The 137365-nt window shown below is 46.0% G+C and overlaps 1 protein-coding gene across 3 annotated transcripts; it reads right to left on the reverse strand.

Moving 5' to 3' along the window:
- Positions 1–79763: 79763 nt before the first annotated feature.
- LOC140196125 (B-cell lymphoma 6 protein-like) lies at positions 79764–114196 on the reverse strand. Of its 3 annotated transcripts, none has more exons than XM_072254848.1 (10): positions 114143–114196; positions 102328–102362; positions 99373–99538; positions 94009–94230; positions 90749–91681; positions 89644–89795; positions 87353–87520; positions 86514–86644; positions 82025–82162; positions 79764–81281 (listed from the first exon to the last, which is right to left on the reverse strand). In XM_072254848.1, the coding sequence occupies exons 3-10, from the start codon at positions 99531–99533 to the stop codon at positions 81141–81143; spliced, it is 2046 nt and encodes a 681-aa protein (XP_072110949.1). In that variant the 5' UTR covers positions 99534–99538; positions 102328–102362; positions 114143–114196; the 3' UTR covers positions 79764–81140. The 3 variants fall into 3 exon arrangements, with proteins under 3 accessions (XP_072110949.1, XP_072110950.1, XP_072110951.1); XM_072254849.1 differs by lacking the exon at positions 114143–114196 and adding an exon at positions 111779–112662; XM_072254850.1 differs by lacking the exon at positions 114143–114196 and adding an exon at positions 110968–111765.
- Positions 114197–137365: the final 23169 nt, after the last annotated feature.

A 137365-nucleotide genomic window follows, 5' to 3' on the forward strand; every position in this document is an offset into this window, starting at 1 on the left:
AATGAGGGGAGATTTGATAGAGGTTTATAAAATTATAATGGGTATAGATAGAGTGAATGCAAGCAGGCTTTTTCCACTGAGGCTGGGGGAGAAAAACATCAGAGGACATGGGTTAAGGTGAAGGGGGAAAAGTTTAAAGGGAACATTAGGGGGGGCGTCTTCACACAGAGATTGGTGGGAGTGTGGAATGAGCTGCCAGATGAAGTGATAAATGCGGGCTCACTTTTAACGTTTAAGAAAAACTTGGACAGGTCCATGGATGAGAGGCGTATGGAGGGATATGGTCCAGGTGCAGGTCAGTGGGACTAGGCAGAAAAGCGGTTCAGCACAGCCAAGAAGGGCCAAATAGCATGTTTCTGTGCTGTAATGTGCTATGGTTCTATGGTGGATCCATTGTCACTGGTGGAGGGACTCCGGGGCGTCAGGCACTGCGGATACACAGCTCTTGCCCAGGTGACTTTCTAATAAATGGTAACCTGCAGGTTGTTGATTGTTCCCAATTGGGTGACAGAGATGTTGTGGATTAGTAGATGAAAATGACAGTGACAAGGTGAAGATGGGGACCAGTTGATGATAATGGGTGATGGTGATGATGGGGACTGGGTGATGATTGGACTCTATGATGGTGATGATGGAGGATGTGTGATAGTGATGATAGAGAATATATGATGGTGATGATGGACACAGGGTGATGGTGATGATGGACACAGGGTGATGGTGTTGATAGAGATTGTGTGAAGGTGATGATGGGGCTGGTGTGATGGTGATGATGGGATGATGGGGACTGTGTGATGGTGATGATGGAGACTGGGTGATGGTGATGATGGAGACTGTGTTGGTGACGATGGAGACTGTGAGATGGTGATGATGGAGACTGTGTGATGGTGATGATGGAAACTGTGTGATGGTTATGATGGGGATTGTGTGATGGTGATGATGGAGACTGTGAGATGGTGACCTTGGAGACTGTGAGATGGTGACGATGGAGACTGTGAGATGGTGACGATGCAGACTGGGTGATGGTGATGATGGAGACTGTGTGTTGGTGATGATGGAGACTGGGTGATGGTGATGATGGATGATGAGGACTGGGTGATTTTGGTGCCTGAATGATACTAATGAAAGTGTCTGGGTGATGGTGACAATGAGGATTGGGTGACTGTGATGATGGAAACTGGGTGACGGTGGTGGTGGGACTAGGTGATGGTAATGAAGGGGAAGGTGTGATGTTGATGATGGGAATGTGGGATGATGAGGACTGGGTGACGATGGTGGCTGAATGACAGTAATGAAAGGGTCTGGATGATGGTGACAATGAGGACAGGGTGACTGTGATGATGTGAATTGGGTGATAAGGAGGACAAGATGATGATGGGGGTGAGTGATGTTGTTGATAAGGACTGGGTGATTGTGATGAGAGGATTGAGTGATGGTGATCCCGTTGACTGTCTAATGGTGTTGGTGAGAATTTGGTGGTATTGAAAACACAGTGATAAGGGGGGGCTGCATGGTGATGATTAAGGGAAATGAATAATGGTGACGGTGGTAAATTGTTGACAATTAGGACTACTTGATGATGGGGACTGTGTGATGGTGATGATGGAGACTGTGATATTGATGATGGAGAATGTGCTATGATGTTGAGAGACCGTGTCAAGGTGATGATGGAGACTGGGTGATGGTGGTGGGGGGGTTGAATGGTGATGATTAAGAAAACTGAGTAATGGTGATGATGGGAAATTGTTGACAATTAGGACTGATTGATGATAGGGACTGTGTGATGGTGATGATGAGGATTGGGTGATGGTGATGATAGACTGTGTGACGATGAAAATGGAGATAATGATGATGGTGATAATGGGGACTGTGTGATGGTGATGATGGACTGTGTGATGGTGATTATGCGGACTTGGTGGTGGTGAGGATGCAGACTGTGTGATGATGGGGACTGTGTAATGGTGATGATGGAGACGGTGATGGTGATTTTGAGTATAAAGAGATGGTGATTATGGGGATTGAGTGATGATGGGGACTGGATGATTGTGATGATGGCAACTGGGTGATGACAATGATAGAGACTGGGTGATGTTGCTAACGGAGACTCAGTGATGGTGATGATGGAATCTGGTTGATGTTGATGATAGGGACTGTGTGATGGTAATCCTGGGGATTGTGTGATTGTGATAATGGGGACTGGGTGATGGTTATGATAGGGACTGAGTGAAGTTGAAGATGGTGACTGTGTGATGGTGATGATGGGGAATAGGTTATGGTGTTTGGATGATAGTGATGATGGAAATTGTGTGATGGTGATGATGGAGTTGGGTGATGGTGATGATGGGGGCTGAATGGTGATGATTAAGGGGATTTGGTAATGGTGATGATGGGAAATTGTTGACAACTAGTACTAGTTGATGATGGGAACTGTGTGATAGTGATGATTATGGGGGCTGTGTGATGGTGATGATGGAGACCGTGTGATGGTGATGTTGCAGATTTTGTGATGGTTATGATGGGGACTGTGTAATGGTGATGATGGAGACTGTGTGAGGGTTATGATGAGGACTGTGTTATTTTGAAGATGGTGACTAGGTGATTGCAATGATGGAGACTGTGTGATAGTGACGATGGAGACTTGGTGATGATGCACACTGTGTGATACTCATGATGGGGATTGTTTGATTTTGATGATGGAGACTGTGAGATGGTGTTGATGCGGCAGGATGATGGTGATGATGGCAACTGTGTGATGGTGATGTTGGAGCTTGTATGATGGTGATGAAAAGGACTGGACAAAAGTGATGATCACGGCTGTGTGATGGTCATGGTGGAGACTGTGATGGTGATGATGGGGACTGGGTGATGATGATGGTGACTGGATGACGGTGATTGTGGGAAATGGTTCACAATGGGGACTAGTGGTGGTGATGATGGGCATTTCTTCCATTTCACGCACATCTACTCTTACCCCATCCTCCAGCCACCTTAACAGCTCTAAGGTTCCTTGTGTCCTCACCTGCCACCCCCCAGCCTCAACATCCAGCACATAATTCTCTGGAACTTCTGCCACCTCCAACGCCATCCCACAACCAAACACATCTTTCCCTCACCCCCCCCCCCCCCCAACTTTCTGCAGGAATCGCTCCCTACACAAATCCCTTGTCCAGTCTTCCCACCATACTGATCTCCCTCCTGGCACTTGTCTTTGCAAGTGGAACAAATGTTGCACCTGCCCCCACACCTCCTCCCTCACTACCATTCAGAGCCCCAAACAGACCTTCCAGATGAGATACCAGAGGTCATGGTACATATTGGCACCAATGACATGGTAGGACAAGAGAGGAGGTCCTGAAAACAGACTACAGGGAGGTAGGAAGGAACTTGAGAAGTAGGATCTCAAAGGTAGTCATCTCGGGATTACTGCCTGTGCCACGTGACAGTGATTATAGGAACAGAGTGAGGTGGAGGATAAATATGTGGCTGAGGGATTGGAGCAGGGGGTAGGGCTTCAGATTTCTGGATCATTGGGACCTCTTTAGGGGCAAACGTGACCTGTACAAAAAGGATGGGTTGCACTTGAATCCAAGAGGGACCAGTATCCTGGTGGGAAGGTTTGCAAAGGCTATTGGGGAGAGTTTAAACTAGAATGGTTGGGGGGTGGGAACTGAACTGAAGTGACTGGGGAAGAGGGGGTTGGCTGACAAATAGAGAAAGCTTGGAGAGAGTGTGTGAGGGAGGATAGGCAGGTGATAGAGAAGGGACGTGCTTAGATGGACGGTTTGAGATGTGTCTATTTTAATGCAAGGAGTATTATGAACAAAGTGGATGAACTTAGAGCGTGGATCAATACTTGGAGCTATGATGTTGTGGCCATTACAGAGACTTGGATGGCCCAGGGGCAGCAATGGTTACTTCGAGTGCCAGGGTTTAGATGTTTCAGAAAGGACAGGGAGGGAGGCAAAAGAGGTGGGGGCGTGGCACTGTTGATCAGAGATAGTGTCACGGCTGCAGAAAAGGAAGAAGACATGGAGGGATTGTCTATTGAGTCTCCGTGGGTGGAAGTTAGGAACAGGAAGGGGTCAATAACTCTACTGGGTGTTTTTTATAGACCACCCAATAGTAACAGGGACATCGAGGAGCAGACAGGGAGACAGATTCTGGAAAGGTGTAATAATAACAGGGTTGTCGTGGTGGGAGAATTTAATTTCGCAAATATTGATTGGCATCTCCCTGGAGCAGGGGGTTTAGATGGGGTGGAGTTTGTTAGGTGTCATGGTCCGGATCGGGGTCCCTTTAAATTTACCTTTTTTATGTTACGACCCGGACCGTTGATTCCCTGTTTTCCCGTGTCTCTCGACTTTGGTGATTAGAGGCAATTAACACTCGGCTGAACCGGTAGTTTATAGTCTCCGGCTCTCAGGTGTTTGGTGTGGGAGTGTTAGGTCACGGAGTGTCAATATCATCGGGTTGGAGTAAGCCTCGTCTCCGTCTAAAGTGAGTGCCGGTAATTTGTCTTTCCTCACCGGAGCAACCCTGTCTAGTTACCTCGCCGAAGCGAGCCTGCAAAGTTTCCTCACCAAGGTGGGTCCGTCAGTTAACCCGCCGGAGAGAATCAGGAGCTGCTGTCTATTGTTCCCGGGCCGAGTCGAGAGCTCGGCACTACCCGGAGGTTCCAAGCACCACGTCCTAACCCCGGCGGCCTCCCAGTTCCACGTCCTGGCCCCGGCGGTGTGGGATTCCTATCCTGTCCTACCCCCTTGTCTGAATCCCTTCTCTGCCCCTCTCGCCTCTAGCTCTCGTCTGTAGCCCCGGCCTGCACTTTGGTCTAGTTCCATCACAGGAGCTAGATGGGTACTGTCTGGTGTTCATTCGTGTTGGTCTTGTCCTTGCCTCCATGAGGTAAGTCTGGTTGTCTTGCCGTTGCCCTGTGTGAAGTCCTGTCTTGTCCTCTCCTCCATGGGGTAAGTCAAGCTGTGTTGCTGTTGCCCTGCGGAGGGTTATGAGTCCCGGCCCTATATCCTGTACGCAAGGAGAGGTCCAGGCTCTCTGTTCTGTGTGAGAGTCCTGGCTGTATGTTCTGTACCCAAGGAGGGGTCTGGACTTTGTTCTGCGTATGTGTCCATGGTTCCATGCACCTGCTCCCTGAGCCTGAGGCTCTGTTTTCCATGTTCCTCCTCTCCCTAGCCCATGTCATGTCCATGCCTGGTTCTGGGGACTGAGCCTGAGGTGAGACCCAGGTACTGGCTCCTTGCCCAGTCTTGGGCTTGGAGTCCATACTCTAGCCTCTTCATGTCTCCTAGTTCTGGGAGCTGATTCTGAGTCCTAGCCCAGACCCTTGGTCTTAGCTTAGTTGTAGTCCTCAGTCCTTATCCAGTTTGCTGCTCCTGCCTAGCTCTCCTGATATTAAACAATAAACTAAATTTAATTAACCTCATAAGATGTGTCTTGCATCTGGGTCCACCCTTGCTCCCATTGCCCTGCCATTGTGACAGTTAGGTATGTTCAGGAAAGGTTATTGACACAATATGTAGACAACCCTTACAAGAGGAGAGGCTGTACTTGATTTGGTATTGGGAAATGAACCTTGTCAGGTGTCAAATCCCTCAGTGAGAGAGCATTTTGGAGATAGTGATTGCAATTGTATCTCCTTTACCATAGCATTGGAAAGGGATAGGAACAGATAAGTTAGGAAAGCATTTAATTGGTGTAAGGGGAAATATAAAGCTATCAGGCAGGATCTTGGAAGCACAAATTGGGAACAGATGTTCTCAGGGAAATGTATGGCAGAAATATAGCAAATGTTCAGGGGATATTTGCCTGGTGTTCTTCATAGATGTGTTCCAATGAGACAGGGAAAGGATGGTAGGGTACAGGAACCATGTGTACAAAGGCTGTTGAAAATCTAGTTGAAAAGAAAAGCTTATGAAAGGTTCAAAAAACTAGGGAATGATAGAGATCTAGATGATAAGGCTAGCAGGAAGAGCTTAAGAATGAAATTAGGAGAGCCAGGAGGGGCCATGAGAAGGCCTTGGTGGACAGGATTAAGGAAAACCCCAAGGCATTCTACAAGTATGTGAACAGCAAGAGAATAAGAGATGAGAAAATAGGACCAATCAAGTGTGACAGTGGAAAAGTGTATGGAACCAGAGGAAATAGCAGAGGTTCTTAGTGAATACTGAAGCAAGGTATTCATTATGGAAAAGGATCTTGGTGATTGTAGGGATGACTTACAGTGGACTGAAAAGCTTGAACCTGTAGATATTATGAAAAGATGTGCTGGAGCTTTTGGAAAGCATCTAGTTGGGACTGGATGAGATGTACCCCAGGCTACTATGGGAGGCGAGGGAGAGATTGCTGAGCCTCTGGCGATCTTTGTATCATCAATGGGGATGGGAGAGGTTCTGAAGGATTGGAAGGTTGTGAATGTTGTTCCCCATTCAAGAAAGGGAGTAGGGATAGCCCAGGAAATTATAGACCAGTGGGTCTGTCTTCAGTGTTTGGTTGGTAAGTTGATGGCAAAGATCCTGAGAGGCAGAACTTATGAACATTTGGAGAGGCAGAATATGATTCAGAATACTCAGCATAGCTTTATGAAAGGCAGGTCATGCCTTGCAAGTCTAACTGCATTTTTTGAGGATGTGACTAAACACATTGTTGAAGGTAGAACAATAGATGTAGTGTATATGGATTTCAACAAGGCATTTGATAAGGTACTCCATACAAGGCTTTTGAGAAAGTAAGGAGGCACGGGATCCAAGTGGACCTTTGTGAATCCAGAAGTGGCTTTCCCACAGAAGGCAAAGAGTGGTTATAGATGGGTCATATTCTTCATGGAGGTCAGTCACCAATGGTATGCCTCGGGGATCTGTTCTGGGACCCCTTCTCCATGATTTATATAAATGACCTGGATGAGGAAGTGGAGGGGTGGGTTAGTAAATTTGCTGATGACACAAAGGTTGGGGTTGTTGTGGATAGTGTGGAGAGTTGTTAGAGGGACATCAATAGGATGCAAAACTGGGCTGAGAAGTGACAGATGGAGTTCAACCCAGGTAAGTGTGAGGTGGTACATTTTGGTAGGTCAATTATGATGGCAGAATATAGTATTAATGGTAAGACTCTTGGCAGTATGGAGGATCAGAGGGATCTTGGGGTCAGAGTCCATAGGAAACTCAAAGCTGCTGCACAGGTTGACTGTGTAGTTAAAGCGCATGTTGTATTGGCCTTCATCAACCATGGGATTGAGTTTTGGAGCCGAGAGGTAATGTTGCAGCTGTATTGAACCCTGGTCAGACCCCACTTGGAGTACTGTGCTCTATTCTGGTCACCTCACTACAGGAAGGACGTGGAAACCATAGAGGGTGCAGAGGATATCTACAAGGATGTTGCCTGGATTGGGAGCATGCTTTATGAGAATGGGTTGAGTGAACTCGGCCTTTTCTCCTTGGAGTGACAGAGGATGAGAGGTGACTTGATAGAAGTGTACAAGATAGAGAGGCATTGATCGTGTGGATAATCAGAAGCTTTTCCCCAGGGCTGAAATGGCTAACACAGGAGGGCACAGTTTTAAAATGCTTGGGAGTAGGTACAGAGGAGATGTTGGGGGTAAGTTTTTTACGTGGAGAATGGTGAGAGTGTAAAATGGGCCATCAGAGATGGTGGTAGAGGTGGATACAATGAGGTCTTTTAAGAGACTCCTGGATAGATCCATAGAGTTTAGAAAAATAGAGGGTTATGGGTAACCCTGGGTAATTTTTAAAGTTAAGACATGTTCTGCACAGCATTTTGGGCAGAAGGGCCTGTATTGTGCTGTAGGTTTTCTATGTTTCTATTTTTTTTCACCTGAGTCTGTTGGGGTCATATACGGTCTCCCATGCTCCCGGTGTGGCCTCCAGTACATTGGTGAGACCAGAAAGAGATTGGGAGACCGCTTTGCCGCACACCTATGCTCCAGTTGCCAGTAAAAATGGGATCTCCCAGTGTCCACCCGTTTTAGTTCCACTTCCTATTCCCATTCTGATATGTCAATCCATGGCCTCTACTTTTGTGATGAAGCCACATTCAGGTTGGAGGAGAAACACCTTATATTCTGTCTGGCTAACTTCCAATCTGATGGCATGAACATCAATTTCACAAACCTCCAGTAATGCCCCCCACTCTCATTCACCATTCCCTATCCTTTTTTCCTCTCACCCTATCTCCTTACCTACCCATTACCTCCCTCTGGTGCTCCTACCCCCTTTTCTTTCTTCCATAGCCTTCTGTCCTCTCCTGTCAGAATCTCCCTTCTCCAGCTCTGTATCTCTTTCACCAATCAACTTCCCAGCTCTTTACTTCACCACTTCATACCCTCTCCTGGTTTCACCTATCACCTTGTGACTTTCTCTCCCCTCCTGTACCTTTTAAATCTACTTCCCTCCCCCCCCTCCTCTCCCCTCTCCCCTCTCCAGGCCTGCTGAAGGGTCTGGGCATGAAATGTCAGTTGTACTTGTTTCCGTAGATGCTGCCTGGCCTGTTGAGTTCCTCCAGCATTTTGTGTTTTGATTCCTTGTGCAGGATTCCATAAAAGTTAATTTGCAGGTTGAGAAAGGCAAATGCAATTTTGGCATTCATTTCAGGAGGATTAAAATATAGAAGCAAGGATGTAATTTTGAGACTTTATAAAGCACTGGAGAGGTCTCATTTGGAGTCTTGAGTGGTTTTGGGCCCTTGAGTGGTGGGTGGATCTACCTCTGTAGCAAAGGTTCTGTAAGGCACTCCTCCTTTCAGTTAGCCTGCAGGTCACCTCTGCAGCACCTGCTCATGTTCCCTGGGTCTGGGTCATGTGAAGACATGGGATCAGGTGGTGGATATCCAGATATGAGCAGATGGTACATATCACCATTTCTAATTGTGATGAAACAGACAATTTCTGAAGACCAACATGACTGAGTGTTTTGACAAGGTGACAACAGATTGATGAGGATAGAGCAGTGCATGTTGTCTAAGGCATTTGACAAAATCCCTTATGGGGGCCAAATCCAGAAGATTAAGATGCATGGGGTCTGTGGTGAATTGGCTGTTTGGATTCAGAACTAGCTTGCAGGTAGAAGATAGAGGGTAGTGATTGAAAGGACTTATTTGAGTTGGAGGTTTGAAATTGGTGCAGTTTCACAAGGATCTGTACTAGGACCTCTGCTGTCTGAGATGTATATAAATGACCCCCTGGATGAAAATGTAGATGGGTGGGTTAGTAAGTTTGTAGATGGTACCAAGATTGATGGAGTTGTGGATAGTGTAGAAGATTGTTCTTTTTTTTTTAAAAAAAAAATACAGCATGTTATAGACCAGTTGCAGATATGGGCTGAGAAATGGCAGACAGAGTTTAGCCCAGATAAATGTGAGGTGTTGCATGTTGGTAATACAACTTTATAAAACTCTGAATAGGCCACATCTAGAGTATTGGGTACAGTTCTGGAAGGATGTCAAGGGTACAGGAGAGGTTCACCAAGAGGCTGCCTGGTTTTAGAGGGCATGTCCTATCACAAGACTCTGGATAAGTTTGGGTTGTTTTCTTTGGATCATCTGAGGCTGATGGAAGATCAGCTAAAGGTTTACAAGATTGAGAGGCATAGATAGAATGGACAGAGAATGTCTGTTTCCCAGAGTTAAAATGGGTAATACCAGAGAGCATGCACTGAAGCTGAGAAGATATGTTCAAGGGGGATGTCAGGGGTATTTTACTCAGTCATGGATGTATGGAATGTGCTCCCTGGTATGATGGTGGAGGCAGATACATTAGAAGCATTTAAGTGTAAGGAATGCAAGGAAGATGGAGGGATATGGATGTAGGTAGGAGGAATCAGTGCTTGGGTGTTTCCAGTTTGCTGGTTTGGCTGACATTGTGAGCTGAATGGCCTGTTCTTGTACGGGACTCTTCTATGTTAGCATTGATAATGGCTGGGCTCACCTGTCTTGTAAACACTGCCCTGAAGAAGGCTATGGCAAACTACTTGTGCAGAAAAAATTACTAAGTACAATCATGGTCATAGACCATCCATGATTACCAACATCATACTACACAGCACATAATGAACAAATGTATCAATCAAAAGATATGATGACATTGGAGAAGGCCATATACCATAAGGTGAAAGAGCAGAGTTAAGCCATTTGGTCCATCAAGTCTGCTCTACCATGTCATTATGGCTGATCAAATTTTTCCTGAGCCCAAACTTCTTGCCTTCTCTCCATATCCCCTAAAATATACCCAATAATTGGCCTCCACAGCTGCCTGGTGCAAAGAATTCCATAAATGCACCACTCTGATTAAAGAAATTCCTCCTCATCCCTGTTCCAAAAGTCCATTCCAAGGCTGTGTCCTCTAGTCATGGACTCTCCTGCCATAGGAAACATCCTCGCCATGTGCACTCTACCAAGGCCTTTCACCATTCGATAGGTTTCAATGAGGTCACCATGCATTCTTCTGAATTCTAGTGAAAACAGGCCCACAGCCATCAAATGCTCTTCATATGAAAAGCTATTTAATTCTGGAATCATATTCATGAACCTCCTTTGAACCCTCCCCAGTTTCAACACATCCATTCTTTCTAAAATAAGGGCCCAAATCTGCTCACAGCATTCCAAGTGAAACCTCACCAGTGCTTTATAAAGTCTCAACATTACATCCATTCTTTTATATTCCAGACCTCTTGAAATGAATGCTAACATCACATTTGCTTTCCTCACCATTGACTCAACCTGCAAATTAACCTTCAGGGAATCCTGCACAAGGATTCCAAGTTGCTTTGCACCTCAGTTTTTGTGTATTTTCTCTCTATTTAGAAAATAGTCAACCCTTTTGTTTCTTCTACAAAGTGCCTGATAATACACTTCCTGACACTGTATTCCATCTGCCTATTCATTGCCCATTCTGCTAATCTGTATAAGTCCTTCTGTAGCCTCTCTACTTCCTTAAAACTGTGTCCTTCCACCTCTTTATAACATCTGCAACAAAACCATCAATTCTATAATCCAAATTCATTGACATACAACGTAAAAATAATCCGTCCCAACACAGACCCTGTGAAACACCAGTAGTCACTGGCAGCCAGTCAGAAAAGGCTCCCTTTATTTCCACTATTTGCCTCCTTCCAATCAGCCACTGCTTTATCCATGCTAGATCTTTCCTGTAATACCATGGACACATAGCTTGTTAAGCAGCCTCATGTGGCACCTTGTCAAAGGCCTTCTGAAAATCCAAGTACACAACATCAACCAATTCTCCTTTGTCTATCCTGCTTGTTATTTCTTCAAAGAATTCTAACAGATTTGTCAGGCAAGATTTTCCTTTGAGGAGACTGTGCTCTTTTATCATGTGCCTCCAGTACCCTGAGACCTCATCCTTAATAATCAACTCCCACATCTTCCCAGCCACTGAAGTTAGACTATCTGGTCTTTAGTTTCCTTTCTTCTGCCTTATTGAAGAGTGCAGTGACATTTGCAATTTTCCAGTCTTCTGGAACCATTTCAGAATCTAGTGATTCTCAAAAGATCATTGCTAATGCTCCCACTATCTCTTCAGCCACCTCCTTCAGGGTGTAAGCCATCTAGGTGACTTATCTACCTGGTGACTTTTCAGTTTCCCAAGAACCTTCTCTCTAGTTATGGTAACTTCACACACTTCATGCCTCCTAACACCTGGAACTTCCACCATATTGCTGGCATATTCAGTGATGCAAAATACTTATTCAGTTTGTCCACTATTTCCTTGTCCCTCATACTACCTCTCCAGCATCATTCTCCAGTGGTGCAGTATCCAGCCTAGTCTTTTTTTTTACACTTTATGTATCTGAAGAAACCTTTTGTTATCCTTTAATTTTATTGTCTAGACTATTTTTGTATTCCATCTTTACTTTAATAACTTTTTAATTGTCTTCTGTTGGTTTTTAAAAGCTTCCCAAACCTCTAACTTCCCACTAATCTTTCTTCTATAATATGCCCTCTCTTTGGCTTTTATGTTGGTGTTGACTGCTCGTTAGCCATGGTTGTATCATCTTGCCTTTAGAATACTTCCCCTTCGGGATGTATATATTCTGTCTTCTGAATTGTTTCCAGAAATTCTAGTCATTGTTGTTCTGCTGTCATCCCTGCCAGTGTTCTTTCCTATAAATTCTGGCCTACTCCTCTCATGCCTCTGTAATTCCCTTTATTCCACTGTAATACTTATACATCTGAGTTTAGCTTCTTTCTCAAATTTCAAGGAGAAGTTAATCGTATTATGATCACTTCCCCTAAATGTTCTTAAGCTCTCATCAATTTGGATTCATTGCACAACACTCAGTCTAGAATAGCTGATCTTCTAGTGAGCTCAACTGTGAGCTGCTCGAAAAAGCCTTTTCATAGGCACTCTAGAAATTCCTCCTCCTGGAATTCAGCACCAACCTGATCTTGTGTAAGATGAGGGGCATTCATCGCGTGGATAGTCAAAAGTTTTTTCCCAGGGCTGAAATGACTAACACGAGAGGGCACAGTTTTAAGGTGCTTGGAAGTAGGTAGAGAGGAGATGTCAGGGGTAGGTTTTTATGCAGAGTGGTGACTGCATGGAATAGGTTGCCAGTGACAGTGGTGGAGTCAGATATGATGGGGTCTTTTAAGATTCCTGGGTAGGTACATGGAGCTTAGAAAAATAGGACTATAGGTAACTCTAGGTAATTTCTAAAGTAAGTACATGTTTGGCACAGTATTGTAGGCCAAAGGGCCAGTATTGTGCTGTAGGTTTTCTGTTTCTATGTGGAGCGGATGTTTCCTACAGTGAGGAGATGAGAAATTTCTTCAGCCAGAGGGTGGTGAATCTATGGAATTTATTACTGCAGATGGCTGTGGAGGCCAGGTCATTGGGTGTATTTAAGCCAAAGGTTGATAGGTTCTTGGTTAGTCAGGGCATCAAAGGTTACAGAGAAGGCAGGAGAATGTGGTTGTGGGAAAATGGATTAGCCATGATGTAATAGCAGAGCAGATGTGATGGACTGAATGGCCTAATTCTGTTCCTATCTCATAACTTATGATCTTATTTAGTGATAGTGTGGTATAGGCCCTTCCCGGTCTTGGAACTGCATCATCCTGCACCCTCCCCCCCCCCGGCCGATTTAACTCTAGCCTTATCATCTTACACTTTACAATGGCCAATTAACTCACTAACTGTTCAGTCTTGGGATTCTCGGGGACCCAGAGGAACTCCTGTGTGGGTTCACACCTGAGCTCCAATAGCAGCTTGTTAACTGCTACACTACTGTGGCAGTCCACATGCATAGAAACATAGAAAAACCTACAACAAAATACAGGTCCTTTGGCCCACAATGTATTTACTTTAGAAATTACCTCTGGTTACCCATAGCCCTCTATTTTTCTAAGCTCCATGTACCTATCCAGGAGTCTTTTAAAAGACCCTATCGTATCCACCTCCACCACCGTCACCAGCAGCCCATTCCATGCACTCACCACTTTTTTTATTTATTAAAAAAAAACTTACCTAACATCTCTTCTAAGTACTTCCAAGCACCTTAAAACTGTGTCCTCATGTTAGCCATTTCAGCCCTGGGAAAAAGCCTCTGACTATCCACACGATCAATGTCTCTCATCATCTTGTACACCTCTATCAGGTTGCCTCTCATCCTTCATTGCTCCAAGGAGAAAAGGCTGAGTTCACTCAACCTATTCTCATAAGCCATGCTCCCCAATCCAGGCAACATCCTTGTAAATTTCTTCTGAACCCTTTCTATAGTTTCCACATCCTTCCTGTAGTGAGGTGACCATAACTGAGCACAGTACTCCAAGGGGTCTGAGCAGGGTCCTACGTAGTGGTACCATCACCTCTTGGCTCTTAAACTCAATCCCATGGTTGATGAAGGCCAATGCTCAGAAGGGTAGGGAAAGGAAGAGGAGGGCAGTTGTGATAGGGGACTCGATAGTAAGGGGGTCAGATAGGCAATTTTGTGGACGCAGTCCAGAGACCCAAGTGGTAGTTTGCCTCCCTGGTGCCAGGGTCCGGGATATCTCCAATCGTGTCCAAGATATCCTGAAGCGGGAGGGTGAGGAGCCAGAGGTCGTGGTACATATAGGTACCAATGACATAGGTAGGAAAAGGGAAGAGGTCCTGAAAGGAGAACATAGGGAGCTAGGAAGGGAGTTGAGAAAAAGGACTGCAAAGGTAGTAATCTCGGGATTACTGCCTGTGCCACGTGACAGTGAGAGTAGGAATGCGATGAGGTGGAGGATAAATGCGTGGCTGAGGGATTGGAGCAGGAGGCAGGGATTCAAGTTTTTGGATCATTGAGATGTCTTTTGGCGCAGGCGTGACCTGTACTAAAAGGATGGGTTACACTTGAATCCTAGGGGGACCAATATCCTGGCAGGGAGATTAGTGAGGGCTACTGAGGTGACTTTAAACTAGAATGGTTGGAGGGTGGGAATCAGAGGCTAGGTGAGAGGAGGTTAGTTCACAACAGGGGGATGGGAACCAGTGCAGAGAGACAGAGGGGTGAAAAGTGAGGGTAGAAGCAAAAAAGTAGTAAGGAGAAAAGTAAAAGTGGCAGGCTGACAAATCCAGGGCAAGCATCAAAAAGGGCTACTTTTCAACATAATTGTATAAGGGCTAAGAGTTGTAAAAGAGTACCTGAAGGCTTTGTGTGTCAATATAAGAAGCATTCGTAACAAGGTGGATGAATTGAAAGTGCAGATTGTTATTAATGATTATGATATAGTTGGGATCACAGAGACATGGCTCCAGGGTGACCAAGGATGGGAGCTCAACGTTCAGGGATATTCAATATTCAGGAAGGATAGACACGAAAGAAAAGGAGGTGGGGTGGCGTTGCTGGTTAAGAGGAGATTAACGCAATAGAAAGGAAGGACATTAGCCGGGAAGATGTGGAATTGATATGGGTAGAGCTGCATAACACTAAGGGGCAGAAAACGCTGGTGGGAGTTGTGTACAGGCCACCTAACAGTAGTAGTGAGGTTGGGGATGGTATTAAACAGGAAATTAGAAATGTATGCAATAAAGGAACAGCAGTTATAATGGGTGACTTCAATCTACATGTAGATTCGGTGAACCAAATTGGTAAAGGTGCTGAGGAAGAGGATTTCTTAGAATGTATGTAGGATGGTTTTTTGAACCAACTAGAGAGCAGGCTATTCTGGACTGGGTTTTGAGCAATGAGGAAGGGTTAATTAGCAATCTTGTTGTGAGAGGCCCCTTGGGTAAGAGTGACCATAATATGGTGGAATTCTTCATTAAGATGGAGAGTGACATAGTTAATTCAGAAACAAAGGTTCTGAATTTAGAGGGGTAACTTTGAAGGTATGAGTCATGAATTAGCTCAGATAGACTGGCAAATGATACTTAAAGGATTGATGGTGGATATGCAATGGCAAGCATTTAAGGATTGCATGGATGAACTACAACAATTGTTCATCCCAGTTTGGCAAAAGAATAAATCAAGGAAGGTAGTGCACCTGTGGCTGACAAGAGAAATTAGGGATAGTATCAATTCCAAAGAAGCATACAAATTAGCTAGAAAAAGTGGCTCACCTGAGGACTGGGAGAAATTCAGAGTTCAACAGAGGAGGACAAAGGGCTTAATTAGGAAGGGGAAAAAAGATTGAGAGAAAACTAGCAGGGAACATAAAAACTGACTGTAAAAGCTTTTATAGATATGTTAAAAGGAAAAGACTGGTAAAGACAAATGTAGGTCCCCTACAGACAAACAGGTGAATTGATTATGGGGAGCAAGGACATGGCAGACTAATTGAATAATTACTTTGGTTCTGTCTTCACTAAGGAGGACATAAATAATCTTCCAGAAATAGTAGGGGACAGAGGGTCCAGTGAGATGGAGGAACTGAGGGAAATACATGTTAGTAGGGAAGTGGTGTTAGGTAAATTGAAGGAATTAAAGGCAGATAAATCCCCAGGGCCAGATGGTCTGCATCCCAGAGTGCTTAAGGAAGTATCCCAAGAAATAGTGGATGCATTAGTGACAATTTTTCAAAACTCGTTAGATTCTGGACTAGTTCCTGAGGATTGGAGGGTAGCTAATGTAACCCCACTTTTTAAAAAAGGAGGGAGAGAAACTGGGGAATTATAGACCAGTTAGCTTAACGTCAGTGGTGGGGAAACTGCTGGAGTCAGTTATCAAAGATGTGATAACAGCACATTTGGAAAGCGGTGAAATCATCAGACAAAGTCAGCATGGATTTGTGAAAGGAAAATCATGTCTGACGAATCTCATAGAATTTTTTGAGGATGTAACTAGTAGAGTGGATAGGGGAGAACCAGTGGATGTGGTATATTTGAATTTTCAGAAGGCTTTTGACAAGGTCCCACACAGGAGATTAGTGAGCAAACTTAAAGCACACGGTATTGGGGGTAAGGTATTGATGTGGATAGAGAATTGGTTAGCAGACAGGAAGCAGAGGGAATAAACAGGACCTTTTCAGAATGGCAGGCAGTGACTAGTGGGGTACCACAAGGCTCAGTGCTGGGACCCCAGTTGTTTACAATATATTAATGACTTGGATGAGGGAATTAAATGCAGCATCTCCAAGTTTGCGAATGACAGGAAGCTGGGCAGCAGTGTTAGCTGTGAGGAGGATGCAGGGTGACTTGGATAGGTTGGGTGAGTGGGCAAATTCATGGCAGATGCAATTTAATGTGGATAAATGTGAAGTTATCCACTTTGGTGGCAAAAATAAGAAAACAGATTATCTGAATGGTGGCTGATTAGGAAAAGGGGAGGTGCAATGAGACCTGGGTGTCATTATACACCAGTCATTGAAAGTGGGCATGCAGGTACAGCAGGTGGTGAAAAAGGTGAATGGTATGCTGGCATTTATAGCAAGAGGATTCAAGTACAGGAGCAGGGAGGTACTACAGTTGTACAAGGCCTTGGTGAGACCACACCTGGAGTATTGTGTGCAGTTTTGGTCCCCTAATCTGAGGAAAGACATCCTTGCCATAGAGGGAGTACAAAGAAGGTTCACCAGATTGATTCCTGGGATGGCAGGACTTCCATATGAAGAACGACTGGATGAACTAGGCTTGTACTCGTTGGAATTTAGAAGATTGAGGGGGAGATCTGATTGAAACGTATAAAATCCTAAAGGGATTGGACAGGCTAGATGCAGGAAGATTGTTCCCGATGTTGGGGAAGTCCAGAACGAGGGGTCACAGTTTGAGGATAAAGGTGAAGCCTTTTAGGACTGAGATTAGGAAGAACTTCTTCACAGAGTGGTGAATCTGTGGAATTCTCTGCCACAGGAAACAGTTGAGGCCAGTTCATTCTCTATATTTAAGAGGGAGTTAGATATGGCCCTTGTGGCTAGGGGGATCAGAGGGTATGGAGGGAAGGCTGGTGCAGGGTTCTGAGTTGGATGATCAGCCATGATCATAATAAATGACAGTGCAGGCTTGAAGGGTGGAATGACCTACTCCTGCACCTATTTTCTGTTTTTCTATGTTAATACAGCGTATCTGTTCTTAACCACACAGTCAGCCTGCTCAGCAGCCTTGAGTGTCCTACGGACTCAGACCCCAAGATCTCTCTGATCCTCCACACTGCTAAGAGTCTTACCATTAATAGTAAATGAACCACCTCACACATCTGGGTTGAACTCCATCTGCCACTTCTCAGCCCAGTTTTGCATCCTACTGATGTCCCTCTGTAACCTCTGACAACTCTCCACACTATCCACAACACTCCCAACCTTTGTGCCATCAGCAAATTTACTAACCCATCCCTCCATTTCCTCATCCTGGTCATTTATAAAAATCACGAAGAGAAGGGGTCCCAGAACAGATCCCTGAGGCACACCACTGGTCACTGACCTCCATGCAGAATATGACCTGTCTACAGCCACTTTGCCTTCTGTGGGCAAGCCAGTTCTGGATCCACAAAGCAATGTCCTCTTGGATCTCATGCCTCCTTACTTTGTAAGCCTTACATAGGGTACCTTATCAAATGCCTTGCTGAAATCCATATACACTATATCTAATGCTCTTCCTTCAATGTGTTTAGACACATCTTCAAAAAATTCAATCAGGCATATAAGGCATGACCTGCCCTTGACAAAGCTATGCTGACTATTCCTAATCATATTCTGCCTCTCCAAATGTTCATAAATCCTGCCTCTCAGGATCTTCTCCATCAACTTACCAACTACTGAAGTAAGACTCACTGGTCTATAATTTCCTGGGCTATCTGTACTCCCTTTCTTGAATAAGGGAACAACATCTGCAACCTTCCAATTCTCTGGAACCTCTCCCATCCCCATTGATGATGCAAAGATCATTGCCAGAGGTTCAGCAATCTCCTCCCTCACCTCCCACAGTAGCCTGGGGTACACCTTGTCTAGTCCTGGAGACTTATCCAACTTGATGCTTTCCAAAAGTTCCAGCACATCCTCTTTCTTAATGTCTAAATGCTCAAACTTCTCACTCATCCTTACAATCGCCAAGGCCCTTTTCCATAATGAATATTGAAGCAAAGTATTCATTAAGTACTTATGCTATCTCCTCCGGTTCCATACACTCTTTTCCACTGTCATCTACTCTAGAATACTTCCTACTAATTGCTATTCTTATTTCCTGAAAAAAGTGTTTTTCTCACTAGGTGTAAAGCTGAAACACATTGGCTAATGACACTGGTCTATCGTCTTGGTTGTCGTGTAGTGCGGTAATCCTCATGTTGGATTGTCTCACCCCACCCACCCCAATTTCCCAATATCTGGAGTAACAAGTGCAAGTTTAGCAAAGGGGTTTGATTTGCTCTAAACTGCGGACTGAGACAAGACCAGAATTGTCAGTGCCATGTACCTGATTTCCCAGTGACCAGGCTGGATCAAATCTGTGGATTTTCTGCCGCTTAGACAGCTGTTACGAAGAGTTGGAATCAAAGAGAAAAACATGTCTTCCAGAGTGAAATCTGCTTTTTATTGTGCTGGCGAAGGTGCAACAGGAGGTATGGTGCAAGTTCAGTTTAAGAGAACTAAATGACCTTGTCATAAACCTGCATGGGTTTGTTTAGAAGGATGGGGCCACAGGTTCACTGGATGCAGTGTGGTTTCCAGTCTTTCTAATTTCAGAATTATCAGGGCAAGTAGGACAGGCTACAGGCAGATCACAGCTACTTCCGTGCAATGGCACTGAATACCCTAAAGGAATGGACTGTGGTCCTGGGATGATAAAATCCAAGTCTCATGCACACCAGTCTTCACAGGAAAGTTAATTGCACAACATTAATTGTTCACACCATCATGGTACAAGTGAGTTCTCAGCCTCCACTTCTGCAGACCTCATTCATTCGATAGTTTGAGAGTCATGGTTTTCAAGGGATATTGGAAACTTGGTTCGGAAAAAGAACAGGCAGCATGGAGTAAATGAGGTGCTCGAGGAATATAAAGGATGTATTAAAAAAAATTGGAGAAGCTTAAAAGATGACATAAGGTTGCTTTAGCAAGTAAGGTGAAAATAAATCCCAAGGGTTTCTACCATTATATTAATAGCAAAAGGATAGTGAGGGATAAAATTGGTCCCTTAGAATCAGAGTGGACAGCTATGTGTGGAGCCAAAAGAGATGGGGGGAGATTCTGAACAATTTCTTTTTGGTATTCACTAAGGAGAAGGATATTGAATTGTGTAAGATAAGGGAAACAGGTAGGGAAGTTTTAGAAATTATGATTAAAGAAGAGGAAGTACTGGAGATTTTAAGGAATATAAAAGTGGATCAGTCTCTGGATCCTGACAGGATATTCCTTGGGACCTTGAGGGAAATTAATGTGGAAATGGCAGGGGCTCTGACAGAAATATTTCAAATGTCATTAGAAACAGGGATGCTGCCAGAGGATTGGCACATTGCTCATGTGGTTCCATTGTGTAAAAAGGGTTCTAAGTGTAAACCTAGCAATTATCAGCCTGTGAGTTTGACGTCAGTGGTGGGTATATTGATGGAAAATATTCTTAGAGATGGTATGTGATGAAAAACCAAGTTATCAGAAGATTGATGCTGATGAGAGAAGAGAGACAGAAGCATTCAAAATGTTAATGAGAGGAGAGATTAACAAAGAGACAGTTCTGAGTATTGATGGACCGTTTGCTTTGAACCCGAACTTTTTGAAGTTTGATGGACAGGCAATACCCCAGCAGGGGGATAAAAGGAGCAGGTCGCTAGGGCATGACAGACACCACAAGGTCACGAGATAACAGGACCCTGGAAGTGCAGTGTGCCCCCACAAGTTGGTGGAAGTTTGGAGGTCTGGTCACGGGACCGATCATAGACACACAGGGTGGAAAGGTACAATTGGTGGGAACCTGGTGTGTGTGTGTCCACCCTTGCCTGGGTGCAGGGTTCACCGCGGAAGAATGATCATATCCGGAATGGAGGGATCACAGTTGGTGACCTCAGAAGACATTTAAAGGGCTTGCCGGAAAGCTAACTGTGAGGAACATCAAAGGTCTGTCTGAATCCAATTTGCATATTTGCTCTCTCCAATGGCATAACAGTGATTACTGCAAACTGTACTCAGCTGAACTGAACTCTGTGTCACTTGAGACTGATCATTTTACCCCTAGACTGCAATAGAGCTTGATTGATTCCTATTATCCTAGTTCTGTGTACATGTGTTTTATTGCTAATCTGCTGCATTTATATCCTTACGATTAGAGTACTGTTACTTATTTCTTTAATAAAACTTTATTAATTCCAGTAATCCAGACTCCAACTAAGTAGTCCATTTCTGCTGGTTTAGCAACCCAGTTATGGGGTATGTAACATAAGTGGGGTTCTCATCTGCGATTTTGAATGCTAAATTTGGGACTGGGTAATTGATTGGGTTAAAATTCCTGAACGAGAGGGCAAACAGCAGAAATGGAGATTGAGGAATTTCTAAAGGTGCCAACCTTGGAGGCATTAGAGGATGCTAGGAAATCAGAATTGGCAACTGGCCAAATGGTTGAATCTTTTCAAGGGGAAGTTGACAATGAGGAGAGCAGAGATGCACAGTTATCATAGAGCATTATGTATCTAAATGTGTGTTTTCCCCAAGGGGAGCTGGAGGTGGTATCCATGGGAAAACCTGGTGGAGAAGCAGTACAGCTGCAGATTGAAAAATTGAGACTCAAGCACGAGTTCCGGGACAGGCAGTTAGAGCGAGAAGTGAGAGAGAAAGAGGGAAAGGGAATTTGAGCTGGAGAAGTTAAAGATGACGCTAGCGCAGGGGCCCATGCAGAACCAAGGTGGAGGGTTCAGGGCGACCCAGGAGGTTAGGCTGGTTTCCCCCATTTGAGGAGGCTGATGTTGATCAGTACTTTCTCCATTTTGGAAAAAGTTGCTGCAAGTCAGGATTGGCCGAGGGATAAGTGGACTGTTTTGCTTCAGAGCGTACTTAAAGGGAAAGCTCAACAAGCTCACTCGGCATTGTCTGCAGAAGCTGCCCAGAGGTATGATGTGGTGAAAGATGCAATACTCAGGATTTATGAGTTGGTCCCGGAGGCATACTGGCAGAGGTTCCGGAATGCGAGGAAGCAGTGGGGCCACACGTATTTAGTTTGCCCATGAGATGCAGATGTATGGTGAGTGTTGGTGTGTCTCGAAAGGGGTCAGTGGGGATTATGACAGATTGCTGCAGCTAGTCCTGATTGAGCAGTTTAAAGGTTGTGTCCCTGAAGGTATAAAACCCTACCTAGATGAGAAAGAGGCAGACACTTTAGCCACAACTGCTAAGTTAGCAGATGAATATGCATTAATACACACAGTGAAGTTTACCCTGAGTAAAGGCTACCAGAAGGGTAGTCAAGGGGGCGGGGAGAGTCTGCCAGAAAAGTCAAAGTAAGCCCGGGACTAGTGAGAAGGTAAGGTAGACCGGGAGCAGTTTGGTAGGAAGTCTCTGGGGTCATATGCTATAATTGTGGGAAAGCCAGACACTTTGCATCCAGGTGCTTTGCCCCAAAGGAGGAGACAGGGAAAGGAAAAATGACAGTTCTGACTGGCTGTATTGAGCTGGTAAACTGCTAGGGGAGAAGAGGTCTGATAAAGTTCAGGAAGGGTGTGAGAGGTTTATCTCAGTTGGATTGGTGTCGGTGAAGGAGGGGTTAAACCCAGTTCCAGTACGGATCTGGAGAGACACTGGAGCTTGTCAGTCATTGATATTAAGGAGTGTGTTAGACTTTAGTTCAAAGACCCAGACTGGAGAGGTCAGGGTGATAAAAGGCATTGGGAAAGGGACTGAAGCAGTACCTTTGCACCAGATACACCTAAAAAGCGACTTGGTTTCTGGACCAGTCATGATCAGGGTGAGGCCCGAACTACCGATGGAAGACGTGGAGGTCTTACTCAGTAACGACCTCACCGGTGGAGAGGTGTACCCAGCAGAAACTGATGAGCCTGCCAGCATTGAGGCCCTGCCCATGGACTCACAGGTTTATCCCATTTGCGCAGTGACTTGGCACATGTCCAGAGAGGCTGCTGAAGTGAATATAGATTTAGCTGAGATGTTTTTACCAGCCTTGTACCAGGAGGGGTTAGAAAGTGAGAAGGGATGTAGTGAAACGGAAGTTAAGGTAGACTTATCATTAGCAAGGAAGGAATTTGTACAGACACAGGAACGAAATGAGGAGCTGATGGTTTTGTTGGAGATAGCTCTCTCCAAAGCAGTATTAAAAAGGGAGCCAGTGGGCTATTATGTGAAGGAGGGAGTACTAAGGAGGAAATAGAGATCAGGTACTGTGCCTGCAGATGAGGAATGGGGGGTGCTAGTGCCACAAATTTATGGGGGTGAGCTTTTTAACCTGGCCCACAAGATACCCCTCAGTGGACATTTTGGGGTGAGGAAGACAGTTGATAGAATCATGAACAACAGGAATTCTGCAGATGCTGGAAATTCAAGCAACACACATCAAAGTTGCTGGTGAACACAGCAGGCCAGGTAGCATCTGTAGGAAGAGGTGCAGTTGACGTTTCAGGCCGAGACCAAGGTCCTGACGAAGGGTCTCTGCCTGAAACGTCGACTGCACCTCTTCCTACAGATGCTGCCTGGCCTGCTGCGTTCACCAGCAACTTTGATGTGTGTTGATAGAATCATGAAAGAGTTTTACTGGCCGCACAGGAGGAAGGATGCTATTGACTATTGTAGATGTGAGTTAACACAGTTACAGGCTATTAACATATTAAAAGCTTACCATGATCAGAAAACAGATCTAGTTGTTGTTATCATGAAAATTAATGAGGTTAGGGTGCCACCTGATAAGGGGAAAACCCATTTTGAAAAGATAAGTATGGTGCTGACCAGATGGGGAAGTTTATTGTTTTGGCCAGCCTTGCTGATAAGGTCTCTCCCTTAACCACCGAACAGAGCGACCTGCTAAGACAGCTAATTAATCGGCATGCACACATGTCCAGATGTCCCAAGGCAATGCAAAGAGCCAGGACATGGTGTTGTCACATCAGGTCAGCCTAGTAAGCAACATCCCTATAGGATGATTAATTCAGTGACAAAAGAGCTAAAGAACACAAATGTATATTGGCAAGTTAGTAGTCTGGAGTGACACATGGGAGGAGCTGTTTTAAAAAGCTGTTCAAAGCCAGTCTGACAGTGAACCTCACAAAGTAAATTTGACCACAAAGATCACTTATCTGGGATTTGTGGTAAGACGGGCAGCTGGCACCGATGCAGGCTAAGGTGCGGGCTATCTCTGAAGTTCCCAGCCCGATAGACAAGAGAGCCCTGAGAAGGTTCTTGGGGATGGTGGGGTACTGTCAGAAGCTTTGCAAAAACTTTGCAGATATTGTCCTCCCTCTTACCAAGCTCTTGCCAAAGGATGCTAGGTTTGTGTGGGACGACCCTTGTTATCTTTGTCCGGGACGGAAACCATTGAGAATTTACACTCATCACAACCCATTAGTGTTTTTGGCCACTATGAAGTTTGCTAAGTTGGAGCCTGGTTTTAGAGGATTATTAAAATAACACATAAAAGGAATGGAAATGTGATTGCTGACTGTCTGTCAAGGTGTTGACAACTTAAAGTTCTCTGTATTAGCTGAATAGCTGGTGACACTGTGTATTAGTGTGTATCTAATGTATTCATGCCTATAATTTTTACCCCAGTAAAAATCCTTTGAAAGGTAGGGGTGGGATGAAAAACCAAGTTATCAGAAGATTGATGCTGATGAGAGAGGAGAGACAAAGAAGCGTTCAAAATGTTAATGAGAGAAGAGAGATTAATGAAAAGAGACACAGTTCTGAGTATTGATGGACTGTTTGCTTTGAACCTGAACGGTCTGAAGTTTGATGGGCAGGTGATTACCAGCAGGGGGATAAAAGGAACAGGTTCGCTAAGGCACAAGACACCATGAGATCATGAGATAATGAGACCCTGGAAGTGTGGTGTGCCCCCACAAGTTGGTGTGAGTTTGGAGGTCTGGTCGCGGGACCGACCATAGATGCACAGGGTGAAAAGGTACAATTGGCGGGAACCTGGTGTGTGTGTGTGTGTCCACCCTTGCCTGGGTGCCGGGTTCACCACGGAAGAACGATCGTATCTGGAACAGAAGGGTCACAGTCAGTGACCTCAGAAGACATTAAAAGGGCTCACCTGAAAGCTACTGCAAGGAACATCAAAGGTCTGTCTGAATCCAATTTGCATATTTGCTCTCTCCAATGGCACAACAGCGATTACTGTGAACTGTACTCAGCTGAACTGAACTCTGCGTCACTTGAGACTGATCATTTTACCCCTAGACTGTGATAGAGCTTGATTCCTATTATCCTAGTTCTGTGTGCATGTGTTTTATCATTGCTAACCTGTTGCATTTAGTACTCTAATCATAAGGATGTGTTACTTATTTCTTTAATAAAACTTTTAGTTCCAGTAATCCAGACTCCAACTAAGTGGTCCATTTCTGCTGGTTTGGCAAGCCAGTTACAGGGTACGTAACAGTATATATAATTATCTGGATAGATAGGGTCTGATTAGGAACAGTCAACATGGATTTGTGCGTGGAAGGTCATGTTTGACAAATCTTATTGAATTTTTTGAAGAGGAAAAAAGATTAGGAATGTTGTCGAGGGTAAAGCAGTGGATGTTGTCTATATGGACTTCAGTAAGGCCTTTGATAAGGTCCCACTCGCAAGGTTGGTTAGGAAGGTTCAATTGTTAAGTATTAATATTGAAGTAATAAAATGGATTCAGCAGTGGCTGGATGGGAGACACCAGAGTGGTGGTGGATACCTGTTTGTCAGATTGGAGGTCAGTGACTAGTGGTGTGCCTCAGGGATCTGTACTGGGTCCAATGTTTGTCATATATATTTATGATCTGGATGATGGGGTGGTAAATTGGATGAGTAAGTATGCAGATGATACTAAGATAGGAGGAGTTGTGGATAATGAAGTAGGTTTTCAAAGCTTGCGGGGAGATTTAGGCCAGTTAGAAGAGTGGGCTGAAAGATGACAGATGGAGTTTAATGCTGATAAATGAGGTGCTACATTTTGGTAGGACTAATCAAAATAGGACATACATGGTAAATGTTAGGGCATTGAAGTATACAGTAGAACAGGGATCTAGGAATAATGGTGCATAGTTCCTTGAAGGTGGAATCTCATGTGGATAGGGTGGTGAAGAAAGCTTTTGGTACGCTGGCCTTTATAAATCAGAGCATTGAGTATAGGAGTTGGGATTTAATGTTAAAATTGTACAAGGCTTGGTGAGGCCAAATTTGGAGTACTGTGTACAGTTTTGGTCACTGAATTAGAGGAAAGACATCAACAAAATAGAGTACAGAAAAGATCTATTAGAATGTTACCTGGGTTTCATCACCTAAGTTACTGAGAAAGGTTGAACAAGTTGGGTCTTTATTCTTTGGAACATAGAAGGTTGAAGGGGGGACTTGATAGAGGTGTTTAAAATTGAGGGGGATAGAGTTGACATGGATAGGCTTTTCCCATTGAGAGTAGGGGAGATTCAAACAAGAGGACATGAGTTGAGAGTTAAAGGGCAAAAGTTTAGGAGTAACATGAGGGGGAACTTTACTCAGAGTGGTGGCTGTGTGGAATGAGCTTCCAGCAGAAGTGGTTGAGGCAGGTTCAATGTTTAAAGTTAAATTGGATAGATATATGGACAGGAAAGGAATGGAGGGTTATGGGCTGAGTGCAGGTCGGTGGACTAGGTGAGAGTATGGACTAGAAGTTCGGCATGGACTAGAAGGGCTGAGATGGCCTGTTTCTGTTCTGTAATTGTTATAGGGTTATATGGAAATTTGAGATTGTTACTTGACATTTCTAGTACAGAGGGGTAAAGGAGAATGAAATAATAGTTCCACTGGATATGATGCAGGAAAACAAATTTTAAAGAATAGATATAAATAATGATAGCCTTGATTGACTGTATGTCCATAAAGTTACAGGAATAAGACCATAGCATGTAGGAGCAGAATTAGGCCATTTAGCTTAAGTCTGCTCTATTATCATGGCTGATCCAGATCCCACTCAACCCCATACGCCTCCCTATTGCCATTTTCTTTGATGCCCTGACCAATCAGGAAACTATCAACTTTCGCCTTAAGTATAGCACGGTCTTGGCCTCTACTGCAGTCTACGGCAGAGCATTCCATAGGTTCACTACACTGGTGAAAAAATTCCTCCTTATCTCTGTCCTAAAGGGTTGCCCTTCTATTTTGAGGCTGTGTCCTTTAGTTTTGGATACCTCCACCATTGGAAACATCTGCACATCCACCCATCCAGTCCTTTCAACATTCAGTAGGATTCAATGAGATCCCCCTGCATTCTTCTAAATTCCAGTGAGCACAGGCCCAAAGCTGCCAAATATGCCTCATGTTAACCCCTTCATTCCCAAAATCATCCACGTGAACCTCCTCTGGACTCTCTCTAATGGTAACACATCCTTTCTGAGATATGGAGCCCAAAACCCATATCTGGTGAGGCCTGACTAATGTCTTATAAAGGCTCAGCATTATCTCTGCTTTTATATTCTATTCCCTTGAAATAAATACCAACATTTCATTTGCTGCCTTTACCAAAGACTCAACCTGTAAATTAACTTTCTGGGAGTCTTGCACGAGGACTCCTAAGTCTCCCTGCACCTCTGATGTTTGAACCTTCTCCCCATTCAGATAATAGTCCAACTACTGTTCCTTTTACCAAAATACATTATCATACATTTCCCAACACTATTCCAGCTGACACTTTTTTGCCCATTCTTTCAATTTGCCCAAGTCCTGCTATAAGCAGAATGCTTCGTCAGCACTACCTACCCCTCCACCTATCTTCATATCATCTGAAAAGTTTGCTACAAAGCCATTAATTCCGTTATCTAAATCATTGTCAAACAATGTGAAAATTAACAGTCCCATTACTGACCCCTGAGGAACACCACTAGTCACCAGCAGCCAACCAGAAAAGGCCCTTTTTATTCCCACTCGCTATCTCCTGCCTGTCAGCCATTCCTCTATCCATGCCAGTATTTTTCCTGTAAATCCATAGGATTTTCTTAAGCAGCCTCAGGTGTGACACCTTATCAAATGCCTTCTGAAAATCCAAGTAAATGGCATCCACTGCCTCTCCCTTGTCCACCCTGCTTGTTACTTCCTCAAAGAACTCTAACAGATTTGTCTGGAAAGATTTCCCTTTGCAGAAGCCATGCTGACTTTGACTTATTTTATCATTAATCTCTAAGTATCCTGAAACCTCATGCTTAATGACAGGCATTTTCCCAACCACTAAGGTTAGGCTAATTGGCCTATAATTTCCTTCCTTTCACCTTTCTCCCTTCTTGAAGAATGGAGTGACATTTGCAATTTTCCAGTCCTCTGGGACCATGCCAGAAACAAGTGATTCTTGAAAGATCATGACCAATGCATCTGTCATCTCCATCAACTTCTCTCAGGACTCTGGGATGTAGTCCATCTAGTCCAGGTGACGTGTCTACCTGAAGACCTTTGAGTTTGACTAGCACTTTTTCTATTTGTAATAGCAATGGCACTCACTCCTGCTCACAGACCTCTGGCACACTGCTGGTGTCTTCCACAATGAAGACAAAGTACCCATTAAATTCACCCGCCATTTCATTCCCCCATTACTACCTCACCAGCATCATTTTCCAGTGGTCCCTCCCTTTTACTCTTTATATAACAAAGAACTTTTGGTATCCTGCTTTATTATTTGCTAATTTGTCCACATATTTCATCTTTCCCTTGTAGCTTTTTTAGTTGCCTTTTGTTGGATATTAAAAACTTCCCAATCATTCAACTTCCCACTCACTTTTGCTACCTTATATGCCCTTCCCTTGGCTTTTATGCAGTCCTTAATAGACAATAGGTGCAGGAGTAGGCCATTCCACCTTTTGAACCAGCACCACCGTTCACTGATCATGGCTGATCATCCACAATCAGTATCTAGTTCCTGCCTTCTCCCCATATCCCTTGACTCCACTATCTTTAAGAGCTCTATCTAACTCTTGAAGGAATCCAGAGAATTGGCCTCCACTGCCTTCTGAGGCAGAGCATTCCACAGATCCACAACTCCCTGGGTGAAAGAGTTTTTCCTCAACTGTTCTAAATGGCCTACCCCTTATTCTCAAATTGTGGCCTCTGGTTCTGGTCTCCCCCAAAATCAGGAACATGTTTCCTGTTTCTAGTGTGTCCAATCCCTTAATAATCTGATGTTTCAATCAGATCCCCTTTCATCCTTCTAAATTCCAGTGTATACAAGCCCAGTTGCTCCAATCTTTCAACATATGACAGTCCTGCCATCCCAGGAATTAACCTCGTGAACCCACACTGCACTCCCTCCATAGCAAGAATGTCCTTCCTCAAATTTGGAGATGAAAACTGCACACAATACTCCAGGTGTGGTCTCATCAGGACCCTGTACAACTGCAGAATGACCTCTTTGCTCCTATACTCAATTCCCCTTGTTATGAAGGCCAACATGCCATTAGCTTTCTTCACTCCCTGCATGCTTGCTTTTAGTGACTGATGAACAAGGACACCTAGATCTCATTGTACTTCCCCTTCTCCTAACTTGACACCATTAAGATAGTAATCTGCCTTCCTGTTCTTGCCACTAAAGTGGATAACCTCACATTTATCCACATTAAACTGCATCTGCCCACTCACCCAACCTGTCCAAGTTGCCCTGCATTCTCATAACATCCTCACATTTCACACTACCACCCAGCTTTGTGTCATTGGCAAATTTGCTAATGTTACTTTTAATCCCTTCATCCAAATCATTAATGTATATTGTAAATAGCTGTGGTCCCAGCACCAAGCCTTGCAGTACCCCACTAGTCACTGCCTGCCATTCTGAAAGGGACCTGTTAATCCCTACTGTTTCCTGTCTGCCAGCCAATTTTCTATCCATGTCAGTACCCTACCCCCAATACCATGTGCCCTAATTTTGCCCACTAATCTCCCATGTGGGACCTTATCAAAGGCTTTCTGAAAGTCCAGGTACACTACATCCACTGGCTCTCCCTTGTCCATTTTCATAGTTACATACTTTTTGTCAGCCACAGTTGCCTATCCCTGCCATTTGAGAACAACTTCTGTGGGACATACCTATTCTGTGCCTTGTGAACTATTCCCAGAAACTTCAGCCATCTCTGTTCTGCTGTCATCCCCACCAGTACCTCCTCCAATCCACCTGGGCAAGCTCCTCTCATGCCTCTGTAATTCCCTTTATTCCATTTTGATACACATGATTTATGCTTCTCAAATTGCAGAATGAATTCAATCATATTATGATCACTGCCTCCTAAAGGTTCCTTTGCATTAAGCACCCTAATTAGATCTGGGTAATTACACAACACAATCTATGATGGCCTTTCCCCAAATAGGCTCAAGGACAAACTGCTCTAAAAATCCATCTTATAGGCATTTGACAAATTCCCTCTCTTGCGATCTGACACCAGCCTGATTTTCCCAACCCCCCTTGCATATTGAAGTTCCTCATTACAATCCCTTATTACATGCCTTTTCCAGCTTCCTTTGGGATCTTAACCCTACATCTTGGCTACTATTTGGAGACCTATATGATTCCCATAATTTTTTTTAAACCCTTGCAATTTCTTGGCTCCAGCCACAAAGATACAACATTCACTGACCCTTTGTCACCTCTTTCTAAAGATACAATTCCATCTCTTACCAACAGAGCCACACCAATGCCTATGCCTTCCTGCTGTCCTTTTGACATAAAGTATAAGCTCCCAATTATGGTCATCTTTCAACCATGACTCAGTAATGCCCACAACATCATACCAACCAATCTCTAATTGCATCACTAGTTTGTCCAGCTTATTCCAAATACTACGCACATTTAAATACAGCACCTTCTGTTCTGCATTCTACACCTTTTTGAATTTTGTCTGTGGTACAACTTAACTCTTTGCTCTGTCTGCATTTTGTTCCCAGACATTGGCTTGTCCTTCCTTGCATTCATGTTCCACCCATCTACTTGTGAACCTGTTGGCTCATCCTCAGCTCTCTCATACTGGTTCCCATCCCCCTGCCATATTAGTTTAAACCACTCCCAACAGCTTTAGTAAAAAATTTGACCTGAAAGAATAGTGGTCCTCCTCGGATTCAAGTGCAAACCTTCTCTTTTTTTTTCATGTCCCACCTGCCCCAAAAGAGGTCCCAGTTATACAGAAATCTGAATCCCTGCCTCCAATTCTTCAGCCACATGTTTATCTGTCACCTTATTCTATTCCTATGCTCACTGTCATGTGTCACAGACAGTAATCTGGAGATTACTACCCTTGAGGTCCCACTTCTCAGCTTCCTTCCTAACTCCGTGTTCTGCTTTCAGGACCTCCTCCCCTTTTCCTAGTCATTGGTACCAATATGTACCATGACTTCTGGCTGCTCACCCTCCCTTTTCAGAATATTGTGGACGCATCCAGAAAGATCACGGATCCTGGCACCTGGGAAACAAACTATCATCCACGTTTCCTTTTCCTGTCCACAGAATCACCTATCTGTACCCCAACTATAGAATGTCCTGTTGCCACTGCCCTCCTCTTCAGATCCCTACCCTTCTGAGTCACGGGGCCAGACTCAGTGCCAGAGGCGTGGCCACTGTTGCTTCCCCCAGGTAGGTCATCTACCCTAACAGTACCCAAAATGGAGTACTTATTGTTGAGCAGATGGCCACAGGGTGCTCTTCACTGTCTGATGTTCTCCCTTCCCTCTCCTGACAGTCTTCCATTTATCTGTCTCCTGTATCCTTGGGGTGACTACCTCCCTGGTGCTCCTGTCAATCACTGCCACACTTTCCTTAACAAGCCACTCCAGTTCACAAACATGTTGCTAAGGAGCTGCATCTCAAAGCACTTGGTGCAGATGTGACCATTGGGGAGGCTGGGAGCCTCCTGGAAATCCCATGTCTGACACTCAGAACAGAATACTGGCACTGTGGTCATACTCTCTCTTCTCTCTGGAGATGAATAAGGAATGAACTTACCTACTTGCCTCCGCCTGTTCTCACTGAAGCCCTGTTGAGCCAAAACCTTACTACTCTGACAAAGTCCACTCCCACAATGACTACTCTGCTGGGTGGAACTCCTCTTGTAGAGACTGGGTTTTTAAAAGCTCTTTTTTGGACCTGTACAGGAGTGCTCCTGGTGTGTCTGCGCAGTCCTCCAATCAACAACTCACATCGAAAAACTTGCAATTATTTATTTATTTCTTTTTCCAAGCTCTGTTGAACCTGCACTAGAATGCTCCTGTTGCATCTGCACAACCCTCCAATGAATGTACATATAGTGATTCTGACAGGAAATGATAAAGTAGTGGTGGTTGGGGGTGTGGGGGAGATGGGTTAGTGGGTGGAGGTATTGATCAGCCTTACTGCTTGGGGAAAGTATCTGTTTTTGAGTCTGCTGATCCTGGTGAGTGCTTGGTAGCCTCCTCCCTGAAGAGAGTGGGATAACTTGTCCTTGGGCAGGATGTAACACACACAAAATGCTGGAGGAATTTAGCAGGCCAGGCAGCATCTATGGAAAAGAGTGCAACTGATGTCTTGGGCAGAGATCCTCCAGCAGGATGTGGGTGGGATCTGTCATGTCACTTCCTGATGGAGCCAATGTTATCAATCAAAGTTCTAGTACTAAGAGACCTTGTCAGAGTTTGTCACCATTTAATAATGTTACTTCCTGTTTTCTGGCTGCCAGGGAGTTCATTACCTGAATTACCATAGCAAAATATTCAAACAGCTTCCTTATTTCCCAATTCAATCTGGATTCTAATTATTCCTCTGGTGATACCCTGATGATAGGCAGCTCTTAACCATACCCACGCTGGGCAGTTATACTCCTGAATTTTGTGTTCTGGTATATTAAGGTGAGTAAAGCAATAAATGCATTCAGACTCTTTGGAGCAAGGAGTGAGTTTAACATAATTATGCCCAAATTAATATTGAGGAAAATGAAACTACTGAAGTAATTAAAGGCACAAAAGTTTCTGCAGATGCTGGAATTCCAGAGCAACACTCTCAAAAATGCCAGAGGAGCTCAGCTGTTCAGGCAGCATCTATGCTAATGTATAAATAGTTGATGTTTCAGACAGACCCTTCATCAGGAATGGAAAGAGCATAAGACATACTGTAGGAGCAGAATTAGGCTATTCAGGCTATTCAGCCCATTGAGTCTGCTCTACCATTTCATTATCCCTCAAAATCCCTCGCAACCCCATTCTCCTGCCTTCTCTGTATAACCTTTGACACTCTGGCTAAACAACAACCTGTCAACTTCTGCTTTAACTATACCCAATGACTTGGTCTCCAGTGGTTTGTGGCAATGAATTCCACAGGTTCATCACTTACTGGCTTAAGAACCTGGGTTTTGCCTTGGGCTTGGGCTCCAGAACCAGGCAAGGACATGACATGACTGGAGACAGGCTGGGGGTCTTGAGGCTTGGAGGCAGGCCAGGGATCTGGAGGCTTCAGGCTTGGAGGCAGGCTGGGGGTCTGGAGACTTGATACCTCAATTTAATACTTTTTTTTATATTAAGTGCAATCATGATCAATAGCCAGATCAGAAATGCTGATCAAGTCAACTAGTTCCCAAAGAGAACCTTGATCAGCCAGTCAGATGGTTCACTGCTTCTCAGCAATAGAACACAAAACTGGCACAAGGGTCGCTAGACCCTGTACCCCAGAAACACACCTGAGCAGTGTGATGTTCCTGCAATCCTGATTGAGAAGTTGCAGAACCTGGGCCTCTGTACCTCCCTCTGTAATTGGATCCTTGACTTCCTAACCAGAAACCACAATCTGTGCAGATTGGTGATAACATATCCTCTTCGCTGATGATCAACACTGACGCACCCCAGGGGTGTGTGCTTAGCCCACTGCTCTACTCTCTATATACACATGACCTTGTGGCTAGGCATAGCTCAAACATCTACAAATTTGCTGATGATACAGCCATTGTTGGTAGAATCTCAGCTGGTGACAAGAGGGTGTATAGGAGTGAGATATGGCAACTAGTGGAATGGTGCTGCAGCAACAACCTGGCACTCAATGTCAGTAAGACGAAAGAGTGGAGTGTGGACTTCAGGAAGGGTAAGATGAAGGGACACATACCAATCCTCATAGAGGGATCAGAAGTGGAGAGAGTGAGCAGCTTCAAGTTCCTGGGTGTCAAGATCTCTAAGGGTCTAAAATGGTCCTAACATATTGATATAGTAATAAAGAAGGCAAGACAGCAGCCATACTTTATTAGGAGTTTGAAGTGATTTGGCATGTCAACAAATACTCAAACTTCTCTGGTTGTACTGTGGAGAGCATTCTGACAGGCTGCATCACTGTCTGGTATGGAGGGGCTACTGCACAGGACTGAAAGAAGCTGCAGAGGGTTGTAAATCTAGTTAGCTCTATCTTGGACACTAGCCTACAAAGTACCCAGGACATCTGACCAGTGTCTCAGAAAGGCAGCGTCCATTATTAAGGACCGCCAGCACCCAGGGCATGCCCTTTTCTCACTGTTACCATCAGGTAGGAGGTACAGAAGCCTGAAGGCACACACTTAGCGATTCAGGAACTGCTTCTTCCCCTCTGCCATCTGATTCCTAAATGGACTTTGAAGCTTTGGACACTACCTCACTTTATTTAAATATATAGTATTACTGTTTTTGCACATTTTCTAATCTATTTGGTTAAGAACCCACATTTTGTTTACTGTGGACTGTCACTTTAAGCACCTGAGTGAGGCAGGACTATGATGTTAGTCACAGGGCTGTGAACTTAAATTCATATACAGAGAGCAACCTTCAGGAGAGTGAGAGACTGACTGACTCACTCTCTCACTCTGCCGGTAGCTTCAGCATGTCACAGTTGGAGCTTGGAACTCTCTTATGCCCACAAGGGTGGGTTAAACATCGGCACACGATGATTTTGTGGATGTACTGAACTTTCCTACTTTACCATCTCAAGACTCTAATCCTTGTTTCCCCAAGCTCAGTAGTTGTAGTTACACACATAGCTACACATAACACTTAACTTTTTATCTTAGTTAAGTTACTATATTATAAGTAGTTACTAATGAAGATAGTGGTTTTAACATTAAAACCTGAGTCAGTGTGAAATCTCTTGCTGCTGATTTGTTTCTAAAACATTAGATCGTAACAGTTCAATATATGTAATTAATTTACTACTTTATTTATTTATTATTATGTTTTATTTTATTATTTTTCTCTCTGCTAGATTATGTATTGCATTGAACTGTTGCTGCTAAGTTAACAAGTTTCACACCCCATGCTGGTGATAATAAACCTGATTCAGATTCTGATTGATTCTGAAGATTGTTTAGATACAACCTACCACGTATGAAGCCATGCTGACTATCCTTAATCAGTCCATGCCTATCCAAATACTTACGGTGCCTATAAACAGTATTCACCCCCTTTGGAAGTTTTCTTGTTTTATTGTTTTATAACATTGAATCACAGTGGATCTGGTTTGGGCTTTTTGACACTGATGAACAGAAAGTCTCTTTTGTGTTAGTGAAAATAGATCTCTACAAAGTGATTGAAATTAGTTACAAACATAAAACACAAAATAATTGATTGCATGAATATTCACCCCCTTTTTAATAGGACACACCAAATCATCACTGGTGTGTCAACTGGTTTTGGAAGTCATGTAATTAGTTAAATGGAGATCACCTGTGTGCAGTTATGGTGTTTCAATTGATTGTAGTAAATGTACATCTGCAAGGTGCAACTGCTGGTGAGTCAGTCTCCTGCCAAAAACTACACCATGAAGACAAAAGAACACTCCAAGCAACTCTGAAAAGATTATTGAAAAGCACAAGTCAGGAGATGGATATATGAAAATTTCCAAGTCACTGTATGTCCCTTGGAGTACAGCTAGGTCAATCATCAAGAAATGGAAAGAATGTGGCACATCTGTAAATCTGCCTAGAGCAGGTTGTCCTCAAAAACTGAGTGACCGTGCAAGAAAGGGGCCAGTGAGGGAGGCCACCTTGGACAACTGTGGAGGAGTTACAAGCTTCATTGGCTGAGATAGGAGAGACTGCACATACAACAACTGTTGTCTGGGTGCTTTAACAGTCGCAGCTTTATGGGAGAGTGACAAAGAGGAAGCCACTGTTGGGGGAAAAAAAACTCACGTGAAATTTCAGCTAAAGTTTGCCAGAAGGCATGTGGGAGTCCCTAAATTCAGCTGGAAGAAGGCTTATGTGATGAAACCAAAACTGAGATTTTTGTCCATCAGACTGAATGCTATATTTGGCATTAGCCAAACATCACATATCATCAAAATCACATCAATCCTCATACTTTAACCCTTTCATTCCCAAAATTGTTCTTGTGATTTCCCCCCCCCCCCCCGAACATCTGGATTCACCACAGGAATCCCAGCCTGTAACCTGCTCCTCTAGCCACAGTGAGTATGAGGCTCCCCCACTTCAGTTTCTAGTCATTGTTAGCCGGGAATTCAGTGAGTGAGAGCTGTGTTGTTGTTCTCAGCTGGAAGAGGCAGTTATCGGGTTTGCAGTTATCCCTGACCAGGTAATCGACAGCAATGGTAATCCAACAAAGTCCCATATTAAAACAGACTTTAATGTTCATCTATCCACTCACACAAAGGGAAACCTATCGGGTGGAAAGTACAGACCAAGACAGGAAACTCAGGAAAAGAAAATGTCAATTTTCCAACCCATTACACCATCTATAAATGCACAATTGGACAATTTGAGTTTGGAGGAGATTCTATTAAGCACACCTGTTGTCATTAACAGATCACTGCTCCTCTCACTGAACAATATCTAATCTGTTTAACTCCTACCGTGCACCACTCGCAGTGTCTGCTCTACTCACTACCCTGCACCACCAATCACAGCAACTAATGCCCCCTCAAACATTCCTAAATTCACAATATCGTTCAGCATTGTGAATTATGATAAGCATGGATACAAAATCTAGAACACTTCAGGACCTTTGGCCCACAATATTATGCTACCCTAATATCAGTTTATCCCACATATCACAATCTTTCTATCATCCATGTACCTACTAAGAGTCTCCTAAAATGTCCCTGAAGTATCTGCCTCTGCCGCTGTCCCTGTCAGGGTGTTCCCTGCACCCTCCACTCTCTGTCACAGAGTCATAGACTACGGCACAGAACAAGCCCTTTGGCCCATCTTGTCCATTCCGAACTGCTCGTCTGCCTAGTCCCATTGATCTGCACCTGACTATAGCCTACCATAGCCCTCCCGTGCATGTACCTATCCAAATTTCTCTTAATTACAGAAATCAATCCCTCATCCACTCTACTTGTGTTGGCAGCTGGTTCCACACTCTCACCGTCCTCTGAGTGAAGAAGTTTCCCATAATTAACCTTTCATCCTTAACCCATGACCTCTACTTCTAATCTCACCTCTCAGTGGAAAAAGCCTGCTTAGAACACACAACTCTGTGTTAAAAAAATCTTACATCTGATAACCCCGCTATATTTTCCTCCCTTCACCTAAAGGAGGACTGTAAAAAAGTGCTTCTTTTCCCTATTAACGGTCACCTATTTACTGTTGGCTGTAAGAAGTTTAGAAGCATAGCAGGAGATTTTCACTCAGAGTGGTTAGAATCTGGAAGGTTCTGCCCGGGAGCTGGTGCAGACAATACTTCAACACTACTGCTGCCATCAGGAGGCAGGTACAAGAGCCTCAGGCCCCACACCACCAGGTTCAGAAACAGTTATTACCCTTAAGCTATCAGGCTCTTGAACCAGTAGGCTGCTGGTTACCAGTGGTGTTCCACAGGGGTTCGTGTTGGGGCCGCTTCTTTTTACATTGTACATCAACGATTTGGATTATGGAATAGATGGCTTTGTGGCTAAGTTTGCTGATGATACAAAGATAGGTGGAGGGACCAGTAATGCTGAGGAAACAGAGTCTGCAGAGAGACTTGGATAGATTGGGAGAATGGGCAAAGAAGTGGCAAATGAAATATAATGTTGGAAAGTGTATGGTTATGCACTCTGGCAGAAGAAATAAACGGGCAGACTATTATTTAAATGGGGAGAGAATTCAAAGTTCTGAGATGCAACTGGACTTGGGAGTCCTCGTACAGGATTCCCTTAAAGTTAACTTCCAGGTTGAGTCGGTAGTGAAGAAGGCGAATGCAATGTTGGCATTCATTTCTAGAGGAATAGAGTATAGGAGCAGGGATGTGATCTTGAGGCTCTATAAGGCGCTGGTGAGACCTCGCTTGGAGTACTGTGGGCAGTTTTGGTCTCCTTATTTAAGAAAGGATGTGCTGACATTGGAGAGGGTACAGAGAAGATTCACTAGAATGATTCTGGGAATGAGAGAGTTAACATATGAGGAACAATTGTCCGCTCTTGGACTGTATTCCTTGGAGTTCAAAAGAATGTGGGGGGACTTCATAGAAACATTTCGAATGTTGAAAGACATGGACAGAGTGGATGTGGCAAAGTTGTTTCCCATGATGGGGGAGTCTAGTACGAGAGGGCATGACTTAAGGATTGAAGGCGTCCATTCAGAACAGAAATGTGAAGAAATTTTTTTAGCCAGAGAGTGGCGAATCTATGGAATTTGTTGCCACGGGCGGCAGTGGAGGCCAAGTCATTGGGTGTATTTAAGGCAGAGATTGATAGGTATCTGAGTAGCCAGGGCATCAAAGGTTATGATGAGAAGGTGGGGGAGTGGGACTAAATGGGAGAATGGATCAGCTCATGATAAAATGGCAGAGCAGACTCAATGGGCCGAATGGCCGACTTCTGCTCCTTTGTCTTAGGGTCTTATATTCACTCAACTTTACTCACCCCAACAGTGAACTGTTCCCACAACCTATGGACTCACTTCCAAGAACTCTTTATTTCAGGTCAGGTCAGGGCCTTGCCTTGCTACTGGTACCACGTAGTCCAGTACTGCCTGTCTCGGGTCGGGTTGTCGGCGACCTAACCAGCACACCCCCGGTGCACTTCGGTTAACCAGGGAGGAGGGCGTGTAGGCACCCAGCAGGACTGAAAACAAAACCTGTCAAAGGGTGGATGAATTCTTTGTAAGTCAACGGCCACCTACTGTCTGTGTGAGGAGTGGTGCGCCACACAGTCTTTCGTTTCGTGCCTTGTAAGGCATTATGATGACAGACAACCCAACAAACCCTATACTTCCAGAGCCAGGAGTGCTCCAGAACTCTGCGGAATGCCCAGACCCTGGCCTAGATAGGCAATATGAAGATGCAACCTCAAACCCCACAGGGAGGGTTGAGTCTGAGAAGGGGGCCAAACGAACTGCACCTCTTTTGGGTTGTAAGGTAAAGACGATCATCTCAACCTTCAACACAAACTCCATCCGCCTCTTGCCTCGACACACAGAGTTGGCATCACAGGCAAGCAGATATGAGATCTCCATCCTGGGGATCTAAGAACACCGTCATGTACACCCTGACGAAGAGATGAGGTTCACAGAGGTAGAGGGGATGCAGCTCATCACCTCGTCCACGTGGAGAGAGCCGATGACGATGTCAGCACAAGGTGGAGTAGGGTTATGTTGAACCACAAGGCGAAGAAGGCACTGAGGGGCGTAGTCTCAGTCAGTAACAGAATTCTTACTGCGGAACTCGACAGAAACCTGGCGACCTCTGTCATCATCTGTTACTCCCCACACAACTGCAGCGAGGAGAAGGAGGTGGAGGCCTTCTACAGTAAACTTCACGAAGCTGTCACTTCAATACCGGCACATAACTTCCTGGCTGTGCTCGGTGATTTTAATGCCCAGGTCGGACTGGAAGATGTTCCATAATCATACCAAGACTTTACCAACAGAAATGGATAATATCTAGTTGATTTCGTCCAGGAACACAATCTCATTGTCGCCAGCACACAATTCAAGAAGCAAGCTAGTAAACTGTGGACATACGAAAACAGAGCCTCCATCTACAGGAAACAGCTCGATTATATCCTCGTAAGAACAGAATGGCGTAATTGTGTGATCAACACAGAAGCCTACAGCACCTTCAACTCGGTCAGTTCTGACCACAGAGTAGTGTCAATGCAAGTGAGACTCAGCCTGCGGCAACCCAAAGCCACAGGTCCCAAGGAGAAGGTAGACAGGAAGGCATTCTCCTCACAACCTATTCTTCAGGCCCAGTACACAGTGGAGGTGAGAAATCGCTTTGGCCCACTGGAAAGGGAGGAGGAAGAGAATGCCACTAACTGCTATCAATGGCTCATACATGCACACACAGATGCAACAAAGTGTTTGCCTACTGTGAAGTGAATCAAGAAGAGCCGGATTTCGAAACATCCTGACATCGTCGCAGCAAGAAATGTGGTCTATGCTTGTCATGCCGAACTTAGAAGGAGCGAAACAGAAGAGCTAAGAGACAAGTTCAAGACAGCAAAGAAGAATCTCTTTGCCACCTACGGCCGACTGAAGGAAGAGGAACTAGCGGAGAGGATTAGAGAGGTAGAGGCTGCTAATGAAGACAAGCAGCATGGAGAATCATTGCACCCAGTCAACGAGATCAGTAGACGGAAGAAGTCCCCATCAGGTCAAATAAGTGGTAAAACAGCAGAGGACCATGTCCAGACATGGTTTACCCACTTTAAGAACCTGCTGGAAAGCCCTCCAACGATCAACCGAAGAAGAAGAGGACATACCCACAATACTAATGCAAGTCGACATCGATGACGGCCCATTCACCATTGAGGAACTGAAGAAGGCCAAATATGCACTCAAACAGGGCAGGAGTGCTGGAACAGATGGGATACCACCAGATGTCCTGAAGAACTGTGACCTGGACGACATCTTGCTGGACATATGTAATACGGCACTGATGAAAGGCGACAAACCAGAACAGTGGCCACTCTCAAACATTATCCCAGTGTCCAAGTCTGGATCCCTCATGAAGACAGATAACTACCGCAGTATCAGCTTGACCTGCATCTTAGCAATGCTATACAATCGGATGATATTGAACAGGATTCGCACCGCCATTGACCCTAACCTAAAATTCAGTCAGAATGATTTTCGGCAGAAGCGCACAACAGTAATGCAAATACTTGCTCTCCGTAGAGTCATCGAGGAAGTCAAGAAGAACAACCTACCAGCCGTGCTTACTTACATTGATTTTCACAAAGCTTTTGACTCCATTCACTGAAGTAAAATGCTGAAGATCCTGAAAGCTTACGGAGTGCCAGACCATCTACTGAGAGCAACAGAGTCCAGCTATACCAAAACCATGGCGGAAGTTGTATCACCAGACGGAGAAACAGCAGTGTTCGAGCTCCTAGCTGGTGTGCTGCAAGGAGACTCTCTGGCACCCTACATCTTTACAATCGTCCTTGATTACACTCTGCGTCAAGCTACCAAAGATCATGACAAGCTTAGTTTTACTATAAAACCAGGACGAACCAAAAGGGTCAGACCAGTTACGCTCACAGATCTCGATTTTGCAGATGACATGCTGCTGCTCTCTGACCAGATGGAGGAAGCACAGCAGCTACTGACAAAAGTGAACATTGAGTGCAATAAGCAACACACATCAAAGTTGCTGGTGAACACAGCAGGCCAGACAGCATCTCTAGGAAGAGGTACAGTCGACGTTTCAGGCCGAGACCCTTGGTCAGGACTAACTGAAAGAAGAGCTAGTAAGAGATTTGAAGGGAAAGGGAAGGGGGGAGAAAAACCAGAGGATGGGCAGGGGGTATAGACAGAGGGAGAAAAAGGAGAGAGAGCAAGAATGTGTGTATATAAATAATGGATGGGGTATGAGGGGGAGGTGGGGTATTATATATACACATTCTTTCTCTCTCTCTCCTTTTTCTCCCTCTGTCCTTCTGACTATACCCCTTGCCTATCCTCTGGGTTTTCCCCCCCTCCCCCTTTTCCTTCTCCTGGGCCTCCTGTCCCATGATCCTCTCATATCCCTTTTGCCAATCACCTGTCCAGCTCTTGGCTCCATCCTTCCTATCATTTTGGATCTCCCCTTCCCCCTCCCACTTTCAAATCTCTTACTAACTCTTCCTTCAGTTAGTCCTGACGAAGGGTCCAGGCTTGAAATGTCAACTGTACCTCTCCCTAGAGGTGCTGCCTGGCCTGCTGCGTTCACCAGCAACTTTGTGTATTGCTTGAATTACCAGCATCTGCAGAATTCCTCGTGTTTACGTTTTTAAATTGAGTGCAATAAACTTGGACTTCACCTAAACGCTGAAAAGACAGAGTACATGGCGTTTAATTGCGACAAAGGTACTCTCAAGACCGTAAAGAATGATACCATTAAGAAAGTCTTTGACTACAAGTACCTCGGGTCAAGAATGATGAATACGGAGAAGGACATAAAGGTACAGAACGCGCTGGCGTGGAGGGCTATGAACGACATGAAGGAAATCTAGAAGTTGAACCTGACCAGAGGGCTTAAAAAGAGGATTTTCATAGCAGTCATAGAGTCCATTCTCACATACGGATGCAAGACATGGACACTCACCAAGACTATGCGAGAGTCTCTAGATGGTTGCTATACACGAATGCTCCGGATGGCTCTTGACGTGAGTTGGCAACAGCACATGACGAACGTCGAGCTCTATAACGACCTACTGATGTTCACCACTAAAATCGAGGTGAGAAGGCTGTAACTAGTGGGGCACTGTCTATGCCACCCCGAGCTACCTGCCAGCCTAGTCGTCATATGGGAGCCCAAGCATGGAGGATGAACCCTGGGCGCCTTCCCAAGACTATGGTCAACACGCTCCTAGAAGACAGTGGCGCAGCTAATGTAGATGAACTGAATACACTGATGAGGGAGAGGGAGAAGTGGAGAGTCCGTCATCGTACCCGACGCTGGCCCCCTAGGCCTGAGTCAACGTAGTAGTTATTTCATGTTTGCAATATTTATTGCTTATTGATTATTATGAAAAATATTTCTTTCTTTGTATTGGCAGTTTGTTGCCTATTACACGTTGGTTATTTGTCTGTCCTTTTCATTACAGTCTTTCACTGATTCTATTGGTCCTGGTGGTCATTTCTGGATTGCTAACTGTGCCATGCACCAGTGAAGGTAGATACAGATGATATGACAAATTAAAGCATGGCTGAGATGGTTTGAGATGTGTCTGTTAATACAAGGAGTTTGAGATGTGTCTATTTCAATGAAGGCGTATCATAAACAAGGCAGATGAGCTTAGAGCATGGATCAATACGTAGAACTGTGACATTGTGGCCGTTACAGAGACTTGGATGTCTCAGGAGCAGGAATGGCTGCTGCATGTGCCGGGCTTCGATGTTTCAAAAGGGACAGGGAGGGAGGCAAAAGAGGTGGGGAGTGGCATTGTTAATCCAGGATAGAATCACAGCTGCAGAAAAGGAGGAATTGAGTGAAGGATTGTCTACTGAGTCAGTGTGGGTGGAAGTCAGAAACAGGAAGGGGGCAATAACTCTACTGGATGTTTTTTATAGACCTCCCAACGATAACAGGGACATTGAGGAGCAGATAGGGAGGCAGATTCTGGAACGGTGCAATAATAATAGGCTTGTTGTGATGGGTGATTGTAATTTCCCTAATATTGACTGGCATCTCCTTAGAGCAAGTGGTTTAGACGGGATGGAATTTGTTAGGTGTGTTCAGGAAGGTTTCCTAACACAATAATGTAGATAAGCCAATGAATGAGTTTGTTGGAGAGCATTCTGACAGGCTGTATCACTGTCTGGTATGGGGGTTGTTGCTACTGAACAGGACCAAAAGAAGCTGCAGAGAGTTGTAAATCTAGTCAGCTCCATCTTGGGCACTAGCCTACAAAGTACCCAGGACAAAGTATCTTCAGGGAGTGGTGTCTCAGAAAGGCAGCACCCATTATTAAGGACCTCCAGCACCCAGGGCATGCCCTTTTCTCACTGTTACCATCAGGTAGGAGGTACAGAAGCCTGAAGGCACACACTCAGCGATTCAGGAATAGCTTCTTCCCCTCTACCATCCGATTCCTAAATGGACATTGAACCCTTGTACACTACCTCATTGTTTTAATATACAGTATTTCTGTTTTTGCACGTTTTTTGATCTATTCAATATATGTATACAGGTACTGTAATTGGTTTACTTATTTATTTTTTTTTTCTTCTATATTATGTATTGCATTGAACCGCTGCTGCTAAGTTAACAGATTTCACATCACATGCCGGTGATGATAAACCTGATTCAGATTCTATTCTGAATGCCTATGACATTGCTTTTTAGAGCAGTTTGTCATTGAGTTCACGAGGGGATCAGCTATACTGGATTGGGTGTTATGTAATGAGCCAGAGGTGATTAGAGAGTTTAAGGTAAAAGAACCCTTAGGAGACAGTGATTGCAATATGATTGAGTTCAACTTGAAATTTGAGAGGGAGGAAGTAAAGTGTGACATACCAGTATTTCAGTGGAGTCAAGGAAATTACAGAGGAATGAAAGAGGAGTTGGCTAAAGTAAATTGGAAGGAGTTACTGGCAGGGATGTCAGCAGAGCAGCGATAGCGTGAGCTTCTGGAAAAATGAGAAAGGTGCAGGACATGTGTATTTCAAAAATAAAGAAATCAAATGGCAAAATAGTACAACTGTGGCTGATGAGGGAAGTCAAAGCTAACGTAAAAGCAAAACAGAGGCATACAACAAAGCAAAATTTAGAAGTTTTTAAAAACCTATGTGTTTGTCCATCATTGACGTCGATGAGGACCTCAACACCGTTATGATTGTGTCGAGACTAACGCGTGATTTGGATTTAAGTGAGGGAGAGTTGCACAGCGTCAGCCTCACTCTCTCTTCCCAATTCCCATCTGGGTCCAGTGGCAAGACAGAGTCGAGATGGCTGGAGATGGGACTAGGCGCAGTGGATGACCAGGACGTCTTCTGTGTCATGTCCTGCTCTACCTGTTCCACGACGCTTGTAGAGACCGCCTTCCTGACCGTTAGACCTTCCATTGGTCTCGTCCGCTCAATCCGCCGGAGTCTGTCTTCACATGCTGGGATAGACAACTCCCTATCTCACCGAGGTTTTGAGACCCGTCGACTACCCTCACCTGGTTTAGCCGGCTTGTCGAAGCCATTGCCCGGGGTGTGGCCGCTGTCGCTTGCAAACAGCTACAGGGAGCCACAGGAGAGAGTTGAGTGCCAGATAGGGACCAAAGGTGGACTAACAGCCTTGAAAAGGACATGACATGTTCCCCCACCAGAGGTGCTACCCCTTTCTGACACCCCATATACCCCAAAACCTATAGAGAACAACTAAAAGAATCATTAGGAGAGAAAAATGAAATACGAAAGCAAGCTAGCAAACAATATCGAAGTGGATAGCAAAAGCTTTTTCCAAGTATGTAAAAAAGAGAAGAGAGATGAGAGTGGATATAGAATATAGAGAAATAATAACTGGGGACAAGGAGATGGCAGATGAACTACATGAGTATTTTACATCAGTCTTCACTGTGAAAGGCACTAGCAGTGTGCCAGATGTTGAACATAGAAATCTACAGCACATTACAGGAACTTCGGCCCACAATGTTGTGCCAACCATGTAACCTACTCTTAAAAACTGCCGAGAATTATCCTGCCATATGGCCCTCTAAGCTACGTGTACCTATATAAGAGTTTCTTAAAAGACCATATTGTATCCAGCTCTACCACTGTTGCTGGCAGTGCATTCCAAGCACTAGCCACTCTCTGGATAAAAACTTACTTCTAACATCCCATTGGTACTTACTTCCAAGTACCTTAAAATTATGCCCCCTCACGGAAGCCATTTCAGCCCTGGGAAAAAGCCTCTGGCTATCCACATGATCAACACCCCTCATCACCTTATACATCTCTATCAGGTCACCTCTCAACCTCCATCGCTCCAAGGAGAAAAAGCCGAGTTCACTCAACCTATTCATGCTATCCAATCCAGGCAGCAGCCTTGTAAATTTCCTCTACACTCTCTCTATAGTACTGTATCCACATCCTTCCTGTAGTGAGGTGACCAGAACTGAACACAGTATTACAGGTGGAGTCTAACTAAGGTCATTTTTGGCTTTAACATTACCTCTTGGCTCTTGAACTCATTACACAATACACCTTCTTAACAACTAAGGGCATGAGGGAAGAAAAATGGGTGCAGTTACTATTACAAGGGAGAAGGTGCTCAAAAGCTGGAAGACCTAAGGGTACATAAGTCACACAGACCAGATGAACTGCACCCTAGGATTTGAAAGAGGCAGCTGTAGAGATTGTGGAGGCATTACAGGTCGATCTTCACTAATCCAGCACCATTGGGACCTGAGGAGTGCCGGATGAGAGAAAATGCCGTATTACAGAAGTATCACATTAAGCATAATCATTATCGAAGTAACCGGATTACAGGAGGTTGGATTAGTGAAGATTGACTGTAGTAGTGATCTTTCAAAATTCATTGGACTCTGGCATATTGCTAGAGGATTGGAAAATTGTAAATGTCACTCCACTCTTTAAGGAAGGAGGAAGGCAGCAGAAAGGAAATTAGAGACCAATTATCCTGACCTCAGTGGTTGGGAAGATGTTGGAATCAATTGTTAAGGATGAGGTTAGGGAGTACTTGGAGACACAAAACAAGATAGGACAAAGTCAACAGGGTTTTTCTTAAAGGAAAATCTTGCCTGACGACCCTGTTGGAATTCTTTGAGGAAAATACAAGTAGGATAGATAAAGTGGATGTTGTATATTTGGACTTTCAAAAGGCCTTTGGCAAGGTGCTACACATAAGGTTGCTTACCAAGTTAAGAGCCCATGGTATTACAGGAAAGTTGCTGGCATTGTTAGAGCATTGGCTGATTGGTAGGAGGCAGCGAGTGGGAATAAAAGGATCCTCTTCTGGTTGGCTGCCAGTGACTAGTGATGTTCCTCGGGGGTCGGTGTTGGGACAACTTCTTTTTATGTTGTAAATCAATGATTAGATGATGAAATAGATGGCCTTGTTGCCAAGTTTGCAGATGATATGAAGGTTGGTGGTGGGTCAGGTAGTTTTGAGGAAACAAGTAGGCTGCAAAAGGACTTAGACAGATTGGCTAAATGGCAAATGAAATACAATGTTGGAAAATGCATGATCATGCACTTTAGTATAAGAAATAAATGTGCAGACTATTTTCTAAACGGGGAGAAAATCCAAGTGGAGTCTTCACTTCTGGCATCTTTTATATTATTGGCTAGCTTGCTTTCATACTTCATCTTTTCTCTCTTTATGGCTTTTTTAGTTGCCTTCTGTTGGTTTTTAAAAGCTTCCCAGTTGTATACCTTCCACTAATTTTGCCCTATTATGTGCCCTTTCTTTTGCATTCCAAAGGTTCAAAGGTTCAATTTAATGCAGAGAAATGTATACAATATACATCCTGAAATGCTTTTTCTTCGCAAACATCCACGGAAACAGAGAAGAGCCCCAAAGTATGAATGACAGTTAAACTTGAGAACCTTGAAGTCCCTCCCAACTCCCCCTTTGTAAGTGGCAGCAAGCAACAATCCCCTCCCCCACCAGCAAAACAAAAAGCGCATCCACTACTGAGCTCAAGCATCAGCTAAGTGATAGCAAAGACGCAGACCTTGCAGTTACCCCAAAGAATATCACATTTAATCCGGCACTCAGCAACCCACAGGTTCTTTCTCTCCCTAATAAGGGAGAGGGAGGTGTCCCCCATTTTCTCAGCAAGCGGCAGACATAACAACCCGCTGGTTTACGATGTTAAAAAGTCTCTTTTGTCACTTTTTACGAGCTCAGTGCTCGAAGATCGCAAAGATCTCCGGTCTTCGGGCCCACAGCGAAAGATTTTCCAGCTTCCCCAATGACACACGAGTCTCCTGCCGTGACACCGACCCTCGATCTGTCCGTCTTCAAGCCCTGAGGTCTGAGGCTTCCAAACACTAGGCCGCCTCTCAAGCCTAAAACAACGGCCGGCCATGAAACCCCGAGAACGGGTCCCATTCCCGCAAGGAACCGAGGTCAGCGTGTAACTCCAGGTCAGGGTCTTCAAAAGAACCCTGAAAGGGAAAAATAAAGATATTAAAGATGGAAATGTTTCCAAGGGTGCAAGCAAAGGAATCGCCATTTTCTACTGTCTTTGACTTTCCTTAAAGTTTTAATGAAATTATGCCAAACAATAGAATAGGCAGAGGAAGGATTAAAGAATGTTATTGCTTTTTGTCCGATTAACATAAATAGGATGAATTCTTTGAGACTGCTGTGAAACAAAATATAAATTTTATGAGATCATAAGTTTTCTAAATGATTCATTAAATTATTGCCGAAAAACCCTCTACATGCTCGGCAGCAAGCTAATTAAACAACATTGGACGATTATTGCAGCAACCCTAGGGTCCTAAGCACCACAGACGGAATTTAAAAAGTTGCTTTGCAGAACACAGTGGAACTGAAGAGCAGTAAAGCTCCTTGAGAAGACACTCAGCAGCACCTACAGTCAACCCAGCGATCACATGTGACATGGGTGAGCGTAGGGGCGGTGATGGGCACGGCCCTTCCCCTCCCGGCAGCCAGCTCTCCAGACACTCCACAGTTTTCACCCCCTCCCTGCACCTCGAACTCAGGCAGCTGTCTATTGTCATGAAATGTGTTGTTTTGCAGCAAAAGTGCATTGCAGTACATAATAAAAATCTTAAACTACAATAAGAAATATATATATAACTGAACTATATAAGTTATGTCAAAAGAGAAGGGAGAAAAATAGTGAGGTAGTTCATTGTCCATTCAGAAATCTGATGGCTGAGGGAAAGAAGCTGTTCCTGAATCGTTGAGTGTGTGTCATCAGTCTCCTCGTTGATGGTAGCAATGAGAAGAGGACATGTCCTGGATGATGGCGGTCCTTGATGATGGATGACAACTACTTGTGTCATGGTCTGATCCGTGAAGTCCGCATTCTGGTTCACGGACCGGTCCATTGATCCTTGTTCCAGGTTTTCTGGCTTTCCCTTGTTCTGTTGGTGCCTTAATTGAGGTACATGATTCTCATTTTGGGCTGGCTACATAAACAGCTCCTGTGTTCAGCTTTGGTGGTTGGACTGTTCCCTTCACCTTCCTCCTGAAGCCTTGCCTGCAACCTTTGCCTGAAGCCTTGCCCGCAACCTTTGCCTGAAGCCTTGCCCAAACCCTTGCCTGCACCCTCGCCTGCATCCTCGCCTGTACTGTATCATTGTCAAGTTCTACTGCCAGATCAAGACCGGAGCGTTGCTGTGTCTAGATAAGGAACTGTGTATCATTGTTTGGAACTGTCTCTGTGTCCATTCCCTCGCTAGGTAGGTCCAGCCATTTGCCGTTACCTTGAGTTGGGAACTGTCTCTGTGTCCACACCTTCGCTAGGTAGTTCCGGCCATTTGGCGCTACCTTGTGTTGGGAGCTGTCTCTCTGTGTTCTGTGTACAAGTCCCGGCCCTACGTCTTGCTCCCTAAGAGGGGTCCTGACTCTGTGTAGAGCCCCGGCCCCAAGTCCTGTTCCATAAGACCATAAGACAAAGGAGCAGAAGTAGGCCATTCAGCCCATCGAGTCTGGGCCGCCATTTTATCATGAGCTGATTCATTCTCCCATTTAGTCCCACTCCCCCGCCTTATCACCATAACCTTTGATGCCCTGGCTACTCAGATACCTATCAAGCTCTGCCTTAAATACACCCAATGACTTGGCCTCCACTGCTGCCCGTGGCAACAAATTCCATAGGTTCACCACCCTCTGACTAAAAAAATTTCTTCGCATTCCTGTTCTGAATGGGCGCCCTTCAATCCTTAAGTCATGCCCTCTCGTACTAGACTCCCCCATCATGGGAAACAACTTTGCCACATCCACTCTGTCCATACCTTTCAACATTTGAAATGTTTCTATGAGGTCTCCCCTCATTCTTCTAAACTCCAAGGAATACAGTCCAAGAGCGGACAAATATTCCTCATATGTTAACCCTCTCATTCCCGGAATCATTCTAGTGAATCTTCTCTGTACCCTCTCCAATGTCAGCACATCCTTTCTTAAATAAGGAGCCCAAGACTGCCCACAGTACTCCAAGTGAGGTCTCACCAGTGCCTTATAGATCCTCAACATCACATTCCTGCTCCTATACTCTATTCCTCTAGAAATGAATGCCAACATTGCATTCGCCTTCTTCACTACTGACTCAACCTGGAGGTTAACTTTAAGGGTATCCTGTATGAGGGCTCCCAAGTCCCGTTGCATCTCAGAACTTTGAATTCTTTCCCCATTTAAATAATAGACTGCCCGTTTATTTTTTCTGCCAGAGTGCATAACATACACTTTCCAACGTTGTACTTCATTTGCCACTTCTCTGCCCATTCTTCCAATCTATCCAAGTCTCTCTGCAGACTCTCCATTTCCTCAGCACTACCGGCCCCTCCACCTATCTTTGTATCATCAGCAAACTTTGCCACAAAGCCATCTATTCCATAAGTCCAAATCGTTGATGTACAATGTGAAAAGAAGCGGCCCCAACACTGACCCCTGTGGAACACCACTGGTAACCGGCAGCCAACCAGAATAGGATCCCTTTATTCCCACTCTCTGTTTCCTGCTAATCAGCCAACGCTCTATCCATGTATGTAACTTTCCCGTAATTCCATGGGCTCTTATCTTGTTAAGTAGCCTCATGTGTGGCACCTTGTCAAAGGCCTTCTGAAAATCCAAATATACAACATCCACTGCATCTCCCTTGTCTAGCCTACTGGAAGGGTCCTGGCTCTGTGTTCCGTGTACAAGTCCTGACCCTAAGTCCTGTTCCCAAGGAGGGGTCCTGGCTCTATGTTCCATATCCCTGTGTTCCTGTCTCTCTCAAGACCAAGTCTCTGAGTTCCTGTTCTGCCAAAACCAAGGCTCTGCATTCCTGTCTCCCTCGACTAAGTCAAGGCTTCATATCCTCGTTCTGTCCATGTGCCTCACTCAGCCCAGGAGTAACCTCGTCTAGTCCAAGCCACATCCAAGTACCCCGTCTAGTCCAAGCCATAGCTTTGTGTTCTCGTCCTGTGCTGGGGTTCACACGTCCTGTCCAGGATTCTCACATCCAGTCCTGATGCCATTCCTTGTCCTGTAGCCACGTCTTGTCCTCACCTGGATCCAGGGTCCGAGCCCAAGTTAAGACCCAGGTTCCGGGTCCCTGTCTAGTCTCTGGCTTGGAGTCCTTGTCCAGGTTCCAAGTTCCTAGTTTCTCATCCAGGTTCCGCTTTCCTAGTCTAGTCCTAGCCCAGGCCCTGTATCCTAGCCTCATCCAGGGCTTGTGTCTTGTCCAGCGTCGTTTCTTCCCCACTTCCCTTGCTTTCTTGCCTCACCTAGTCCTGTTCCTTGTACTTCAGTGTCTGTGCCTTGCATTTGGGTCTGCTCCCAGTGCCCCCCTTATGACAATTTCAGGCATTACTTTTGAAGATGTCCTCAATGCTGGGCAAACTTGTGCCCATGATGGAGCTGGCTGAACTTGCAATCTGATCACGATTGATCTGCCCAAGGACTCTTGTGTACCAGTTTCTCATCACCCTCAGTTCCCAGATCTATCTGTTTAATTACCTCAAATGATCTAGTTTCCTCACTCTGGCCCTTTACCTCTTTTCCTCACCTCCCCCCTGCTGCCCCCTCCTTCCTTTTCCTCCATGCTCCACTCTCCTCTCCAATCAGATTCTTTCCTCACCAGCCCTTTGCATTATCCACCTATCACCTCTTACTTCATCATCTCTCCCCCACCCACCTGGCTTCACCTATCACATCCTCGCTTGTCCTCCTACCCCTCACCCCACCTTCTCATTCTGGCATCTCCTCGCTTCCGTTCCCGTCCTGGTGAAGGGTTGGCATGCGACTTCCAATGACCGAGTAACATTTGCAAATTTCCAATCAGAGAACATAGAATAGTACAGCACAGTACAGGCCCGTCAGCCCACATTGCTGTACCAACCCTCAAACCCTGCCTCCCTTATAACCCCCCACCTTAAATGCCTCCATATACCTGTCTAGTAGTCTCTTACACTTCACTAGTGTATCTGCCTCCACCACTGACTCAGGCAGTGCATTCCACGCACCAACCACTCTCTGAGTAAAAAACCTTCCTCTAATGCCCTCCTTGAACTTCCCACCCCTTACCTTAAAGCCATGTCCTCTTGTATTGAGCAGTGGTGCCCTGGGGAAGAGGCGCTGGCTATCCACTCTATCTATTCCTCTTATTATCTTGTACACCTCTATCATGTCTCCTCTCATCCTCCTTCTCTCCAAAGAGTAAAGCCCTAGCTCCCTTAACCTCTGATCATAATGCATACTCTCTAAACCAGGCAGCATTCTGGTAAATCTCCTCTGTACCCTTCCCAATGCTTCCACATCCTTCCTATAGTGAGGTGACCAGAACTGGACACAGTACTCCAAGTCTGGCCTAACCAGAGTTTTATAGAGCTGCATCATTACATCGCGACTCTTAAACTCTATCCCTCGACTTATGAAAGCTAACACCCCATCAGCTTTCTTCACTACCCTATCCACTTGTGAGGCAACTTTCAGGAATCTGTGGACATGTACCCTGAGATCCCTCTGTTCCTCCACACTACCAAGTATCCTGCCATTTACTTTGTACTCTGCCTTGGAGTTTGTCCTTCCAAAGTGTACCACCTTACACTTCTCTGGGTTGAACTCCATCTGCCACTTCTCAGTCCACTTCTGCATCCTATCAATGTCTCTCTGCAATCTTTGACAATCCTCTACACTATCTACAACACCACCAACCTTTGTGTCGTCTGCAAACTTGCCAACCCACCCTTCTACCCCGACAGCCAGGTCGTTATAAAAATCACGAAAAGTAGGGGTCCCAGAACAGATCCTTGTGGGACACCACTAGTCACAATCCTCCAATCTGAATGTACTCCCTCCACCACGACCCTCTGCCTTCTGCAGGCAAGCCAATTCTGAATCCACCTGGCCAAACTTCCCTGGATCCCATGCCTTCTGACTTTCTGAATAAGCCTACCATGTGGAACCTTGTCAAATGTCTTACTAAAATCCATATAGATCACATCCACTGCACTAGCCTCATCTATATGCTTGGTCACCTCCTCAAAGAACTCTATTAGGCTTGTTAGACACGATCTGCCCTTCACAAAGCCATGCTGACTGTCCCTGATCAGACCATGATTCTCTAAGTGCCCAGAGATCCTATCTCTAAGAATCTTTTCCCACAGCTTTCCCACCACAGACGTAAGGCTCACTGGTCTATAATTACCTGGATTATCCCTAGTACCTTTTTTGAACAAGGGGTCAACATTCACCTCCCTCCAGTCCTCTGGTACCATTCGTGGACAACGAGGACATAAAGATCCTAGCCAGAGGCTCAGCAATCTCTTCCCTCGCCTCGTGGAGCAGCCTGGGGAATATTCCGTCAGGCCCTGGGGACTTATCTGTCCTAATGTATTTTAACAACTCCAACACCTCCCCTCCCTTAATCTCAACATGCTCCAGAACATCAGCCTCACTCATATTGTCCTCACCATCATCAAGTTCCCTATCATTAGTGAATACCGAAGAGAAGTGTTCATTGAGGACCTCGCTCACTTCCACAGCCTCCAGGTACATCTTCCCATCTTTATCTCTAATCGGTCCTACCTTCACTCCTGTCATCCTTTTGTTCTTCACATAATTGAAGAATGCCTTGGGATTTTCCTTTACCCTACTTGCCATCCCAAAACCTCGTCCTTAAAAATGGATTCCAACACTTTCCCAACCAGTGAGGTTAGGCTAACTGGCCTATTAATTACTTCTCTTTTGTCTTCCTTCCTTCTTAAAGAGTGGACTGACATTTGCAATTTTCCAGTCCTGTGGGACCATGCCAGAATCAAGCGATTCTTGAAAGATCATGACAATGCATCCGTTATCTCTTCAGCAACCTCTCTCAGGACTCTGGGATGTCATCCATCTGGTTCAGGTGACTTACCCACCTTAAGACCTTTGAGTTTGTCCAGCACTTTTTCCTTTGTAATAGCAATGGCACTCACTCCTGCTCTTGGAAATTCGTGGACCTCTGGCATTCAGCTAGTGTCTTCCACAGTAAAGACTAAAGCAAAATACTTATTAAGTTCATCTGCCTTTTCTTTGTCCACCATTACTACCTCACCAGCATCATCTTCCAGTGGTCCAATATCAACTGTCATCTCCCTTTTATTCTTTATATAACTTTTAAAAACTTTTAGTATCCTGCTTTACTTGTTTGCCTCAAATTTCATCTTTTCCCTTCTTTTTGATTTTAGTTTCCTTTTGTTGGATTTTAAAAGCTTCCCAATCATCCAACTTCCCACTTACGTTTGCTACCGTATATGCTCATTCCTTGGATTTTATGCAGTCCTTAACTTCCCTTGTCAGCCATGGTGGCCTAGCCCTGCCATTTGTGAATTACTTCTTCAGTGGGACATACCTATCCTGCATCTTATGAACTATTCCCAGAAACTTCAGCCATCTCTGTTCTGCCGTCATCCTGCTCCAATCCACCGGGCAAGCTTCTCTGTCATGCCTCTGTAATTCCTTTTATTCCAGTGCAATATTGATACATGTGAGTTATGCTTCTCCCTCTCAAATTGCAGTATGAATTCAATCACTACCTCTTAAGTGTTCCTTTACATTAAGCTGACTAATAAATTCTGGGTTATTACACAACACCCAATCTAAGATAGCCTTTCCCAAAGTAGGCTCGAGCACAAGCTGCTCTAAAGAGCCATCTCGTAGGCATTCAACAAATTCCCTTTCTTGCAATCCAACACCAACCTGATTTTCCCAGTCCCCTTGCATATTGAAGTCACCTGTTACAATTGTGACATTACCCTTATTACATGCCTTTTCCAGCTCCCTTTGCAATCTCAGCCCCACATCTTGGCTACCATTTGGAGGTCTATATATGATTACCATAATGTTTTTCTTTACCCTTGCAGTTTCTTAATTCCAACCACATTTACATTCTCTGACCCTATGTCACCTCTTTCTAAAGATGTAATTGCTTCTCTTACCAACAGACCCACACCACCACCTATGCCTTCCTGCCCGTCCTTTCAATACAAAGTATATCTTTTGATGTTAAGTGTCATGGTCCGGTCCGTGAAGTCCACATTTCCAGTTCATAGTCTGGTCCGTGGATTAAGGACTCCGGGTCTTCCAGCTGTCCCTTGTTTGTATTAATCATAGGCACCTGATTCCCATCTAGGGGCTTGGAATATAAGTAGCCTTAGGGTTGAGTGTGGGCTGCTGGTTTGTCTTGTAAGTCCCCCTTGGAGCAACCTGCTGATGGAAGGCTAGTGAAACCATTTGTGATCTTTAGGCCTGGTTGGAGGACCACCGCTTCACGAAGCCTTGTTGCCATTTGTCGGAGTAGTCATTGTGGTATGGATTCATCCGTTTCTGTAGCCAGCCAAGGTTGCTGGCTGCCCTGAGACTCAGAGCCACCTGGGATTGAGCTCCTTTCCTGTCCCTTGCCTCTGTTGGGTAAGCCAGGCCGATTGCTGTTACCCTGCGGCGGGTTCTGTCCCTTCCTGTCCCTTGCCTCTGTCGGGTAAGCAGGCCATTTGCGGTTACCTTGCGGTTGAGTCCGTCCCTCCCTGTCCTTGCCTCCGTGGGGTGAAGTTCCACGCCCTGCCTGTGAGTAGCTCCAAGAAACCAAGCCTCGAGAATCCCAAGCCAAGCTCCAAGAACCCAAGCCTCAAGGATCCTAAGCCAAGCTCCAAGCTCAAGACCCAAGACCCCAGCCTGCAGCCTCAAGACCTAAGACACAAGCCCATCTCCAAGTTCAAGAGACAAGACCCCAGCCACATCTTGTCTGGTAGCCATGTCATGTCCTTGCCTGGTTCTGGAGTCTGAGCCCGAGGTAAGACCCAGGTCCTGGGTCCTTGTCCAGTCTCTGGCTCGGAGTCCAAGGCCAGGCTCCTTGTTCATAGTTCCTTGTTTGGGTTCCCTGTGTCTAGTCCATGTCCTAGCCCTAGTCTGCATTCTCGTCCCTACTCCTTGCCTGTTTCCTGTCACATCTCTGCTCTAGTCAAGTCCTGTTCCGTGTACTTCAGTGTCTGTGTCTCGCATTTGGGTCCGTTCCCAGCACCCTATTGCGACAGAACAAACCAACCAACCATAGACCCAGTGACACAGACACTGGAGATGAACTCTCATCATCCAGGATTCCCTAGTGTCGAAACCTCCCCACCCGCCCGAGTCATCCATACTCCTGGAGAGCCTCTTCGGTCACCTGGAGGCTCCCATAGAAGGGGGTGGGGGGGGGGTGGTAACTGTCACGGTCCGGTCCGTGAAGTCCACATTCCAGTTCATGGTCCGGTCCGTGGACTCAGGACTCCGGGTCTTCCAGCTGTCCCTTGTTTGAATTAATCATAGGCACCTGATTCCCATCTTGGGGCTTGGAATATAAGTAGCCTTGGGGTTGAGTGTGAGCTACTGGTTTGTCTTGTCAGTCCCCCTTGGAGCAACCTGCTGATGGAAGGCTAGTGAAACCATTCGTGATCTCTAGGCCTGGTTGGAGGACCACCGCCTCATGGAGCCTTGTTGCCACTCATCGGAGTAGTCATCGTGGTATGGATTTGGCTGTTTCTGTAACCAGCCAAGGTTGCTGGCTGCCCCGAGACTCAGAGCCACCCGGGATTGAGCTCCTTTCCTGTCCCTTGCCTCCGTCGGGTAAGCCAGGCTGATTGCCGTTACCCTGTGGTGGGTTCTGTCCCTTCCTGTCCCTTGCCTCCGTTGGGTAAGCAGGCTGTTTGCCGTGACCCTGCGGTTGGGTCGGTCCCTCCCTGTCCTTGTCTCTGTGGGGTGAAGTTCCGCGCCCTGCCCATGAGTAGCTCCAAGAAACCAAGCCTTGAGGATCTCAAGCCAAGCTCCAAGAACCCAAGCCTCAAGGATCCTAAGCCAAGCTCCAAGCTCAAGACCCAAGACCCCAGCCTGCAGCCTCAAGACACAAGCCCATCTCCAAGTTCAAGAGACAAGACCCCAGCCACATCCTGTCTGGTAGCCATGTCATGTCCTTGCCTGGTTCTGGGGTCTGAGCCCAAGGCAAGACCCAGCTCCTGGGTACTTATCCAGTCTCTGGCTCGGAGTCCAAGCCCAGGCTCCTTGTTCATAGTTCCTTGTCCAGGTTCCCTGTGTCTAGTCCATGTCCTAGCCCTAGTCTGCGTTCTTGTCCCTGCTCCTTGCCTGTATCCTGTCACGTCCCTACTCTAATCAAGTCCTGTTCCTTGTACTTCAGTGTCTGTGTCTCGCATTTGGGTCCATTCCCAGCACCCTATTGTGACATTAAACTCCCAGTTATGGCCGCCTTTTAGCCATAACTCAGTGATGCCCACAACATCTTACTGACCAATCTCTCACTGCATCACGAGTTCGTCCATCTTATTCTGAACGCTACACGTATTTAAATATAGCACCTTCAGTCCTGCATTCTACGCCTTTTTGAATTCTGCCTCTGTGGTACAATTGAACTCTCTGCTCTGTCTGCATTTGTACCCAGTCATTGGCTTGTCCTTCCTTACATTCATGGTACACCCATCATCTACTCGTAAAACTGCTGGCTCATCCTCAGCTCTGTCATACTGGTTCCCATCCCCCTGCCATATTCATTTAGAACCCTCCCAACAGCTCTAGTAAACCTGCCCACAAGAATATTCGTCCCCTTCAGATTCAAGTGCAACCTGTCCCTTTTGTACAGGTCACAGCTCCCCTAGAAAAGGTCCCAATAATTCACAAATCTTTATCCCTGCCCTCTGCTCCAATTCCTCAGCTACATGTTTATCTGCCACCGCACTCTATTCCTATCCTTTCTGTCACGTGGCACAGGCAGCAATCCTGAGATTACTACCCTTGAGGTCATGCTTCTCAGCTTCCTTCCTAACTCCCTGTGTTCTGCTTTCAGAACCTCCTCCCCTTTTCTTCCTATGTCATTGGTACCAGTTTGTACCATGACTTCTGGCTGCTCGCCCTCCCTTTTCCAGATATTGTGTACACATTCAGAAACATCACCAACCCTGGCACCTGGGAGACAAAGTACCATCTGTGTTTCCTTTTTGCATCCACAGGATCGCCTATCTGTCCCCTGACTATAGAGTCCCCTATCACTGCTGCCATCCTCTTCTGTTCCCTACCCTTCTGAGCCACAGGGCCAGACTCAGTGCCAGAGGCATGGCCACTGTTGCTTCCCCCAGGTAGCCTGCCCTGCCCCCACAACAGTAGTCAAAATGGAGTACTTATTGTTGAGGGAGACGCCCACAGGGGTGCTCTCCACTATCTGACGTCTCCTGACAGTCACCCATTTATCTGTCGCCTGTAGCCTTAGCTGACTGCCTGCCTGTAGATCCTGTCTATCACTACTTCACTTACCCTAATAAGCCGAAGGTCATAAAGCCACAGCTCCAGTTCCCCAACATGGTCTCTAAGGAGCTGCAGCTCAATGTACCTGCTGCAGGTGTGGCCATCGGGGAGGCTGGCAGTCTCCTGGAAATCCCACACCTGACACCCAGAACAGAACACCGGTCCTGTAGACATACCCCTTATTCTCTCTAGAGTTAAATTAAAAAAAGAAATAAGAAATAGTGAATGAACTTACCTACTTAGCTTGCCTCTACCTGTTCTCCCCAGAGCCTTGTTGAGCCAAAGCTTTACTGCTCTGACTCAGACTCCTCCGATAATGACCGCTCCCATGATGACCATTCTGCTGGAAGTCCATCTCTTTTATGAAGACTGGGTTTCTAAAGCTCTTCACTGTACCTGCCTGGGAACACTTCTGTTGCATCTGTGTAGTTTCTGCATTTGCACAGTTTGATTACAGCTTACAGATACTGTTCTATAGACCCCACCTCCTCTGACAACCTTCCTGACCTTTCAATACAAAGTACTTCCTCGGATGTTAAGCTTCCAACTATGATCTTCCGTTAGCCACAACACAATGATGCCCACAATGTCATACCTGCCAATTTCTAACTGCAACAAGATCATCTACCTTATTATGTATACTCCTTGCAATCAAAATATAATAGCTCCTGCCCTGTATTCATCACCCTTTTTGATTTTGGTCCCCTGTTACACTACAGCTCATCTCACTGACTACAATTTTGCTCTATCATCTGCCTGTCCTTCCTCAAAGTCTCACTACACACTACCTCCATTTGTAAACCAATTGCCCCATCCTCAGGCCTATCACTCTGGTTCCCATCCCCCTACCAAATTAGTTTAAACTATTCCCAACAGTTTTAGCAAACCTGCCCACAAAGATATTGGTCCCTATCGGGTTCCAAGTAACCTGGCCTTTTTCTAAAGGTCTAACCTTCTGCAAAAGAGATCCTAATGATCCAGAATAGGTAGTTGTCACAAATAGGGGTCTTCCCTAGTTGCAGTGGATGACTGTGGCTTTCTTCTGTGTGTCGTTCTTCCCTTCGCTCTTCACAAAATGTTGCAGAACCATCTTCCTGGCAGTTGGATCTCAGATCCAGTCCACCGGAGCTGGTTTCACATGCTAGGACAGGCATTTCCCTATTTCCACGGGGTATGAGGCCCATTGGCTACTCTCATCTAGATTACCCTACCTGTCAAAATGATGTACTGGGGGATGGCTGCTGTCACATACAAACAGCTACTCGGAGCCAGAGGTGAGAGCTGAGAGTCCGGTGGGGACAAAGGTGAGTGAACTGCCCTGGAATGAACACAACAAGCCCCTTCACCAGAGGTGCTGCCCTTCCCTGACACCCCATATCTTATCTCTGCCCTTTATTGGGTTTCTCTCAGGTTCCTCTGCTCAGGAAATTGACCAAGTCTCCCAAGCTCTCCTCATAACTAAAACATTTATCTCCACAACATCTCAGAGAAACCCCTCCAGTGCAATCATATGTTTCCTAGACCTTACTATTCATCGTTTGGATCGGTGGATAGATGCAGATGGAATTTAATGAAGACAAGTATGAAGTGTTGCACTTTTGATTGAGAAACCAGGGTAAGTCTTACACATTGAGTAGTAGGGCACAGAGGAGTGCAGTAGAACAAAGGGCTCTGGCTTTGGTCCATAATTCCAAAAATTGTATCATAGGTAGATAAGGTTGTGAAGAAAGCTTTCGACACATTAGCCTTCATAGATCAATGTACAGGAGATGGAATGTAATGCTGAAGTTGGTGAAGCCTAATTTGGAGTATTGTGTGCAGTTTTGATCACCTGCATACAGGAAATATATCAATAAGATTGAAAGAGTACAGGGAAAATTTTACCATGATATTACCAGGACATGAGGACATGAGTTAGCGGGAAAGGTTTTATTCCCCAGAGTGCAGGAAAATGAGGGGAGATTTGATAAAATGTACAAAATTATGAAGGGCATAGCAAGCTTTTTCCACTCAGGTTGGGTGAGAGTAGAACCAAAGCTCGTGGGTTGAGGGTGAAAAATGAAATGTTTAAGGGGAACATGAAGGGAACTTCTTCACTCAGAGGGCTGTGACAGAGTAGAAAGGACTGGCAGCGGAAGTGTGGGTTTCATTTCAAAATGAAAGAGAAGTTTGAATGGGAGAACCTACCAGCCTTCTCCTTCGCACCCTCTCCCCACCTCTTTATAGGGCCTCTGCCCCTTCCCTCTTCAGTCCTGACGAAGGGTTCCAGCCCAAAACGTTGGCTGATCATTTCCACGGATGCTGCCCAACCTGCTGAGTTCCTCCAGCGTGTTGTGAGTGTTGCTTTGAATGGGAGTGTTATGGAGGGCTATGGTCTGTGTGCAGGTAAATGGGACTAGGCAAAATAATAGTTTGGCATAGACTAGATGGGCTGAATGGCCAGTTTCTGTGCTATAGTGTTCTAAGACTCTATGCTGTTTCAAGAGACAGTGGCGATAGGATGATATCTCAAAGACTCTGCCAGAGAAGGTGTTACAATCAGGTACAATCATTATGTTTAAGAGGTATGTGGACAGACACTTCAATGGACATGGCTAGGAAGTAAACAGACTCAATGTAGAAGTACCATATAGCCTACAGTATAATAAGGGACTACTTTATGTTTTAGTAACACGTCGTTGAACGCACTATTAGGCGCATATTGAGCATGCGCTATTAGATGTGTATTGATCTGTATGTGTGTGCCAAGTTCAGTTTCTGCCAGTAAAGAACTATAAACCTTAGCTCCCGTCTCCAGCGTTTTTGTTAATAGCATTGTTGTGTAACCCGGCCACATACATAATAAATTAGTGATGAGCTTAATGAACCTACATCGTATTGGAATGCTGTGCTTTAATTGATAATGACACTCGTTAGAAAAGCACAAGGAGCAGGAGAAGGAGGCAGAGCGAGGCCACGAGTCTGAAAGGAAGCGGGAGCACAGCCGGGGTCGGGAGACCACGAGACACAGTCGGAGTCGCAGCACGTTCTGCCGAGACCACAGCCAGTGCTGACCCCCAGGGGCTGAGGGTCTGCCTGCCCCAGAAGGGAGATAAAAAGGAGCGACACACACATCTAGACGGAGTGCATCCGTGGCGCTAGCAAAAAGGACATGTGAGTCAAAAAGAAAACAAGGGGAAAACGGCGCTAAATTAACATAACAAAGATGGCAATGCTTGGAACCATTACAGCATTTGATAGTGGCATTGAAGACTGGGCAACTTACATTGAGAAAGTGGAGTTATATTGTGAGGCTAACGGTGTTAATGATGAAAAGAAAGCCAGCACCTTACTCCGTGTTATGGGAGCAAAAACATACAGGCTGCTACGGAGCTTGTTAACCCCTGAAAAGCCAGCTGACAAAACGTTCAAGCAAATAGTAAACACTCTCCAACAGCATTTAAACCCCAAATCACTGGTCATTGCTGAAAGATTTAAATTTCACAAACAGAATCAGAGCAAAAGTGAAAGCATTTCTTAATATTGTGCTGAATTGCACAAATTATCAGAACATTGTCAATTTGGAGCTGGTCTATTGGACGCATTGAGGGATGGGTTAGTGTGTGGCATGCACTGTGAAACCACACAGAAGAAGCTCCTGGGTGAAAAAGACCTTACATCAGAGAAGGTGCTGAACATTGCAATATCAACAGAAACATCAGCACAGGGTGCTTCAGAGATACAACAAAAATCTCTGGAATATGCTACAAATAAAATGTCACTGAACAGAAATGAAGGAAAGAAATGTTACCATTGTGGGAACAGGTCACATGACCCTGAGGACTGTTGCTTTAAAGACAAAGAATGCAGAAACTCTGGCAAACGGGGCCACACTGGCAGAGTATGCAAAGCTAGTAAACAGCAGAAAAAGGACAAAATACAGAGAAACAAGAAACCCCAGAAAGGAAAATACAACAATGTACACAAAATGAAAGAAAGCAGTTCTGATGAAAATGACTCAGACGAAAGTGAATTGTCTTGTCTGCAACTTCGCAGTGTGGAAGAGACAGATGATTGAAGAGTAATAAGGATCACTCCACAAGTGGCAGTCGTGAGACTGAAAAATGGAGTTGGACACAGGCTCAGCTTTAACAGTGATCTCTGTGCACGACTACAAATGACTATTTTCTCACAAACCTCTGAAACTAACTAAACTACTGCTAAAGACTTGGGACAGAAAGTGCGTCCCAAAGGTAAAATTAAAGTGACAGTGACCTACGGAGACAAAACACAGCAGCTGAACCTCTATGTACTGAAAACTGGAGGACCACTGTTGCTGGGACGGGAATGGCTCAGGAAAATCCAATTGGATTGGCACACCATCAAGGCACTAGGTGTGTCAACAAAGGAGGCCAGCTCGGCGGGAAGGATGTCTGAAGCTCTCCTCTCACCCATTTCCAACTATTACAATGACAAGGAGGAGCTAGACAGCATCGACGATGAGGACGAACTCAGTATCCATGGCCGCAACTGAGATGAAGATACAGAGGATGCAAGGGAGACAGATATTGCCAATAAGCAGGATGATGAAGACTACCTGGAAGTAAAAGAGCAGATGTACCAGGAGAAATTGACATCTCTCAAAAGACAGCTACTGCAGTTACAGGGAGGCACTTTGCAGGAGTATCAGAAAAGGATGAAGAAACTACAAACGTTTGTAGATCAACAATACAGGAAAGAATATGAAATGCAGAGCTTTTTTTGCAACTGGAGACAGAACAAGTGGAAAGGAATTGTATTAAAGAGAAGAAAGCAGCAGTGAAGGAATTTGAAGATAAAAAGATTGAGTTAGAAGAAAAGAAAAAAAGATGATTGAGAATGAGAGGCTAACAATGGAACTCACAGGAGATTCTATGAAGGTAAGGCCAACAATGACTAGGAAACTAAGGAGGAGACCGAACGACCCTGTTCCAATTACAGACAAAAGATGACAACCTGCACCTGTGCAGTTAAATTACTTGTTCACAGATGAACAGATAATGGAAGATCTGCGAACTCTCAATAAGCTTAAATCTCTGGAAAGACCAGCATCTCCATCTTCTCCTGAGCATCTTCCCAGCACTCCTGCTGAATCACCAGCACAAAGATATGAAGCACGAATAGAAGATGGAAAGTTATATTACAATTAGAGATGGTATCATAAAGGTCAGGCTATCTATTTGGAATCTAAGGAGAATACGAAGATTGGCTGTGTAATTAGCTCAGTTGGAGCAAATGAGATATGGGTAAGGAAGACAAGTGATAGCACAAAGATGCGTATATGTCTAGGACAGCCGCACAGAGGAGCCTTCATTATACAGAGGTGATCTGCTGACTAGAACTCCTAGCAAGTTGGAGGCTCACATCTTCTTAACTCCCTATGCTCAGAGGTCAACTTTTCATGACTTTTATATGGAAATCTGTATTAAAACAAACAAGTTTATTGGCAGACGTTACCCGGAGAGTTAGAGAAGACCGACCCCCCCCCCCCCCGCCGAGACTTGAGTTATAAATCAGTCTTAGACCAAAAGTTAACAAAAAAGGCTTGTTATAATTTGATATTATTATGTTACTTTGTTATAGTTTGATACAAGGAGTAATTGATAAGTTCATGGCCTAGGGGAGAAGGAGTCAGTTTTAGAAAACCTAGCACATTTATTTTTCAACATACTGTAGTTGAATAACTCATCTCCTTCTACCTTAGGCCACAAACATATCAAACACTCCTGATGAGTTATTAACTGATGAGTTATTAACTTCAAACTTTCTGCATAATCACTCAGAGTTGAACTGCATGTGCATACAGGAGATTAGTGTGCAAACTTAAAGCACACGGTATTGGGGGTAAGGTATTGATGTGGATAGAGAATTGGTTGGCAGACAGGAAGCAAAGAGTGGGAACAAACGGGACCTTTTCAGAATGGCAGGCGGTGACTAGTGGGGTACCGCAAGGCTCAGTGCTGGGACCCCAATTGTTTACAACATATATTAATGACTTGGATGAGGGAATTAAATTCCAAGTTTGCAGATGACACGAAGCTGGGCGGCAGTGTTAGCTGTGAGGAGGATGCTAAGAGGATGCAGGGTGACTTGGATAGGTTAGGTGAGTGGGCAAATTCATGGCAGATGCAATTTAATGTGGATAAATGTGAGGTTATACACTTCATTGGCAAAAATAGGAAAACAGATTATTATCTGAATGGTGGCCGATTAGGAAAAGAGGAGCTACAACGAGACCTGGGTGTCATTGTACTCCAGTCATTGAAAGTGGGCGTGCAGGTACAGCAGGCGGTGAAAAAGGCGAATGGTATGCTGGCATTTATAGCGAGAGGATTCGAGTACAGGAGCAGGGAGGTACTACTGCAGTTGTACAAGGCCTTGGTGAGACCACACCTGGAGTATTGTGTGCAGTTTTGGTCCCCTAATCTGAGGAAAGACATCCTTGCCATAGAGGGAGTACAAAGAAGGTTCACCAGATTGATTCCTGGGATGGCAGGACTTTCATATGTTGAAAGACTGGATGAACTAGGCTTATACTCGTTGGAACTTAGAAGATTGAGGGGGGATCTGATTGAAACGTATAAAATCCTAAAGGGATTGGACAGGCTAGATGCAGGAAGATTGTTCCCGATGTTGGGGAAGTCCAGAATGAGGGGTCACAGTTTGAGGATAAAGGGGAAGCCTTTTAGGACCGAAATTAGGAAAACTTCTTCATACAGAGAGTGGTGAATCTGTGGAATTCTCTGCCACAAGAAGCAGTTGAGGCCAGTTCATTGGCTATATTTAAGAGGAAGTTAGATATGGCCCTTGTGGCTAAAGGGATCAGGGGGTATGGAGGGAAGGCTGGTACAGGGTTCTGAGTTGGATGATCAGCCATGATCATGCTGAATGGCCTACTCCTGCACCTATTTTCTATGTTTCTATGTAATGAGAGCTGTATAACTCATCTCCTTCCACCTTAGGCCATGAACTTATCAATCACCCCTCGTATTATTAAGTTACTAAGTAAACAAATGGTAGGCGTTTGTATGTTAAGGGTAAACATATTTGTTTAGCATAATGCCCCAGTATAAAAAACAGTTGATACACTATTAAAATAAAAGGGGAGGAGTGTACCGTATAGCTTACAGTATAATAAGGGACTACCTTATGTTTTAGTAACACGTCGTTGCATGCGCTATTAGGCACGTATTGATCTTTATGTGTGTGCTGAGTTCAGTTTCTGCCAGTAAAGAACCATGAAACTTAGCTCCCGTCTCCAGCGTTCTTATTAATAGCATTGTTGTGTAACCCGGCCACACACACAAAAGTAGACAACCAGGATTAAAGTAGAGGGGCATAAGGCTTAGCATGCAGTGATGGGCCAAAGGGCCTGTTTTGTGCTATACTTTCCTGTAATTTCCCTTTGGGAGTTCTGCTTTTGAACCGTCTGAATGACCCGGCACTTTTGTGGTACTGTATTCTGAAAGATTTGCGAACTGGAATCTTGAGAATGCAGGTAAGGCCATGACCCTTGCTGGGCCAAATTGAAATTTTGGGCTGGTTTGAAACTTCTCCAGGCCAGATTGAAGTGGCGGGGATGTGGGTGAAAAACAAGCCAATGTTTAACGGATTTAAGCACCAAGCCAGATTTGAAAGATTAATGCACAAGGCCGAAGGTGGGGGACGAACTGGTGTTCAACTCACTACTCCATGAGGCTTTGCTCAGCTCAGCACTGAAATGATTCTGTAATTGTGGCCTGTAGCCCCTGGGATGCGTCAGCTCTGAACTGGCTCTGTGGCTGTGGCTGTGGCTTGCAGTCATTGGGCTCCTGGACCAGCTGCAGCTCTGAACTGGCGCTGAGGCTGTGGACCCACTTTTAGGGACTCTGCGGTTTATGCTCTGCTGATGATTTGTTTTAGTATTGTTTGCACGATTTGTTCTTTTTTTGCACATGGGGAGTTTGACAGTCTTTGTGGTGTGTGGTTTTTCATGGTCCTTTTATGTTTCTTTGTTCTGTGGCTGCCTACAAAAAGATGAATCTCAAGGTTGTATATGGTCTACATACTTAGTAAATGTACTTTGAACTTTGAGGTAATGTTGCAGCTACATAGGACTCTGGTCAGACCCCACTTGGAGTACTGTTCTCAGTTTTGGTTGCCTCACTACAGGAAGGATGTGGAAACTATAGAAAGGGTACAGAGGAGATTTACAAGGATGTTGCCTGGATTGGGGAGCATGCCTTATGAGAACAGGTTGAGTAAACTCGGCCTTTTCTCCTGGGAGCAACGGAGGATGAGAGGTGACCTGATAGAGGTGTATAAGATGATGAGAGGCATTGATCGTGTGGATAGTCAGAGGCATTTTCCCCAGGCTGAAACAGCTAGCACAAGAGGGCATAGTTTTAACGTGCTTGGAAGTAGGTACAGAGGAGATGTTAGGGGTAAGTTTTTTACACAGAGAGTGGTGAGTGCGTGGAATGGACTGCCAGTGGCGGTTGTGGAGGCAGAAAAGATCGGGTCTTTTAAGAGACTCCTGGATGGCTACATGGAGCTTAGTAAAACAGAGGGCTAAGGGTAAAGCCTAAGTAGTTCTAAAGTAGGGACAGGTTCAGCATAGCTTTGTGGGCCGAAGGGCCTGTATTATGCTGTAGGTTTTCTATGTTTCTAACTTTGAACAAATCAATGCAGTGGAGATTTACAGGGATGTTGTCAGCACTGTTCCCTCTAAGATGCACGGGTAAATGGCTGCCGGTAACTGAAATACTGCCACACACGTAGCCCTTGTTGCCGCACAGCTGGAGATTTCTCTTATATAATGTCAATAGAATTTTAAAATTACGTTAATATAATTTTGAAATACTCTGTAATTAATTATGTGTTAATGAATATAATCCATAAATTTTCTAAATAATAAACATACCACAACCTTTGAAATATTTTAGAGCTTCAATGTATTTACACGATCAGTGTTTCGTTACCACACTTTTGCAAATTGTAACAATAAACACAGAATGGAAGTTGGTAGCTCATTGTTAATGAACTGCCAGCCTGCTGAGTGCCAATGCCATCTAGTCAAAACATTTTATTTTTCCCATTGAGCCCCTTAGTTGCCTTGATGGCCTGATGCCATTTACCTGGGTTGTGAGTTGTGGTCTGTATGTGTTTGATGTGAAAAATTCTATATTCTGACTTTCTGGGTAAGCAATCTGTCAAAAAAATCATTATCTAATAAGAATTTTTTAATTAAAGTAAATGTATGCGTATTACAAAAAATAATTAAAGTGCCATGCAGTTTTCAAGCAATGTCAAAATTTCCTGCTCAAAGCAATGGTTGGCCTGTGTCACTGTAAAAAGAATTAGAGGGAACGTTGGTTGTCAGAACTCCACAAGCTGACTTTTGAAGAGTGGTTGAGGAGGTGGGGACTTTATTCCTTGCAGTGTAGGAGACTGAGAGGTGACCTTACAGAGGTGTATAAAATCATGAGGGGCATAAATGCAATGAATGCACACAGTCTTTTCCCTCAGGACTGGGAAATTCAGAACTAGAGGGCTTGGGTTTAAGGTGGGAGGGGGTAACCTTTATCCCAGAGGATGGACAGTGTATGGAAATTCAGAACTGGAGGGTACAGGTTTAAGGTGAGAGGGGGCAGGGGTGCAGTGCGACTGGATCTCACCGGAGTGCCGCTCCAGCAACTCTGTAAACAAAAGTCAAAATAAACAAGCGGGGAGTTTAACAGCGGCCGCATATTAAATAGAGGGAACTTTACGGAAGCAGGGGTTGGGGAGTGGGGTTGGTAGCTGGTGGGGAAAATACCATTAATAACATTAGGATAGGATATGTGATCGTTTTTTTCCTGGAGTTGTGACTGTTTTTAATTTAGGTATTTGTGAAATTGGTCCTCGCCCAACCCGTTGTTTTCCCAGCATACCCTGCTGTAGCCTCCCGCCATTTCACAGATCCTCAGTCTCTCCCCATCCGAGGGACGACTGTACAAGTGTGAGCATTTTTCCGCTCTTTCCAATGAGTACCATTGGATTCCAGCTAGGAGCTATTTTAAGCAAGGAAATAACATCGAAACCTGAGGTTAAAAGTCAAAAATAATGAAAGAAAAATTCACTGCTCGCTTATCTTCGGCCTGATTTTGATGAAATGTTCAAGGTAACCATCCAAAATCCTCTTCTACACCTGGATAAAGTGAATTTAGTTTTTTTTTACAAGCCGAATGGGGGAAAAAAAAAACATTTCTAGGCTATAAGCTAGCTTTACATCATTTCAACTATCATTACTAGCAGGTCAACCCCTTGGCCGAGCTGCACCAACTATAGTTGATTGGAAAGAGGCTCGTTTTCTCTTTGTGTTGATAGGAAAAAGAGTAATTTAGTGAGGCAAAGAATGAGACGAAATGCATTTCCAAGCCTCCCAAATGGTTGCTCTCCTCCCCTGTTAACATTTGTCACTTCTGAAATACGATATTTTTTATTCATATAGATACAGTAATAATTTATGTAAAGATTCAAGCTTCTTTAACTTTTTATATATTTAAAGACTAAACAGGATCTGTATAGGTCTAACCATGTAATGCCCGACATACGAGGATATTGTGAGTATCGACACTCACAAGTACACTTCTTGTCCAACCATTTCTGCGGGAGAAACGGTATGAGGCGGAGTTGCCAACCTACCGCTTTTGATACTAATATTCACCAATATTCATGGCTTTAGCAATAGATCATTAGACGTTCTTTTTTCATACTTGATTATTTGGTTCCAATTTAGGTAGCTATAAGTGTGAAAAGCTTATTTGCTGTGTTTCTGTTATTTTTATACCTGCTTAGGGACACTGCTCAGCACTGCGGGCCCTGCTGTCTGCTCTGACTCCGTCGTATTAGTAAGGCTACATCTGTGGTGGTCCATGGATTACTCGCTAATACAGAAGTAAATTTTTCTCACTAACAACCTTATGGCTTCTAAGCAAACAACGTTAACTTCTTTCTTTCGTAAACAAGCTGAGTGTAACAAGAATAACGTACAAGAGATTGATAACAGTAAAAGTGACAAAAGCTGTGTTTCACCAGCTTCTAGTTCAAATTTTCTAACCGGGTCCAAATGCAGTTCTGAAAGTAATGGTCCTTCGAAGTCAGGCTTGTATCCCTGTTCAGGTGTTTGGACTGAAGAAATGTGGAAGAAAAAGAAGGAAACCTATCCCTGGTTAGACTTCAAGGATGATAAGGGGAAGGAAAGGGAATGTTGACTCAGACCATGAGAAGCCTGTGTTGGGCATTTTCATGCCTTACAAGGCACAGATTGGAAGTCTGTGTGGGGCGCCACTCCTCACACAGACATTTGAGCAATGTGTGATTAAGGACACAAATTTGCTGCCACAGCCGAGGCTCAAACCAGCGACCTTAAGATCACTAGACGAACGCCTTAACCACTTGGCCACATGCCCAACACGTGGATGATAAACTTGGGTGTAAAGTATGTGCAACTGCAAACAAAAGCAAGCTGACACTTTTCACTTCTAAGGGTTTGAGGCTGTCAAGTGAATGGTAGATGTACCAAGTATCCCATTATGGAGCCAATCGAAGTACACGCTTGAAGTCTCTCAGAAAAAAAAATTGTTGATCACAAACTATCAAAAGCTCACACCGCTGCTCTAAGTGTTGAAAATATAGCTAGTGAAGATTCTCTTGGAAAAGTATGTGACACCATGAATGCTTCGCATCTGAAGGCAACTTGTTCAATTTTTCGTTCTGCATATTATTTAACTCAGAATGACAGACCATACTCTGATCACTTTGGCTTATTGGAACTTCAAAAAATTAACGGTATTGACATTGGAATTGGACTGCATTCCCGCACTAGTGCTACAGAGGTAATTAATCACATAGCCATTAATATGAAAAAGAAAATTTGCCAGCATATCAAGCAGATAAATGGCAAATTTTCAGTTCTCATTGATGAATCAACAAGCCTGAGCATTAAGACCGCCCTAATAGTTTATTTGAAATGTGAAAGTGATCAGGAAGGTGATCCCCATTTTATGTCTTTAGATCTAATTGAACTGCCTGATCAGAAAGCTGCAACTATTGCTAAGCATCTATTGAACTGTCTCAATAACCATGGGTTTGATGACTCTTACTTGAAACAGAACCTTGTAGCATTTACTAGTGACGGCGCGAGCGTAATGCTTGGTGTCAAATCTGGCGTTGCTACAATTTTCAAGGAACAATACCCTGATGTGATAATTTGGCACCATCTTAATCACAGATTAGAACTTGCAGTAGGTGATTTTGGTGAGAGAAGTTCATGGAATAAATCATTTTCAATCATTTATGGACAAATTGCACTATTTACAGTAGATCACCTCCAAATCAAAAGGAACTGTCTGAATGTGACTCTCAACTAGAACAACAAATTTGCAAAGTAGGCCATGTTCTGGGCATCAGGTGGGTAGCTAGCTCAGTTTGAACAGTTTCAGCAGTGTGGCAAAATTATGAAGCACTGTGTTTTCATTTTGAAAAAGCAATGAAGGATGAAACAAGATCTGGGAGTGACAGAAAAACCTATGAGGGTCTGTTGAAAAGACTCTTCAGAACAGTTCCTATTGGACTTAGCTCTAATGTATGACACGTTGCATGAACTTGGTTTACTGTCAGAGTGTTTACAGAAACGCACTATTTTTTATGCAAACAAACTGATCCAACGAAGCATAAGATCACTGCATGGACTGAAAGAGCAACCTGGTACAACAACTCTAGAAGCTCAAGAGGTTGTTGAAAAGGGGAAGTTTGGAGAAATTACCTTAACAAGCAACAACAAAATTGTCTCCATTAATTATCTACAGTTTCTTACTAGTCTTATAAACAATTTGCAGTACCGTATGTTCACGGCAACATCCTTGAAAGGTTCTCAAACTTCTAAACCTTGAAGTATGTATAAATCCCTGCTAAATGAAATGTGTGTCCTCAATAAAGATAACTGGCCTGCTGAAATGCTGCCTAATTATGGATAAGCTGCAATATCATCTCTCTGTAAGAGGTTTAAACTTTCTTCTTCCTCTGTAATAAATGCCTTCAGAGATTATGGGGAGGATCATGGACACCGCATCCCCCAAGATTTACGCCCATTACTGAGCTGTTCACAAGTTATTCTTATTAATACTGCTGAGTGTGAGAGAGGATTCAGTCGTATTGGTGGCATCCATTAGTCTTGCGAGACCATGGATCTGCGCCTGGAAAGTCTCTGTGCCATTGCAGTGAGGCGACGCTGGAGTGTCCTCTACAGGGCGCAGGCCTGGGCAAGGTTGTATGGAAGACCGGCAGTTGTCCATGCAGCAAATCTCCCCTCTCCACGACACCAATGTTGCCCAAGGGAAGGGCAAGGGCTGATACAGCTTGGCACCAGTGTTGTTGCAGGAGTTGCCAGAACGAGGTTGAAGGCAACGTCAGACTGCCTTAGGGACTCCAGCTCCGGATTTGTCCTCAGGGTTTACTCCCAAAGCCTTTCCTATGAGTGGGTATGGCTGCAAGGCAGCGGAGGTTTGAAATCAGAGTTTCCATCTCTTAGGTGGACTGCCTTCCCAGGCTGACGAGCTCCATCTACCCGAAGCACTGGTTTTAAGGCACCAGGACCCGCCTTCGCCCCTCCTCCTGTCAGTAGAAACAGTTCCGCCGGGCTTAGAGGCTAAGCCACACGAGAAGGCCAGGAGTTGGACTTAGTTGTCAGAGGCTATTTGAGGCGCATGCCGTGAGGAGCACTTTAGGTAGTGGGAGCTTGTCTCCACTACCACTCCTCGGCTTGACAACCTTGGAACCATGATTTTTTTTTAATCAAATACGATATATTTTATTTGTATAGATACTATAATTTATGAAAAGATTATTATTTCGATCAAAAGTTTACCTGTGAGAGTCGATACTCACAATATCCTCTCACGTCGGGTATTACATGGTTAGACCAATACAGATCCTGTTTAGTCTTTAAATATATAAAAAGTTAAAGAAGCTTGAATCTTTACAAAAATTATTACCTTATCTATACGACTAAAAATATCGTATTCAGTCACATGAACTTGGTAATAACAACAACATGCTCACGGATTCTCATAGATCATGTATCATCTCTTATGTTTGTTAAACTACACGGACCTCCTCTAGTTCAGCGGAATCCTGAGCCATGTGTCACATCATGGCTGCAGTACCACAGGTCAGCAGATAATACCAGGACAAGAGTTGCTTCAGACCTTTGAACACATATTATGCCTGACCCTTTGCGGAAGTTATTGGGAAACTTTTCATTGGTGGCATTTGGTAAGTAGGAAATTACTTTTAAATTGGTAAAATACATGATTACTGTCTTTTCTTTACTTGATAATTATATTTTATAATTAATGACTGCAACCGTGCAATATTTTGTCATATTATTAAATTAAGTATTATATGTTTTATTGTACCAGTTTTACACTGGAGTGTAGTGATAGGCTATAATCTTGTTAATGTATTAACTATCACTATATTTCTGTGGAGCTCGGGAATTCATATATTTCTTTCATCTTGGTTTAGCGCTCGATATTATATGAAGTCCTATATTTATATATATAGTCACACCCAGTTTGTGTACCTGTTCATTACATGAATGGGGCAAGGAAGTTGTCCAGTACATGAAATGAAATGAGCAGGTACGCAAATTGGGTGTGACATATGAAGGGTGATTGATAAGTTCGTGGCTTAAGGTGGAAGGAGTCAATTTTAGAAAACCTAGCAATTTTCAATTATCTGAAACAGAAATACCATAAAAGTTATTAACTTCAAACTTTCTGTATAATCACTCAAAGAGTTGAACTGCACATGCATGTAATGAGAGAGGTTTCACCTTAGGCCACGAACTTATCAATCACCCCTGGTACAGCTCCAACACCTAAAAAAGATGGCAAAAAGGTTACCCTGAAAGGGGGTAACCTCGCATTAGGGTTTATCCCAGTGGATGGACAGTGTATGGAAATCCAGAACTACAGGGCTTGGGTTTAAAGTGAGAGGGGGTAAATTTATCCCAGAGGATGGGCAGTGTATGGAAATTCGGAACTAGAGGGCTTGGGTTAAAGGTGAGAGGGGGTATCCTTTATCCCAGAGGATGAACAGTGTATGGAAGAACTGCCAGAGGAAGTGGTTGAAGCAGCTACATTAACAACATTTAAAAGGCACTCGGACAGGTCCTGAAGAAGGGTGTCAGCCCAAAATGTCAACTGTTTATTCATTTCTATAGATGCCGCCTGACCAGCTGAGTTCCTCCAGCATCTGGTGTGTGTTGAATTGGAGAGGTACATGGATAGGAAAGGGTTAGAGTGACATGGGTCAAACATAGGCTGATGGAACAAGCTTAGATTTTGGTTGTCATGGACTAGATGGGCTGAAGGGCCTGTTTTGTGCTGTATGACACTGTCTGTCACTCCTAATGCAGTTCCGTGTTTTTCCGCCTCTCCCTGTACAGTCTCTGCGCCCAGTCCATTTCCAAAAACTTTCAGTATTTGCTGCACTCTGGATAATTTTATCTCTCATCCTCCAACCCCTCTCTCCTCTCTCCTTTACCCTCTTCCCTCTATCCCTCACACTCTCCCCTCTGTCCAACATTCTCCCCCTCCCCTCTCTCCTCCACCTTCCGCCCTCTCTCCCTCGAACTCTCCCCTGTCCCCACACTTTCCTTCTCTCCTCTCTCCCTTTCCAGCATGCTCCCCCTCTCCCCACTCTGCCTTCTCCTCTTCCCCTCTCCCTCCGACTCTCCTCTCTCCCCACTCTCTGTCCATATCTCTATCCCGCTCTCTCCTCCCTCTCCCTTCTCTCTCCTCTCTCCCCCACTTTCTCACACCCAGTGTCTCCACTCTCTTCACCTTCTCCCCCTCAATCTCTCTCCCTACGAGTCTTGTCTCCAACAGGCGGCAGCAACACGTGGTCCCGTGCTGCCCCCTGGTGTCGGCAGTCAGAATTATCAGTGAGTCCGCAGCAAAGTTAATGTGAACTGAGTTTTTAAAAATAATACACTATGTGCTTTTTCAGTGACAGGCTTGGATGACCAGGATTTGTTGGCATCATTAATAATACTGAAGATTGAAGCCTGGAGTTGATCAGAAGTCTGGAATCCTCATGACCAAAATCCTGGGTCGATGAGTCTGATGTCCACTGCGGATCTCAAGGCTCGTTGAATTTGAATTTGCTAGATCACAGAGACCTGCCCAAGGATTGGAAATCTGTCTGCATGTATGAATAGAACAACAAGAGATTCTGCAGATGCTGGAATCCAGAGTAACACACACAAAATATTGGAGGAACTCAGCAGGTTAGGCAATATCCATGGATGGGGATGGATGCGAATAAACATTTATTCCAGACTGTAAAAAATAGGGACAAGCTCTCCTCTACAATCACTCTGAGCACCGGTGCCCCACAAGGCTGTGTACTCAGCCCCCTGCTGTATTCACCGTACACACATGACTGTGTAGCCAAGTTTCCATTGAACTCAATATATAAGTTTGCTGATGACACAACAATTGTAGGTCGTATCTCGGGTAATGATGAGTTTGAGTACAGAGAGGAAATTAAGAACCTGGTGGCATGGTGCGAAGACAATAACCTATCCCTCAACGTCAGCAAGACTAAGGAATTGGTTGTTGACTTCAGAAGGAGTAGCGGACCGCACGACCCAATTTACATCGGTGGTGTGCAAGTGGAACAGGTCAAAAGCTTTAAGTTCCTCGGGGTCAATATCACAGATGACCTGACTTGGTCCAACCAAGCAGAGTCCGCTGCCAAGAAGGTCCACCAGCACCTTTACTTCCTGAGGAAACTAAAGAAATTCGGCCTGTCCCCTAAAATCCTCACTAATTTTTATAGATGCACCGTAGAAAGCATTCTTCTAGGGTGCATCACAACCTGGTATGGAAGTTGTCCTGTCCAAGACCAGAAGAAGCTGCAGAAGATCGTGAACACAGTGCAGCGCATCACACAAATCAATCTTCTGCCCTTGGACTCACTTTACACCGCACGCTGTCGGAGCAGTGCTGCCAGGATAATCAAGGACATGACCCACCCAGCCAATACGCTTTTCGTCCCTCTTCCCTCCGGGAGAAGGCTCAGGAGCTTGAAGACTCGTACGGCCAGATTTGGGAACAGCTTCTTTCCAACTGTGATAAGACTGCTGAACGGATCCTGACCCGGATCTGGGCCGTACCCTCCAAATATCCAGACCTGCCTCTCGGTTTTTTTGCACTACCTTACTTTCCATTTTTCTATTTTCTATTTATGATTTATAACTTAAATTGTTAATATTTACCATCGATTTGTAATCCAGGGAGTGGGAAGCGCAGAATCAAATATCGCTGTGATGATTGTAAGTTCTAGTATCAATTGTTTGGTGACAATAAAGTATAAAGTATAAAACAGTCGATGTTTTGGGTCAAGAACTTTGAGTCCTTCTTGAAGGGTCTTGGCCCGAAAAGTCGACTGTGGATTCTTTTCTGCCTGGCCTGCTGAGTTCCCCTAGCACTGTGTGTATTGTCTTGCCGTTTGTTGTGCAGAGTGTTGTGGCCATGCAATGTTGGTGTCAATGCAGGCTGTCCCAGCACATCCTTAGGTCATGTTGTTATGTCACTGTGTGTTTCCATTTACATGAATCTAACCGGAATCGCCCTTGAGAAGGTGGCAGTGAGCGGCCGCAGTTCTTTGGTGAGGGTTTTCCCACAGTGCTGACAGGGAGAGGTCTGGCAGTTAGACCCAAGGATTAAGCAGAACCACGGATCAGGGATGCATTTCTAAATCAGAACAGTGTGTGACCTGGAGAATCCCAAAAGGAAAAAGGATTCATCAGCAGCTGATAGATGAAATGTAATTCAGCACTAAAGCAAAGGAAGCCAGAAGAATTTAACCTTGGCTTTGTGCCTTTAAGGTGAACCAAATGCAGAATGGGAGTTCAAGGTTCAAAGTAAAATTCATTATCAGAGTACATATGTGTCACCCCATACAACCCTGAGATTCTTCTTCTGTGGGCATACTTAGCAAATCTATAGATCAGTAACTGTAAACAGGATCTGTAAACTATAAACAAACTGTGCAAATGTAGATATACATAATAGGTATGGAATAACAAAATAGAAGAATCCTTAAGTGAGTGTAGTTATCTCCTTTTGTTCAAAACCCTGATGGTTGAGAGGTAATAACTGCTCCCGAACCTGGTGGTGTGAGTCCTGAGGCTCCTGTACCTTCACCCTGATGAGAGTGAAGAATAGGAGGAAAATCTTTCACAGAAATTGCTAAGATTAGGAGATGGAGGCAGAGTTAAGATGGCGCTAAATGGCAACTCCTTTGTTTGCATCTTCGGAAACAGCTCTATTTCCATCTTTAATATCTTTATTTTTCCCTTTCAGGGTTCTTTTGAAGATGCAAAGGTTGGGGGTGTTGAGGATAGTGTGGAGGGCTGTCAGAGGTTACAGCAGGACATTGATATGATGCAAAACTGGGCTGAAAAGAGACAGATGGAGTTCAACCCAGATAAGTGTGAGGTAGTTCATTTTGGTAGGTCAAATATGGCAGAGTATAGTATTAATGGTAAGGCTCTTGGCAGTGTGGAGAATCAGAGTGATCTTGAGGTCTGAGTCCATAGGACGCTCAAAGCAGCCGCGCAGGTTGACTCTGTGGTTAAGAAGGCATACGGTGTATTGGCCTTCGTCAACGGTTAGACTGAGTTCAGGAGCCGAGAGGTAACGTTAGAAACATAGAAAATCTACAATACAAGGCCTTACGGCCCACAAAGCTGTGCCGAACATGTCCTTACCTTAGAAATTACCTACAGTTACCCATAGCCCTCTATTTTTCTGAGCTCCATGTACCAGTCCAGGAATCTCTTAAAAGACCCGATCGTATCTGCCTCCACCACCGTCACCGGCAGCCCATTCCACACATTCACCACTCTCTGCATAAAAATCTTACCCCTGACATCTCCTCTGTACCTATGTCCAACCCTGGGAAAAAGCCTCTGACTATCCACACGATCAATGCCTCTCATCATCTTATACACCTCCAGCAGGTCACCTCTCATCCTCCATCGCTCCAAAGAGAAACGGCCGAGTTCGCAACCTGTTTTCATAAGGCATGCTCCCTAAACCAGGCAACATCCTTCTAAATCTCCTCTGCACCCTTTCTATGGTTTCCACATCCTTCCTGTAGTGAGGCGACCAGAACTGAGCACAGTACTCCAAGTGGGGTCTAACCAGGGTCCTATATAGCTGCAACATTACCTCTTGGCTCCTAAATTCAATTCCAGGATTAATGAAGGCCAATACACCGTATGCTTTCTTAACCACAGAGTCAACCTGCTCAGCTGCTTTGAGCGTCCTATGGACTCGGATACCAAGATCCCTCTGATCCTCCACACTGCCAAGAGTCTTACCATTAATACTATATTTTGCTACATCTATATAGGACCCAGGTCAGACCCTAGTACATGAGCTGGCTGGGTGGGATCCTTCACGATGTTACTGGCTCCTTTCTGAGATGCTACTGTTCTTAATGGGGGTGGGAGTTAGCTAGTCTGCATAAATTCCATCTGCCACTCTCTGGCCTCTCACACAAAGCCAATGTATAACACAATTTGTTGCCTTGTAGTGAATGCCCAGCCACCAAAATTTCTTAACCAGCCTCCAATGCCAGACCTTATCAAATGCCATCCGAAAGTACATACAGGCAAAACCCACTGCATTCCCTTCAAACACCTTCCTGGTAACTTCCCCAAAACAACACTCACCACTCTCCATCTACACCGAAACACACCATCCCCACCCCGACACGCAGACGCACCATCCCCACCCCGACACGCAGACGCACCGTCCACATCCCGATGCTCAGACACACACACCGTCCCCACCCCGACACACAGACGCACCATCCCCACCTCGACACGCAGACGCACCGTCCACATCCCGACGCTCAGACACACCGTCCCCACCGGTGTAGCGGTGTAGGGGTGAGGTGTAAGGGTGAGGTGTAGGGGTTTGTTGGGGTGGGGGTGGTGAGATGTAGGGGTTTGTTGGTGTGAGGTGTAGGGTTTGGGGGGGTCAGGTGTAGGGGTTTGTTGGGGTGAGGTGTAGGGGTTGGGGGGTGAGGTGTAGGGGTTGGGGGGTGAGGTGTGGGGGTGGTGAGATGTATGGTTTGGGGGGGTGAGGTGCAGGGGTTGGGGGGTGAGATGTATGGTTTGGGGGGGTGAGGTGTAGGGGTTGGGGGGTGAGGTGTGGGGGTTGGGGGGGGTGAGGTGTGGGGGTTGGGGGGGGTGAGGTGTGGGGGTTGGGGGGGTGAGGTGTAGGGGTTGGGTGGGTGAGGTGTAGGTGGTGGTGGGGGTGTGGTGAGGTGTTTGAGGTCTTTTCGGTCTTTTCTGCAGCCAGCTTTGTGCTCTATTTATTGATGTGGAGATGCCATGTGGTCTGCCCCTTACAGCTCACAGAGGCTTCCCACCCAGAAACGGTCCAATTTCATGGTGACCCAATGATGGAACAGTTTGGAATGACCGATTCAGCTGCTGCCTGTTACGTCTTTGCTCTGTGGGAGGGAAGCCACACACACAGGAAGGAACGTCCCAACTTGCTTGCAGAGGACACCGGAATTCAACTCCAAAGTCGGAGGCTGCGAGAAGTAATTGTGTCACGTTAACCGTGAAGCATCCCAAGTCTGAGATAGACGAAGGTGCCTGTGACGCTTTTGAAGGCACGGTCACTTTTCGAGCCTGGCGTCCGCAGTCGGCAGCCAGCCAACACCCACCATTGCCCTCCTTCCTCAGTATGAGTCCCTTCTCCAGTTTGCAGTTCGGGGAACAACACTCACCCTTCACCCCAGCACAGGGGTGTTGGAGACAAAGGCCTGAGCATTGTTGAGGCTCCCTACCACCCATCCCACAATCTCTTTGACCCTCCACTGTCAGGAAGGAAGTACAGGAACAGAAGCACTAGGACTGTCAGTGAGCTGTTCCCTGTGCTTCACACTGCATGTAAATGCATTATAAACTACATTTTATTCACATATTATTGGTAATATCTTGTTCTATGTGCTTTGAGGGTGCACCGTGGTCTGGAAGAACACTGCTTCATTTGCTTGCCTTTCAGTACAGTCAAATGACAATACATATAAACTAGAAGTCCACCCCCTCCCCCTGCAGTTTGCAGAGTCAGGAAACACCCCCTCGTCACCAAACTCCACACAAATGTCAGGAAGTGAGATGTTTGTTTTTCTGAAATGATAACCACATGTGCTTTTTGTGCTGTGGGCAATGTTTCCTATAGTGGGGAGTCTACGACCAGAGGGCACAGTTTCAATAAAGGGACATGCATTTCAAACAGAGATGAGGTGGAATTTCTTTAGCCAGAGGGTGCAGAGTCTGTGGAACACATTGCCAAAGGCAGTCATTGGGTTTATTTAAAGCAGAGGTTGATAGGTTCCAAACTGATCAGGGTGTCAAAGGTTACAGGGAGAAGGCAGAAGAATGGGGTTGAGAACGATAACAAATCAGTTCTAATGGAATGGTGGAGCAGACTCAATGGGCTGAATGGCCTCAAGCTGCTCTTGTGTCTTATGGCCACTGGCATGAAATGCTGCATTAAGATTAAGCTGGAGCCAGAGCCAATTGGGCTCTACTACTATTTTTTCATTGTGATGTTTTTCTGAAATCATAACCATGCATGCTATTTGTGCCGTGCACACTGTTGGTCGTGGGTTTTGCACCTTGGCTCTGCAGAAACACTGCTTCATGTGATTGTTTTCATGTGTGGCTCCCTGCTAATTAAACTTGAAATAAACTGATTTGTAACAACCCCCAGAGTTTCCCCAGTGACGAGATAATGACTGACACAGGCCACAGGGTGATATATTCATTTATTACATTCTCATGGCAATATTGTACAGTTTATGATAAAAATTCTCTTTAAAATTTTTGCCCATTTATTTCAACCCAACCTTGCTCACAGAGCTCTCGTCAGTGACCTGGTGACTCAAGGTAGGGGCAGGGGTCAGGTGACTGGAGGGGCTGGTGTGGAATGGGGCGGGGGGAGAGGGGAGAGGTCACCGAGCCAGTGAAAGGGGAAAAGGGGTAGTAGACGCGAGAGAGCCAATGCTGGCTCAGTAAAGGCACGATGAACACTGTTTCATAGACAAGACAGGGACAGAAAAAGTCCAACAGCATCCAGGGAAAATGTAAACCTTACTTTTCAAAAGCAGCAGAGAAGAATACTTCAAAAAGCGCATACAGTGGATTCCAGTTAATGGGGGTCATCGGTAAATTGAGGCAGCATTTTTTTGGGGGACAATTCTTAAAACAAAAACTAATCAACAAAACAGCAGGATTCCGTTATTTTATTTGGGACACAATGCTGCTTAATTTGGGCAGGAGACTGTTGCCAGGCAGTTTCTAGTGTCATTTGTGCGCTCTTGTTAGACACCACCACTGTGCTTGGAGCAATCAGTATTTAAAATCATGTCTGATGCGTGTTCGTGTTCCAAAGCAGCGATTTTTGTCACTGATAGTTGGTGAGAAATAAGCAGTAAGACAATTCAGAACTGTTTCGCTCACTGAGGTTTCAAACATTCAGGCTAGAAGGTGCCAGGAAGAGCTGGGAGTGAAAATGAAACAAGTTCACTACTTCAACAAGTTAGAAACTACAAAGAATTAAGGTAACGACGATCATCTTGAATGTTATAATGAAAATGAAGATGTGGAGGATGCAATCATTAATAGCATCGTATGAAGTCAGTTCGTAATTGGGCCAAAATGTAATGGTCCCGATGTGTCCTAATTAACTGGAATCCACTGCATATCATTTCACAATAGACAAAATATTTTAAGTGCTCTAAGCTCCAGAGGTGTTCAGACAGTGCTCTGCCCAGCAGACAGTCTGCTCGATGTACCATTCACTAACTGCCATAGCTACAACTTTGGTTAAAAATACGACTAAACCTTCCCAATTCTTATATTGCACAACTCTGTTGCGCCTTATACAAGGAAAAATATATATTTATCTATTCATACATTCCTTTAGATTTTGGGCAGAGATGCATATTTTTAAAAGCAAAACATCCAAATTTCTATTAACAAGAAATAATTGCAAGCACTTTTCACAAAGCTTCAAACCCGTTATACTTCAACTGGCCAATACCTGCTGTGAGATTGACCACATGGAAACTGGCAACTACAAACCCTTGAAGAATTCCGCCACCTCAGAGAGTGAGTGCGGAGCCGGTGATTAACGTGCCCGACAGGGGTCACTCTGGCACTCAGGAGGGACCTGATATTGCATCTTGGTGTTGGTGATGGCTCCGTGCTTCTGTCGCAGGTGGAGACGCAGTTGGCTTTTGTGGCGGAAATGCAGATTACATTTCTCACACTGCGGAGAGACAGCACACACTGAGGCTGGTGGTCACCCCTCTCCAAACAGCCCCACCCCAGGCTGGCTTGGCTCGTACCGGGCTACAAGTTAAGAGGGACCCTTTGCCCTCACATGTTTAAGGGTAAATGTCCTGATGAAAGGTCTCATCCCAAAATGCTGACTGTTTATTCAATTCCATAAATGCTGCCTGACCCGAGTTGTGCATTTCAAAGGATTAAATATTCCCTTTATGTAAACATACATCGATACATAGTGAAATGTCATTTGTGTCTGCAACCAGCACAGTCTGAGAACTGCTGGGGACAGCCTGCAAATATCCGTCACCAACAACTCACTAACCCCAGCCTGCTTGCCTTTGGAATGTGGCAGGAATCCGGAGCACCTGGAGAAACCCGCAGGGTCACGAGGAGAACATACCGTAGAAACCCCTCACAGACACCAGTGCGAATTGAACCCTGATTTTAGAGCCAGCATTACAAATCACGGTGCGCCCCACACGCCACTGTCCTCAAGGGACCCTGCTCCCAAACCACACGCCCACCCGTCAACAGGCACAACCAGGGGCTGGATGGTTTGGAACCAACACCAGCCCAAGCATTGGGACAGCCTGGCGACCCCAATGTCAGGCTGCGGGTACAAGGAATCTGAAACAGGCTTCGAGACCCAGGCGCCAGGGCGAAGACCAGCCTTGCACCTCCCAATGCCCAGAGGACTCAAGACCAGCTACTCTGCACACTCACATGGTACGGCTTCTCTCCCGTGTGGATCCGAAGGTGACTCTTCAACGTCTGTAGGTGCCGGAATCGCGTACCACAGATCTCGCACGGATATGGCTTCTCACCAGTATGGATCAACACGTGGGCACGGAGGTGAGCTACCTGCGGGGTGGGGAGACAGAACAGAAGGGGAGATAGTCAGTCTATTCGCACGGAATTCTTCAAATATCAAGTCACTAACTGTGTGCTCGCTCAAGACTCAATATTGGTCTAAATTCTTCAGAACTCTAAAGATACAGGAAAGCTTCCCTTGAATCCCTGATTCCTGGGATGGCAGGACTTTCATATGATAAAAGACTGGATTGGCTAGGCTTATACTTGTTGGAATTTAGAAGATTGAGAGGGGATCTTATTGAAACATATAAAATCCTAAAGGGATTGGACAGGCTAGATGCAGGAAGATTGTTCCCGATGTTGGGGAAGTCCAGAACGAGGGGTCACAGTTTGAGGATAAAGGGGAAGCCTTTTAGGACCGAGATTAGGAAAAACTTCTTCACACAGAGAGTGGTGAATCTGTGGAATTCTCTGCCACAGGAAACAGTTGAGGCCAGTTCATTGGCTATATTTAAGAGGGAGTTAGATATGGCCCTTGTGGCTATGGGGGTCAGGGGGTATGGAGGGAAAGCTGGTACAGGGTTCTGAGTTGGATGATCAGCCATGATCATACTGAATGATGGTGCAGGCTCGAAGGGCCAAATGGCCTACTCCTGCACCTATTTTCTATGTTTCAAATGAGAAAGTCAAATTTACTGCTTTATTTAGAGGGAGACAAAACAGGAAACTACCATCATGGCTCTCATGGGAGAAAGGTGTCAGCACAGCCTACTGCACTCCCTGTTCATGAATGGAAGCTGCTGGGTGGGCTAGATCTTCCAGAAGAGATTTGATAAGGTGCCACATTGTAATAACTTCCCATGTTAGCTAACACTTTGAGGGGACTAGAATACAAAAGCAAAAATGCAACGTCGAGGGTTTAAGGAATTGGTCAGAAATCTAAGAGTTGATGCATGAGGAGCATTTGATGGCTCTGGGCCTGTATTCACTGGAGTTTAGAAGAATGAGGGGGGATCTCACTGAAACCTATTGAATATTGAAAGTCCTAGATTGAGTGGCAATGCAGAGGATGTTTTCTATAGTGGGAGAGTCTAAGTTAGCACCAGAGGGCACAGCCTCAGACCATTCGCTTTACGACACCTCGCAGTTACAAAAGACCTACATTCGTTTCCTGTTTTCGCTAACAGAAGGTGTTTTCACTATTACGAAAAAAGGCAGCGCACGCCCGAACAGCCAAGCTCCTTCCCCGGAACTGCATTCTAGCTGGCATTGCTTAAGCACGTGCTTTACCTCGACTTATTTTGTGTATCCGTTAGCAAGGTGAGTTCTAAGGTATCGGAAAAGACTAAAAGAGCTCGTAAGGGTGTTACACTTAGCGTAAAACTAGACATAATTAAGTGTTTCGATCGTGGTGAACTAAGTAAGGACATTGTCCATGCGTTGAACTTGCCTGCATCCACCATTCGCACTATTTATACGCAGAGAGGAAGCTGCCGATGTTACTGTTGGTTCTGCTCGTAGCAAAGTGGTCTCTCTTAGTCGGCATCCAATAATGGATAAAAAGGGAAGTCTATTGCTTGAGTGGATTGATGGGTGTACAAAGCGTGGTGTTCTGGTAAGTTTTCTTATACTTAAGGAGAAATCAGTCAGTCTTTTTAATAAGCTGAAACAGAAAGCACTGGACGATGGTGATGAAAGAGTTGCGAAAGTGGAATTTAAAGGTAGTCATGGGTGGTTTGATCGGTTTCTGAGGCGAGGGCAGCTTCATAGTTTAAGCAGTGGTTCCCAACCTCCGGGCCGCGGACTGATACCAGACTGCGAAGAATACAGCGGTAGCCGGGACGCACCCAGCACGTCTTTAAGAAAAAAGCTGAAATAAACAAGCTAATTAATTAGGTGCCACCCGGCACGTAAATGTCGGCCCAGGTCAGAGGCGATTGCCAATTGCGTCAGGTGGTTATTTGTATAAGCAAGTGTTTAACTGTGACAAAACTGCAATTTATTGGCAGTCTTCCCAATTCGTGAAACTACACTGTACATACATTATTTCTACTTTATATAGGCTGTGTATTTTTGTGTGTTATTTGGTATGATTTAGCAGCTTCAAAACTTAAAGGTTACTGGAGAGAGTTTCTGCCGAGAGCGCTTCCGCAAGATTTTCGCTGCACTGGACAGTGCTGCAGAAAAGTATTTCTACTTTATATAGGCTGTGTATTTATATCATTCCTGCTTTTACTATATGTTACTGTTATTTTAGGTTATGTGTTATTTGGCATGATTTGGTAGGTTATTTTTGGGTCTGGGACAGCTCAAAAATTTTTACCGTATTAATAAATGGTAATTGCTTATTAACTTTACGACATTCTGGCTTACGAACTGTTTCATAGGAACGCTCTATCTTCGGATAGCAGGGGAAACCTGTATAGGGATGTCCATTTAGAACAGATTAGGAACGATTAGAGGGACAATAATCAGCCATGATGGAACGGCAGAGCAGACTCGCTGGGCCAAATGGCCTCATTTAGATCCATTGTCCAATGGCCTTATTATCAAAAGCTGGGATTAACTGAAGAGGGGGAAAGAGATTGCGGGAGGAGTGTGACGTGAGGCAGTGAATTATTGGGTGGCGTAACTTTGGTGGTGACCAGTGATGCGCAAAGGCACTGGAGTTGCTAAATTTGCCTCTACAAAGATCAGAGGAAGTTGTTAGATTAGACTATAATTGTTATTTTCTTTGCTGTTTAACACAAGACCATAAGGCATAGGAGCAGAATTAGGCCATCTGGCCCATCAAGTCTGCTCTGCCATTCAATCATGGCCGATCCTTTTTCTATCTCCTCCTCAACCCCAGTTCCCGGCCTTCTCCCCGTAACCTTTGATGCCATGTCCAATCAAGAACCTATCAATCTCTGCCTTAAATACACCCAATGACCTGACCTCCACAGCTGCCTGAGGTAACTAATTCCACAAATTCACCCTTTGGCTAAAGAAATTTCTCCACATTTGTTTTGAAAGGGCACCCCTCTATTCTGAGGCTGTGTCCTCTTGTCCTAGACTCCCCCACCATGGGAAACATCCTTTCCACATTTACTCTGTCTAGGTCTCTCAACATTCGAAAGATTTCAATGAGATCCCACCCCCCCCCCCCCAACGTTCTGAATTCCAGCAAGTACAGACCCAGAGCCATCAAACGTTCCTCGTATGATGCACCTTTCAAACCTTTCCTTTGTTTACTGGTAAATTTTGTAATTTATTTATTGAGAGATACAGTGCAGAGCAGGCCTTACTGCCCAGCAACCCACATTAACCCTGGCCTAATCACAGGGTAATTTACAATCACCAATTAACCTACTAACCAGTCGGTCTTTGGACTGTGCAAAGAAACTGTAGCACCTGGAGCAAACCCTCACACTCCACTGGGAGGATGAACAGACTCCTCACCAATGACTTCAGAACTCAACTGCAAATCTGACATCCTCAGCTGTAATACCATCGCGCTAACCACTACGCTACTGTGGTGCCCACCACTTACACACATGTAACAGTTTAGTATGTTTCCTAGTGGTCACAGTATGTATATGCAGTTGTTCAGTGGGCCCCTTTGGTGGTTACAGTTCCTTGTAACATTCTGGAAAGCTCTGGAAGCTTCTCTCATGCTACATTATTTGAATATGATTGGTTGAAGGGAATGTTTCTTATCTACAGGTATAAAAGGAGCTGATCTAATGACATCACATCTTTTTGCTTCTCTCTTCCCTGCTGCGAGCCTCTGTCTCTGCTGGTTTTCAATTCTTTCTTTAAAACAATCGTGAGGCAGCAAGTTTTGCGCCACTTTCCCAACTTCTGAAAGAACCTTGCATTAAAAACACCAGAATCCAACAAAGCTGAGATGTGAAGAGGTTGCAGGGGGCAAAGTATAGATGACAAAGGAAAGATACAAGATATACCTTTCCTACCTACAGGAAAGATATGAATAAGATTGAAAGTGCAGAGAAATCTTGCAGTATGCTGCCGGGATTTGAGGACCCGGGTGAAAGAAAAGTGTTGAACAGGGTAGGTCTTTATTCCCTGGAGTGTAGAAGATTTGACAGAGGTATGAGAGGTATAGATAGGGGAAATGCAAGCTGGCTTTTTCCACTGAGGTTGGGAGCCTGATCACAGATGTCCAGATTCTGGTGTGTTTTGGGCTCCTGAAGGGAAAGAGACCAGTTACAGGCAGGCTTTCCGGTCTGGAGGGAAGGGATCAACAATTCCATTATCGGCTGGAACCAGCTCCCTGGTGTCAAACAATCAGCTCAGGACAGTCAGGCCACGGCCGACCCTCACGGGGTGGGGATATTTGGAACCCTCAGTCAGGATAGCAGAGTGGCATCTGTGGCAAGCGGAACAGATCACCCACCTGCACAAAGCGTGCCCCGCACGTCTCGCACTTGTACGGCTTCTCCCCAGAGTGGATGCGGGTGTGGGTCTTCAAGTTGGCCGGCCGGTTGAACTGGGCTCCACAGATGTTGCAACGATATGGCTTCTCACCTGTGGGTGCAGAGTAGGAGGGCAGGGTGAGGAAATGTGGGCAATTCGTGCAGGGAGCCTCTATGTCAGCTTCCCAATCCCCCAGTACTGAAACGGCATTCCCTCTTCCCTGACACTGTCGTACTCTATTCCAATGCCCTCACTGAAGACAGAGACCCAAATACCCACTCCCTCTCCCCTTACCATCACTCCTTCACCTATGCCCACGGTTGCTGCCACAACCCCCTCTGTCCATAAGGCACAACAGCAGGATTAGGCCATTCAGCCCATCACATCTGCTCTGCCATTCCATCATGGCTAACTTATTGTCCCTCTCAACTCCATTCTCCCTGTAACCTTTGACACCCTGACTAATCAAGAACCCATCAACCTCCACTTTAAATATACCCAATGACTTGGCCTCCACAGACACCTGTGGCAATGAATTCCACAGATTCACCACCCTCTGGCTGAAGAAATTCCACCTCATCTGTTCTAAATGGGCACCCCTCTATTCTGAGGCTGTGCCAGACTCCCCCACACCAGGAAACATCTTCTCCATGTCCACTCTGAGCCTTTCAATATTCAGTAGGTTTCAATGAGATCCCCCCTCATCCTAAACTCCAGTGAGTACAGGCCCAGAGCCATCCAACACTCCTCATATGTTAACCCTTTCATTGCCAGAATCTTTATGAACCCCCTCCCACCCTTCCCCTTCCCCCTCCCCACCTGTGTGGACGGTCCTGTGGCTGGCCAGGTTACCCTTGAAGCGGAAGGCCGCCTGACAGCGGTCACACCGGTACGGTTTGTCACTGTGGGACTGCAAGAGGTGGCGCTTCAGGGCTGCGTCCTCTGGGAACCTAGAGTCACACTCACAACATGGGAACGAGCCAGCATCTGCAGGAGAGCATCAGGTCACAGTGGGAACATAATTAGACCATTGGGCCCATCAAGTCTGCTCTGCCATTCCATCATGGCCGATTTATTACCCCCTCCGAACCCCATTCTCCCATCTTCTTGCCATACCCTTTAACATCCTAATCACGAACCTATAATGTCTGCTTTAAATACACCTAATGACTTGGCCTCAACAGCCATCTGTGGCAATGAATTCCAGATTCACCACTCTCCAGCTAAAGAAATTCCTCATATGTGTTCTAAATTAATGTCCCCTCAATTCTGAGGCTGTGCCCTCTGATCCTAAACTCCCCCACTACAGGGAACATCCTCTCCACATCCACTCCATCTTGGGAGTCACTTTCAAGGACCTTTTATCTCATGCTCTCAATATTTCTTTTCTTTATTTTTGTACTTGCAGTTTGTCATCTTTTACACATTGGTTGTTTGACCATCCTGTTGTATGCGGTCTTTCATTGATTCTATTATATTTCTGACTATTGACTGCCATTGCCTGCAACCAGACAGTGGTGACAAAGTACAACGCTGTGCAAATGTCTAGGGCACAGGCAAAAAAAAGTCTATAAAGTGAAGATGCTTTCAAAAGTGATGAAATGTTTCTAAACATCAAAATAATTACTACAGAGCAGTAAACAGTTAAAAACTAAATCAAATCAATATTTGGTGTAACTACCTTTTGCCTTTAAAACGGCATCAGTTCTCTTAGCTACACTGCCCCGTGATTTAAAAAAAAAATCGGCAGCAGGTTGTTCCAAGCATCCTAGAGAACTTGTCACACTTCTTCTGCAGACTTTGGCAGTCTCACTTGCTTCTGCCCCTCCAGGTAATCCCAGACAGCCTCGATGATGAGATCAGGGCTCTGTGGAGGCATCACCCTGTTGTAGGACTCCTTGATCTCTTCACTGAAGATAGTTTATTACAATCTTGGCCACATGTTCGGGGTCATTGTCCTGATGCAGAATGAAATTGGGACTCAGACTTTTCTTATGGTATTGAGTTATGGAGAGGAATCAGCTTCTAGTTTTCAGCATTAAGGATTCCGTTACTTCTAACTCCATTTGCAGAAACGAATCCCAAAGATGCAGGGAACCTCTGTTGGCTCCACACACTCATCCATGTAGCACTTGCCAGTTCAATGGACAAACTGCCTCCTGTTTGAGCCAAAATTTTAAAATGTTGATTCATCAGTCTAGAGCTCCTGCTGCCTTTGTTCAGCACTGCAGTCCTTGTTTTGTGCACAGGTGAGTCTCTTGGCTTTGTCTCCACTTTGGAGCAACTCTTCCATGAAGACCACATCCTGCCTGTGGCCATCGAACGTGCAGCTCCTCCTGTGGAGGGTCAGACACCCTGAGCCAATGGACTGGTCCTGGACTAATTTTCCATCTGGCATAGTTTGAATTTTGTTGTTTGATTGTTGGGGTTTTTTGTATTGCTATATTTACGCTCTATTCTTGGTTGGTGCGGCTGTAAAGAAATCCATTTTCCCTCGGGATCAATAAAGTATATCTACCTATCTATAAGACTTCTCTGGACTGTAATGGGGTGTACTTGAGTTCAAGTGGTTCCTGTGAGTTCAGAGCTGACAGCAGTGCTGGACTACTTTCAAATTGAAAGGTGTAAGAATTATTGATTTGAAAGAAGGTTACACTCACATCTGCCACATCTTCACCTTTTAGTTTGGTTGTCATTTGCCCAGTTTGATCTCTTCTACACCAGTTTGTTTCAGTTAATTTATTTGAAAAGTGGTCTATTACTTTCCTTAACAAAATACAAAAATTTCTTTAACATTTAATTTTTTTGGAAAGTGAATGTTTAGAAACCTAAAATTTGCTTTTTCTACTGACACACTAATGCAGAAGACAAAAATAAATACGTCAAGGAAAAATTATTAAAAAAAAATCTAGGGTGCCCAGGACTTGTGCACAGTACTGTAACTTTGACCTTTGAACAGAAATGGACATCCCTCTAGTCTATAACCGCCATTTATCCATCCCTCTCCCCCCGTCTATTCCCCACAAATCCCTCTACTTTTTCCAACACCCCTGACCTCTTCCCCCTTCTCCATTACCAGCCATCCCACTGCCCCTCGCGACCCTGCTCACCCGAGCTGGAGTCTGAAAGCTCAGACTGTGTCTCTGCCAGCTCCTCACCAGGGGGCCGGCCAACCTCCGCCTGCTGCAAAGACGGCGACTGACAGGAGGTGCACTTCCCAGAGGACAATCGCTTGCGGTCTGGTGAGGAAGCGTCCGGTGACCTTGGTCAGAAATGGAGAGTGGAGTGAGATGGGGTGGGGAAAGAGAGATGAAGAGGATAGAGATGAAGGAAACAGTTTTGTAGGGGACTTGGGCGAAGACCACTCACTCTGCCAGAACTTGCCTCTGACATTCCACCCACCCCTGCTTTCCTCCAATCACCTTAAAAATTATGCCCCCTTGGATTAGCCCTGGAGTTCTAGGGAAAACTTTAATCCCTGGAGAGAAGGAGAAATGGGGGAGATTTGCTAGAGGTAGGCAGAATTATGAGGGGTACAGAGAGTAAATGCAAGCAGGCTTTTTCCACTGAGGTTGGGTGGGACTACAATCAGTGGTCATGGGCCAAGGGTGAAAGGGGAACACAAAGAGGGATTTCTTCACTCAGAGGCTGGTAGAGTGTGGATCACGCTCAAGCGAAGGACGCAGGGTCGATTTCAACATTTACAGAAATTTGGACAGGTACACAGATGGAGGGCTCAGGTCAATGTGACTAGGCAGATAAACAGTTTAACAAGCACTAGATGGCCCAAAGGGTGTTGAGTGAAGGAGGGCGCAAAGTGACCCGATAGAGATACACAAAATAGAGTGGACAGCCCGAGACGTCTTCCCCAGGGCTAATACAAGGGGGCATCATTTTTTTTTTAAAATAAGGGTGATTGGAGGAAAGCAGGGGTGGGTGGAATGTCAGAGGCAGGTTCTAGCACAGTGAGTGGTCGGTGCACAGAACCCCCTGCGGGTGGAGGTAGAGCATTTAAGGAACTCAGATAGGCACAGGGATGACAGAAGTGGATGGGCGTGTAGGAGAGAAGGGTTAGATTGATCACTGAGTAGGTTAAAAGATCAGCACAACATTGTGGGCCAAAAGGTCTGTACTGTTCTGCCCTGAGGGACAGTTTTTGCCAGCCACACCCCCACACCCATCACCTGGCTCACGCTGGGCTCTGACCACCCTTACCTGCCCACGATGCTGTTCAGTCGCGAGGCCTGTGCATCGGTGTCCACGTCCATTCTCTCGGGCGTCATGCTCACCAGCCCCTCCGTCTCGTGAGACCCCTGGAAAGGAGCAGCACAGTCTGAGAAGGGTGGGGCAGCCCCGTTCTGGGCCTCCAGGCTGCCGCTGGATCCCCCCTTCGAGTCTTGGTTGAGGGAGTTGAGGACAATGAATTTGTACTTTTTCCAGTTGCAGGCCCTGGCGTCAATAACACTCTTGGCGGGCGGGGAGTTGGTGCAGAGCGGCCGGGAGGCGTTCTTACTGCTGCAGGACTCGGTGGGCGAGTTAGGGTGACAATCAGACTTGAGGGGGCTGCGCGGTCCCAACAGGCTGCCCTTGTGGTTGATGGGTAGGTTGCTGGGCTCCATCTGACCTCTGCCCTCCTCCTTGAGTACGCGGGGCTCACCCGTCCTCCAGGACTGGGCCAAAGCCGAGTAGCCAAGGGGGCTGACTCGCCCAGCCTGCGCCACCGACTGCGGGCTATAACGCGACTCGGCTTTGAGCCCAGCCTCCCGTGGGGTGAAGGCCGCCGTACTCGATGGTATGTCAGCGGTAGGTCGACTGCCAAATTTCACGCAGCCCTGCTGGGCCGAGATCCTTCTCATCTCCGGCATCTCACACCAGGCCAGGCGGCAGTCCCGGAACTCACGGAGAGGGTAGGTGCTCGCAGAGTAACTGTGGACAGGCAGCTGGCGGTACAGGTGGTAGGGGTGATGGGATGGAGTCAGTACGTTGTACACGGCAGAGTCTGAACCTCTCCCATCTGGCACAGAGAGATCTGGCAGGACTTTCTCCGAGGAATCAGACTTGTGGAAGGTTACAAGCTCCTGAGGTAGTGTGGGGTTTCCTGGCAGGTAGGCCTGGCACGATGGGCTCAGTGTCGTGCAGACGTCCTCACTGGGAATAAAGGAGGCAGAGTTAGCAACTGATGCCAGGAAAAGACCACAAATACCAAAGGGCCAGTTTCTGTGCCGTATTTTTTCCGTAACTATGACTATTCAACCATGCACCTGTATACTGACAGATGAAACAATGTTCCTCCGGACCAAGGTACACAACAGTATGTATAACTCAAACATTCCTCAGAGCAAGCTGTACAACAGTACATGAGCTCACAAGCACACAGAATTACCACAAATAGGGTGCTTTTACCACACAAGTTAAAAAGTAGACTGTTCCAAACTACTGGTGCTTCATTCATGATGAGACTGGCTGGTGGCAGGGAGTTCGGTGGTCTCACAGTCTGGGGGAAGAAGCTGTTTCCCGTATTAACAGTCCTTGTCCTAATGCTACAGTACCTCCCTGCTTGATTGTTGGGGGTCAAGGAGATTGTTGGACAGATGAGGGGGATCATTGACAATGCTAAAGATCCTGCGTATGCAGCCTTCCTGATAAACATCTCTACTGGGTGGAAGAGAGACCCCAGTGATCCTCTCAGCATCCTTTATCGGAACTTGCATTAACACTAAGTCCGAGATGCGAGAGACAGCAGTTGCTGGGAATCTGGAATAGACAGTGAGGCAGGGGAGCCCGGCAGCTGGACAGTACTGCATCCGGGGGGTGGGTGCGAGGTGTTGGAAGAGAAGAGTTGATGTTTCAGGGTGAAACCTTCACTAGGACCTTGAAAGATCAATTGTTCACAGACCCGCAGGTCTCTCCTCTCACTGTCTGCACCAACTCTGACACAGGAAGCCAGCTAGGGAGCTGGTGGATGGATAAGGTTCCAGGCAACCCTCTTCTCAGCAGGTCAGGCATGTCGAAAAACTGCTGCACTGATAGGATTAATCCTCGTGTGTGCACGCCAAGTCTCCAGGTAAGCTGTCACAAGGGGCAAGGCGGCTGTGGGACAGCGAGGCAGCAACCCCGCCCAGTTCTGGAACCCCCTCTTTGTCAGGGGTGCCCACAGATGTTGCATGCGAGCCGCCTACGTGATACACAAGCCTGGGCAGTACGATATGGAGAGCGAGCTGTTGCCCATGCAGCAGGCTCCCCCTCTCCACACGCTGATAAATCCAATGGAATAGCAGAGACTGACCCAGTTTGGCACCAGCGGTGTCACAGGAGATCCCAGTCAATTAACTTCACGTAGGACTGCCTCAGGGACTCCAGTTCCCGATTTTTCCCTCGGGGTTTACTCCCGAAGCCTTCCCCATGAGTGGGTATAGCCACAAGGCAGCAGAGGTTTGAGATCAGAGATTTCCCTCTCCTAGATGAGCTGCCGATTACGGCTGATGAGCCCCATCTGCCCAGAGCAACTGGTTTTAAGGCAACAGTAACCTGCCTTTGCTCCTTCTCCAGTCAGAAGAAACAGTTCTACCAGGCTTCAAAGCTGGTCAGGAGCTGGACTTTTGTCAGAGGCTTTTTTTTTTTGAGATACACAGTACTGGGAGCATTTAATAGGTAGCGGAAGCTTAACCCCACCCACGACAGTCTTAAGGAACCAGACCCTGTGCTCACAGCTGTGTCAAACACTACAGCACAGAGAGAGAGTAGCATTAGGACCCAGTAAGTTCCTATAGCCCTAGGCCCAGGGCCTTCCCCAGTGAAGTCCCTATGTCACCACCTCTCTACACAAGATATTCCACCCATCCATCACCAACAATTAAATTAAAAATAACTAAACCCAGACCACACTCACTCACGACTCAACCACACTTTATGCTCAAAGGGGAACAGCAGGGCCTCAGTCACCCACACTATTCTGAAACCAGAAGAACATTGCAACTTTATACAGAGTTGGCTTATCGGTGATGGATATTGACTGTCTGGTAAATTGTGCATGTTTGAATCACCACTCACAATGGAGATGTTAAAAATCAATAGAAGCGACAAGCTGACAACTGAATATTTTGAAGTTAGTAAATACAATTGTCCCTCAGTTGTTGTATCTCTCATACCCTTCCATTGTTCCCATCTCATCTGTCTCCAGCACTCCCTACAGTGTAAAAGGAAACAATGTTCTTACAAACTACCACAATCATTCTCACCCTTCTCAGCTGCAATGAGCAAGTGGTCTCACTTGACTACAACAGCCACAGGCTAGTCTTGTCTGGACATTCTTTAACCTGTGCCATACTGCAGCTTCCACACCCCCTCTGCTCTGGTCTCCCTCACTCCCTGCAGCCCTACCCACTCCCTCTGCAGCTTCCTCCCATTCCACTAGCCCCCGCAGACCCACCCTAAGAGCAGGGAGTTCACCTGAGATCACCGGCCAGACGCCTCACCTGGACTGCAGATACCTGCGACAGGTATCAGCCACATGGTCCATCTGTAGGTACAGGGCTGTGTTCATCACAGCCACGATGGTGCCTTCTCGCAGCGACAGCCGGGACGTGTACATGAAGTCCAGCAGGATGCCGAATCCCTCTGGGTCCACGTCCGGGTCCAATGTCACTCTGTCTAGATTCAACTTGACTTGGTCCGTGAAGATCATGTAGAACAGGCCACTGTAAACACAACACATACGGCATCAGGCAGGCAGGAGCTCCAGCTCACAACCTCACACACAAAGTCCTGCTCTCTCCCAACCGCAGGAGGTTCACAAGAATGCTCTTGGGATTGAAAGGGTCAACATTGTTTTGCTAAGATAGCAACGCATTCAATCGTAGTGGCTTCTATGCAGTCAACCAAAGGTGCTATTGTCCTTTTTAAACATCATTTTTACCATCTTAAGGCCCTGCTGGACATTAAGAACTGAAGGTACTGCGGGTCTACCTCATCAGCGAGTTGTTCTTTGGCAGAGGAACTGAAGGAGCCAAACTTGGTGCGGTTCGAGCTGCTGACTGTGTCTGAGGGGCTTCCGAGGAGTTGATGCAGGAAGGAACTGTGCAGGCCTACAGCAGTGATTCTCTCAGTCGCTCTTCTTGTGACCGCAAGACCCTGCTGGGCATTGTTAATGTGGAATGCTGCAGGTCTGAGTCGCTGGTTCACTGGTGGACAGCAGGGGAGCTGTGTGGCCTTGCTTGTAGTGAGGACCAGGCCTTAGGCCTCAGTGTCACCTGCTGACAGCCACCCAGGAGAGAGGCATCACAGTGAGGCCTCAGTCTCACCTGCCGACAGCCACTCAGGAGAGAGGCATCGGAGCTCGTGCACTCTGCCTGCAGTGGTGTGGATCAGTGTCCATATTGGTTTTGGTGTTGGGGCCCCCCCACCTTCTGAGTTCAATCACTGCTGCAACATTCATGGACTCAGGGTGGGTTTTGGAGTACATTCTGTTTGTGACTATTTTACTGATACTTTATAGTGATATTTTACATGTTTCTTATGCTGTTGGCACTGTTTTGTACCCAGAAGTAACACTTGTTTGACTGCATTCACGTATGGTAGAATGACAATTAAAGTTGAACGCGCATGCATGAGAGTTTGATGGCTCTGGGCCTGTATTCGCTGGAGTTTAAACATAGAAACCCTACAGCACAATACAGGCCCTTTTGCCCACGATGCTGTGTCGAACATGTACTTACTTTAGAAATTACCTAGGGTTGCTCATAGCCCTCTATTTATCCAAGCTCCATGTACCTATCCAGGAGTCTCTTAAAAGATCCGCCTCCACCACCATCACGACAGCTCATTCCACGCACTCACCACTCTCTGCGTAAAAAACTTACACCCGACATCTCCCCTGTACCTACTCCCCAGCACCTTAAACCTATGTTCTCTTGTGGCAACCATTTCAGCCCTGGGAAAAAGCCTCCGACTATCCACACGATCAATGTCTCTCATCTTATACACCTCTATCAGCTCACCTCTCATCCTCAGCCGCCCCAAGGAAAAAGGCCAAGTTCACTCAACCTATTCTCATAAAGCATGCTCCCCAATCCAGGCAACATCCTTGTAAATCTCCTCTGCTCCCTTTCTATAGTTTCCACACCTTTCCTGTATGAGGTGACCAGAACTGAGCACAGTACTCCAAGTAGGGTCTGACCAGGTGCAACATTACCTCCCTGCTCCCACAGTTGATGAAGGCTAATGCACTGTATGCCTTCTTAACCACACAGTCAACCTGCGCAGCAACTTTGAGCGTCCTGTGGACTTGGACCCCAAGATCCCTCTGATCCTCCACACTGTCAAGAGTCTTACCATTAATACTATATTCTGCCATCATATTTGACCTACCAAAATGAACAACCGTACACTTATCTGGGTTGAACTCCATCTGCCACTTCTCAGCCCAGTTTTGCATCCTATCAATGCCCCTCTAACCTCTGACAGCCCTCCACACTATCCACAACACCCCCAACCTTTGTGTCATCAGCAAACTTACTAACCCATCCCCCCACTTCCTCATCCAGGTCATTTATAAAAATCACTAAGAGTAGGGGTCCCAGAACAGATCCCTGAGGCCTCCACTGGTCACCGACCTCCATGCAAAAGATGACCCATCTACAACCACTCTTTGCCTTCTGTGGGCAAGCCAGTTCTGGATCCACAAAGCAATGTCCAAAAGAATGATGAGTGATCGTACTGAAACCTATCAAACATTGAAAGGTCTAGATAGAGTGGATGTGGAGAGGATGTTTCCTACAGTGGGGGAGTCTAGGACTAGAGGGCACAGTCTCAGAATAGACAGACATCCATTTAGAACAAACAGGAGGTATTTCTCTAGCCAGAAGGTAGTCAATCTGTGGAATGCATTATCATAGGTGGCTGTGAAGGCCAAGTCATTGGATATATTTATAACAGAGTTTGATAGGTTCTTGGTTAGTCAGGGCATTAAAGGTTATGAGGAGAATGGGGTTTGGAAGGGTGATAAATCAGCCACGATGGAATGGCAGACCTAACTGTCTGGGGCAAATGGCCCAATTCTGCTTCCATGTTTTACGGTCTACACAAGATCAGGGGCCATCCAGCTCCACTTCTCCCTGGGGACGGGTCCCAAAGGATCCCTGTGGACGGTCTGGAATCTCCTCTCCTTCCACTGAACAGTTTGGATTTGGTGCAGTTGTCTGAAGCCCGCTCTCAGGGCAGCACCCCTCTCCACCCCTCACAACCAGGAACAGTTCCACATTCCACAGAAAGTTGTAAACTCAGCCAGCTCCACACAAACCGTACTAGCATCAAGGACATCTTCAAAAAGGTGATGCCTCAAAAAGGCAGCATCTACCCTGAAGGACCCTCACCACCCAGGACATGCCCTCTTCTCATTGCTGCCATCAAGGTGGTACAGGAACCTGAAGACACACACTCAATGTTTTAGGAAGAGTTTCTTCCCCTCTGCCAGCAGATTTCTGAATGAACAGTGAATCCATTAACTTTTTTTCTGCACTACTTAATTTAATTCCTTTTAACATTTCTTTTTTATCATAATTTTTTTTATTTTTATGCATAGAAATGTTCTGCAGCTGCAAAACAATTTCACCATATTTCAGTGACATTAAACCTGATGCTGATATGAACTTTTCTCTAATCACCTCTCCCCTCATGTTCCCCTTTCACCCTTAACCCAAGACCTCTAGTTCTAGTCTCACACAACCTCAGTGGAAAAAAGCTGCTTGCATTTACCCTATCTATACCCTCAAATTTGTATACCTTTATCGAATCTACCCTCATTCCTCTGCGCTCCAGGAATAAAGTCCCAACCAATTCAACATTTCCCTATAACTCAAGTCATGGCAACATCCTTGTAAGTGTTCTCTGCACCCTTTCAATCTTATTTGCATCTAAAGACCACAAGATATAGGAACAGAATTGGGCCATTTGGCCCATTAAGTCTGCTCCACCATTTCATCTTGGCTGATCCACTCTCTCTCAGGTCTAATCTCCTACCTTCTCCCCATATCCCTTCATGTTCTGACCAATCTGCCTTAAATAAACAAAGACTTGGCCTCCACAAGTTCTTGCGGCAATGAATTCCACAGATTCACAATTCCCTGGGTAAAGGAAATCCTTCTCATCTCCATTCTGAAAGGATGCCCCTCTATTCTGAGGGTTTGTCCTCTGGTCTTAGCCTCTCCCTCCATAGGAAACATCCTCTCCACATCCACTCTATCAAGGCCTTTCACCATTCACTAGGTCTCAATTAGGTCACCCCTCATTCTCCTGAATTCCAGTGAACACAGTCCCAGAGGCAAACACTCTTCCATGACATGGTAATGATTCCAATCCTGGAATCATTATCATGAACCTCCTTTAAACCTTCTCCAGTTTCAGCACATCCTTTCTAAGAAAGAGAGGCCCCAAACCTATTCACAATATTCCAAGTGAAGCCTCTCCAGTGCTTTATAAAGTCCCAACGTTGCATCCTTGATTTTATATTCTGGTCCTCTTGAAATGAATGCTAACATCGCATTAGCCTTCCTCACCAGACTTAACCTGTAAATTAACCTTCGGGGAATCCTGCACAAGGACTCCCAAGTCGCTTTGCGCCTCAGATTCTTCTGCATTTTCTCTCCATTTAGAAAACAGTCAACCCTTTCATTCCTTCTACCAAGTGCATAACCATACACACCCGACACTATATTCCATCTGTCATCTCCTGCCCATTCTCTTAATCTGTCCAAGTCCTTCTGTAGCCTCTCTACTTCCTCAACAAAAATTCCATCATCCAAATATTTGACATATAATGTAAGAAGAATCAGACGCAACACAGTCCCCTGTGGAACAACACTAGTCACCGGCAGCCAGTCAGAAGAGGCTCCCCTTATTCCCAGTCTTTGTCGCCAGACAATCAGCCACTGCTTTATCCATGTTAGAATCCCTTCTGCAATGCCATGGGCTCATAGCTTGTTAAACAGATCATGTGTGGCACCTTGTCAAAGGCTTTCTGAAAATCCATGTACACAACATCAACTGATCCTCTTTTGTCTTTCCTGCTTGTTATTTCTTCAAAAACATTCCAACAGATTTGTCAGGCAAGATTTGCCCTTGAGGAAACCATGCTGACTACAGCCTATTCTATCATGTGCCTCCAAGTACCCTGAGGCCTCATCCATGACAGTCATCTCCAACATCTTCCCAACCACTGAGGTCAGACTAACTGGCCTACAGTTTCCTTTCTGCCTCTCTCCATTTTTGAAGAGTGGAGTGACATTTGCAATTTTCCAGTCTTCCAGAACATTCCAGAAACTAAATATCATTACTAATGCCTCCACAATCTCTTCAGCCACCTCTTTCAGAACTCTGGGGTGCACACCATCTGGTCCAGGTGACTTATCTACCTTCAGACCTTTGTTTCCCAAGAATCTTCTCTCTAGTTATGGCAATGTACACATTTCATGTCCCCCTGACACCTGGAACTTCCACCATACTGCTAGTGTCTTCCACGGTGAAGCAAAAATACTTATTCAGTTCATCCACTATTTTGTGGTCCCCCTTTGCTACCTTTCCAGCATCGTTTTTCAGCAGTCCTGTAGGTAGGTGTGCAGTTTTGGTCACAATACTCCAAGTTAGGCCTCACCAACCTCTTATACAATTTCAACATAAAACCCCAACTCCTTTACTCAGTACTTTGATCTATGAACGCCAATGTGCCAAAAGCTCTCCTAATTACCCTATCTACCAGTGACACCACTTTCAAGGGATTTGGTAGGTAGGAGCTGTTGTGACGGGCCCAGCCTCTTCCCCGGGATCTGATATTCCGGGAGACCAACCTGCATGCCATCAGCACTGTCTTGTGGGCCTGAAACTTTTGGCGGTCCACCAGAATGGTGACATCGGTGAGGATGTCCCGGGATCGCAGTCTGTTGAGGTTGAAAAGCACGTCACCAGCGTGTCTGGTGAACTGGATGCAGCTGTCCGCTGCCGAAGTCATCGTGCCTGTGAGAGAAATGTATCCAGTAACCCGTCACACACAACCTGATGGACACCCCACCCCGAACCAAAGCTGAAAGCCCGACGGAAAAACCTGAACTCTCAACTCAGAAGTTCACTCACCACACAGATGCTGGCTAACCTGCTGAACATCTGCAGGATGTCACCCAGGAGGATTCAGAGAGTGAAAGGAAACTCCACAGCTCCGTAACTCAATCAAATCATCCAGCCCAACCCCGGTTCCCTGAAGACATTGTAGTGGGATAAGCTCCTTCAGCCTATTAAAGGCTCCCAATGGCATGCGTCTCAAATAGCCTCTGACCACGAGGTCCCAGTGGAATTGTTTTACTGACAGAAGGGGTACAGGTAAATTGCTGGCACCTTGTGCTCGTCAGCCGTGGTTGGCAGCTCACCTAGAAGGAAATCTGATCTCAAACCACACTGCCTTGTGAGTATTCCCACTCATGGGGAAAGTTATGGAGTAAACCCAGAGAAAAAATCCAGAGTGGAAGCCCGTAAGGCAGTCTATACTGACTGGCAACTCCAGGCTGTACTGGTCTCAGCCGTTCCTTTGGATTGATCAGCTGTGTGGAGAGGAGGAGCCTGCTGCACGGGCAACAGCTCGCTCTCCAGATCCTGCCTTGTGTATGACGTAGACCCCTGGTCGACCCTGACCAACGGACAGCGTGAACAGCAGTTACCCTGCAGACTGCAACTGAGCAAACCCCAGCTCACCACACACAACAAACCCCACCTCACCACACACTGGTCACAACAAACCACACCTCACCTCATACAACAAACCCCACCTCACCACACACAACAAACCCCACCTCACCACACACAACAAACCCCAGCTCACCACACACAACAAACCCCAGCTCACCACACACAACAAACCCCAGCTCACCACACACTGGTCACAACAAACCCCACCTCACCACGCACTGGTCACAACAAACCCCACCTCACCACACACTGGTCACAACAAACCACACCTCACCACGCACTGGTCACAACAAACCACACCTCACCACACACAACAAACCCCACCTCACCACACACTGGTCACAACAAACCACACCTCACCTCATACAACAAACCCCACCTCACCACTCACAACAAACCCCACCTCACCACACACTGGTCACAACAAACCCCATCACACACAACAAACCCCAGCTCACCACGCACTGGTCACAACAAACCACACCTCACACAACAAACCCCACCTCACCACACACTGGTCACAACAAACCCCACCTCACCACGCACTGGTCACAACAAACCACACCTCACCACGCACTGGTCACAACAAACCACACCTCACACAACAAACCCAACCTCACCACACACAACAAACCCCAGCTCACCACACACTGGTCACAACAAACCCCACCTCACCTCACACTGGTCACAACAAACCCCACCACACACAACAAACCCCACCTCACCATGCACTGGTCACAACAAACCCCACCTCACACAACAAACCCCACCTCACCTCATACAACAAACCCCACCTCACCACACACAACAAACCCCACCTCACCACACACAACAAACCCCACCTCACCACACACTGGTCACAACAAACCACACCTCACCTCATACAACAAACCCCACCTCACCACACACTGGTCACAACAAACCCCACCACACACAACAAACCCCAGCTCACCACACACTGGTCACAACAAACCACACCTCACCACACACAACAAACCCCACCTCACCACACACTGGTCACAACAAACCCCACCACACACAACAAACCCCACCTCACCACACACTGGTCACAACAAACCACACCTCACACAACAAACCCAACCTCACCACACACAAACCCCAGCTCACCACACACTGGTCACAACAAACCCCACCTCACACAACAAACCCCACCTCACCACACACAAACCCCAGCTCACCTCACACTGGTCACAACAAACCCCACCACACACAACAAACCCCACCTCACCACGCACTGGTCACAACAAACCCCACCTCACACAACAAACCCCACCTCACACTGGTCACAACAAACCACACCTCACACAACAAACCCCAGCTCACCTCACACAACAAACCCCAGCTCACCTCACACAACAAACCCCAGCTCACCACACACTGGTCACAACAAACCCCACCTCACACAACAAACCCCAGCTCACCACACACAACAAACCCCAGCTCACCTCACACAACAAACCCCAGCTCACCTCACACAACAAACCCAACCTCACCACACACAACAAACCCCAGCTCACCACACACTGGTCACAACAAACCCCACCTCACCTCACACTGGTCACAACAAACCCCACCACACACAACAAACCCCACCTCACACTGGTCACAACAAACCACACCTCACACAACAAACCCCAGCTCACCACACACAACAAACCCCAGCTCACCACACACTGGTCACAACAAACCCCACCTCACCACGCACTGGTCACAACAAACCCCACCTCACACAACAAACCCCAGCTCACCTCACACAACAAACCCCAGCTCACCACACACTGGTCACAACAAACCCCACCACACACAACAAACCCCAGCTCACCTCACACAACAAACCCCAGCTCACCTCACACAACAAACCCCAGCTCACCTCACACTGGTCACAACAAACCCCAGCTCACCACACACAACAAACCCCAGCTCACCACACACTGGTCACAACAAACCCCAGCTCACCTCACACTGGTCACAACAACAAGCAGATTCAGACAACAGCAAGCTTCACTAAGACATACAGAACTGTAACGATGTAGTACAATGCTTACCCACAGAGACGTCCAGACCTCACTGGGTGAACAGTCTGAAAATTAAATAAAGGAAATTATGCAAATGAGTCACCAGTTACAACCAGAGAGACCCCCCCTCACATCAAGGGCACTGGTTACAACCGATCAGGGAGCCCGCTGCCCACGTCAAGTCACTGTAGCTACAACCAGTCAGAAAGAACCCCCACGTCAGGAACACTGGAATTTCCTCGCACACACAAGGAAACTTAGCCACTATCTGCCTTTGAGAATTTGCCCATCAAACCTACTCACACTATTAGCAGCCTTAACCAATCACACAGCTTCTACTAAAAGTTGCTTAATTCCTGGTTCAAGCAGCAGACTTCACAGAAGATCCAGATATCTGAGAACAAATCGTTTCTGAGCCCCAGAGCCCACAGTCACACCTCCTGCTCCCCACTCGGCCAGCACTGCCCACTGGTCACCTCACATCAGGTCAGTCAAGTGTACGTAGCAGCCCAGGGTGCTCCCTACCCTGCCTGCAGACTCCCGCGGTACCCAGCTCACAGCGAGGCTCACACACACTTTCAGTTTGTGGGAAACAGACAGACAACCTGATTTAATCTTTCTGCGATTTCTGCATTTCTCAGGAGTGTCTCTAAGAACTACAAACGCCCTCAGTTCAGATAACTTTATCACATTAGCATTTCCGTGAACAGCCACAGGGAGCTCAGTGCAGCCCCATCTGGGGATTGAAGTTCAAGTTTATTGCCATCTGCCTGTGCGTGTATAACCAAATGCAATGCTCTTCTAGATCACAGGCACCCACCAAACAAAATATAATAAGTTAACTATACAGTTTAAACTGCATGTAAAGTACATGACAGGTGAAAGAGTTCACTGTCCCACTAGAGACCTCGGTGGAGGCAGGGTAGTCATTGTCTCACAGTCTTGTAATCTCTAATCTCAAGCGGACTGGCTGCAGCAGAGAGCAACTGCAGGTTACCATGGCCACCAGGAGCCAGAGAGGGTCAGTGCCACGACAGGCCTCAGGGTCACACACTGGTACCGAGACCAGAGAGACACAACGGCCCCAGGGTCACGCACTGGTACCGAGACCAGAGAGACACACGACGGGCCCAGGGTCACGCACTGGTACCGAGACCAGAGAGACACACGACGGGCCCAGGGTCACGCACTGGTACCGAGATCAGAGAGACACAACGGCCCCAGGGTCACGCACTGGTACCGAGACCAGAGAGACACACAATGGGCCCAGGGTCACGCACTGGTACCGAGACCAGAGAGACACACAATGGGCCCAGGGTCACGCACTGGTACCGAGACCAGAGAGACACACGACGGGCCCTGGGTCACACACTGGTACCGAGATCAGAGAGACACACAACGGGCCCTGGGTCACACACTGGTACCGAGATCAGAGAGACACACAACGGGCCCAGGGTCACACACTGGTACCGAGATCAGAGAGACACACAACGGGCCCAGGGTCACACACTGGTACCGAGACCACACCAGAGGGACACAACGGGCCCAGGGTCACACACTGGTACTGAGACCAGAGACACACAACAGGCCCAGGGTCACACACTGGTACCGAGACCACACCAGAGGGACACAATGGGCCCAGGGTGACACACTGATACCGAGACCACACCAGAGGGACACACCATCACACCTGCCCATTGGCAGGCTGCAATGTAAACAGGTCTTCACTAATGTTCTCCATCAAAAATGAGCAACCTAGAGGTACAACAGGTTACACAGTCACCAGGTCACTCAGAAGTGTGGCAAAACAAAGGGATCCAGAAATACAGATCCACAATTCCTTGAAAGTGACTTCACAAGTAGACACGCCACAGCCAAGCTGTTCCAGTACAGCTATAACACCGGTATCTACCCAGCAATGTGGAAAATTGCCCAGGACACGAGAAACAGGACAAGTCCAACCCAGCCAATTACCGCTGTATCAGCCTACTCTCAATCGAAGTAATGGAGCGGCCATCAACAGTGCTATCATCCAGCAGCTACCCAGCAATAACCTGCTTACGGATGTTCAGTTCGGGTTCCATCAAGGTCACTCAGCTCCTGACCTCATCAGCTCCTCAGTCCAAACATGAGCTAAATACCAGAGGTGAGGTGAGAACGACAGCCCTTGACATCAAGGCAGCATTTGACCAAGTATGGCATCAAGGTTCCATAGCTATAATGGAGTCAATGGGAATTAGGGGGAAAACCCTCCATTGATTGGTGTCTGGTATGATTCCAATGAAGATAGTCACTGTGGTTAGAGATCAATCATCTCATCCTCAGGACATCACTGCAGGAGTTCCTCAGGGAAGTGTCCTTGGACCAACGATCTTCAACTACTTCATCAATGATCTTCCTTCCATCATAAGGTCAGAAGTGGGGATGTTTGCAGATGACTGCACAATGTTCTGCACCATTCATGACTCCTCAGATAGTGAAGCAGTTCATACCCAAGTGCAGCAGGACCTTGGGCTGACAAGTAAGATTCGAGCCATACAAGTGACCATCTCCAACAAGAGAGGCTTTAACCACTGTCCTTTGACATTCAGTGGCATCACCATCACTGAATCACCTACTATCAACATCATGGGGGCTACCATCGAAGGAAATGGAACTGCTCTGGCCAAGGCTACCAGAGCAGGTCAAAGGCTAGGAATCCTGCAGTGTGTAACTCACCTGCTGACTCCCCAAAGTCTGTCCACCATCTACAAGGCTCAGATCAGGAATGTAATGCCTTGCCTGGATGAGTGCAGCTCCATCAATACTCAAGAAGCTAGACACCATCCAGTACAAGGCAGCCACTTGATTGATACCCCTTCCACAAACATCCAATCCCTCCACCATCGATGAATAGTTGCAGCAGTGTGTACTATCTACAAGATGCACTGCAACAACACACAAAGTTCCTGAGGCAGCACCTTCCAGACCCACGACCACTACCACCTAGAAGGACGAGAACAGCAGATACCTGGAAACACCACCACTTGGAATTCCCCCTCCAAGTAATTCATCAAGCTGACTTGGAAACATATCGCCATTCCTTTATTGTCACTGGGTCAAGATCATGGAATTCCCTCCTTAACAGCACTGTGGGTGTACCCACACTTCAGGGACTGCAATGGTTCAAGAAGGCAGTTCATCACCACCTCTCAAAGGCAACCAGAGATGGGCAATAAATGTTGGCTTGGCTGGTGATGCCCACATCCCATAAATGAATAAATATAAAGATAGGGTCATAAAGAGAACTTCTAGCACATTAGTGTGCAAAAATCAAAGAACTGAAGAAAGGAGATGGGATGTTGATATTTCATAAGATACTAGTTTGGCCCAGTTTGGAGTATTATGTGCCATTTTGGTCACCTACTTACATGAAGATGCAAATTTTCTCTCTTTCAACCTCATTTACAAGGATGTTCGGGTCTGGAGGTACCGAGTTATGGAAAGATTGAATCGGTTAGGATTTCATTCCTTGAAACATAGAAGACTGAGAGGAGATTATGAGGGGTATCGATGGGGTAAAAGCAAGCAGGCTTTTCCACTGAGATTGGGTGGGACTACCAGAATTCATGGGTTATGGGTGAAAGGTGAAAAGTTTAAGAGGAACAAGAGGGGAAATTTATTCACTCACAGGGTCATGCGCAGCCAGCACAAGTGGTGCATGCAAGCTCAATTTCAATGTTCGAGAGAGGTTTGGATAGCTACATGGATCGTAGGAATATGGAGGGCACTGCTCCTGCTGCAGGTCGATGGGAGTAGGTATTTTAAATAGTTCAGCATGGACTAGATGGGCCAAAGGGCCTGTCTCTGTGCAGTACTTTTCTATGACTCTAAGAAAGTGTAAGGTTGATGTCAGAGGTAGGTGCTCACTCCTCTCCTGTCCCCACAGAGTGGTGGATGCATGAAATGCCCTCTAGCGACAGGCAGGTACATTAGGGGCATTTAACAAACTGTCAAGTACAAGAATAATAGAAAATGAAGGGTTATGTGGCAGGGAAAGGTTAGATTGATCACAGCATGTTTAAAGGACAGCAAAGGGCCCGTGCTGTGCTGTGATGTTCTAGTTGCGAGTTTCCTTGTATACAAAATTATGAGGGGTATAGTGTTAATGCAGGCAGCCCTTTTCCACTGAGGTCGGGCAAGATTAAAACTATAGGTCATGGGTCAAGGATAAAAGGTGAAATATCTAAGGGGAACCTGCATTACTCTTCAATGTGGAAGACACTGGCAGTATAGTGAAGTCCCAGTGCCAAGGGTCAGAAGTGTGTGACATCACCATGACTAGGGAAAAGGTTCTTGGGAAACTGAAGTCTTAAGGTAGATTATTCATCTGGACCAGATGGTGTACACTCCAGGGTTCTGAAAGAGGTGGCTGAAGAGATAGAATCACTAAACTCTGCAATGGTTCTGGAAAACTGGGAAATTGTAAGTGTCACTCCACTCTTCCAGAAGAGAGAGGCACAGAACAAAGGACTTTATAAGCCAGTTATTCTAACCTCAGTAGTTGGGAAGCTATTGGGCCAATTGTTAAGGATGGGGCTTCAGGGTACTTGGATTAAATAGGCTGTAGTCAGCATGGTTTCCTCAAAGGAAAATATGTCTGTCAAATCCATTGGACTTATTTGAAGAAATAACAAGCAGGACAGAGAAAGGAGAATCAGTTAATGTTGTGTACTGTACCTGGATTTTCAGAAGGCCTTTGACAAGGCACCACACATGAGGCTGCTTAACAAGTTAAAAGTCCATGGTATTACAGGAAAGGTTTGAGCATGGATAAAGCAGTGGCTGATTGGCAGGAGGAGACAAGGAGTAGGAATAAAGGAACCCTTTACTGGTTTTCTGGTGGGACCTCTTCTTTTTTACATTATGTCAATGACCAATGATGAAATTGATACTTCGTTGCAAAGTTTTCTTAGATGACATGAAGATAGGTGGAGAGGCAGGTAGAGTCTACAGGACTTGGATTAGGAGATTGAGCAAAGTGGTAGATGAAATACAGTGTCAGGAAATGTACAGTTATGCCCGAGAATACAGGATGTGATGCTCAGGCTTTATAAAGCACTGGCGAGGCCTCACGGAGTACGTGAGCAGTGTTGGGCCCCATCTTAGAAAGGATGTGCTGAAAATGGAGAGGGGTCAAAGGAGGTTCACAACCATGATTCCAGGATTGAATGGCTTGCCATATAAAAAGTGTTTTATATGGGCCTGTACTCACTGGAATTCAGAAAAATGAGGGGTGATATCATTGAAACCTATCAAATGTTGAAAGGCCTTGATAGTGGGGGTGCGGGGAGGATATTTCCTACGATGGGAGAGTCTAGGACCAGAGGGCATAGGGGCATCTTTTTAGAATGGAGATGAGAAAGAACTTCTTTAGCTAGAGAGTGGTTAATCTGTGGAATTCATTGCCAAGTCTTTATGTACAGCATCTTCAAGACAGATGTTGAGAGATTCTTGATTGGTCAGGGATACAGGGAGAAGGTAAGAGATTGGGGCTGAAAGGAAAAATGGATCAGCCGTGACAAAATGGCAGAGTAGACCCATGAGCCAAACAGCCTAATTCTGTTCCCATAGTTGATGGACTTATCGAATTTTTTTCCACTCATCAGGCAGTGACAGTGTGGAACAAGCCACCACTGGAAGTGTTCAATTTCAACATTTACAAATTTGGATAGGAGGGGTATGGAGGATCTACACTCTAGATGTAGGTCAATGGGTCTTAGCAGAAGTCAAACCAGCATGGATAAGATGGGCCAAAAGGCCTGTTTTTGTGCTGTACTGTTCCATGCCTCAAACATGCAAAGATGGAGCTGGCAGTCAGGAAGAGATTCAGAAAAGCTTCAAGGGATTTATAGACACTTTAAATATATCCAATCACTTAGCTTCCACAGCCGTCTGAGGCAATGAATTCTGCAGATTCAACACCCACTGGCTAAAGAAATTCCTCGTCTCCTTTCTGCAGGACCAAGGGGATTTGCACTGACGAACTGCATTACAGTACTGGGTTAGTGCAGGAGAGTGATACAATGGCCTGAGTTACGATGACCTGCTGGAATAGGGGCCACTAATGCAACAGCAGGCATCAGCGACAAAAAGAGACACCAGTGCCCCCGGAAGAGGCAGCAGGTGAGTCCCCGCCGATTGCCCAGAAGTACATAGTGAGCACCAAGTGGCAGACACGAACTATTTCTCCTTCAGCTGCAGTATCCGCCGCCGGCAGCAGGGGGCGTGCTGCCGGTCCATTTCTTAAACCGGCATTACCGGCTACAGGCGGCAGGTGGCGGTGCCGAACAATTCTTAATCTCGGCTCGCAAATCCTGTACGAGAAAGTCTGCCGAGACTGGAAACCCACAGCAACACGCACAATGCTGGAGAAACTCGCCCGGGTCTCGGCCCCAAATGCCGACTGTACTCTTTTCCATAGATACTGCCTGGCCTGCCGAGTTCCTCCAGCATTTTGCGTGTGCTGCTTAACCGAAAGAACTGGCTTCGGGCGGCAGCTAGCGGTGCCGGTTCATTTGTAACCGGCAATACCAGCCACAGGTGACAGTGCCGGAGCTGGAACTGGAATTGGCTGCAGGTTCGATCCCCGCTTATTCCAAAGGCACCCAGACGACTACAAACCGGGACATGGAAGCATAAACAAACGGTTCATGCAAAAACAAACTTTTGCGAATGCCTGGTCACGGAGTCCCATTCTGAACAAAACGTTAGGATGCCAGGAGCTGGAGGGGTTCTTGTGCAGCGACCGGCGGGTCGTTTCCAGAACAGCGTCCACAGCAGGACTTGGTAGTTCACCTATGCACGGCAAGATCCCACATACAAATCATTTTCTCTCTTCCCCGCCCCCACAGGAAAAGCTTTCAGGGAATGGGAGTAGGAGCGAGTGTTGATGTCTTATTTTCGGTGGTATAGCAAAGAGCGCCCATCCCAACAACTCGATCAGTGTGGTCGAGCGCCAGAAAACGCTGGCCAGGGTCTGCCAGATACCTGGCGGTGCCCAAAAGGCTCCGGACAACTGTATCCAATGTAGTGGGGGAGTCTCAGAATAGAGGGATGCCCATTTAGAAAGGAGATTAGGGAAGTTCTTTAGCCAGAGGGTGGTGAAGCAGTGGAATTCACTGCGACAGAGGCTGTGGAGACCAAGTCACTGGGTATATTTAAAGTGGAGGTTGATGGGTTCTCGATTAGTCAGGGTGTCAAAGGTTACAGGGAGAAAACAGGAGAGTGGGGTTGAGGGGGACAATAAATCAGCCACGATGGAATGACTCGATGGGCCAAGTGGCCTAATTATACTCCCATGTCCTGTTGTCTGATCAGGGACAAGAGAGGACAGAGTGGCCTGGGAAGCAGATAGCCCATGTTGCAGGCCCTCAGCCAGGGTAGAGGGCATCAGTGATCAGCAGAAACCATTGCAAAACATGACCATAATACATAGGAGCAGAATTAAACCACTCAGCCCATTAAGTCTGCTCTATTCCATCATGGCTGATCTATTATCCCTCTAAACCTATTCCCCTGCCTTCACCCTGTAACCTTTGAAGCACTGACTAATCTGAACTTATTAACCTCTACTTTAAATATGCCTAATGTCCAAGTAATCATTCTCATGAAACTCCACTGGACCTTCACTAATGCCAGCACATCTTTTCTTAGACAAGGGCCCCACACCTGTTCACAATACTCCAAGCAGCCTTATAAAGCCTTCGGATTACATCCTTGCTCTTCCATTCTAGTCCTCTCAAAATGAATCCCAACATTGTATCTACCTTCGTCACCATCAACTCAACCTGCACATCTGTCCAAGACTTTCTGCAGATTTCCTGCTTCCTCAACATTACCTGCCCCTCCACTTATCCTCAGCTTGTCTGAAAACATAGCCATGAAGCCATCAATTGCATTATCCACAACATATAACAAAGAATCAGCCCCTGTGGAACACCATTAGTCACCAGTAGCCAACCAAAAAGGCTCCCTTTGTTCCCACTCTCTGCCTGTCAGTACGCCACTGCTCTGTCCAAGCTTGGATCATTCCTGTAACACCACCAGTTAACTTGTTAAGCAGCCTCATACACAGCACCTTGTCAAAGGCCAACTGAAAATCCAAGTACACATCAACCTATTCTCCTTTGTTACTTCAAAAGAATTCCAAAAGATTTGTCAGGCAACATGCTATTTTGGCCTACTTCATCATGCAACCCCAAAAATTTACCGTGACGATTGGCTCCAACATCTTCCCAACTAACTGGCCTACAATCTCTTCTGCCTCTCCCTCCTTGAAGAGTGAAATGACATTTGCAATTTCCCAGTCCTCCAGAATCTAGTGCTCTTGAAAGATCATTGCTAATGCCTCCACAATCTCTTCAGCCACCTCTTTTGGAACCCTGGGGAGTACGTCATCTGGTCCAGGTGACTTATCTACCTTCAGACCTGTCAGTTTCCCCGAGAACTTTCTCTCTAGTTATGGTAACTTCACGTGCTTCATGCCACCCCCAAGACCTGGAACTTCCACTGTACTGCTAGTGTCTTCCACAGTTAAAACTTGCAAAATACTTTCAGATCATCTGCCATTTCCTTGTCCCCCATTGCTACTTCTCCAGCATCGTTTCCAGTGGTCTGACATTTACTCACTTTTGTATCTGAAGAAACCTTTTGTATCCCCATCATTGGCTAGCTTGCCTTCATCTCATCTTCTGTGCTAGTGTTTTAGTGCTTTGTTTGTTGAAGTTTCACAATCCTCTACATTCCAACTAATTTCTCTTTTATATGTCCTCTCTTCCTTTTGTTGGATTTGACTTCCCTCGTCGGTCACAATTGCCTCCTCCCTTTAGAATACTACATCTTTGGGAAGAATCTTCCCTGTTCCTTCTGAATTTTCCCCAGAAAAACAGACATTGCCATTCTACTGTCATCCCAATCAACTTTGAATAGTTAAACCCAAATAACTGCCTGGAATACACAGCCAAGGTTGACTCAATTTCCCTTTCCAGAGGGAGCTGGAAGGAAGGAAATAGAGATGGGATTGTTTGATGAGCTGACTGACACCAGCACTGCAACCATGCAAGAAAGGGTTTCGAGCAGAATTAAGCCATCCAGCCCAAAGTCTTTTCGCCCATTTCAACATGACAGATTTATTACTCCTCTCAAACCCATTCTTCAGCCTTCTCCCTGAACTAACCAACATGACTAACCAAGAACCCATCAACCTGCATTTAAGTTTTGGGGAAATTAGTAGGCCACAGAACAGAGCAACTGCACCTCTTCAGAGGAATCCCTCTACCCCAAGATTAATATCCACCCCCCCCCGTGCAAAGTTATATTTAAAGAGGTACGTTCCAAGTGGCGTTCGCTGAGGGTTACAGGGCATGTTGACAAAGCAGCTGACAAAAGCACACAATATTCCAAGGTTAATAAACAGACGTTCAGAACAGTCAGAAAGCACCTTTATATAAATGTGGCCGGGTCGCTGCTGGAGGTGCAGGTCCCATCTCCGGGCAAGCGGCGGAGGTAGTGGACCCGGTGCAGAGGGAAGCAAGGAAAACGATTGCGGGGAGGAATGATTGACCTCGGGGATTACTCCACACGGACCAAAGCGGGATTTAAAGCAGAGGGCGACAAGGGGGGGGGGGGGAATTTCCGTTGCCGCTGGAACGGGGTTTACAAACACTGCAAGTGGCTGGGCTGAGGGGCTGAGGGACACGGGGTGGGGGGGGGGGAGAGGGTGCAGCCTTGGTAAGGACGCTCGGAAAGGAACTTGTGACCAGCGGGGAGACAGGAGTCATTGTTCCTCACTGTAACCACGGCCATCCGGGAGGACAAATCCCTTCCGATCCACAAAAATCCCTGACAGTCTCCTTTTCTTCCAATCCGCCGAACCCGCGGCGGAGTGCCGTCAGCGGCACCTGCTACCCGGCTGTTCCTGAATGGGAACAGCATCCGCAGCCGAGCGGAGCCCGCCGGCAGCTGCTAGGAACTCCTCTCCCTCGCTTTACTGAAGCACCGGGGACGGAACACAGTCAGAACGCAACCAAGGCAGGCAAGGAAGGGATGGGCCGAGCGGACGCAGGGCCCAGCCGCCGCCAGAGGGCAGGCACGTCCCGCGGGGGCCGGGCCGACAGCAGCCCCGATCTGTGTAAACACCCTCCCGGAGAGCACGGGCCGCTTCCCCGGGCTACCGCGACTGGGGAGGCCGGCTGATGGTGCCCGGTCCCGGTCCCATGGGCGCTGCTCCTTCCCCCAGTCGCTGCCTGCCGCTGCGACACCGATGCGGCCGAAGCTCGGCGCAGCCTCCACCTCCATTCCCTCCCCCCCATCGTCAAACCAGCTCCCCAGCCCCGGTTTCACGTCGTTGCCACCCGGCCCCTCTCTCGAGACTCCGTCTCCCACTCTCCTAGCGTCCCCGGTTTGGGTCGCCGCCACCCGGCCCGTCTCCTCTCCCAGTCCCCGGCTCGCTCCCGGCCTCCCCCTCTCCAACCGTACGCCCCAATCCCCTCTACCCGAGTAGCGAATCACTTTCCGGGGCTCATCTACTTCCCTGGGTTTCCCCGCGCCTGTCACTCGCTCTCCACGGTCCCGGGGCCTCTTCCCCCAATCGCTCTGATAGTCCCCGGTCCCAGTCACCGCTCCTCCGGCCCCTTCCAGACTCTCGCGCTCTCTCTACCTCCACCGGACTCGGCTACCCTCACCAGCCCTTTTCCCTCCACCAGTCTCTAGTCAAAGGCCCCTTCCCTCGACCCCGGTCACCAGTTCTTCACTCGCCCGGTCTCTCCCCGAGTCACCCCTATACCCGCTCCGCTCCCCTGTCTCCCTATGCCCTCCCGGAGGCTCCTCTCCCCGGCCACCCTCTCTCCAACACTCCTCCCGGGGGCTCCTCTCCCCAAGCACCCTCTCGGAGGCTCCTCTCCCCGGCCACCCTCTCTCCGACACCCCTCTCGAAGGCTCCTCTCCCCAGGCACCCTCTCGGAGGCTCCTCTCCCCGGGCACCCTCTCTCCGTCACTCCTCCTGGAGGCTCCTTTTCCCGGGCATACTCTCTCCATCACTCCTCCCGGAGGCTCCTCTCCCCGGCCACCCTCTCTCCGACACTCCTCCCGGAGGCTCCTCTCCCCGGGCACCCTCTCTCTGTCACTCCTCTCGGAGGCTCCTCTCCCCGGGCACCCTCTCTCTGTCACTCCTCTCGGAGGCTCTTCTCCCCGGGCACCCTCTCGCAGGCTCCTCTCCCCGGGCACCCTCTCTCCGTCACTGCTCTCGGAGGCTCCCCTCCCCGCTCTCGGAGGCTCCCCTCCCCGGCCACCCTCTCTCCGTCACTGCTCCCCGAGGCTCCCCTCCCCGGGCACCCTCTCTCCGTCACTGCTCCCGGAGTCTCCTCTCCCCGGCCACCCTTTCTCCGTCACTGCTCCCCGAGGCTCCTTTCCCCGACCACCCTTCTCTTCGTCACTGCTCCCGGAGACTCCTGTCCCCGGCCACCGTCTCTCCGTCACTGCTCCCCGAGGCTCCTTTCCCCGACCACCCTTCTCTTCGTCACTGCTCCCGGAGACTCCTGTCCCCGGCCACCGTCTCTCCGTCACTGCTCCCCGAGGCTCCTGTCCCCGGCCACCCTCTCTCCGTCACTGCTCGCGGAGGCTCCTGTCCCCGGCCACTCTCTCTCATCAATTCTCCCAGAGGCTCCTTCTCCGGGATAACTCTCCCCAGTCAGCCGTCTGTGTTTCCCCAATTCCCCTCCCCAGCCCCTCTGTCTCTCCGGCCTCTCTCCCTCCCCAGGCTGGCAGCTCAGCTCAGCTCCCCTCCCCCGGCCCCTCTCCCGGTCACCTGGCCGCTCCTTCCAGGAACCGCCGCTTCTCAGAACCGCCTCTCGCCAATTCCGCGAATTTGAGCGGAGGGCTCAACCACCGCTTACAGGAGAGGGGTGTTTGCTTTTTGGATGATGGTACCGGAGCGGTTGCAACGGAACATACGGTCGGCCTTCGCTGCAACGGGTAGTTATAAAGAATATCTCCGTTAGTCCAGTCGGTGGTCCCAAGTGCGGAGTCGTATCCGCCGGTCCTGCAGCCGATCGCTCTACAGCCCCCCCATACATCTTTGCTAGTTGGTGTGATCCATCATGTGGTGCAGCCTGGGTGTGACGTTGAAGCCAAAATTGATACATTGAATCCGAATTCTGAGAACTCATTAACTGGGGGCGGGCCCATGCCGCCCATTGGGCGTGGACAGGTGTGATTGACAGGTCCGCTGCGGGGCGCCGTAGAAAGCGAATGAACAGGGACTATTGAATGGGTGGGAGCTCGCTCTTAAAGACACAGATGCTGACCGCGTCCTGCCCGTGTGCCGTGTCGGTCCGGGTTTGCAATGCAGCCGCATCTGGTGGAGGGAGAAGTTCCAGGGGAGAAAAATCCCTGATGAGGCGGAGGAAGGGTGACATAGCAAATCAGAATCAGGTTTATTATCACCGCATGTGACGTGAAATTTGTTAACTTAACACCAGTTTAATACAATACATAATCTAGCAGAGTAAAAGAATTTAAAAAATTAAAATAAACATGTAAACCAATTACCTGTATTGAATAGATTTTAAAAACATGTATATTAAGAAAGTGAGGTAGTGTCCGAAGATTCAATGTCTATTTAGTAATCGGACGACAGAGGGGAAGCAGCCTCAAAAGGTGATGCCTCATTAAGGACCGGCATTCAGCCCATTGACTCTGCTCTGCCTTTCCATCATGGCTAATTTATTATCCCTCTCAACCCCGTTCTCTTGCCTTCTCCGTGTAACCTCTGATACCCTTAGGAATCAATCTCCCAATGACCTAGCCTCCACTGCTGTGTCAATGAATTCCATATGCTCACCATCCTCTGGTTAAAGAAATTTCTCCTCCTCTCCTTCCTGAAGGAATGTCCTGAGGTTGTCTGTCCAGTCCTAGACTCTTCCAGTATAGGAAATGTCCTCTCCACATCCACTCTAACCCTTTCTATATTCAATCAGTGTCACAAGGGAGTGGACCCAAATGCAAAATACAGACACTGAAGTACCAGGAACAGGACTTGACTGGAGAGTGACTCAGGCTCAGACCCCAGAACTAGGCGAGAACATGACGTGGCTACAGGACTGGACATGGCTTGGATTCCTCATGGCGAGGACATGATGAGGCTTGGGTTCAGACTCCAGGCCAGAGACTGGACAATGACCCAGAACCTGGGTCTTGACTCCGGCTCAGACTCCAGAACTAGGCAAAGACATGACATGGTCTTGGGAGGCAGGACTAGGCAAGGCTACAGGACAGGATGAGAATATGAAGCCTTAACTTGGTACTCAGGAACAGCCAAACCTTGGACTTGGAATAACAGGAACACAGAGCCTTGGACTTGAGAGACAGGAACATGGAACACAGAGCCAGGACCCTCCTTGGGAACAGAACTTGGGGCCAGAGCTCTACATAGAATGCTGAACACAACAAGACAGTTCCCAACATTAGGTAGCAGCAAACAGCCAGACCTACCTAGCAAAGGCATGGACACAGAGACAGTTCCAACTCAACAATAGACAGTTCCTTACTAGACACAGCAAGACTCCAGTGGTAGAACTTGGCAAGGCTGCAGGGCAAGGCTCCAGAAGGAAGGGGAAGGGAAGAGTCCAGCCTCAGGGTAACAGCAAAGACAGCCCAGCTTACCCAACAGAGGCAAGGACAGGAAGGGACAGATCCAACCACAGGGTGACAGCCTGACTTACCCCACAGAAGCAAGAACAGGATACTGACAAGACAAACCAGCAACACACATGAACCCAGGGCCACTTATATTCCCAGCCCCAAGACGAGCATCAGGTGCCTATAATTAAGCCCAAATGAAACAAGGGACAGCCAGAAGACCTGGAGTCCGGAGTTCACGGACCGGACCGTGAACCAGAACGTGGACTTCACGGACTGGACCATGACAATAGGATTCAATGAGATCCCCTTTCATTCATCTAAACTCCAGTGAATATAGGCCCAGAGCCATCAAACAGTTCTTGTTGTCCTTCTGAAGCCTATCACCCCTACTGAGACATAAGCCATCAACAGCACCTCACCAGAGTTCTTTATCCTGGGCAGATAGAAGATTGATCGGTCTTATCGCTTCCACTTACAGCCCACAACTTCACATGTCTTCCAGGCAAAGATCCTTCCTCTCCCAAGGTTGAGGTCTTTGGAGGCTCTTTTGGGGCTTCTGCTGCTCTGGGTTCTCACGGGATGAGATAAGGAACCTCCTCTTTTCACAGCCGAGCTTGGGACCGTCTATGTTGGAGTTCGTCAAATACTCCTCATATGTTAATTCTCATCAACTTCCTCTGGACCCTGTCCACTGCCAGCACATTCCAGTTTGGTAAGGTAACTGTGACTAGAAGTAACTGCCAAGTTGTGGACTGATTTCTACTCTGTCACCGCTCTCATTATTTTTTACATCTCTCTTAGGTCTCCTCTCAGCTTCTGACACTCCAGCGAAAATAACCCGTTTGTCCAATCTTTACTTGTAACACATGCCTTCTATCTCAGATGAGCTGAACACCTTTTATGCTCACTTAGAAAGAGAGAATAAAACTACAGCTATGAGGATCCCTGCAGCACCCGGTGACCCTGTGATCTCTGCCTCGGAGGCTGACATCAGATTGTCTTTCAAGAGGGCGAACCCTTTCAAGACAACAGGCCCCAATGGAGTACCTGCTAGAGCTCTGAAAACCTGTGGCAACCAACTAGCAGGTGTGATCAAAATATTTTGAGTCTCTCAATTGCTGCAGTCGGAAGTTCCCGTCTGCTTCAAACGGGCAACAATCATACCAGTGCCCAAGAAGAGCAGTGTGAACTGCCTTTATGATTACCATCCAGTAGCACTCGCATCTACGGTGATGACGTGCTCTGAGAGGTTGGTTAGGGTTAGAATCAACACCTGTCTTAGCAGGAACATGGACCCACTGCAATTTGCTTATCAGCACAATAGGTGCAATCTCAAAGGTTCTTCACACAGCCTTGCATCACCTTGCCAATACTAATGCTTACCTCAGGCAGCTGTTTATTGACTACAGCTCAGTGTTTAACACAATCGTTCCTGCTTTTCTGATCAAAAAGCTCCAAAACCTGGGCCTTTGTACTTTCCTCTGCAACTGGATCCTCAATTTCCTCACCAGAAGATCATAGTCTGCATAGATCAGAAACAACATCTCCTCCTCGCTGACGCTCAACACTGGCACACCTCAGGAATGTGTGCTTGGCCCACTGCACTACTCTCTCTTCACCCGTGACTGTGTGGACAGGCACAGCTCAAATGCCATCTATAACTTTGCTGAGACAGGGTTATTGTTTGCAGAATTTCAGAAGGTGATGAGACGTACAGGAGCAAGACAGATCAGCTGGTTGAGTGGTGGTGCAGTAACAGCCTTGCACTTAATGCCAAAGAATTGATTGTGTATCTCAGAAAGGGTGAAATGAGGGAACACACACCATTGCTCAGTGTGTCTTCTGAGCAATTTCGAGATTCGGATGCCCTACATATTGATGCAGTTACAAAGAAGGCACGACAGCAGCTCTATTTCATTAGGAGATTCAGTTTGTCATCAAAGGCACTCACAGATTTCTACAGATATACCAGGAAGTGTGTTCTAACTGGCTGCATCACTGTCTGGGGTGGGGTCACTGCACAGGATTGGAAAAAGCTACAGAAAGTTGTTAACTCAGTCATCCCCATCATGTCCCCAGCATAGAGGACATCTTCAAGGAGTGATGTCTCAAAAAGGCAACATCTTTCATTAAGGACCGTCATCAGCCAGGACCTGCCCTCTTCTCATTGCCAGGAGGCTGAAAGCACACACTCAATGATTCAGGAACAGTTTCATCCTATCTGCCATCAGATGTCTGAATGGACATTAAACCCATGAACTCTGTCTCACCACTTTTTTTCTCTCTCTCCTTGTGCTTCTTACTCTAATCTACAGTATTTATTATTATGCATTGCAATATACTACTGTGGCATAACAACAAATTTCATGACAACATATGCCAGTGACAGTAAACCTGATTCTCATAACCCAGACAGCATACCTCCTCTGTGCTCTCGCCACATAACGGGGTGACCTGAACAAACCAAATCCGAATCAGAATCAGATTTAGCTTTTGCAATGTGACTTCCTGAGTCTCACATTCAACACCACGATGAGAAAAGGCAAGCATGCTTTGTGCTGCCCATAACCACCTTATCCACTTGTGTAGTCAGCTTCAGTGAACTATGGACCTGGGGTCCGAGATCTTTCTGTATCTCAATGCTAACCTGGCCCCAACATATCAATGTAGTTATAAAGAAGGCAAGACAGCGGCTATGCTTTATTAGGAGTTTGAATGGATTTGGCATGTCAACAAATACACTCAAAAACTTCTATAGCTGTACGGTAGAGAGCATTCTGACAGGCTGCATCACTGTCTGGTATGGAGGGGCTACTGCACAGGACCGAAAGAAGCTGCAGAGGGTTGTAAATCTTGGGTACCAGCCTACAAAGTAGCCAGGACATCTGACCAGTGTCTCAGAAAGGCAGCGTCCATTATTAAGGACCCCCAGCACCCAGGGCATGCCCTTTTCTCACTGTTACCATCAGGTAGGAGATACAGAAGCCTGAAGGCACACACTCAGTGATTCAGGAACAGCTTCTTCCCCTCTGCCATCCGATTCCTAAATGGACATTGAATCTTTGGACACTACCTCACTTTTTTTTAATATACAGTATTTCTGTTTTTGCACATTTATTAAATATACATATACTGTAATTGATTTACTTGTTTATTTATTATTGTTTTTTTCTCTCTGCTAGATTATGTATTGCATTGAACTGCTGCTGCTAAGTTAACAAATTTCACGTCACATGCCGGTGATAACAAACCTGATTTTGATATTATGGGGTTATCTGTCTACTCTGTCTATGCCTTTCATCATCTTAATGTTAATCTTGTCTGGATTAAACTCCACCTGCTATCACTGCAGCTAAATTTCTCTGCAATGTACATCCTGCTGAACCGTTAAACAACGTTCTCTGCTACCTTTAAACACCAGAGATACTGCAGATACAGATGCTGGAAATCTCGAACCACTCACACAAAATACATTCCTCCTCTGCCTTGAATGAGAGGAAATAACTTCACTCACCTCAACACTAAACTGTTCTCTCAATCTACGGACTCACTTTCAAGGACTCTTCATCTCATGTTCTCAATATTTATTGCTTATTTATTTATTATTACTATTTCATTTTTTTCTTATGTCCATTTTGAACTTTGAGGTCAGGTTGTATCTTGATGGGCCAAGAGGGCCTAAATCTGTTGCCATGTATATATTTCAATGCTAGGAGTATTGCGGGGAAGGCGGATGAGTTGAGGGCATGGATTGACACGTGGAATTATGATGTTGTAGCAATTAGTGAAACTTGGCTACAGGAGGGGCAGGACTGGCAGCTTAATATTCCAGGGTTCCGATGTTTCAGATGTGATCGAGGCAGAGGAATGAAAGGTGGGGGAGTAGCATTGCCTGTTAGGGAAAATATTACAGCAGTGCTCAAGCAGGACAGATTAGAGGGCTTGTCTACTGAGTCCTTATGGGTGGAGCTGAGAAACAGGAAAGGTATGGCCACATTAGTGGGATTGTATTACAGACCACCCAATAGTCAACGAGACTTGGAAGAGCAAATCTGCAGAGAGATAGCAGGCAACTGCAGGAAACATAAAATTGTGGTGGTAGGGGATTTTAATTTTCCATACATTGATTGGGACTCCCATACTGTTAGGGGTCTAGATGGTTTAGAGTTTGTAAAATGTGTTCAGGAAAGTTTTCTAAATCAGTATATAGAGGGACCAACTAGAGGGAATGCAATATTGGATCTCCTGTTAGGAAACGAATTAGGGCAAGTGACAGAAGTCTGTGTAGGGGAGCACTTTGGTTCCAGTGATCATAACACCATTAGTTTCAATTTGATCATGGACAAGGATAGATCTGGTCCTAGGGTTGAGGTTCTTAACTGGAAGAAGGCCAAATTTGAAGAAATCAGAAAGGATCTAAAAAGCATGGATTGGGACAGATTGTTCTCTGGCAAAGATGTGATTGGTAGGTGGGAAGCCTTCAAAGGGGAAATTTTGAGAGTGCAGAGTTTGTATGTTCCTGTCAGGATTAAAGGCAAATTGAATAGGAATAAGGAACCTTGGTTCTCAAGGGATATTGCAACTCTGATAAAGAAGAAGAGGGAGTTGTATGAAATGTATAGGAAACAGGGGGTAAATCAGGTGCTTGAGGAGTATAAGAAGTGCAAGAAAATACTTAAAGAAATCAGGAGGGCAAAAAGAAGACATGAGGTTGCCTTGGCAATCAAAGTGAAGGATAATCCAAAGAGCTTTTACAAGTATATTAAGAGCAAAAGGATTGTAAGGGATAAAATTGGTCCTCTTGAAGATCAGAGTGGTCGGCTTTGTGCGGAACCAAAGGAAATGGGGGAGATCTTAAATAAGTTTTTTGCGTCTGTATTTACTAAGGAAGCTGGCATGAAATCTATGGAATTTAGGGAATCAAGTAGTGAGACCATGGAAACTGTACAGATTGAAAAGGAGGAGGTGCTTGCTGTCTTGAGGAAAATTAAAGTGGATAAATCCCCGGGACCTGACAGAGTGTTCCCTCGGACCTTGAAGGAGACTAGTGTTGAAATTGCGGGGGCCCTGGCAGAAATATTTAAAATGTCGCTGTCTACGGGTGAAGTGCTGGAGGATTGGAGAGTGGCTCATGTTGTTCCGTTGTTTAAAAAAGGATCGAAAAGTAATCCAGGAAATTATAGGCCGGTGAGTTTAACGTCAGTAGTAGGTAAGTTATTGGAGGGAGTACTAAGAGACAGAATCTACAAGCATTTGGATAGACAGGGGTTTATTAGGGAGAGTCAACATGGCTTTGTGCGTGGTAGGTCATGTTTGACCAATCTATTGGAGTTTTTCGAGGAGGTTACCAGGAAAGTGGATGAAGGGAAGGCAGTGGATATTGTCTACATGGACTTCAGTAAGGCCTTTGACAAGGTCCCACATGGGAGGTTAGTTAGGAAAATTCAGTCGCTAGGTATACATGGAGAGGTGGTAAATTGGATTAGACATTGGCTCGATGGAAGAAGCCAGAGGGTGGTGGTAGAGAATTGCTTCTCTGAGTGGAGGCCTGTGACTAGTGGTGTGCCACAGGGATCAGTGCTGGGTCCATTGTTATTTGTCATCTATATCAATGATCTGGATGATAATGTGGTAAATTGGATCAGCAAGTTTGCTGACGATACAAAGATTGGAGGTGCAGTAGACAGTGAGGAAGGTTTTCAGAGCCTGCAGAGGGACTTGGACCAACTGGAAAAATGGGCTGAAAAATGGCAGATGGAGTTTAATACTGACAAGTGTGAGGTATTGCACGTTGGAAGGACAAACCAACGTAGAACATACAGGGTTAATGGTAAGGCACTGAGGAGTGCAGTGGAACAGAGGGATCTGGGAATACAGTTACAAAATTCCCTAAAGGTGTCGTCACAGGTAGATAGGGTCGTAAAGAGAGCTTTTGGTACATTGGCCTTTATTAATCGAAGTATTGAGTATAAGAGCTGGAATGTTATGATGAGGTTGTATAAGGCATTGGTGAGGCGGTATCTGGAGTATTGTGTTCAGTTTTGGTCACCAAATTACAGGAAGGATATAAATAAGGTTGAAAGAGTGCAGAGAAGGTTTACAAGGATGTTGCCGGGACTTGAGAAACTCAGTTACAGAGAAAGGTTGAATAGGTTAGGACTTTATTCCCTGGAGCGTAGAAGAATGAGGGGAGATTTGATAGAGGTATATAAAATTATGATGGGTATAGATAGAGTGAATGCAAGCAGGCTTTTTCCACTGAGGCAAGGGGAGAAAAAAACCAGAGGACATGGGTTAAGGGTGAGGGGGAAAATGTTTAAAGGGAACATTGGGGGGGCTTCTTCACACAGAGAGTGGTGGGAGTATGGAATGAGCTGCCAGACGAGGTGGTAAATGCGGGTTCTTTTTTAACATTTAAGAATAAATTGGACAGATACATGGATGGGAGGTGTATGGAGGGATATGGTCCATGTGCAGGTCAGTGGGACCAGGCAGAAAATGGTTTGGCACAGCCAAGAAGGGCCAAGGGGCCTGTTTCTGTGCTGTAGTTTCTATGGTTCTATGGTTCTATGTTTTATGATCTGTCTATGGAGGATCCTTCTTCAGTCCTGATGAAGGTTCACGGCCTAAAACATTGGCCATTTATTTCCCCTCTAGAGATGATGATGGACTTGCTGAGTTCCTTCTTTACTCTCCACGCTGTCACCACCTACATTCTTGATCTACTTCCATCTCATATTCTCAACAGAAGATTCTATCTGGCTCCATCACCTCCTCTGGCACAGAGTTCCACATTTCCACCACGCTGTAAAGACATAACCATCAGATACCTTAAAGTGCAAAGTTCGAAGTTCAAAGTATATTTATTATCAAGGCACATAAATGTCACCATATACAACCTACAGATTCATTTTCTTGTGGGCATTCACAGTAAATACAAAGAAAACCAGTAGAATCAATGTAAGACCACATGCAACACAGACAAACAACCAATATGCAAAAGACAACAAAGTGTGCAAATACAAAGGAAAAAAAGAAATAATAATAATAAATAAATAAATAAATAAGCACTACATCTCGAGAACGTGAGATGAAGAATCTTTGAAAGTGAGTCCGTTGGTTGTGGGAACAGTGCTGGGGCAAGTGAAGTTCCCCTTCTGGCTCAGGAGCCTGATGGTTGAGGGGTAATAACGGTTCCTGAATCTGGTGGTGTGGGTCCTGATACCTTCTTCCTGATTATTGCAGCAAGAAGAGAGCATAACCTTGATAGTTTGGTCCTTGATGACAACTGCGGCTTTCCTGCAACAACAAATAGTAGCCAAGATGTGGGGTTGAGATTGCAAAGGGAGCATAAAACAAAGGTAATGACACAATTGGAATGGGGGACTTTAATATGCAAGGGGATTGAGAAAATAAGGTTGGCATCGCATCACAAGAGAGGGAATTTGTTGAATACCTATGAGATGGCTTTTTAGAGCATCTTGTGCTTGAGCCTACTCAGGGAAAAATTGATAGAGTGTTGTGTAATAACCCAGATCTTATTAGTCAGTTTAATGTAAAGGAACCCTTAGGAGGCAGTGATCATAATATGAGTGAATTCATACTGCAGTTTGAGAGGGAGAGACATCAGTTACATGTATCAGTATCATAATGGAATAAAGGGAATTACAGAGGCATGAGTGAGGAGCTTGTCCAGCTGGATTGGAGGAGATACTGGTGGGGATGATGGCAGTGCAGAGATGATTGAAGTTTCTGGGAATAGTTCACAAGGCAAAGGATAGATATGTCCCACAGAGGAAGTTGTTCTCAAGTGGCAGGACAAGGCAACCATGGCTGACAAGAGAAGTTAAGCACTGCATGAAAGCCAAAGGAAAGGGCATATAAGGTAGCAAAAGTAAGTGAGAAGTTAGATGATTGGGAAGCTTTTAAAATCCAGCAAAAGGCAACTAAAAAAAGCTGTAAGAAAGGAAGAGACAAAATATGAGGGCAAAGTAGCCAATCATATAAAGCAGGATACCTAACGTTATATATCAGTTATATAAAGATTAAAAGGGTCGTGAGAATTGATATTCAACCACTGGAAAATGATGCTGGTGAGGTAGAAATGGGGGAGAAAGAAATGGAGGATGAACTTAATGGGTACTTTGCATCTGTCTTCATTGTGGAAGACACTAGCAGTGTGCCAGAGGTCCGTGAGTGTCAGGGAGCAGGAGTGAGTGCCATTGCTATTACAAAGGAAAACGTGCTTGACAAACTCAAAGGTCTCAAGGTGGATAAGTCACCTGGACCAGATGGACTACATCCCAGAGTCCTGAGAGAGATTGCTGAAGAGATAATGGATACATTGGTCATGATCTTTCAAGAATCACTTGATTCTGGCATGGTCCTGGAGGACTGAAATATTGCAAATGTCACCCCACTCTCTAAGAAGGGAGGAAGGCAAAAGAAAGGAAACTATTGACCAGTTACCCTAACCTCAATGGTTAGGAAGGTGTTGGAGTCTATTATTAAGGATGAGCTTTCGGGTACTTGGAGACTAATGATAAAATAAGTCAAAGTCAGCATGGTTTCTGTGAAGGGAAATCTTGTCTGACAAATCTGATAGAATTCTTCGAGGAAGTAACAAGCAAGGTGGACAAAGGAGAGGCAATGGATGTATTTACTTGGATTTTCAGAAGCCATTTGATCAGGTGCCACACATGAGGCTGCTTAACAAGGTAAAATGCTATGGCGTTACAGGAAAGATACTGGCATGGATAGAAGAATGGCTGACAGGCGGGAAGCAGCAAGTGGGAAGAAAAGGGGCCTTTTCTGGTTGGCTGCTGTTGACTAGTGGTGTACCTCAGGGTCGGTATTGGGACTGCTATTTTTCACATTGTTTGTCAATGATTTGGATAATGGAATTGATGGCTTTTTGGTAAAGTTTGTGGTTGATACAAAGATAGGTGGAGGGGTAGGTAGTGCTGAGGAAGCAATGCAATTGCAGCAGGACTTAGACAAATTGGAAGAATGGGCAAAAAAGTGTCAGATGGAATACAGTGTTGGGAAATGTATGATAATGCATTTTTGTAAAAGGAACAATGGTGTGGACTATTTTCTAAATGGGGAGAAGGTTCAAACATCAGAGGTGCAGAGGGACTTAGGAGTCCTCGTGCAAGACTCCCAGAAGGTTAATTTACAGGTTGAATCTGTGGTAAAGAAGACAAATGCAATGTTGGCATTTATTTCGAGGGAAATAGAATATAAAAGCAAGGCGATAATACAGGGTCTTTATAAGACACCAGTCAGGCCGCACTTGGAGTATTGTCAACCGTTTTGGGCCCCGTATCTCAGAAAGAATGTGTTGTCATTGGAGAGAGTCCAGAGGATGTTCATGAGGATGATTCTATGAATAAAGGGGTTAACATATGAGGAGTATTTGGCAGCTTAGGGCCTGTACTCACTGGAATTTACATTTGTAGAAGAATATGTGGGAATCTCATTGAAACCTAACGAATGTTGAAAGTACTAGACAGGGCGGATGTGGAGAGGAGGTTTCCTATGGTGAGGGTATCCAGAACAGAGGACACAGCCTCAAAATTGAGGGGCAAACCTTTAGAACAGAGGTAAAGAGTACTGTGGAATCTGTGGAATACTCTGCCAGAGACTGTGATGGAGATCAAGTCCATGGGTATACTTAATGCAGAAGTTGATCATTTTCTAATTGGTCTGGCATCAAAGCAGGTGTATGGAATTGATGGGATCTGGGATCAGCCATGATGGAATGGCAGAGCAGACTTGATGGGCTGAATGGCCTAATTCTGCTCCTATGTCTTATGGTCCTGTGGGCTTAACACTGCATGTAGATGTGCTCAATGGTGGGGAGGGCTTTACCTGTGATGGACTGACCATGTCAATTACTTTTGTAGGATATTCCATTCAAGGGCATTGGTGTTTCCATACTAGGCTGTGATGTAACCCTTTCCAATCACCTTGAATCAAAGCCTTGGTTTTCGATATGCTCCACAGATTATTTAAAGTGGGGTGTTGTGGTTATACCTGGCTTTAGTGCACTGCAAAACCTGCATCTGACATCAAATTATAGAACATAGAACACAGACATAGAAATCTACAGCACATTACAGGCCCTTCAGCCCACAATGTTGTGCCAACCATGCAACCTACTCTAGAAATTGCTTAAAATTTCCCTAGTGCACAACCCTCTATTTTTCTAAGCTCCATGTACCTATCTAAGAGTCTCTTAATAGACCCTATTGTATCCGCTTCCACCACTGTCGCTGGCCGCCCATTCCACGCACTCACCACTCTCTGTGTGAAAAACTTACCCCTGACATCTCCTCTGTACCTATTCCCAAGCACCTTAAAACTGTGCCCTCTCGTGCTAGCCATTTCAGCCTCTGACTATCCACATGATCAATGCCTCTCGTCATCTTATACACCTCAATCAGGTCACCTCTCATCCTCCATGGCTCCAAGGAGAAAAGGCCAAGTTCACTCAACCTATTCTCATAAGCTACACCCTCCAATCCAGGCAACACCCTTTTAAATCTCCTCTGCACTCTGCAAACCAAATTATGGTTTGGTTTTGCTGTGTTTGTACCTAGATTAGGAGTGTATGGTGTGTCCAGGGAGGAGTAACCCACCATTGGGCCCCACCATACACTTAGCTGAAGTAGCTGTTTGAATGCAACAGTGGCCACACTTCAGTACACCGCTTGGACAGGCAGCTTTCATACCCTGATGAGACAGGGACGTACCTGACCCAGCATGTGAAGCCAGCTCCCACGGACTGGGCAGATGAGATCAACAGTGAGATCCAACAATCAGGAAGGCGATTCTGTAACGCTTTGTGAGAGCAAAGGGTATGCCGAGGCACAGGAGAAGTTGTTGCCATCCACTGAAACCAGTTGCGATGACTACTCGTACCACTGGACCTTGACTTCTGAGCCGAGAGGGTGGAACTGCTCTAGTGTAACTTTAAAAACTCTCCCGCACAGGTCTCCAGTCATCAACATGTATAGTAGGCAACCAACACCACCTATTGTGGTTTTACCTGGGTTTTGTGCATGTGACATCAAGTGTGAGTATTGGTCCCTTTGAGGACATACCGGACAATCCATACCCAACACAAAAGCCATGGAAGGACCAAGAAATTCACAGTGTGTTGAAGGCTAGATCTGTGGCATTCAAGACCGGTGATTTCGAACTATACAAGAAGTCCAGGTACAACTTACAGAAAGCCATTTTAAGAGTGAGAAAACAATTCTGATCAAACTAGAGTTGGAATCAAGTGCACATCAACTCTGGGAGGGTTTCCTACAAAGTGAAGACTGACATCATGAATGGCTGTGATGCATCACTTCCAGACAAACTCAACACCTTCTACACACAGTTTGAAAGAGAGATTAAAACTGCATCTATATGAATCCCTGCAGCACCTGATGACCCTGTGATCTCTGTCTAGTCAGAACATCTTTCAAAAGAGTGAACTCTCACAAGGCATCAGGCCCTGATGGTATACCTGGTAGGCTACTGAAATTCCATGCTAACCAGACTGTTCAAGGCCGTCTTCAATCTTTCACTACTGCTGTCAGAGGTCCCCACCTGCTTCAATCATTCCTGTGTCCAAGAACAGCAGGGTGAGCTGCCTCTATGTATACTGTATTGCCCAGTGATACTCACATCCACTGTGATGAAGTACTTTGAGAAGTTGGTCGTGGCTAGAATCAACTCCTGTCTGAGTAATGACCTGGAACCACTGGAATTTACCTATCATCACAGTCGGTCTACAGAGGATGCAATCTCACTAGCCTTGAATCACCTGGACAATAGCAATATGTACGTGAGGCTGCTGTTTATTGATTACATCTTAGCGTTCAACACAATCAAACCCTCAGTTCTAATCAACAAGCTCCAAAACCTGGGTCTCTATACCTCCCTCTGCAACTGGATCCTCGATTTTCTCACCAGGAGACCACATCCTATGGGCAACCAAAGTAGCATCTCCTCCTCACTGATGATCAGCAATGGCGCGCGTCAAGGATGAGTGCTTAACCCACTGGTCCACTCGCTCCACACCCATGAGTATGTGGCCAGGCACAGCTCAAATGCCATTTATAAATCTGCAGATGACACAACTTTTGTTGTTGGATTTCATATGATGATGAGAGGGTGCACAGGAGCAAAGCAGATCAGTTGGTTAAGTGGTGCCACAACAACAACCTTGCACTGAACGTGAGTAAGACAAGGAATTGATTGTGGACTTTAAGAAGATGAAGTTGAGGGAACACACACCAATCCTCATTGAGGGATCAACAGTGGAAAGGATAACCAGTTTCAAGCTTCTTTTTGTCAACGTCTTTGAATATCTTTCTTGGGCCCAACATTTTGATGCAATTACAAAGAAGGCACAACAGTAGCTAGATTTCATTAGGAGTTTGAAGACAATTTGTATGTCACCAAAGACTCGCAAATTTCTGCAGATGTACGGTGGAGAGCATTCTAACTAGTTGCATCACCATCTGGTGTGGAGGGGTCACTGCACAGAATTGGAAAATGCTGCAGAAAGTTGTAAACCTAGCCAGCTCCATCAAGTGTCCCTAGGAAGAGGTACAGTCGACGTCGAGCCGAGACCCTTCGTCAGGACTAACTGAAAGAAGAGCTAGTAAGAGATTTGAAAGTGGGAGGGGGAGGGAGACTCCTGTCTCCCTTTCCCCCACCACCACTCTGCAACCCTGTCTCCCTCACATTCCATCAGCTACTCCTGGGCCCTCGGAGGCTCCTTCTTCCTCTCACCCCAACCCTCTCCTCTCCACTGACACCCCCAGCCTCCCTCCCCCACCCCCCTCTTATCCCAGCTCTCATCCGTGCCGGGTCTTTACCATCATCCCGACCTTTAACTCTCTGAGGCAGAACGCTCTGTCGTCAGTAAGGGCCTCATCTTTGTCCCCCATCGCCCACACCTCAGCAAGTTCCATGTTCACCATGACACTGAACTCTTCTTCCACCGGCTCCGTCTTCCAGTCTGCTTCTTCGGGAAGGACTCTCCCAACCCCACCGATGACCCCTTCTCCCATCTTCAACCCTCCCCCTCTTCATGGACACCCCGCTCTGGTCTTCTGCCTGCTCTGGATCTCTCTATTGCTAACTGCCGACGGGACATCAACCATCTTGACTTCACCGCACCTTGTTCCCATTCCAACCTCACTCCTTGTGAACGCTCTGCTCTCCACTCCCTCCACACTAATCCTAACCTTACTATAAAACCCGCCGATAAGGGGGGTTGCTGTTGTAGTCTGGCACACTGACCTCTACCTTGCCGAGGCACAGTGACACCTCACGGATACCTCCCGACAACTCACGGATACCTCCTCTTATTTACCCCTTGATCATGACCCCACTAAGGAGCCATCACTGACTTTATCCACTCAGGGTATCTCCCATCCACTGCTACCAACCTTATAGTTCCCACACCCCACACTTCCCGTTTCTACCTCCTACCCAAGATCCACAAATCTGCCTGTCCTGGTAGACCCATTGTCTCAGCTTGCTCCTGCCCCACCGAACTCATTTCTGCATACCTTGACACGGTTTTATCCCCCCTTGTTCAATCCCTTCTTACCTATGTTCGTGACACTTCTCATGCTCTGAAACTTTTCGATGATTTTAAGTTCCCTGGCCCCCACCGCTTTATTTTCACCAACCCCCTCCCCCTCCCACTTTCAAATCTCTTACTAGCTCTTGTTTCAGTTAGTCCTGACGAAGGTTCTCGGCCCGAAATGTCGACTGTACCTGTTCCTAGAGATGCTGCCTAGCCTGCTGCGTTCACCAGCAACTTTGATGTGTGTTGCTTGAAATTCCAGCACCTGCAGATTTCCTGGTGTTCGCAGCTCCATAATGGGCACTCGCCTTCCCATCGTGGACACCTTCAAAAGGAGATGCCTCAAAAAGGCAGCATCCGTCATTAAGGACCCTCCTCGCCCTCTTCTCATTGCCACCATCAATACAAGATTAAGGTCAAAGTTGGCCTCTGACAGATAATGGATGGAAAGCACTTCTTCCCACAGGAAAATGAATCTCAGGGTTGTATATGGTGACATATATGTACATTGACAATAAATTTATTTTGCACTTTAAATTCAAAATTTCACCATGACGATAAACATAAACACAAGAGCTCCTGCAGATGCAAGAAATTGAGAGCAACACACAAAAAATGCTGGAGGAACTCAGCAGGTCAGGCAGCATCTGTGGGATGGAAGGAGCAGTTAACGTTACAGGCTGAGACCCTTTCTCGTGACGGGAAAGGAAGATGCCGGAATAAGAAGGTGGGGGAGGGGAAGAAGGACCAGCCGGAAGTGAGAGGTGCAACCAAGTGGGAGGAGGGAATCTGGGAGGGGATGGGTGGAAAGATAAAGGGCTGGAGAATAAGGAATCTGATGGGAGAGGAGCGTAGACCATGGGAGAAAGGGAAGGAGGAAGGGCAATAGGAGGAGGTGATAGGCAGATGAGAGAAGAGTTCAGAGGCTAGAGTGGGGAATTGAAACAGAGGGAAGGGGGAGGGGTAAAATCACCGGAAGCTGAGGAAAAAGGCATTCGTGCCACCTGGTTGGAGACTATCGAAGTGCTGTTCCCCTGATCTGAGAGTGGCCTCATCAAGGCAGAAGAGGACAGATACGTCAGAATAGGAATTGAACTGCATTGGGACTGGGAAGTCTTGCTTCTTATATCAGAATCAGAATTGGGTTTAATTCATGTAATATCACCCTGTCCGCAACCATTGACCCACTCCCCACACACACACACACAGTGACAGCAGTTTGTATCCTGTCCACAACCATTGACCCAATCCACACACACACACACACACAATGACAGCAGTTTGTATCACCTATTGGAACACACTAAGACTCAGATAGCAGCTTCCAAACGCACACCTCTACCAACTGGAAGGACAAAGGCAGCAAAAGCTTGGCTTTCAGCATCTCCTGGAAGTTGCCATCCAATCAACACTCCATTCTGAACTAGAAGTTCCTCACTGATCCTTCATTGTCACTTGATCAACATCGGACATAGAGCATTACAGAACTTTCCAGTCCGTGAGGTTATGTCAACCTTTGAATCTACTCTAAGATCAATCTAACTGTTCTCTTCCACAATAGCTTCCAATTTCTCTCATCCATGTGCCTATCTCAGATTATCTTATATACCCCTCAAGTATCAGCTTCTACCCGAATGTATCTGCCTGTACACGGCCCTGCCAGTGTGTTCCACACACCCACCACTCTCTGCGTAAAACTGTAAGCCTAACCTCCCCACTTGGCTTTCCTCAAATTACCTTAAAATTATCTCCCTTTGTATTGGTACTTGGATAGGAGATGATATGGAGAGATGCTGGTCTAACACAGGAAAATGGGTTAAATGAGAGAAGATATCGTGGTTGGAATGGACAAGATGGGCTGTAGGGTTCAGTCGTTCTGTCGAATCCCAATGTGCAGTCAGAAAGGGTAAATCTCTCCCTCAGGTACTGAGCTTTGTGTCGCGATGATCCCTGTGCCTGGTCCTTGCCCAGAACGACAGTGTTAATGTGTGGCTGAGTGTCTATCAGTTGTTCGTTGGCAAATCAACAAATTGCAGAGAAATACCAGGATGTGGGTAAATGTCAGAGTGATGAAATGGCAAACAGATATTTCCTTTCATGTAACTTCCTTTTCCTACAAGATGTATCCAAGTAGGTGAGAATCAGCTTCCTAAAAAACAAGTGATACTGAGCACGGTTGGGTAAAGGCATTGGGTCCTCAGAGGGACAGGTGATGAGATAGGTCCTCATTGGGTAAAGGCATTGAGTTCTCAGTAGGACAGGTCCTCACTGGGTAAAGGCATTGGGTCCTCAATAAGACAGGTGATGAGATCCTGATCAACATTGAACATAGAATAGTACAGTACAGGAACAGGTCCTTCGGCTCATAATGTTGTGTCAAACCAATTAAATTAGTAATCAAATAGCCAACTAAACTAATCTCTTCTGCCTACACAACGTCCACATCCTTCCGTTTTCCTCACATCCATCTGCCTATCAAAACGTCTCTTAAAAGTCTGTAATCTATCTGCCTCTACCACCACCCCAGGGAGCACATTCCAAGCACCCACCACTCTCTGTGTGAAAAACTTGCCCCTCACATCTCCTTTGAATTAAACTCCTCTCATCTTAAATACATGTCCTCTGGTGTTAGACATTTCAACTCTGGGAAAAGATACCGACTGCCTACTCTATCTATGTCTCTCATAGTCTATGAGCCCCAATCAGATCTCCACCCTCAGCCTCCGCCGCTCCAGAGAAAGTAACCCAAGTTTATTCAACCTCTCATAAAAGCACATGCCCTCTAATCCAGGCAGCATCCTGGTGAGCCTCTCCTGCACCCTCTCCAAAGCCTGGACATCTTCCTATAATGGGGGAAATGATCAGACTGTACGAGTAGTTCAGATGTAGCCAAACGAGAGTTCTATAAACCTGCAACATAACTTCCTGCAGTAACAGTATGATTGCCAGGACGTCCACTTCTACACACAATAAACCCCAGGATCCTCCCCTGTGAAAATATTCAATAAAATAGCCCACTTTATCAGGTCAATACTCTTCCAAGTGTTGCTCTGTAGGCAAAATTCTTGTTTCTGAGTCTGAGTAGTCGCAGGAGGCACAGGACTGGTTTTGGGCCTGCTTCGAGTCGGTGGGCTGGGCCAAGTTCAAGGACATGGAGTTTAGAACAATGAGGGGGATCTCGTTGAGATGTTTTGAATATTGAAATAGAGTGGATGTGGAGAGCATGTTTCCAATAGAGGGGTAAGTCGAGGACCAGAGGGCACAGCTTCAGAATAGAGGGACGACCTTTTATAACAGAGATGAGGAGGGATTTCCTAAGCTAGAGGATGGTGAAGCTGTAGAATTCTTTGCCACGGACGGCTGTGGAAGAAAATTCATTGAGTGTATTTAAAGTGGAGGTTGATAGGTTCCTCATTAGTCAGGGTGTCAAAGGTTATGGGGAGAAGGCAGGAGAGGGATAATAAATCAGCCATGATGAAATGGCGGAACAGACTGGATGGGCCAAATGGCCTGATTCAGCTCCTATCTCTCATGGTCTACGGAACGTCAGAGGACCTGAATGAATACACCAGGGTCCAAACGCAACCTCCCATTCAAAATGGCAGTTGCAGACCAAACTTGAATCATTGAAGGATGCTTAACAGTTGTGGCAGGGCTTGAATGTGATCACCTCTCATAAAGTGAAACCAAGCAACACAGGTCACAACAGGGTCAATGCCTTCTCTGCTCAGTTTGACTGTCAAAACATGGAGGAATCTTAGCAAAGCCCTTAACTGCCGAAGACCCTGTGATTCTATTCTCTGAGGACAACATGAGAGTACCCTTCAGGAGGCTGAACCCATGGAAGGCACCTGGCGCACTGGGGGCACCTGGCTGGGTACTGAAGACCTGAGCTGATCAACTGTTCACTGAGATTTTTAACAGCCGCTTCGGCAGTCTGAGGTACTCACCTGCTTCAAGCAGGCTTCAATTATGCTGGTGCCTAAGAAGAACATGGTAATCTGCCTCAATGACCATTGTCCAGGAGCACTTACACCCACTGTGATGAAGTGTGGTGAGGCTGCTGATGAAACACATCAACTCTGCCTGAGAAGTGACCTTGATACTCTCCAATTTGCCCACCAGAGCAATGGACCCACTGCAGATGGCATTTCAATGGCTCTTCATCAACTCTGGAACATCTGCATAGCAAAGATGCATACATCAGGATGCTCTTTATCAATTACAGCTCTGCATTCAGTACTATCATCTCCTCAAAACTAATCAATAAGCTTCGAAGCTTTGGCCTCAATACCTCCTTGTGCAATTGGATCCTCAATTTCCTCACTCGCATACCTCAGTCAGTTCAGATTAGCAACAACATCACCACAATCTCCTTCAGCACAGGTGCACCACAGGGATGTGTGTTTAGCTCCCTACTAGACTTGCTTTATACCCATGACTGTGAGACTAAGCATTGCTCCAATGCCTTATTTAAGTTTGCTGCTGACACCACTATTTTTTGGCCGATTCAAAGTTTGTGATGAATCAGCACATGGGAGAGATTTGAAATCTGGCTGAATCGTGCCTCAACAACTTGTCACTCAAAATAGCAAAATCAAAGAACTGATTATTGACTACAGGGGGAGGATACCTGAAGTGTTTGAGCCAGTCCTCATTGAGGGATTGGAGATGGACAGAGTCAGTAACTTTAAAGTTTCTTGGTGTTATCATTTCAGAGTATCTGTCCTACAACCAGTTGCAACTGCCATTACAAAGAAAACACAACTTTCTTAGAAGTCTCTACTTTCCTAGAACTTCGACCTTCTTAGAAGTTTGCATAGATTTGGCATTATCATCTGAAACTATTGTTTGTGATGTCTCCCTGCTCGCTGAGAAACCAGAGACACCTCCTTCTCCCTTATTAGGGAAAGAGAGAGAGCCTGTGGTATGTTGAATACCGCGTGAAACGCGAAGTCTTTGGGGTAACTGCAAGTCTGTGTCTTTGCTCGTAGTGAGTGCCCGGTGGCGGGTGCCGATGCTTTTTTTTGCCGGTGGGGGAGGGGGGAATGTTGCTTGCTGCCGCTTACATGCAGGAGGGAGGGGAGCTGGGAGGGATTTTGGGGTTCTAACACTTAACTGTTATTCATTCTCAGGGGCACTGTTCTGTTTTTGTGGATGGTTGCGAAGAAAAAGCATTTCAGGATATATATTGTATACATTTCTCTGCATGAAATTGAACCTTTGAACCTTTGAACTATGCCCAACGTCTATGTATGGTGTAGAGTAGATTGACTGGCTACACCACAGCCTGGTACGGAAACACCAATGCTCAGGAACTGTTGATATTTCAGGTCATGATGGAGGATCTCAGTCTAAAATATTGGCCATTTCTTTTCCCCCGTAGAAGCTGCCTGACCCTCTGAGATCCTACAGCAGAGTGTCTATTGCTCTGGATTCCAGCGCTTGTAATCTCTGCTGTTTCCTTTGAAATTTATAAATTTAATTTTTAGTTATTTAGAGATACAGCGTGAAACAGGCTCTTATGGCCCAACAAGCCACACCTCCCAGCAACATACCTATCCAACACTAGCCTCATTGCAGGACAATTTACAATGACTAATTAACCTACCAACAGTACGTCTTTGGACTGTGGAAACTGGGGCACCCAGAGGGAACCCATGGGAAGGACATTCAAACTCATTAAAGAGGAAGCTGGAATTGAACTCCGAATTCTGATATCCCCAGCTGTGATAGCATCTAACTAACCCCGACACCGCCATGGCATCTACTTTTCTTTTGAGTCGATGCCATTCATTTCCTGAAAATCTAAATGTCTCGTAGCTTTCCTTATTTTTGGAAAAGAAACATGTAATTTGTGAAATGTAGAAATGAGTTTGACAGAGTGAAATGGCTGGAGTGTAATACAAAGGTAACTAACATTGTCTGTACGCTGGGCTGATGGACCTTTCACTTCTTCCCCTGCACCACCCAAGAAGGCAAAGTCTCCTCCCAGGGCACAGTGGCTTTCTGGGTACTTTCCCAGGTACCCTCCTAGGGTACTTTCTGGTGCTATTGGTTGGTACCATTGTGTATAAGACTATAACACCATCAGAGCAAAATTAGGCCATTTGGCCCATGGAGTCTGCTTCATTATTTTTGCATGGCTGATCCATTTTTCCTCTCCGCCCCAATATCCTGCCTTCTCCCCACCTTCCTTCATACCCTGACTAGTCAACCTCTGCCTTACTGTACATAAACCTTGGCCTCCATGGATGTCCGTGGCAAGAAATTCCTCAGATTCGTCACTCTCTGGTTGATGAAATTCCTCCTCGTCTCCATTCTAAAGCTGCTCAATCCTGAAATCATTTTCATAATCCTCCTCTGAACCCTCTCCAGTGTCTAAGATAAGGGGCTGAAAACTGCTCAGAGTTCTCTAAGTAAGTATAGTGCAGAAGGTCGTCACAGTTGACAGGATGCAGAGCTGGAGTGAGAAGTGGCAGATGGAGTTCAACCTGGAAAAGTGTGAAGACATTCACTTTGGAAAGTTGAATTTCACTTTAATGGCAGGATTTTTAGCTGTATCGAGGAATAAGGGGAGCTTGGGTTCATGTCCATAGGTCTCTCAAAGTTACCACACAAGTTGTTGGAGTGGTTAAGAAGGCATTAGGAAGTTGTGTTGACCATCATTAGTTAGGGTATTGCGTTCAAGGGACATAGACCCTAAGACATAGGAGCAGAGTTAGGCCATTTGACCCATCGAGTCTGCTCCGGCATTCAAGCATGGCTGATCGTTTTCTCCCCTCCTCAACCCCACTCCCCAGCATTCTCCCCATAGGCTTTGATGCTATGTTCAGTCAAGCTCTGCCCTAAATACACCCAATGACCTGGCCTCCACAGCTGCCTGTGGTATTAAATTGCACAAATTCACCACCCTCTGGCTAAAGAAATTTCTCTGCATCTCTATTTTAAATAGACGCCCTCTATCCTGAGGCTATGCCCTCTTGTCCTAGACTCCCCACCATGTGAAACATCTTTTCCACATCTACTCTGTTTAGGCCTTTCAACATTCAAAGGGTTTCAATGAGATCCCCCCTCATCCTCCTGAATTCCAGTGAGTACCCAGTGCCATCAAACATTCTTTATATGATAATCCTTTCAGTCCTGAAATCATCCTTGTGAACCTCCTGTGAACCCTCTGCAATGCCAGCACATCTTTTCTTACATGAGGAGTCCAAAACTGTTCACAATACTCAAGGTGAGGCCTCACCAGTGCCTTATAAAGCCTCAGCATCATATCCCTGCTCTTGTATTCTAGACCTCTTGAAATGAATGCTAACATGGCATTTGCCTTCCTCAACACCGACTCTACCTGCAAGTTATCCTTTAGGGTGTTCTGTACAAGGACTCCCAAGTCCCTTTCCATCTCAGAGTTTTGGATTTTCTCCCCATTTAGAAAATAGTCTGTACATTATTTCTACTACTAAAGTGCATGACCATGAATTCTCCAGTATTGTATTTCATTTGCCACTTTCTTGCCCATTCTCCTAATCTGTCCAATTTCTTTTGCATCCTACCTGTTTCCTCAACACTACCTGCCCCTCCACTAATCTTCAAATCATCTGTAAACTTGGCAACAAAGCCACCTATTCCATCATCTAAATCATTGATATACAGCATAAAAAGAAGCAGTCCCAACACTGACCCCTGCGGAAAACCACTAGTCACTGGTAGCCAACTAAACAAGGATCCTTTTATTCCCACTCGCTGCTCCCTTGTCGTCGTCATCGTGGCTATCCCTCAAGGTCG

Source organism: Mobula birostris, chromosome 4 (assembly GCF_030028105.1).
Source record: "Mobula birostris isolate sMobBir1 chromosome 4, sMobBir1.hap1, whole genome shotgun sequence".
NCBI lineage: Eukaryota > Metazoa > Chordata > Chondrichthyes > Myliobatiformes > Myliobatidae > Mobula > Mobula birostris.

What these genes read in the sequence shown, in the direction of transcription:
- LOC140196125 (XM_072254848.1), bottom strand. Translation starts at nt 99,533, where the DNA reads ATGACTTCGGCAGCGGACAGCTGCATCCAGTTCACCAGACACGCTGGT. An exon ending in CCACAGGACCGTCCACACAG is followed by an intron (nt 86,645 to 87,352) that starts GTGGGGAGGGGG and finishes CTGCACCCACAG; the next exon opens with GTGAGAAGCCATATCGTTGC. An exon ending in CGGGAGAGAAGCCGTACCAT is followed by an intron (nt 81,282 to 82,024) that starts GTGAGTGTGCAG and finishes GTCTCTCCGCAG; the next exon opens with TGTGAGAAATGTAATCTGCA.